The sequence below is a fragment of the Nicotiana tabacum genome, chromosome 9 (genome assembly GCF_000715075.1).
Source record: "Nicotiana tabacum cultivar K326 chromosome 9, ASM71507v2, whole genome shotgun sequence".
Lineage (NCBI taxonomy): Eukaryota > Viridiplantae > Streptophyta > Magnoliopsida > Solanales > Solanaceae > Nicotiana > Nicotiana tabacum.
Window position 1 is genome coordinate 98,983,756 of NC_134088.1, and position 144,179 is coordinate 99,127,934.

The window sequence follows — 144,179 nt, forward strand, 5'->3', positions numbered from 1 at the left end:
GTATTTTTTTTCTTTTTTTCGCTCTTTGGTTTTCTTTGTTACTTTTTTTTCTCACTCCTTTTTTTTCTTTTCCTTTTCTCTTTTTTTTTTCACTCGGTTTATTAATGGTTATGATCGGATCCAATGGGGATTGCCTACTTAACATGATGCCGCATGAATCAGATCATTGCGTAGTTCAGGAAAGATTAGGAATAAAGTGAATAAATTAACTCTTTTTTTAGGTTTTGAATATATTTTTTATTTCCGTAAGATAGACTTATTATAAAGAAGTAAGAAAATATTTTTGGTTTTTAATTTTTTTTTCTTTTCTTTTGAGAATTTTTGAAAAGAGAATTGTTTTTTATATTATTTTTTTTGCATTTTGATTATTTTTTTGAAGAAAGACTTTAAAGAAAAAAATATATATTTTTGGGTTTTAATTTGATTTTCTTTTCGAATGAAAGACTTATAAAAAGAAAGAAAATATTTTTGTTTTGGAAATTTTCTAAGAAAATACTTCTAAATAAGGAATTAAAGGACAATTTTTTGGATTTTTGAAAATTGGGGTCGGAAGCGATGAGGCTTGCTTACGTATCTCACATCCGGTGAGAATCAGACTCGCGTAGTTCGATAAAATCAGAAATAAAATAAAAAAACTAACTCTTTTTCTTTTTACTCATATACAAATAATCCCATAAAAACTCCTAACAAGGAAAATATTTTAAATTTTTTTTTTGAAATGTTTTTTTGTTTTTTTTTGTTGAAAACTTCTAAAGAAAGATTTTGTTTTTTTTTTATTTTTGTTTTTTGGAATCTTCGAAAGAAAGACTTTTAAAAAAGAAAGAAAATATTTGAATTTTGATTTTTTTGTCGTAAATTTAAAATGACAGAAAATATTTGTTTGGATTTTGATTTTTTTTTTTTATTTTTATTTTGGAAAAAAGACTTTTTTTTATAATGGAAGAAATATTTTTTGGATTTGACGTCTCAAAGAAAGACTCTTAAAGAAAGAATAAAAGAAAAATATTTTTCTTTGGATTTTTGAAAATTAGGGGTCGGAACCGATGAGGTTTGCCTACGTATCTCACATCCGGTGAGAATCAGATCCGTGTAGTTCGATTAAAACCGACTATGTTTTCTTTTTCTTTTCTTATGAAAATTAATCTTTAAAAATCATACGCACTAGACAACATCATTTTTTTGTTCATTCAACTAATTTATGTTAAAGTTGGTCAACATTCAAGCCTCTCAAATAATGCACAAGTAGCACATAACATGACATAATGGTCTCAACAAGGTACTTGTCCTAAAACAGAACTCGACGCCTCTGCCGACCCCTGCAAAGTCAAATGCACGTGATGCAAATAAAGCGAACCTACTAGGGATATCCGGCATGAGGTTTGTTCTTCTAGGTTTAAATCCAGATGGAGAATATATCTAGACTGGCTTACACGAGCGGACAACTCGAGCCGAGGAGTGTCAACATACCGGTAGCATTGCTTTTCGGCTTAGCTGGTGGTGCTCTCCGCCTAAAATATGTGTGACTAAATTCCTTCACCGGGTGATAAACACCTCGGCTATCTCAAAGAAAGCGGGCTATGTCAAGCAAATGCCCAATTTAAATTCAAGAAGACTCAGAGGGGTGCGAGAGAAGACAGTTTATATGTACAGTTCAACAATATCAAAGTGGTAAAAATTGGACAAATAGCACATTAGCCCCAAATAAATCACAATATATACAAAAATTAATAAAGCCAAATAAAGTCAATAAACAAGCTCGAATTCTTGAGAGTCCTCAGCAAAGTCGCCAGAGCTGTCACACCCCTTTTTACCCCCAAAAAAGATATGTGTTTGATGGACTATGGGGGGTTAAAGAGTTTTTCCAATTAAAGTGACAAACTTGAATAGGGATTATTTTATTTACAGAGTCGTCACTTGTAATTGAATTTTTGGGTATTCCAAGTTACATTTTATTTGCATCTCTAGTCAAAGGAAGATTTGACTCTATTATTATTGGTCTGCAAAAATAAAGTTCGGGTAAGAAATTCTGTTGACCGGGGAGAAGGTGTAAGGCATTCCCCGAGTCCTGTGGTTCTAGCACAGTCGCTTTATTGACTAGAATTTGGCTTGAAATTAATTTTGGACAAAACCATATTTTATATGATTTTTATGTTTTACCTATCCGCTTTTATTTCTTGATTATTAGAATTATTAAAAAAAAATTGGGATAACATAATGTTGTCATAACCACGCTACGCAAGCAAGTGCGTGATCAAATAACAAAATTTATTAACTTATCATAATTGCGCCTCGCAAGTGAATCCGAAAATCATGACAATCAATTATTTGTAATACTTTTGAGAAATTACTACATTTATGATTAAGAAAATTAGTTTTAGGAAATTATTAAATGCCACTATCGCGCTACGCAAGCGAATCCGCGATTAAAATAAGAGATTAATTAAATTAGGAAATAATTAAGCTATAAAAATTATAGAATTAATTTACTAAATATTAAACACCATGCTACACAAGCGAGTCCGTGAGTAAAAATAAATAAAGTGTGCCTACTAGTTGCCTAGCGATATTGTTAATTATTTTTTCTAAACTAATTTTGAGATTATTGTAAGGTAATAAATTATGAAAATTATTGTGGAGGAAATAAAGTAAATTAGTTATGAAAAAGTGGGTTAGTTTCACGTATTTGAGAAAAATTAGGTCGGCATGAATAAGTAGGGACGCTCTTGTATCTCTTTTTTGGCTTATGGCAAAACATATCTTACTTGGCCCAAACTCACAAACTATATTATTGTACGTACGATCTAGTTTCTGATTTTCACAAGATAAACAAATGGACAAACTGGCATAACTAATGGACAATGGTTCCAAGGGAAAAAAATGCATCACTGCTTCTTATTTTCAGCTATCAAAAGAAACTAAAAGATTATTAGACTTGGATCTCATCCTCATGAAATAAAAGTGGAAATATGAGATTCAAACAAACAGGATACCAAACTAAACAAACCGAAACAAAATCAAAGCAGTAAATCATTATCACGAAAAATGCAAAATAAAGAAACAAACAACAAAGGGAGATGGATATTCAAATAACAGGAACCAGAAATACTTAACATCAACCTCGTCGAAAAGAAACTCGCACCTCGCCGAATTTGACCAGAACTTGGACGAAGCTCAGGGATGGTGTTTGGACTAATTTTTGAAGCTGTTTTTTGAGTTTTTCGGTAGTACTTTTGCTGCAGTTTGGGTGGGATTTAAGCTAGTTTTATGGAGGTTTTGAGGCTGATTTTCTTTTTTATTGGAATGTCACTGGGTTTAAGGAGCTGTTTTCGTGGTGAAATGAAACGTCCCTTTTTTTTGTGAGGAGTTGCTGCCCTTTTAAGAATGAGGGGATATAGGGTTTTTTGGGTGGAGGGATTTGGGCTTGGATTTAGGAAAATTGGGTTGGGTCCATGTCTTGTTGGGTTTAAGTTTGAGCTAAGAAGACTAAAATAATATAAAATATAAAAATCACTCTTAGTTAATAAACTACTAAAATAAAATTAAATATTAAAAGTAAAACTATTTTTTGTATTTTCAAATGTTATAATAAAGTAAAAAGTAGAGAAAATAGGCTAAAGTCATGGTAAAATTACAATACTATAAACATAAATATACTAATTGACCTTAAACTAAAAATGAAAATATTTTTGTGCTTTTAAATGGTAATTTGAAGTAAAAATTGACTAAAACTCCATAAAAACTAAAGTTAAGTTAAATAAATATTTTAAACACTAAAAATAGCTTAAAAAATGTGACAGGTCAAAAATTACGTGCTTATACAATCCGAGAGTTAAGATATCCGGACTAGCTAGCTAATGTGGTAGTAGTTCTAAGAAGAACAATAAATTGCGCATGTGTGTATACTATAAACACCATAATAAGGTATGCCTGAAGGACTCATTCCTATTGCCAAATATCGATCAAATGATCGATGCTATGGCCGGGCAATGTTAATGACTTTCCTTGATGCTTATTCCGGGTACAATCAGATCAAGATGAACCCCAGAGACAGGGAAAAGACTTCATTTATAACAAGCTTTGGTATTGTTACAACGTAATACCCTTCAGACTAAAAAATGTCGGAGCCACTTACCAACGGCACGTAAATAAGATGTTCGAAAAACAAATTGGAAGAACCATGGAAGTATATAGACGATATGCTCGTTAATTCTCTGCATGCAAGTAATCAGCCAAGACATATGAAAGAAACGTTTGACACTCTGAGGGAGCACAATATAAAGCTTAACCCCGATAAGTGTGCGTTCGAGGTCGGATCAAGTAAATTCTTAGGATTCTTAGTATCACAAAGAGGAATTGAGGTGAATCCCGACAAAATCAAGGCTATAGAGGACATCCCAGATTAACTATTCAATGTAAAGGAAGTACAAAAACTCACAGGCAGAATAATGGCTTTGAGCAGGTTCATCTCCCGATCATCGGAGAAGTGTCATCGCTTCTTCGAGTTGCTCAAAAAGAAAAACAACTTCGAGTGGACGCCAGAGTGTCGGCAAGCCTTGAAGGAATTGAAGAAATACTTGTCAAGCCCTCTATTGCTCTCGAAACCTAAAGAAGGAGAATCATTGTTGGTCTACCTGGTAGTCTCGGAAGTTGCGGTAAGCACAGTTTTAGTCCGGGAGGAAAAAGGTACACAATTCCCCACATATTACGTTAGCAAAATTTTAACGGGAGAAGAAACACGCTACCCACATCTGGATAAGCTGGCCTTAGCTCTCGTGGTAGCCGCCCGGAAGCTAAGGCCCTACTTTCAATGCCACCCGATAACGGTAGTAACTGCTTTTCCTTTGAGGAATATACTCCATAAACCCGAACTCTCCGGAAGATTGGCCAAATAGGCCGTTCAAATGAGCGAGTTCGACATAAAGTATAAACCGAGGACAACAATTAAATCACAAGTCCTGGCTGACTTCGTGGCCGATTTCTTCCCCAGACTATTACCTCTGGTTGCCAAAGAGGCAACAATGGTGTCAGATCCGTCACCGGGAGTCTGGACCTTATTCACGGATGGAGCTTCAAACGTGAAAGGGTCCGGACTCGAAATAGTCTTGATCACGCCTTCGGGAGAAATCTTAAGGCAAGCCATCAGAACGATCCCTCTAACTAACAATGAGGCAGAATATAAAGCTTTGATTGCAGGGCTCGAATTTGCCCGGGGACTTGACTCCGAAGCCATCAAAGTGAAATGTGATTCATAGTTGGTGGTAAATCAGGTATACAAAATTTTTGACACCAAAGAAAACGTATGCAACAATACGTAGTAAGGGTTCAGGATTTACTGACAAGATTCTAGGAGTGGTCAATAACCCACATCCTGAGGGAAGAAAACGCGGAAGCAGATGCATTAGCAAATCTGGGCTTATCAACAGAAATCCAAAGACCGGAATCAGGTACGGTTGTATAACTGATGAACTCAGCCTTGGACACAGATGATTATTATGAGGTAAATTCGACTAGTCTGGTTTAGGACTGAAGAAACGAGATAATTAATCACCTCGAGCATGGAAAGTTGCTCGAAGACTCCAAAACATCGAGAGAGTTGCACGCCAAAGCCGCACGCTATAGCTTCAAGAAAGGACAATTGTACAGAAAATCTTTTCAAGGCCCGTTGGCCCGGTGCTTAGGTGCGTCAGAAGCCAATTATGTCATGAGAGAAGTCCATGAAGGGATATGCGGAAACCACTCTGGCGCATATTCTCTGGTACTGAAGTTAGTTCGAGTAGGATATTACTGGCCCCGTATGGAACAAGATGCCAAAAACTTCGTACGAAAATGTGATAAGTGCCAACGCCACGTACCACTAGTACATCGACCGTCGGAACCCCTGCATTCAGTTATGTCCCCATGGCTATTCATGAAATGGGGAATGGACATCGTTGGACCATTACCACCGGCTCTTGGGAAGGTAAGGTTTCTTTTGATTTTGACTGACTTTTTTTTAAAATGGGTGGAAGCGGGTCTTTATCAAAATATCAGAGAACGCGAAGTGATCGACTTCCTATGGGAAAACATAATTTGCAGGTTCGGAATATCGAAAGAGATTGCATGTGACAATGGGCCACGATTTATTGGCACAAAAGTCACAAAATTCCTGGAAGATTTGAAGATATAAAGGATTACCTCTTCACATTACCATCCGAGTGCAAACGTCTAAGCGGAGTCAACAAACAAAATAATTGTGCAAAACCTGAAGAAAAGGTTAGAAACAGCAAAAGGCCGTTGGCCAGAAGAATTACCTGGAGCGCTATGGGCCTACCGGACAACGGCCAAGTCAAGCACATGGGTAACCCCTTTTTCCCCTGGTGTACGGCGCAGAAGCTTTGATACCGGTGGAAGTAGGGGAACCAACCTTAAGCTATTTACTGGCAGACAAAGAGTCAAACAACGAGGCAATGCTAATCAATTTAGAGTTGCTCGAGGAACGCAGAGACCTGGCACATGTAAGAATGGAAACACAAAAGCAGAGGATGAAGTGATGTTACAATCAAAGAACCAACCTTCGTTACTTCTAAGTAGGAGACTTGGCCTTAAAGAAGGTGACTCAAAAAACCCGAGAACTCAACGCCGGCAAGTTAACCTCTACATGGGAAGGCCCTTACCGGTTTTCAGCTATCACTGGTAAAGGGTCATACGAGTTGGAAAACCGCAATGGAGACAAGTTGCCACCAACTGGAACGTGGCTTATCTAAAAAAATATTACTGCTGACAAACAACAGTCAAACGGAAAGTACGTGTTGCACTCTTTTATCCTTCATTATGCTTTTTATTATAATTGGGTTTTTTCAGGCAAGGTTTTTCTTTAACGAGGCAGTGACAACAAGAATACTACAACAACAACAGTAATAAGACCTCTAATGACATGGCAAAGCAAACAAGTCTCCACTCGAGGACGATAAGGTAATCCTTGATTCGGTAGCAAATTTCCACTGAGAAGTTAAGTTTGCTATCGAACAAGCGTTACACGATCATTCATGAGCACAAACCACTAGGGATTGTCAGGTATTCTTTCGCTCAACAGCATGAATTCCTAAGGGGAAAGAAAAATATAGAGCTAAGGGTTACATAGTAATTTATCGGTGGAACCTTCGAAGATACATGACTTCCAGTGTTCCAACTCGCATTCTTCGCATTAGAACACTGGGGGAATAATGATACAATTACAAGGCAACACTGAATGCCACATCAAACAGTAATAAAAATACGATAAGGTAACACTGAATGCCATGTCAATCGGGAATGAAAATCCAGTAAGGCAACACTGAATGCCACGCATTATCCGGACCAGGGACACAACCAGCCCCGAAGAAACAAGATAGCCACAAGTCATGGCAGCTTCTTTTCTACGTAGCAAAGTGTCTATATAAACTATGAAAATGGAAGGAATGAAATGAAATCCTTTTCCTTTTATCTTATTTCTTGCCTACACGATAAGCTAATTTTGTCATTTGAAAGTTAAACAAGTACTTCAAATGTTAGTGCCGTAATGAACAAGAGGCGTCCTCTTCAAGAGCACCGTAAACATAAGAGGGCCCTCTCTTATTAAAACTCTCATGTTAAAAGGTTTGTTCCGGAAGAATATATGCCCGTAATCAAAAATGCTATCTGGAAAAAATACACCCGAAGCCACATATGAAAAAGTTGCAGAAACCAAACTTCCGCAAATACTTATTGAAACCCTCATGTAAAAGGGATAATTCTTGACAACAAAAATGCATCGAAGAAAATGTGCTTGAGACCACATGCAGAAAAACAGGAAAATATGCACATACATTCAAGCAAAAGAAACACTCAAACAAACATTTGAGCAAAAATATGTACTCAATTACAAGAATGTGCCAAAAGAAGTACAAAACAAGGAAAGAAAAATCTAAGGTACAGCATCACTGGAATCAGGAGGAAAAGAAGTATCCATATCCCCGGGAGCAGTAGGTTGTGCCACCGATGGCTCAACATCTTCTCCAACTGGGTTTTCGTTATCATCGCCTTCTGATTTCTCTTCAGTATCAGAAATATTGGAACCAGAATCAGAAGAACCGGGAGCATCAGATCGCGCCGGGAGTCCATTCTTTGCAGCCAACTCAAGCTTGCGTGCCTTAGCAATTTCGGCATCAATATCAATAATGCCAGCTTTGGATGCTTTAAGGTTTTTCTCCTCGTGCTGTACATAACGTAAGTTTTTTCAACAACGAGGGAAGCCTCTCGGCGCCTGAGTTCTTCTTTGAGCTAAGTGATCTCGGTAAAACGTTTGTCCTAGGTGGACCTAGCAGATCGAAGACTGACATCGAGATCATGTACAGTTGAACTATAGAGCATGTTGTGCTCGATAGTTTTCTTATACTTCTCCTCCAACTGGGCATGACTCGCCCCCGCGGCAGCAAGTTCTTCGACTTAGAATTCAAGGTTGCTTCTAAATCAGTTATCCTTTCAGCATCAACAGCCTCACGATCATTGGTAGCAATAATGGCATTTTGGACCTCAGTCCTCATTTAGCCTTGACTCCATCAAAACTGGCCCTCAGCGGCCCGACTTCCTGGTTGAGGGTTACCACTTCTTGCTCACTTTGCTGCAAACGGGCTTCCAAAACATCGGCCTCAGTGGCCCTAGTTTCCAGTTCTGAGAGGCGAAGAACAATCTGGTCTCGTTCAGCCAAAATTTGATCCCGTTCAGAAGAGAGTTCCTCCTTCTCACGGATTAACCGATGTTGGCCCTTGGAAGCAAGAAAATTAGCCTACAAGATAAGAAGAGGTAAAATTTAGAATGCACTCATTTAGAAGCTGAGAAATAGCAAGAGAAAGACAGAAACATACCGCTACAGCATTATGCATGGCATTATTTAACAAACACTCTCCCGAGAGTATCTGAATCTTTTCCCAATCCTTCTCTAAAGCCAAGGGCTTCAGATAATTTGCAAGATCCACCGACCAGGAAAGAAGGTTGCACCCGATAGAGACTGAAAGGGTAACACTCCTCCTCCTCTGAGGATCTTCAGAAGGGGCAGCCTAATTTTGCCCCATATTCCCATGAACAGGGGACTGAGAAAGAGGAAAGCCTTCAACATGGTCAGATGCGGCCGTTGGAGATGATGTGGTCGGTAGAAGCGTGGATGAAGATGGAAATGATGTAGCAACTGCCGGTGGCGAAGAAGGTGGTGATAAAGCTTATGAAGAAGAAAAACGGGAAGCAGGTACACCAAAGGCAGCACTGATGGTTGGGTACTCACTGACCGAGGATGGCAAGGACCCGGTACTCTACCTCGCAGTATCGGATACAACAATTAGGGCCCGAGAACGGGAGTTGGCATTTTCCACTAAATCAAACTCTCCCCAAAGTGCCGAGACATCATTCTTGGCGGATGTGACTGCATCAAAAGGTTGAGCATCCTGTTGAGAGGATAAGGATCATTGTCTTTTATGAAGAGAAGCTCCCTCATCACTAGCTTCTTCATCATTAATCACTACGGTGTCTATGACCAGCCCGGAAGGAGGATCGGACAACGTCGCCACCTGGGATGCTTCGGGGGCATCAACCTTTGCCCTCTTATTCTTCCCCCCCGACTCAGAAAAATGCCTTCTTTTTGGTTGCTTGTTCTCTAGTCGGGGACTCCGTGAAGAAATATTTGTGCCCGGAGTAGACCCGGAGGCACCCGTTCGAGCAAGCGCCTCCTGGAAAAACCTCGCCGCATCAGCAGGGTCGGCCAAAACATCCTCTTTAGGGATATCAACTGAGCCCGGGGGTAGACCTAATTTGACAAACAAGTGAGGAGATTCAACCAAAATCCATATATGCAAAAACTAAAGCAGAGCAAATTATAGTTACTATGATTTTTGGCCTTCCACCCGTATTTAATGGACAGTTCTTTCTACAAACGAATTTCGGGCGTGGTGATGTCCAAGATCTTTTGAACCCACCGGTCCAAGCCTTCTACCACCGTTAGGGCCCATCGGGTCGCTATATCATACAGAAGTTGAAAGATCAATACAGGCGTAAAAATATTTAGGAGGGGAGAACGTATTGAAAGAAACTCACGAGAACAGTTCCAAGCAACCGGAAAGGATGAGGCCGTTGTTGGAATAATGTCACCGTAGGCAACTGCAACAAACCATTCCATCCACTCTCGGTCATTGCCACATGACCACGCTTGCAAAGTTTTATCATCCCCCCGCGGAAGATCTTGGGGGAGTACAGATTCATCATATGAGCCAGAGTCAGCTCTTCTTTGGTTTCAAAGCACAGGCGTCGAAGGCAGGCAACCGTCCTCCACATGGAGGGGCTTACCTGTGCCAAACATATCTGGTAGCGAAGGAAAAACTCCGTTATCACGGAATCAAGCTCCCCACTCAAAGAGAACGTACCCAAGGTAAAAGGGTACGTGTAAAAATATGTGAAACCATCTCTGGGAAGGGTCACTCGCTCCGATAGGTCGGGAGCGATGATGTCCAAATTCGGGCAACAACAGTCTTCCTTCACAGTAGGGATACTGGAAGGATGAATGGAAGATGGATACCTTTTAACCGCCCATGTACGGGGGTTATCAGTGGAAAATTTCTCCTCCAAATCCTTCAAAATACTGAGCCTTTTGAGCATTATGGAACTTACTGTTGAGGGAGCAGAATCTTCGCTTTTGTTCTTATTTTTCGAAGAACCAGAACGTTTAGATGAAGAAGCTATTAGAAGAGGGTAAGAAGAAATTTTGTGTTTGGAAAAAATTAGAGAAGAGATGAAGAGCAGGAATGCAGGTTGGAAGTTCAAGCAACTGGTAAAACCTAAAGAAAAAGGGAGTCGATACGTATAGGTAAAAATTTTGGGCGGCTAAAATACTTGGCCCCAATTACCTCGATAACCGGCAAAAGGCGTGCTAAATCATAGGAGGACGCGTGTTCTAGGCATTAAATGCGGAGAGACATGCATCTAATCAACCATCAGTAACCTACAAATGGGATTATAGTAATTCCCACCAAAGGTGGATTCTCACCAACTTTCCGGTAACACAAAGTTGTGTCACCGGAAAACAGGGAGACTATCTGTACTGGGTAAATACGTTATGCTACGTGGCCACCTAAGAAGGGGATACATGGAATTAAAACTGGGAGGATGGAAAATCGGCACAACTACCTTGTGTGTCACCGAGAAAGGCAAGTTCGTAAGGGCATTAAGCATGTTGTGCCCAATGGCATTTAATGAAGAATATTCCACAGCATTGAAGAATAACTACTCATTTAAGAAATCTGAGAATTTATGTTTACCGTTAGGTTTTCGTTATCGCACTTTAATAATTGTCATTAGTGGTGGGCCCGACCATTACGCCCACTGAGTTATAAATAATAAGCTCAACTATCATTGTAAGACATGATTTTCTCGACATCAAAAGACACATTCTAATACAACATCTTGATACTATTTCTCTCTCTAGCTTATTGTTCTTATCATCATCGTGTCCTGAAACCCTGTTTCAAGGCTCTCCAAATCTATCGTTTTATCTATATTTGAGCTAAGTATCTTGTACGAAAATTGATTAATTCATTATCTTCTGGGATCAAATTGATTCATCTGTCTAGAAATCACGAATAAATTCAACTACATCGTTTTACGGGTAAACAGTCGTATCAGCCCACATGAGTGACCCGCGACCTATAATTCATGATATATCAGTCTAATATGAAAAATACGAAGTGCTAAGTTAATTCAAGATAAAATAAAAATCACTAGATTTGCTGCCTTTTCCTTTTTTTTCTGTTTATTGAACCAAATTGGTCTTCTTCTTTAATAAGTATTGTACATTCTCACGAAACTGTAATTCTCTGTCACAATTTCTTCTTTTTGTAGTATTCATCTGCTTTCTCTTCACTTTTCCCCTTTAGACTATCCATTCTGACAGAAGGATCAAGAACAGTACTACTTTTGGGAATTCTTATCTTTTTAATCATACTAGTGAACTAAACCTCAATTTTGTTTAGCTAGAAAATTTCCATGACAAGGCAAGAGAAAATAGGTTTTGTAATCTTAAAATAGTAGTTCCTCTATTTCAATTTAGTCCGTTTAAAAAAAATAACATATTTATATATTTTAAAAATAATTTAATTTTAAACTTTTCACTCTACCCACTTTACTCTTAATGAGAAGCTTTTATAGCCACACAAGAATCATGGTCCCACAAAGTTTTTACCCCTTAAACTTGTAGGACCACATATTTCAAAAAAAAAAAATTAAATTTTATATCAAATCAAGCTAACTCATCTAAATTGAGATAGATTCAGCATTACACCACATGATTTTTCAATCATATAGTAGGAAACACTCAAAAGTGCTACCTTTTTTGAGCAAATACACCATCCAACTACATGATTTCCTTGTACTACGATGCAAAGGTTGTCTGCATAACATCAACTATATTTTCATTAATAGAAAAAGAAAAAAGTGAAATAAAACTATGAGCTACTGAGAATTATTCCTTTTGTAAAATCAACAAAAACATCTTCATAAAGTATGCAATTTCCTTCCCTTTATTTTTTTCAGCCTGCTTCTTCCGCTACGCCAACAAACACTCTTAGCGCAATCTTATAAATGGGATCCGAAAAATAGTAATATTTTATAAAGATAGAAAGACTATTTTCGAGGAATCTTTGCATTTCAAAAAAACATAGCAACCTACTTCTTCCACTGTTCCTGAAAAAAGTTCAAAAAAGCAAAGGTAAATGGTAAGAGAGTGATTGGATTGGCTTATTTTAAGTGTTTATTGGCTTTTAAGTACTTTTCTAATTTTTAAGGTGCTTGGCAATGATAAAAAGTGCTTAAAAGCACTTATTTTTAGACATAAAAAATATAAAAATAAGTCAAAAACCAAAATTTGATTATTACGACTTTTAGCTTATAAACTACTTTTTAAAAACTAATCCAAATACCTCTTGCTCTTCCACCAATAGGTCTCCACCATAGTCAGACAAATCACATCATTTTCCTCAACTATAGAGAAGTAATTAGCCAATGGCAATGCCATTTCTGCACCACCTTTGAAATGAAACTTCAGCTCTGGCAAAGACACTGTTTTATGCCCTGAAACATTAAAACAAGGCCTTAAACCTGTCAATTTTTCAATTTTCTCAATTCTTGAAAACCCCTTTACTTGGTTCACAAATGCACTCATCACTGGCTCAAAAATTCCATGATTCAAGAATGTGAAAGTTGTCCCCGAATCCACTATAGTCCCACCATCCCCTTTGGAATTTGGTGTCAAATAATGATATGGTATTTTCACTTTCTGCCCACCAACTGTGATTTTTCTTAGGCCAACATAATAGTACTCTAATAATGCATTTCTTCCAACAACCACTGGATTTTTCAGCAAAGGAGTATGGCTCAAATTTGCTGACTTTTCATTAGAACTATCCAAAACAAGCATGCTACTTTTGCTAGTGTCATCAAATCTATGAGACACAAGACAATAAGACAATTTCTTGGCACCTAATTGATTTGGCAATGATGAAAATCCCCTACCAAAACCCGCGATTCCAGCCGGTTGTTGAGATGAAAATAAAGAACAACCAACAAGAAAATTTGGTATTTTCTTGTTAGGTAAGTCTAGTGTTTCAACTAGGCCAAGTCCACCTGTGGAACCTGCACCATATAGAATCATATAAGGTGGACAAATCTGTTTGCAATTTGATGGGTTGAGTGATTGACAATCTTGGCAACGAGATTTTGGATTGGTTTTGGGGTGAATCCAACTACATTTTGGATTCAAACATCCAACAACCTTAGCAGAAGTTGACAACTTGGGAACAAATGTAGGAATATTTTGTGAAGAAATAGGACATTTGGAACATTGGTATTTTTTAGTACATGGGAACCAAACAAAGCTACTGCCAGTGTCCATAATAAAAGACATTTTTTGAGGAGGAGTACCAAATCCAAGAGTAATTGAGTAACCTCCATAGCTATGAGGGTATAAAGGGATTTTGGAAACAGAAGAATCTTGGGAATTCTTGATATGATGTGCTCTAGCTAAGGAAACAGAAGCTAAATGCGTGAGCTTTTGGTAAAAGTCTTGATTTGGATTGGTGTTGAAAAGTGAGAGAGGGATTGTTGTGGGGGAGTTTGATGAAGAAATGAAGGGAAACAGGAGAGAAAGGATAGGGAGAAAAAGGAGGAGAGGAGGGGAAGAAGAAGCCATGGTTTTTGGGAATTGTGCCTTTGAAGATAATTGCCAATCTAAATAGTAGTTGTAGTAGTAGTATGCTCAAGTTTGAATGCATTTAGTTAAAGCAGGATAATACTTTCATGTCTCAATTTATACGTCCATATTTGACTTAACATAAAATTTAAGAGAAAAAATTTATAAAATTTATAATCTTAAATATGTTATGAAATTTTTGGAATCATAAACACATGTCAATAAAAAAGTAAAATATAAAGTTTAAGTTTAAATTATTTTTAAATATAAAAATATAATTATTTTTACAAGACTAATAAGAAATAGTGACACGAGAAATAGAACTACTTTTGTACTAATTTATGTGATGATGTTTGAATTTCGAGAATTAAACAAATTATTTTTTGACCGTATTTTTTCCTATGTCTTTTTTAAATATTTTAAATTATTTCTTATTGTGTTATAGTACTTTTTACGTAGTTATCAAATATTAAATTTTATTTAAAAATATTAAAAAATTCTATGTTTAAATACACAATTAAAATTAAAAATTTGAATTCGAAAAATAAAAAAAATCACATAAATTAAGACGGAGGGTAATATATATGTTGAAGTTGTATTTTTTTAGTAAAAGCAGAATAGTAGGTTTTGGCAACTCTTGGGACATAGGTACAACAATAGGTAGTGTGGCATGTGATTCAACAATCAAAAAAACTCCAAAAGCAATTAATTTTTGCACCGAAGTGTGTAAACGATAAGGGAGCGTTGGGGGTTGACAAAATCCAATGCTCCAAGACATTTTGTTTTAGATGCTAACCATTGCACAAGCATTTGTTTGGTCCTATTCCCTTTTTGGATTATATATATAGCATTGCTACAAATTCATAAAAGAAATAAATAAAAATAAGTAAAAGTGTAAAGATAATATTAGAATTAGGTGGTCCCCGCATTTACAGAGGGGTTAAAAAATTGTGATGACAAGAGTTGGCCATATGAAGTAACTTTGTCCGCCGAGATTTAGGCAGATAAAGATTTTCTTCTCGGTTGAATTTCAAATTTCAGTCTGTTATGATTTCCATTTCACTATTATATTTTGAACTCTGAGCTTTGAAATGAAAAAAAAAATGGGTACTAATTAATTCGCATGTTAGTCCTCACATGGGTTAGCAGTATTTTTATATTCTCTCTTCGGCCCGAGAGCAAGGTGAGGAATTCTTGGAGAGAGGGAGCCGAGGGTCTATTGGAAACAGTTTTTGGATAAGGTCTGCGTACACACTACCCTTCTCAGACCTCACTAATGGAATTATACTGAATTGTTGTTGTTGTTTCTTTTCGGCAGATCGGGGAACAATTTCAGCACTAGCATTTTAAGAATGTCATCTGATGTACCAATGTTATTCCTCTTTGTTTAAGGTACATTAATACAATCACATAAAGTAGTATATTTTCCATTAAGCTGCGATCAATGAAGTTCAAAAGGGAAAGTCTTTCGACCATTCCTAAGCTCTTCGTTTTTTTTTTTGATAATGGTGAAAAGTCTTTCCACCATTCCTAAGCTCTAAAGGGATAATTTAGAATTTAAAAGGAACACAGCACACAATAAAAAGAATAAAAAAAGAAAAGGGGGAATGACAGAGATTCCAAGATATTGTGGTCCTCGGCTACGAGAATAGGTTGTCTGGCTGATGAGGAAACCTATGTGCTGCCCTTAAGTTGCAAAATGTCCATTGATCAAAGATAAGGAAAAGTCAAGATACATATGAGGGATGAAGCATAGGCCATAGCCCACCCTTGCGAGAAAGCATTAAATTGGTGAAATACATAGACAGTCCCTTTAACTTGACAACAACTTTAACTTAGACACCTTACCTATTGGCCACCTGAACTCGGCACATAATGTACCTATTGCACCCTTTAGAAAAAAACCAAGGAGAAAAGGAAGGGTGGTTTCTTTATGGGTGTAGTGGAGAGTGGGGAGGTGGAGGTGGACCTAATGGTGGATACGAAGGTGGAGGTTGTGAAGGCAGTGTCTATGATGGATATGGTGGTCATGGGACGTTGGTGGAGGCGGATATGGTGGTCATTGGCTGCACTAGTGGAGGTGGCCACGGGACATCGGTGGAGGTGGATATGGTGGTGATTAGGAGACGAGAAAAACAACAAAAAATTCAGTGAAATCCCTCAAGTGGAATTTAGGGAGGATAGTGTATACGCAGACCTTACCCGTATCTTGTGCAGGTAGAGAAGTTGTTCCGACAGACCTCCGGATCAGGCCAGCATAGTAGGAGACGAAAAAGAGAGAAGAAGAAACTTTAAAACAGCGTGGGGTAAATATGGTCTTAAGAGAAGTGTGAAACACGCAATGCGCCAAGTCAATAGTGCGTGTCTAATAGGTACATTTTAACTTAACATTAGGTGCTGAATAGGTACAAGTCTGAGTTTGAGGTTTCTAAGTTAAAATTGTTGCCAGGTTATGGGGCAGTCTATGTATCACCTTATATAATCGTGACTTAAGACTGTGTGAACCAAACAAAATTTACAGACTGAAAATGTGATAATAAGATAAACATAGAGCCTCGCTCCTTTTTTCTTTGGCAATAACGGACAAGCTACCATTCGAATGTAAGACAACAATGAGATAGATCAACATGCCCGTGACAGACCAAGAGCACAAGGCCTTTAATTTGTTGGGGAGTGGCACATGGGTGTCTTTTGGAACATACGGATCTCTCGCCATCAAGTACCACCAGAATTGGACACAACTAATTTACTGCTATTTACAAGGGTAAGGTTCCTATTATCTCCACCTTGATTCTACAAAGTGCAACTTGAGATTACTATTTTCAGCTAAAAGTCGTACACTGTAAAAATGTAGTTCTCATTTCTACTGCACATAAGAACACTCCAGCCCTTTGGCTCTTTTAGCAAACTTCCTCCAGAGACGAAATGCGCCTGATGTCGATATACCATCATTTTTGCCACACTGGACACTTCAACCACGTATTGTTACATGATAGAAAGGTTGTTCATTCCCTTTTTTACTAATGTACAGGCTCATAAAAGCTATCAAAAAGGGAAACAAAGTAGCTACGCAGCTTTGGATTTATCCTGCTATTCAAATATTTGACTTTTGCATCAGAATATCATCAGGGCCTTCTCTAGAGCCTAAAATTCAAAATAAGAAATGGACATTCAAAGACCTTACAACAATGTATACATATAACAGGAGTAATTTCTAATCATTGAAAGATAAAGGATCAGTTTCAAAACAAAACGCCAACAGCAGCTTAGGAACACAAACCTATTGTTGCTTCGCCCTCTTCCTTGCCAAATAGCGTTCCTTAGCTGCAGTGACAGCGTCCTGATTTCTTTTATGATGGTCAACTTTTGGTTGATCACTTGCAGCAGATTCAGTGACAGCAGTTAGTCCATTATCTGAAGCGGGTTTTAAAGCCCCCTCTTCAGACAAACTATCTGAATGAGGCTTGATATCCGCCCGATCAGTCCTTTCTTTACGAGGAGGAGAAGCGGAAGCTTCATGATCTTGCCTCTTTATCTCCCTAGACATGTCTGAATGTGCATTTGCTGATGATGAAGGCTTTTCTTCTGTCCGAATTGCTTCCTGTTCATGATGATTCTCAGCCTTCTTGGACTTGCCTTCTCCTCCAAAGGCAACATTTTTTTGAAGATTGAAGTAAAAGTCACTGATGTCAGCTTTCTTTGTAACCTGTCAATATATTTAACAGTATTAGAACATAAATGATCTATGTCCTGATAGGTGAAACCTTCAGATCAAATAGAAGAATTAATGCATGCAACAGACAGCCATAGCTTCTATTTATTTGTTACTTACTGAATAACAATGTTAATTGATGTACCATTTCGGGAAAAAAATGATGTACCCTTTCTGTTTAGTGGTGATTATTTCTAGTGAACTGTTCTGTGTTAAACCATCATGTCTAAGCAAGATCAAAGCTTTTACCGTAAAATAAGCATTAATAGCCGTCGTTATAGTTTCAGATTTTCCTTTTGACATCATTAGTAGCCGGGTGGCTTCCGTACTTTTAGTTGGAGCTAATCACACTCAGTTGAAACTGTGAGGCATTTGAGAAATAAATGCTTTAGTATGCAAAGCAAAATTTTCAGTATTTGTTAAATTTTACTAATGCTTAGTTTGTCAAAATTGGAACTTCTGAAACTGCTTTTTGACATACAATTCAGGTACTAGTTTAACAAGACAAATAGCCCCACTATCAAATGTAAGTGAAATTATATTCTTGAAGATAATTCTGCTAATTTAACTTAAAAAATGCTTCGTTAAACTTTTGTACCCACACTTTTTGAAGTGCTAATATAAAATCTGTTTTTTCAAGAACTAGCCATAAACGTACTCCTCTAAAAAGCTAAGACGCTCTGCAGATCAGGGCCTTAATAAAATTGAGAAGGTAATTTCTACCATTCAGTTCTTTTTCCTTTGTAAGAGTTTTCATATTCTATCCAAAGAAACATTATCAGGTTACATGAGGCAAAAACTTTTAAAATGAGTTTTACAGAAAGAATTACCAGAAGATGACAACCATCAGTCTTTTCTGCAAATGTTAACTTAAGATCATACTTAAACATGCTCTATCATCATGTGGATACCACACGAAAAGGGCATTGTTAGAAGTAAAATTAAATTTTGGAGACATTACGCATCACTGAAAGGCCATCCATAGTTTTCAAATTAATACCTAAAGACTTTGAAATTTCTCAACACGAAGCACTACAAATGGAACTAAGATATGCAATCAAAGAACAAAAAAGATCCTGCACATGTTACCCACTAGCAATCACAAGTAAATGAGAAAATTTCACTTACATCATCTCTCTCTTCTCGCAGTTCACGAAGACGCTCTTCCTCCAACCACTTAGCCTGCTCTTGAAGTTTCCTCTTGTAAGCAGCAGTTACAAACTTGTCCTTGTCTGCAAAGAGATGATCATCTTTACTCCTCTCTTTCGCAATTTTCCTCTCATAAATGATCTCATGCTCCCTTTCTCTTACTTTTGCCTTCTCCATTAGCATCTGGATATATTTTGGCTGGAAACAAGGATAAAATTTCAGCAAAAGGTACAAAATTGCGGGAACAATTTTCATTTCTGTCGAGTTAAAACGGCAGATATTACTCTACCCTCCAGTGCTCAAAAAGTTACACATGTTAAGATATTATTATAAAGGAAAAAGTAAATAAAGAAAGAAAGTAACACCAATAACAATAAAATATAACTCTAGTTTTAGAGGAAAAACTTTGAGAGAAAGAAATTACAGTCTATATTTCAAAGGATCTTCAGCGACAAGACAATGCAACCAGACAAAAGCAGAAAAGATTGAATAGATTAGTATAACCACTTTGAAAAGAAGAACTCCCTCCTATTTTTTTCTCGCACAATTTATCTATCAAGAGATTTTTCTTGCAAAATTTTAGTTCCTCAAATGTGAGAAATGTTTTACCTAGGTATAAAAAAGCAGTTAAAAAAATAGCTTACCAAGTCCTTCGGTAAAGAATAACTAAACAAAGGAGGTACCCTCAAAAAGTAACACTTTACAGAATCTTTTCATATTTTATTTAACTCGCGAAACACTCCTAATCCTAGTATCTTACTGCCTAAGCCACTATAACATGTCATGAGTTTAAGGTTCCAGAGGTAAACCAGGATATATTTTTGGAAGGCTGAAAGTTGTGTTAACGTGAAAAAGTAATATCTTTTGAGATGGAACGTGAAAAAGTAAGATCTCAAATCCAGTTTCAGATATAGTCTACCACAATGAAAATACTGCACAAACTACTTCAACCAAGTGATTCCAGATCTGAACGAAACAAATGATGGCCTCTCAAAACATTACTAACTAGATACAGAATCAATTTCCCATAAGGGTCTTGGATATTCGTGGTAAATTCATCAGATAGGAAAAGTGATGAACATATAATCAGTTAATGATCTCTTTATTTGTTAGATATTCTCAACCAAAATTTAAGTCTGGTATGGCATACAGTTCAAAGATAAGTCATATATATAAATTTGAAACTATATAAACTTGCTTCTTTGAAAAGATTCGGAATGCAAGCTGACACGGAAACCACTCTAATTGGGAATTTCCCATGTAGGTTAAGAGGGAATACCTATTCGATAAAGGAGTATGACATTTTTCTAGAAGACAGTATATAAAACAGGAGAAAGTCTTGTGGAATGACATGAGCAACACCCAGCTAAAATGTCTGTTAGCCTACTTAGTGTTTGATACACGATCTGCTTTGTGAATTGAATCCTATTTAACAACATGGCTTCATTGATCCACTATTACACAAGCATTTCACTTGGCAATATAACAAGGAGGAAAGCTTTCCCGTGGAAAACAAATTCTACAAAAGTAACTACTTTCACATGGTTTCACAATTAATTGCAAAACCAATCATGAGTTTTCCTCTCCAAATGTTTAAGCATAGAGTATCTGCTCCAAACTTCTGAGTCGTTCATTTGTTTTATTTCATCAAATTATATTGGACATCTGGAAAAAAAACAAAGAGCAAAAAGTGGAACTCAAAACAATACCCTCCTCTCCTCGCGATCCTGAGCTCGAGGTTGGACAGCCTTCATTTTCATATCATCATATACGCCATCATAATCAAATACTGAAGGGTCCTCTTCTAATGCCTTCTTATGCTGTTCTTCAATCTGCCAAAAAAAACAGAAAACAAATACAATCAATAGAAATTACAACGCTAGTCACTTCCCCTTCTGGAGTCATACATCTTTTTTTCTGTTACATGTAAAGATATTTTACACTATAAGAAAAGTTTATCTCTGATACAGGTTAATTTACCATTTTTATCGGGGTGTCATGTAATGCTTGCTTGTCAAAAAGATTTACCGGAAATTACCTTATAAGTGACCTGAGTGCACAAAACTTAAGCTCTAAAGTAAATCAGTTAAAAAGGATTTCAAAAAATAAGGTATAAAACAAATGTGAAAATAGTGAGATGAGCAAAAAAACCTTACATCTTTGAGAGCCTTATTCTTGGAGGCATGGCGAGAAATTTCTTTTTCCACGTCATCATCATCATCTCCGAAACCAAGTGCTGCTGTAGGAAGCGGAGGCCTTGTGGGTCCCCCCTGTTTCTTCTTCTGCTGTGATGGTGGAACTCTTAGTTGTAAACCATATCCCGACTTTCTCATCATCCTTACAGCTCTGCAAATAAAATTGAATAAATTTCAATACAGAAATTAGAAATTTCTATGTATTAGGGTTTGTATGATTACTTACTGGTCTTTTGAATTGCAGCTGGTTTTATCAAACCGTGGAACTCTCCGAAAAAGTTCTCTTCTCGATTGGCAATAATCGGCAATTTAGAGCTGTCGGAAGAAGGCGGTGGTGGCGGTGACCGATGCCGGAAAAGGCGGTAGCCGGCGGCGGGAGAAATAGGGGAATGGGGGTACCGGCAAACGATTGGAAACTGGACCGGGATATGGATCCAATGAAAACACCGGGTTTTTTTCCTTTAATAAGGAATTGAATTTTCCGGAGGTATTACTCCCTATTTAACTAAATTTCTTAATGGTGGGCTGAATAATATAGAAATTGGTCAAATACTTTTGAAAAATACTACTCCTGGTATGTACTAATATGTTACTTTCTCTGTCCTAATTTATAATTTTTCAAGAGTCAAATATTTTAAATTTTGACCATAAATTAGAAGATCTTAAGTTTTTTTAAATAAAATTTACATATTTAAAAATTATATAGTACTACTAGAAGTTATAATAATTAATAATTTAAAATATTTTAAAAGTATATAAAAAATTTTGGTCAAATAAAAACTCATTTGGTTCTTGAAATTTTAATTGTACCATATAATTCCTTCCCCGCCCCATCGAGAAATAGAACCGACTAAATCCTAAGTCAAAGGGTCGAGAAACTCAACGCCACTTCTTTTTATCATTTTTCAAAAAGTTGATAAACAGAAAGAGTGTAAAGAAGATATTGTCTGATATATTCTTACAAAAATTATAAAGGAAAGAAAGAATGGATTATCAAAAAAAAAAAAAAAGAGAAGAAAGAATAAAGAGTAACATTGTATATTGTGCATGAATCAACTTTTACCAAATTACGTGTAGTGATTTATTTATAATGGAACACTTTCATGGTATAATACAATGCATTTCAAGTTAGATAAGATATAAAAGAAGAAATGGGAAGGAGTAATGCCATTATGCACTATTATTTTAAATAAGTTCCGTTAGTCACAAACTTAAACTGTTTAATTTGTTCAAGAATTAAAAATTATGGCAACTTTAGTAAAGAATGGGTCTGCAGCCGCAAGGTAAAATGTACGAATACTCTAACACGATCATAGAACCCTGGCGCAAGTGTTCAAACTCAGCGCGTCATGCATGTCTAAGACATCTGGTTCGCAAATGCGAAGGTCGCAAATGCGACAAACTCCTCGGAAATGCGAACCCTGGCTTCCGCTGCCATGGTCGCAATGAAATAAAATTAGCAACTTTAAGCATGAGTAGTGAATGCTGGAAAAAAAAAAGCTATTAATTGTGAATTGGGTGAAGATCTTTTGGATTGAAAAGAAAAGGAAAATGGACGGTAGAGTAGTCTCTATTTTTAGATTGATAGAGTAAAGATCAGAGCGGAACAGGTGTTAAATATTACTACCTACGTGCACTTTTACTTGGCATGTATACTAAAAATAGATTTTTATTTTTATTTGTCACTTTACGCATATCAAGAGAAGACAAAAAAAAATCTGTTATACCCACAGTATTTATTACTCATTTCAAATCATTTTCTCAAATCTAATAAAATATGCATCAATTAATATGAGTATAATGATAAATTATGCACTTCATTTATTATTTCTTAAGGGGTGTGAAAAATCATAACATGCCAAGTAAAAATGAATGGAGAGAGTATTTTAAATATATGGCAATCAAATATCAAATAATAAATAAATATGCACTAATAATAGAATAATTTATTATTACTACATATGCTTCTGCTTTGAAATTAGGGAATAATTTAGCCGCTCCTTAAATACCTTACTTGATGGAACTAATCAGAATCCCCATGTTGTACTTCCTTTGTTGTTTAATTAAAAGCTCATTCGGCCAAGCTGTCAAAAATTATTATTTTTTTAAAAGTATTTTGGTTCAAAAATATTTTCAAAAAAGTACTTTTGTAATTTGATTAATTAATTAAATAGTACTTTTTGTAGCCAAATTATGTTTGGCCTATCATTCCAAAAATTACTTTTGAGTATCAAATTACGAAAAAGGACCATAAAGGTTCAGTTTACAATTAGTCTTATTTTAAAGAGATAAATAAATTTGAATATTTATTATAATAAAATATAATTTAAAGATTTCGAACAATATAAAATAATAACTATTCCAAAGCGATAATATTGGGATATCTGTATTTACTTATTGTTTACATGATGATTTAAATATAACAAAATATATCATTCAATATAAATTAAAAATTTGCTCTTATAAATCACTATATAAAAGAAGAGATGTATTTATAGTAAAGAGAAATAGAAGAAAAAGAATAAAAATATGATAGAATTACCAAAAAAGAAGAAATGTATGGTAAAAAGAGAAAAAGAAAATAGATTATGAATAAACTAATTTTCTGCTTCTGCTTAAAGCAGCAAAATTACTTCCGCTGCTGCTCAAAATTATTTTTTTATTTTTGTCAAACATCTCAAATTTTCCAAAAATATTTTTTTGTCAAAAAAAAAAATACTTTTTGCTTCTTAGAAGCTTGGCCAAAGATGCTCTAAAGCATGACGCCATTTACTTGCTCATGATAAGTTGAGACAATCTTTCCAATAAAATAAGCTGATCAAAAAGTTGTATCGGACTTGCAAGCATTAAGAAAGAAAAGAAGGGAAACATAAAAGAAAACGAGCCAATATAATGAAGCCAACAAAGAAACTGAACTAAAACGTAAAAAACCACTGTACTTTGAAGAAGAGCACCTCTTCGACTTTAGCTAATGGAAAATAACTACTACTATGTAGCAATAACGTGTATATTTAAACCTGTTCGGCCATAAAAATTTCAATTTTAATTAAGTTGAATTTCGAAATTTTTCAAAAATTTAAAAATTTTCAAAAACTATTTTTCAAAATTTTCCTTACAAATCACTCACAAAAATTCAAAAACAGCTCTTCTAAGTTGTATTCATGTCCAAACACACCTCTAATTTTCAAATACCATTTTCATTTGAAAAAAAAAAATTATGTCCAAAATGCCCATTGTTCCATCTTTTGCTTTCATCCCGAAGAACTGCGTCTACGTAATAGTTAATGTCAATTTAGCAAAAACTAGTGCAAGGACTAAAATCCCTACACTTTGGCAAAGGTAAAATATTGTGCTGTAAGAGTTCGAGGACAACAAATGATTGTTCATGTACAACCTGGAAAGCATCAGAAATAACTGTATACGACACATAAGATATTCCCCCGAAATCCAATTCCAATAAACGAAACTAAAAAAAAAGATGTTTATGAGGTAAAAATTAATAAGTTACTTCAAGTATCTGGTATTAAGTTATTCAAATCCTCCGAGTTAGCAAAAAGCAGTTGGGCATTATTCTTACCAGCACACACAAGAACAAACAGCAAACAAAGCTGTTGTTGATTAGTCTTTTGGAGCACATATAGTTCTAACATACTTCCATTACTTGGTGAAAACACTAAACTTGTGCCAGAGTAAAAGGGCATACATAACAAGAAGGTAAAATTAGAGGGGTAGAAAAGGTAAACTGAATGAAAAAAAGAAAAAAAAAAGTTGTAAAAGACACTTTTAGCTCGCAATGAAACAAGCCCCAACAAATGATTCTTACTTGCAGTTGACTAAATACGCATCCCATCCTTGAAGCCGGTATTCACGAGCTGCCTCTATGGGGTTGGCCGCCTTAATAATTCCACGGCCAACTATAATGATATCACTGCCTCTATCAGCAATTACCTGAAACCATAAATACTCAAAGTGAGAGCTGCTAAAATAGTTCTGTCGTGTTAAAACTAGTAGAATTCTTATAAAACCAATTAAAAGGTAGCCGGGAGTATGAGGAAACAACCCCCACATAACAATAAAACAAAAATGGAAGTTTTTGCATCATGCAAATGGTGCGGAACAACAGACCAAAACGCCCTGGGCAATAGCACAACAATATGAAAATGTTTCATCTCAACGACTTTATGGTACTCATATAGTCAACACAAAAGTGTGGTTCCTTGGGGTCTTGTTAAAGCACACATTTTCTGCAACTGACAATTCACATGCAAGGGTGAAGTATAAAACACAGAAGTGTCATAAGCTATGTTTTGTAGGAACTAACAACTTCTTCCTTTCTAGCTTCAAGCATCCGGTGTCCGGAACACACTGGCCCTACTAATTCGAATTCTCACAGTACAAAGCCCACTATGAGGGGTTTTAGTGTTCCCTACAAAAGAGGACCCATTCCCAGGTCCTGAATCGGAAAGGTTACCAGAGTGAAAAGGACCTTTACCATTAACACTGCACCCTTCGGTGGGTAATAATTTCTTTCTTCATCATTACATGGACATTTCAATCACCAAATCATCAAGGTGCAATCTTTGAACAAAGCCATCTTATGGGTAAAAATTGCTCCTCCAGCTCATTATTTTAAAAAATTGTTCTCTAGTTTAATGTTGTGAGTGAAGAGTCTAATACAATTCCAAAAATAGTGTATATTCATGAAAAGGATAAGAGGATAGACAAATTCCAGAGTACAATAAAGGTTCAAATTCTCTTAGAACACTGGATATAATGAGTTAATTTAAGCATTAATTATTGCAAAGTGTTGAATAGAGGTACAACTGCAATAGGCTCTCAAATGTAGTTGAGGCCATGATTGTCACCAAGCAAGGGTCAAAATGTATAGACGCTCACTCTCCTTCAGTGGGAGTCTCTCTCATAGTTTGTTACTCCCTACATCCAATTTATGCAACAGTGTTTGAATGGGCACACCGTTTAAGAAAGAAAGAAAAACTTTTGAAACTTGTGGTCCAAAACAAGCCATAGACATTCGTTTGGCTAGAAATCATCTCATTAAGTGAGAAATGGGAAATTTAGCGTTAAATTATTTTCAAATATAAAAGGCGTCATTCTTTTTGGTACAGACTAAAAAGGAGTGTGCCACATAAAATGAGACAGAGGGAGTATTACTTATTACATGTTTCACAAACACATGAATCATACATGCAATTAATTCCATGTAAAACAATGATAGAGTTATCCATCCATACATATGCTAACATAAATATGCACAATACAACTGAGTATTTTGTTTATTTAGGTGCATTAGAGTTTAGAGAATAGTGCCAGGTAGAGTCAAAATCATAATACTCACAGGAGATCCCTCTAAGAACTTACTAAGAATAGGTCATCAATTTCTTCCCCCTTAGGATTAAGGATGACTGATAACTGCCTCAGATACCAAGAGTACAAGCGAAGGCTTGTCCCACGCATGCACAACCGTTCTGATAGTTATGATTGAAGCTAAGGTATACGAAAGGAAGGGTTTTCAAACACCTAAAGAATGTTGAGAAATTTCAACCATTGACCGAAGCTCATCAGTTCGCCTTGATGGGTTCCTATCAATTACTGGAAGCACAGCGTATATCCTAGCTACCAATAACGGGCACTGTTGCCTCCTCTCAAGTCTCTTATGGATTTGGGGCTCTCAACCATTTACTTAATTGGCCCTTTCCTAGTTTCTTAACATTGTAGGAATTGTTTACTTGCTTTCTCTATTATATGCAGTTACTAACAAAAAAAGTTTGGTTCATGGTGTCAATAAATTATGTGTTGAACTAGAAATGCCACAGGGACATGATACCAAATGATATGTCATTGAACAATGGAGCTCGCAGTCAAGGGGATCAAACTACAAAAAGAAGAAAGAGGTGGTTGACTGGTTCTGTAACTAACAAGAGTTTGAGAAGTTGCAACGAAGATAAAGAAGCGAAAAGTTAGGGAGCTCTTTTGGCTTTCCAGGATGAAGAGGAGTTCAAAAGAAGCAGCCGCTAAAAATTCATCATTTATCAAGAAAGTAGACAGTCAATCGTCTGAAAAGGAAATGGACAAACTCTTCCGGCCAACTTGCAGAATCATTCCTTAATGAACCAGCAACTTCAATGTAGGCAATAAAGGAGTAGAAACAAGCAAGTAGTATAGCTCATCTTTTAAGAAATGAAAACTAAGACAGGACCGGAACATGAACATTTTATGGTAGCAACCGGGACTTACTGCAGATGGAGTGTTATATTGTTGGCCTAGAGCATCTCCACCTTTGACCAACTGAACACCAGGCGTAGCATGGATGAGGGATGGGTTTCCTGGTCCATTAGGCCAGGAAGCAGGATTCACAGAGATGAATCCAATGACAAAATCTGAGTGATCCTCAGCAATTTTTACTGCTGCTGCCGTGTAAGCTCCCGTGGCTAGGTTACCTGAAGAACTCATTTCAGCAAGAAGCAACAGTCCCCTACCACGTGACAAGCCCTAAGTACAAAATAGTTGAATCAGATCTAAATAGAATTTTCTGTAGCTCAGTAGCTTAGGTATCAGTAACACCAAACAAACCTTCAATTTCAGACCATCCACAATTCCAGGACCAGAAATAATGTGTGCATTAGTTATATCAGCCCAATCTAAAATGCGAAAGATACCTCTGCAGACAAACAAGACAACTTAGGGAGATTAACTTTAGCAAAAAAGGAATATGAGAAAGAAATAGTAATCTGACATCCCTCACCCTTCATATTGCATCGTCACTGTATTTCCAATGTCAGCAAACTTACGATCTTCAAATATTAAAAAGTTATGTTTGTCTGCAATCTACAGAAGAAAAGAAACAAGAGTAAGCACTCAACATAAACTTTAATATCTATCTATTGGCAAAAACAAGAATTACTTTTAACCCTGTTCAATATCATTTTTCCATTCAACTTGCAGAGAGTGACCATGTCAACCTAACATTGGCATGCATTATTTAAGCCAACAAGCACTTCTATCACATAGTATCCTGTTATTATGACCAAACATTTAGTACTCTGCTAAAGCTATCAGCCCAGGAAACGAAGTCATTTTCCAGCTAACTACCTAAACATAAGGCAACTCCTTGGATGCAGTGCTTGAACTTTTTTTTTTAATAAGTAGATGCAGTGACTGAACTCTTTAGACTAGAGTTGCAATCCTGCCACCAGCCAGCTCATATATCTTAATCAATAGCACATGCACGTAATGAAGGAAAAAGGGAACCCAGAAATATGTTAAACATGGTCTAAAAGTTTCTACACTAGAGAAAAAACTGGAGCAATAATGACATCATCATCCACCAATCATGTCAAAGAGCAACTTACCGATCTAAGCTTAGAACCGAAGTCTGGAGTGAAATCAGGCAATATATCAACATGTGTTTTTAACATGCAGATTTCAGGTCCAACCTGCACAGGAAGATTTGAAATAAACTTGTCAAAATATTACACATTAAACACACAAACATAAATCATTGGACAAAGATTAAATAAGAAAGTAGGAAATGTCGCCTGATTTCCTTCTGTCACACCAAAACAAAGGAGGTTTAGGACAATTCATATACTAAATGCAGCTGCTAGTCGTTACACTTTGATACCTTTGTAAGCCCCACAAGTCTCATTTTCTCAGTTCATTCGACACCCAAAGACAAGGTAATAAAGTCTCTACAAACCTTGTGACACAAACTCAAATTTAACAAGAAAGAACAGCAGAGGGATGGTGATTTTCATATCTAACTAGCCCCGTTCCTTGTTTGCAGAACTTGTTATACATGCACAATTGATTAAGGTTGCTTACATCATTTACAGGGAAACAATACTTTATTCAAGAATGATTACAAAAAAAGGAAAAAAGATACTTTAGATCACCTTGTCAGCAATATCTAGCAATTCCGCAGCTGTGGCCACATCAGCAGAAAGGCACAAGTTAGTCTCCTTTTGCACCATAATTTCAAACAACTTCTTCCCGGTAGGATTTTTTGCAATCTTTGCCCTCTCCTGATATGGTAATCTGAGACTGACCTTAGTTTCCTTCACTGGCACTGGAACCGCAACCTTGCGGTTCTCCTCTAAGAATTTCTTCACCATTTTTTCTGTTTCCTCTGAAACTCTACCCTTTTCCTTTAGTATCTTCACCATCTCAGTCAGTTTCACCATTGAATGCAATGTGATTCCATTCTCAGCCAAATTTTCCCTTCCTCCTTGCTCTCTGCCCAGAAACAATCACCAAATAACTCACCTCAGGAAAAGATAATAGCTCAATATTCGCCAATAAATCACAAATCCATTCTAATTGAAATTTCCCAAAAGACTCACTAACACCAAATGTAAAAAATAAGGCACTAAACAATCTTCTCACTTTTAACAAAAAAAAAAAAAAAAAAAAAAAGGTACAACCAGTAGATTACTACAATTATATGCCACCATTTTTCTCCACTTGTGCTGATTATGCATATGCTTAGCTCTGAACTCCAACTTCTACAAGCTATCCGCTAATTTTAAATGCACTATACCCTACACAGCTGCACTTACTATCACATTCTTCTTGCAAAAACTTTTTTTTGAAAAACCTGTTGCAACCATTCAATTATTTCCTTTTAGTCTATCCCAAAATAAAAATAAAAATCTTTTTATATCTAAAAATAATTTAACTTTAAACTATCTATTTTACAAGATATTTACAGTCTCACAAAGTTTTTTTCTTAAAATACGTGTCTAGTACTCCTTTCATATGAAACATTTATATATTATAAAATAATTTAACTTTAAGCTTTTCGTTCGCTCATTTTATCTATATTGAGACAAATATTATGGCCCACCAATTAAGATTTTAAGGTTACAAGTTTCAAACCTTCTTTATTTTTTTTCTTTCTTAATCTAGTCAAAATTGAAACTGAGGGAGTACATCTTAACTTTAGAAAACGAGAGTTGTGCTACTTTCAATAATACTTCAGAAAAAAAAAAACATTCTTTAAAAGGTAAAGTGTAGTAGTACTTCAGGAAAAGTCTTTGTACGAGTAAAAGAAAGAAATTGCACCCACCTATCAATCATGACGACAGCATCGGTAACGGTTAACCCAGCGGCACGGAGAGGCGCAGCAGTCTCAAGTACCGAAGCACCACTAGTAACCAAATCCTCAACAATAAGACAAGCTTGACCTGGCTTAAAAGCGCCTTCAATCGCCTTCGCAGTACCGTAATCCTTAACCTCCTTACGGCGCATGAGCATAGGCAAGTCATGCGCAGTGGAGATACACGTGGCAATAGGGAGAGCCGTGTAAGGCACTCCGCACACGACGTCGTATTTGGTGGAAGACGGGAGGGAGCCGACGAGCGTTTGGGAAATCTGACGGAGAATCGAAGGGTAAGAGACGATTAAACGGAGGTCAATGTAGATTGGGGAGGAGATGCCGGATTTCAGCTTGAATTCTCCGAATTTGACGGCGGAGATGTCGTGGAGCTGCAGAATTATTGATTCCATTGTTTCAGATACCATTGTGTTTTTTAACAGAGCAGAGTGTTAAAGAGAAGGTGGCTAGAATCGTTGAAGAAAAAGGCTGTTATATAGTAGTCGCTTTCATATTGGAAACTGGGAGGTTTTATTTAGGGCTTTTGTATAGGCTACGTATGCGGCATGTATTATAGGACCTTATACTATACTAATCTTTAGTTTTTCTATTTTGACATGCTATTTTTTGTTCATATAATAGTCTTTCTAATATTTTTAACACTTTTAAAAAGATTATTTGATCCTCTTTAATAATAAAAGTAATTGTGCAAATTAATTTCTATTGCCCTTAAAATTCTACTTAGGAGTCGTATACATATAAAAATTAAGAATGCAAAAATTGTAATACATGAATTAGTAATACATAAATTATTATGTAATGATTGTTATATTTGCTTTTTAATTTTAAAATACTATTTTAGTTTTCTGATATATTATAAATGTTATTTTAATTATATGATCATTTTAATAGGAGATCAGTAAAAATAATATAAGATTTATAAATAAACACAAGTGACAACTTTGTGAGGTCAATTTTTTATTCAAATTGTAAGTGAGAAAAGGAGATTATTCCCTTTTAGAATTTTGAACACTTCTTATAAATAAAAAATTGATAGTCTTTAATAATAGAAATATCTGTCTAAATAAATTTTTATCTAATTAGAGCAATAATGGTGACTTTGAAAAAGAAAAAGTGATAAAACTGCATCTTGATTTCTAAAATGTCAAATATTTTAGAACAAACTCAATGTGTCAAAACAGCTCGTATTTGGGATCAAATTAGGTTGTATAAAATTGCGTTCTTCATTCTAATTTTGCTTAAATTCACGATGGATCTTAGAGTTTTTGCAATAATTATTAGGATTTTTTTTAAAAAAAAAAAACTTGATAAAAAATCCAAAAAAAATACTGTTAATATCTGGAACGGTAAGCCATCTAATCAACTGAAATATAATGCCAAAAAGATAAAAGAAGATGCTTAATAAAAGAAGGAAAGTCTTAAAACAGCAAAAACACTCATATAATAACGTTCGGCGCTTTCATAAAGCAGGAGCTATCAAGTTAACACCATTGAAAACAAAAATTTGTTTATCATCATTAAAAAGAAAAGGGACTCCATTTACATGTCAATTAAAACATTTTTTTCTCTTTGCACTTATAGATGTTTGTGAAAGTTTTGTTAATAGGCTTTTCACTTGGGATCGTATGGCCTTGGTTTTGCTATTGAATTTCGTTTTTCTTTTACTCGTAAATTATTGGAAAAGATTGAGATAAAAGGGTCCTATGTCTTTGTAAAGTGAACTTTATATGACATGAAAGGCACTAGTATTAATTTCAAATACACAAAATGATATATAATAATTTCATTAGAACAAAATAATTATACAAAAATCTCATATGTTTAGTATTTATTAATCTCCTATGTTATATTTTATGAATCCCCTACTAGAAACTCATATAAATAAATGTCACGACCCAAAATCTCACCACATGCGTCGTGATGACACCTAGTATCTAAGACAAGGTAAGCCGATTTCAATTACATTTTTGAAACTACTTTTTTTTAATTAAATAAGTAATCAAAACTAACAGCGGAACAAATATAAATATGCAACCTCCCAAGACTGGTAGTATTGAGTCACGAACTCTAATTAAATACATGGAATGATCACGAGAACCGAATATACAATACTGTTTGATTAAAAATTAACTGTACAATGAAATGAAAAGACCCCAAGGGACTGCGACGACCAAGCAGCTCTACCTTGAATCCTTACGATCCCGCTTTAACCCTGCTCAAGTCCGGTATCCCCAATACTTGGTTCTGCACAAAAATGTACAAAAGTGTAGTATGAGTATCCCATGGTCGGTACCCAGTAAGTATCAAGACTAACCTCAGTGGAGTAGAGACGAGGTACAGTCAAGACACTCACTAGTCTAATAACCTGTGCAATATAATATACAAAATAATAGGAAACAAATAACAATAAGGGCAACATAAAACAACTAGTGATATGCACAGTAAGACAATAAAATCACCATTAATACCGCTCAAAATTTATAAATATAATTACACTCAGTTAAATCAAGTTCTTCAATTAAATATCTTTCACATATAATTCTTACGAATAAAACTCTTTTTTAAATATAATTTCGTCAAATAAATATCCTTCAAATACAATTATTTCATATAAATTCTTTTTGAATAAAAATCCTTCCAAATAAATATTTTGAATATAATTCTTTCAATTAAAAAGTCACCATGTGATACCTCATTTCATAATCATAAAAATACGGGTCTCGGCCCATTTTCACGGCACTTCGTGCCCATAATTAAATCATCATATTTTTCCGGCACCTCATGCCCACTTTTCATATCACAGCTGCACGGACAGTTCACGTGCCAATATTATTATTATTTAATCACAGCACCTCGTACCCACATTTTATATCACAACTGCACAGACAATTCACGTGCCAATATCCCCATTATTTACTCACGGCACCTCGTGCCCACATTTTATTTTATAATCTGCTTGGCAATAGCCACAGGCTCTCAATCTCAACATAAATCAGATTGTTATCAATTTACCAACAACAAGACAAATTACACAAGGTATAAAAATAAGCACAAGAAAAATTACAACATCACATGAAAATTACCAATACCACAACTCCACATCATCACATATCGTCCCTGATAATAGCCACCCTTATCGCTCATATTGCCGCCATTATCACTCATATAGCCACCCTTATCACTCCGCCCAGACAATATCAATAGCCACACTTATCGCTCCTATTGGCACCCTCATCACTCTTATAGTCACACTTATTACTCCGCCCACACAATATTCCAACAAACACAACCATAGTAAAATGCCACCCTTATACCCACATAATATCAACAATGAAATGCCACCCTTATCAGTTATCTCTCCCGAAATAATAACTCACACAACACAATAATTTACACGAAAAATTATCACGGCAATATAACAAAAATCAATTCAAATCACAATTTACCCAATGGCCACAACCAAAGTTCCAAAGATACAACCAAATCAATTAACTTTACAACAAATAGCCGAAGGCTCCGTACAATGTATATAACACCCCAAAAATAATCAACAGAGATCGAAAAATAATCAACATAGGGCACACCTTTATTAATCCAAATTTAGATCATTATATTAACACTTCTTCTTAATCTTGCTTAATTCGTTATTTGCATAGAAAAAATTCATACTGAGATTTAATTCCCAAGAAATATCAAACCAACAATACTCACGAAGTTACATAAATTTTCAAGTAACAATCACATTAAATTGTCATATAAAATAAATTCAACAACAAGGATTTAGGCATGGCAAATAAATAATTTAATAAATACTAACAATGATCCTAATTACTACACAATTTGCCCAAGACTTTAATTCAATGAATTTTGCACATATAAGTCCGAGTACGTACTCGTCACCTCGCGTACACGGTTTTTCACATTTCACAAATGGCATATAAGACTCGATGCCTAAGGGGTAATTCCCTCATTCGATGTTAAGCAAGACACTTACCTTTTTGAAGCTAGGCCGATATTCCAAAACACCTTCTTGCTTGAATTGACCTCCGGACCGCTCAAATCTATCCAAATTAATTGTATAACTTTGTTAAAATTCATCAAAAATAATTCCGGATAATAATACGTCGACTTAAAAATTTATTTCAAAAAGTCAACAAAAGTTAACGCGGGACCCATCCCTCGGAAACAGACATAATTTTTATGAAATCCGAACACTCATTCCGATACGAGTTCAACCATACCAATTTTATCGAATTCCAATAACAACTCGACCTCCAAATCTTAAATTTTCGTTTTGAAATCCTTAAGTTCAAACTCCCGATCTACTCCTAAAAAATATGTAATCTAATCGGATTATTCGATGATAATTAAATATTATGGAGTAGAAATGATCACAAGGGACTTACCTCAGGTTTTCCCGTAAAAACCTTGCTCAAAAATCGCCCAACCCGAGCTTGAAATGCCCAAAAATGGCAAAAGCTCGGAACCCCTCTGTTTTTGTATTGCCTAGGGGTTTTCGCACCCGCGGTGATTTTTTCGCACCTGCGGTCTTCGCATCGTGGCACAACTCTCGCGCATGCGATGGAATTCTTCGCACACACGGTCTTCGCACCGCGGTAAAATTCTTCGCACCCACGGTGCTTGGCCAGCCCATGCATTTCCGCTTCTGTGACTAATGCCTCGCATTCGTGAGCTCGCACCTGTGGCCCTTTTTCGCGCATGCGATCATACCAGATGTCCAGCTGCTTCAGCTCCTCCTCCAAATCCAAATTTGATCTGTTGAGCATCCGAACTCACCCGAGCCCCCCCTCCCCCCGGGACCTCAATCAAATATACCATCAAGTCCTAAAATATCATACGAACTTAGTCAAATTCTTAAATCACATCAGACAACATCAAAACAACGAATCGCGCCTTAACTTAAAAATCTATGAACTTTGAACTTTCAAATTCTATATCTTGTGCCGAAACACATCAAAAAAATCTGGAATGACTTTAAATTTTGCACACAAGTCATAATTGACATAACAAAGCTATTCAAATTTCTAGAATCGGATTCCGACCCCGATATCAGAAAGTCAATCCCCGGTCAATCTTTCTAAAAATTCTTCTTTCGCCATTTCAAGCCAAATTCCTCTACATACCTCCAAATAATTTTTCGGATACGCTCCTAAGTCCATTAATCACCATACGGAGCTATTGGCATCATCACAATTCTATTCCGGAGTCGTTTATTCAAAAGTCAATTCTCCGGTCAACTCTTTCCATTTAAGTTTATAAATAAGGATTGTTCTTTTAATTTAATTCCGAATCTTCAGTAATTCAAACTCGATCACACCCGCGGGTCATAATACATATTGCGAATCTGATCGAGAGTTTAAGTCACTGAACATGACGTAAAATCTTAAAACGACAAATCAAGTCGTTACAATAAATAAAAAAATACTTGTGATGGACTGAAAAAATCGATTTCTCGATCTTTAGCAATGAGTGTGCTTATGAGGAAATGATCTCATACGTGACTTGCAATTTGAATAGGAAAATTCCTCTATTTTATTGATCTCTCTCAAAAACATATTATATAACTAAAATAACATTTTGTAATGGATTACGAAAACGAATTTCCCCTTTTGTACATTGCCAATCCTGTTTCACGCGACCAATGAATACTACTCTCTGAAAGAATCAATCTCGTGACATTTTATGCTCATATGGCTAATCAAATATAATCCACTAGTTCTTGTCTGAGATTGATACCATTATTGTGTTGCAAGCTATTTCGATTTTGCTTGAGATTTGACCATCATAATTCGGCACAACATTACTTTTCTCACGGTTGCATGTAACATACGATACATTATAAAACACATTTCATAATCATCCAAACAAGTTGTTAAGGAGATATATGCTAATCGAATCAAACTAATTTTAAAATTTGATCGATATTTGATTTGGTTTGTCATTAAACATGAGATCATCAAACCAAATCAATATAAAAATATATTTATTTTGTAAATAATTTGGATTTTGAGATTTATTCTGTTAAAAAGTAGTTTAGACATTGATTGCTTGAAATGTCGTACCCCAATATTTAATATGGCTATCATTCAGGATCTATTTTTGTTTATATTTTTCATGAGTAGAAGATCGTAGAACACAATACTAAATTTTTATATATAATATTATATATCGAGAGTATAAATATTTTACGGGTGGTAAAAAAGGGTGTGGCATATATGGTTCGATTAAAGTAACAAATTTGAATAAAGATTATTTTATTTACACAGTAGCAGCTTGGAATTGATTTTGTTTGTGTTTTAAGTCACATTTTATTTGAATCCCTAGTCAAAGGAAGGTTTGACTCTATTTTTATTGGTCCGCAAAAATAGAAGACCGGGTAAGGGATTCTATTGACCGGGGAAAAGGTGTGAGGCATTCCCTGAATTCCGTGGTTTTAGCACGATCGCTTTTATTGACTAAAACTTGGTTTAAATATTTTTGAATAAATTGTGTTATTTACCTTAAGTGACTATTGTCTACTGCCGCTTTAATTAAATTTTATTAATTTTGGCCTAGGAGATTGTAAGCACACAAGGTTTTACTTGGTTATGTGAGTTTTAACCAAGGAACATGTATGAACACATGGTCAAACACGATTTATTATTAACAAGTCAAGGAGCGGGAATGCACACATGACCACTTTTATTATTTGATATTAACCAAGGATCGTGTAAGAACACATGGTCAACATTTGAAGACGAGCCTAAAATTGCCTAGTGAACTAAATTAATTATTAAAAGTGATTAAGTTATCAAATTATTTAAAGAAAAATTTGACTTTTTATTTAAGGTGGAGAAGTGGACAGCTTTGTTTTATTTATGGATAAGGCCATTTATGCTTATTTTAAAGAGCTCAACTGATGCAACGCACTACTCATTGTAATATCCGTTAAATTCAAACAATTACTCAATGACTTCACTAATAAGAACTGACCCAAAATGTTAAATGACCTCTCCACCTCCGCTTCTGAAACTTTTCTATATGCAAGTCTAAACTTGATAGCCAGATCGCAGTCTACTAGACAACTTTTAACTAAATGTTAGCTCATTTTAAATCATTAAACCAGCCTATTGACTGGCTAACATGGAAAGGACCTCAAGAAAATACTGTAGGGCAACTACAGCTGAAATTTACACTTTAAACCAAAATATAAGAACTTCCAATAACACTTTTAGTACTAAAAGAATATGAAACCCTATTCTTATTTGTACTTGAGACTTAAAAGATCTGAAACTATATATCATTACCAATTACCATCAAGCATACGCGAAACAAAATACTAGTAACGTAGTCCCAAATCAAAGAAGTGCAACAAACCGAATATTCATGTGAAGTAGCTAAAGTCAGTTAGGTAGGGGGCTAAAATTTCAACATTCATTCATGATAAATAAGCTCATATTACAAGTTGAGAGAGAAACCTAAATGGTAGGAAAATCACATAACTCGTAGTGATGATCTCTACTTTCCACAAATGACTAATCACAACAAAAATACATCCAATATCAACAACCAAATAGCAGCGAGATACCAGTGAGATAAATCATAAAGAACGAACTACAACCCCAAGAAAGTAAACTTTTAAACCAAGAAATAACCTAGAAACTTTTACGGAAAATTTTCTTAAATAAAGAGAGACGGCCAGAGGTGTTTTTTGAATCAACGGTTAAGTTGTCTCTGTGTAACTTATAAGTTATGAATTCGAATCCTGGAACTACACGGAAACAACTTAACCATTGCTTCAAAATTCCCATTCAAAATAATGTTGATAGTGTAAAAATACTCTACATTATTAGTGTAAAGATTTAACTTACATGCATAAGTAATAGTGTCAAGTATTTTTATATTATTAGTGTATCGTACGTAACACTATAAATAAATTTAAAAAAACACTATATTACTTTGAATAACATGTACTTATAATTATCGTTAAGTGAAAAACATAAGGTGTAAACATTCATTTTAATTGTCTGTATATAAAGTTTAGTTAAATCCATTTTTATTAAAATAAAGATGAGGTAAGCAGTCAAATAAAACAAAGAATGCTACAAGACTGAAACATGACAACGTCGAAGACTGACTGCATGTTGTTTGTTCTGATTTGGTGCACGACATTCAAGCAGAATAGAACAGTCTTTAAGTCAAGAAGAGTAGAACAGTCATACATAGAGCATATAATTGATGACCTATGCAGTCAGTTACTATGGCTATAAATACTGAGTATAGCGCAGATATTACATACGCTATATCTTAACAGGGTAACTGACCGTTAAGGTATCGCGCATGTTTTAAATGCGTTATACATAATATGTTCGTCAATATTTTTTTTCATCTATTTTTGTCGCTTGAGTCAAAATTTATAATATTTTAGCAGCGGACTCCAGCTAAAGTGGCCTTTACCAGATTGTGGACTTTATAGTCTATCACAAAGATAAAGTAGGTGTGACAAACACTCACAGAAGAGAGATCGTAAATTTAGCAAATGAATGTGAATTGTGAATAATACCATACGCACAATAGATGTTTCAGTGACAAACACTCACAGCAGATTGTGAATCATACCATACGCACAATAGATATTTCTAAAAGGAAATATTAACTTCAGCAAGCAAGAGTAGCTTCTGACTGTGTCATCCTCATTGTCTTTGTCTTACATAAGCGATGTTCTTTCCCCAAAGAAAGTTCAGCACCATAAATCGACCGGCCAAAAATAAATCTAAGTTTACAGAAATTAAAACCTCAAAAGCTCCAGATTGAGGTTTCAATCAACCAGAAAGAAGTGACATAACAAAATAGCATGTATAAGAATACCATCCCCTATTACCATACAAGTTCCAATTAGAGAGTGAATGAAGAACAAATGTACCTCCTTCACCATTATCATCAGCTTTAAGCGCAATGAAGACCTACTTTAACATAGGAGTCAAAGTCAATGTCCAAAAGATAAATGACAGAACAACATAGACTTCTTCATTGGTCTCTGAGTATTCAATGTCTTCAGCAGAAATACTTGTATATACATACAATGTGGATTGTGGAGGTACTCAAATTCCAATAGTCCTAAACTTAGATAAGCCAATGTCAACACTGTCCTTCATGATTCTTTTTGCAATCCCAGAAAATCAACAACACTTTTTTAACTTTAATTGATATTTTGTAGTCGTATGATAGAAAATATTACCAAAGGTGACGAACTTATATGTGAATCACATGGAAGATATAGAGGAAAGCATGAAGATCTTTACATGCTAAAGGCAATATAACATGAATATGAACAGACGGTTAACCGTAAAATCAGTGAAGAAATTCACATTATGCATTAGACATTTACGATAACAGGTTACAATCAAATTCAAAATAGAAATAAGAGAGCATAATTATTTCACACAGGAATTGTGATTTGTACAATAGGAAGTTGTACCAGTACTACATTGAATTATCATATGCTTTATGTAGTGCCGCCCATAGTGGCAGCTGCCTTCTCATGATTAGCATTCCTTAAAAAGGAACTATATCATGACAACCTGTGTATAGTTTTGCCATCGTAATTGCAAACTCATTTGCTTTAGTCCCAGAATTAATGGATAAAACAACCTGAAAAGGCAATAATCTATCACAATGAAATTGTAGATATGGATTTAACCTAAATAGACTGATAGTCAAAGAATTTTTACGCTATAAGTGTATTTATTACGGTAGATAATATTCCAAGTTGCTGACTTTTTATGGATGGTTACTTGTATTGTTTGTAGAGGAAGTTAAACTTTGTAATTTTTCAAGTACTAATCTCATTTTATGGATGGTTACATCTACATGTATTATACATGTATTGTATAGAAATTAAACTTGGTAGACATAACTTGAAATGGTGCTTTAGATAATAAGCCAAAGAATAAGTAACTACCTTTAGATCACCAGGTAACTTGGGAAGAAATGCCTCAGCAAAATCTGTAATTGTGTGATTGAGGTATAAGATAGTGGAGTGCTATAAGTGTGTGGTTTGATTTGTTATGGCTTCCACTACATCAGGATGACAGTGCCCACAAGATAGAGTTGCAATTCCTTCAAATGTATCAAGATATTTACGTCCATTGTCGTCATATAAGTATCAGATTCAGCTGCCTATAATAACTACAGTCATCCCAAAGCACCTTGCTAATCTCAATAACAGTGAATAATACCAAAATGAAATTGAAGAATACTGAATCTGGTAATTCTCAGTGAAGTAGTAACCATAGTAACTCTCCTGTTAAACTATAAGATTGAATCAAGGACATAGTAACTCGCCTGTTAAAATATACGGCAAAGGGCCAAATATACCCCTCTACTCTCGAAAATGGTCTAAGAATACCCCTCGTTATACTATTGGATTATCTATAACCCTGCAGTCATACTTTGGTTTCAAATATACCTCTCATTTAAACGGAGGGACACGTGTCATCGTTCTGTTGGTCAATTCTAAATATCTCTTAATTAATTAAAAATACACATTACCCATACTCGAAAAATAATTATTTTTTTTTGTAAAAACTGGAAAAAATTAAATTTATTTTTTACAAAAAACTGAAAAAAACGAAAATATTTTTTTTTCCAGTTTTTACAAAAAAACAATGCTTTAAAAAAACTGAAAAATATTTTCTAAAACAATATTTTTGTAAAAATTGGAAAAAAAGCGGAAAATAAATTTTCTAAAGCAATTAAAAACTGAAAAAAAACTGAAATATTTTTAACTAAAAACTGAAAAAAGAAAATATTTGTTTTTTTAATTTTTACAAAAACATTGCTTTAGAAAATTGCTTTTTAGTTTTTTTTTCTCTTTTTACAAAAATATTGTTTTAGAAAATATTTTTCAGCTTTTTTTAAAGCAGTTTTTTTGTAAAAACTGAAGAAAAAAAAAATATTTTCGTTTTTTTCAGTTTTTAGTAAAAAACAATTCAGTTTTTTTCCAATTTTTACAAAAAAAATTGCTTTAGAAAATTGATTTTCAGCTTTTTTTTTTCCAGTTTTTACAAAAATATTGTTTTAGAAAAAAAAATCATTTTTTTTTCTTCAGTTTTTAGTAAAGAAAAATTGTTTTTTTTCAGTTTTTCCAAAAAAAAAATATTTTTCGGGTAATTGGTCTTTTTAATTAATTAGGAGATATTTTGAATTGACCAACAGGACGATGACACATGTCCCTCCGTTTAAATGAGGGGTATATTTGAACCCAAAGTATGACTACATGTGTATATATAATTCAATAGTATAACGAGGGGTATTCTTAGACCATTTTTGAAAGTAGAGGGGTATATTTGGTCCTTTGCCATAAAATATAAGATTGAATCAAGGACGAAGCCATATGGTCGACATCGAAAAATTACACGGTGTATATAGGTAAAATATTACGTTTTAGAGTTATATAAGACATATTGAACACCAAAAAAAAAAAATTCGCTTCTTTCTAGTTTGAACACCTTAAGAAAATTTCTAGCTTGGCCACTTGATCGAATCTCTCAATGAAACATGTTAACGAATATGAATTATTGCTGGATTACTCTAAGCCTAACCAGATTTACTAAGACTTTCTTGTGTAATTTGAATGAGTAGGTCCAGACGACCCCTTTCTATACAGTTCTTTTCCATGCCACCATTGAAGGAACCTCCAAAGTTACTAAGTAAAGGAAATCTACAATTACTTCTACAGTAGCAGTTCTTTCCCAGTTAGATATTGTTGCATAGCAGAAGCAACATCACATATAGTAAATAGGTTGCGCGCTCTAAACTACCAACTTCCTCAAATTGTCAGTACCTTATCGACAATCACCACAATAGAGTAAATTGACACACCCATAAAAGACAAATCTCATCCAAAGTTATACTCTCTGTGGATCAAATATTGAAATTTAATATCCAATTTCACTTCAGTCCAATGTGAAATCTCAGTTCTCTTTTCGCAACCACAAAGTAAATAGAAGGAAAAATTAACTGATGTCTAGCATAAACAATTCGAAATACACGGCATTTCTTTCAATTTCTCAAAAACCTACTTCAAATTAATTTTCTCAACAACTATTCATAAGCGATGATATGTTATTTTGTTACATCATCTTACAACCTACTCATTAGAAAAGAAATCTTTTACTAATTCACCAAGTTGTAAGAAAAGATATACTTTGCTAGCATACTTGAGATAGGGGAATACATCACATTATAAGTGGAAGGTGAGCTACATGTTTGTTGGCCATACAATCTAAAATAATTGGTGAAGTTCTTTTCTTGTTTTTGTGGTGCAGTGTGTTGAAATTTCTTATAAGATTTTAAAGAACCAAATAGTTCCAGTAGATTTTCAAATAGAATCAATTATAATAGCAAAAGAAAATTATGCTCCACTTTGCACACGAAATTTTCGAAGAGAACAAAAATTGAACTCAAATATTTTTTTAACTTAGTCAAGCGAAACAACTCAGCGAACCTTAAAACTATTTCATCATCCTTCTTTTTTAACATTGAAAAATAAATCAAGTCAAAGTTAAAGTAGGAAAAATACAAAATTCTAAAAAGAGCCAGGCATACAATTCTTTACAAAGCTAGGCACATATGTTTGAAAATTCAAAAGCTTAATGAAGAGCTTAATTGCATCAGCTTTCCAAAACTGAAATTTTCATCAACTCAAAAGAGAAACTATAGTGTAGAGTGTAGACTCATCCTTTTTGTGGACCCAATGTAAAGCAGCTAATGCCATGTGGTAGAAGCTTTAAATTAATGGATACCAAAATATCGACAAAATTGTCCGGGCAGGCAAAAGTTAATGGAAAAGTTACATTACCAACACAAAGTAAACCAATCAAAATTACACAAGAAAGTCAAATGTCGACTTTGTCCTGAACGGCAAGCACCCATGACAACCCTAAGCTCCTCTAACTCTCCCTGAATAGGAAAAATACAAGTACTCCAAAATTAGGCGGGTGCCTTGACTAAGGATAAAGCTCAAGAGTTGGAGGGACGGTTGTCGACTATGGGAGCCTAGAGGAACAGTGGTGACGCGATTATTATGTGGTCGAGGACAGCAAACTGTATAAGGGAGGCTGCGAGAGAGGTGTTAGGGATCTCGACGGGCGTCTCTAGCAGGCTCAATGGAGACTGGTGGTGAAATGAAGTGGTCCAAGGTAAAGCGGAAGCGAAGAAGGCAGCATACCTAAAATTAGTATGGAGCACATGTGAGGATGAGAGGAGAGCGTGCATGGAGGGGTATAAAGTAGCTAGGAAGAAAGCTAAGGTGGCGGTCACGGAGGCTAAAGTTGCAGCCTACGGCCGTATGTACGAGAAACTGGGGGGAAAAGACAGAGAGAAGAAGTTATTTCGGCTGGCGAAGACGAGAGAGAGGAAGGCCCAGGATTTGAACCAAGTGAAATGAATCAAGGACGACGATGGTAGAGTATTGATGGAAGATGCTCATATCAAGAGGAGATGACAGACTTACTTTCATGAACTTCTGAATAAAAAGGGGGATCGAGATATTGTGTTAGGTGAACTGGAACATTCCGAGAGTCACCGTGACTTTGGGGACTGCATGTGCATCGAGGTTGAGGAGGTCGTTGGAGTTATGCGTAAGATGAGTAGGGGCAGAGCGACCGGGCAAGACGAAATTCCGATTGAATTTTGAAAGTGTGTGGGCAAATCAGGCTTGGAGTGGCTGACTGGGTTGTTTAATGTTATTTTTAGGACGAAGAGGATGCCGAAAGAATGGAGGTGGAGTACAGTGGTTCCGATATATAAGAACAAAGGTGATATCCATAGTTGTAACAATTATAGGGGTATCAAATTATTGAGTCATACCATGAAATTTTGGGAGATGGTGGTTGAAGCGAGAGTGAGAAGGACAGTGTCTATATCCGACAATCAGTTCGGGTTCATGCTGGGTCATTCTACTACGGAAGCTATACACCTTATTAGGAGGTTGGTGGAATGGTACAGGGAGAGGAAGAAGGATCTGCACATGGTGTTTATTGATTTAAAGAAAACGTACGACAAGGTTCCTAGAGAAGTTCTCTGGAGATGTGTAATGATCCAACCGGTCATTTTGACTTTTAGAATCCCGTTCCTCTAAATAAAATTCCCCGTATGTGCTTTTATTAATTTATGACTTGCGGGGATGGTTGGTTCAGATTTTGAAAGTGATCGGGTTGAAATCGAAACAATTGGTTCCTTAGTTTGGCTTTAAAATGCCAAGTTTGACTTCGGTCAGCATTTTGAGAAAACGACCCCGAAATCGGGATTTGACGGTTCCAATAGGTTCGTATGACGATTTCGGACTTGGGCGTATGTTCGAATCGGGTTTTGGATAACCCGGGAGCGTTTTAGCGCTTAATAGTGAAAATTAACTATTTAAAGGTTTAAAATTCTTTAAATTTGGTTTGAGGTATGATTCTTAGTTTTGATATTGTTTTACACGTTCCGAGTGTTCGAGCAAGTCCATTTTATGATATCAAACTTGTTGGTATGTTCGGACGGGGCCCCGAGTATTAACCGGACGAGGCTCGGACCAATTTTGGAATTTGGAGGGAGAACTGAAGCTTTCTGCTTCTGGTACGATCGCGCATGCGCTTGGACAGACGCAGGTGCGACCCTCGCAGATGCGAGTTTTGTTCGCAAAAGCGGAAAAGGGGAAGGGGAGGCCATCGCTGCAGATGCGAAATTTTGGCGCACCTGCGAGTGCGCAGGTGCGAAGTAGTGTGTGTATATGCGACCTTGGCCCAGGCGAGTGAAACTCGCACCTGCGAGGAATTTCCGCAGGTGCGAAGCCGCAGGTGCAGTCAATCCCTTCGCAGGTGCGAAAAACCTGCTTGGGCAGAACCTTAAAAACGAACGAGGCTGAGTTCATTTTAGTCCGTTTTTCTTCCATGTTTGGGCGATTTCAGGGCTTTTTGAGAGCGGATTTCAACTAGCAATTGGAAGGTAAGTTAATTCTACACACGTTGAGTTAAATACATAGATTAAGGGTAGATTATAACTGGTAAATCTTAAAAATCAAGATCTAGATGAAAAACCTAGATTTTTATAAAAATGAGATTTTAACCACGAAAATGGTTATGGAATTGGATAGAAATTATATATTTGAGTTCTTGAGATTATGGGTAACGTTTTCCTCCGAATATTTTTGGAATACAGACACGTGGGCCCGGGGTGAATTTTAGAAATTTTACCATTTTGAATAGGATAATTTATTTAATAGATGAATTTTGAATTATTGAACATGCATTAATTATTTTATATAACTTTTGGATAGTTTCGAATTTTTTGGCATCGAATTGAGGTTTTACGCGATATTTTATCGGAAAAGTGGACTTTGAGATAAGGTAAGTCTTTTGTCTAATCTTGTGATGGAGAATTTACCCCATAGGGGATTTAAATTAATAATTTTTGCTAAATGTGGGGGCTACGTACGCACGAGGTGACGAGAGTCCGTACGTAGCTACTATTTATGCTAAAGTCCGGGTAGTTTAGGACTCAAATCATGAATTACGTGTGTAAATTATATTCTTTATTTAATTAAATTATTTGAAATATATTGTGAATTGTTAGGGAAATATAATAAAAGATGAAAATCTAATATACTTAATTTTTATGTATAAATTATTTAATTATTAAAAGAAATTGTGCATCCTCTCGTATTAATCTATCAATAAATAAATTCTCATTCCGGAGGTACATAAGAAAATGTCCTCATTTCTTGTGGAGGAGGGTTGAATGCCTCGGCAGTATAGATGCATCTATGGATCGTGTCACACGTCCCTCGGCAGTGTACACGACACTCTGGATCGGGTCGTACGACCTCGGCAGAAATCGTGCCTAATAATAATAATAATTACATGATACCTTGATATTTTAATTGCAGCTTGTGAATTTAATTAAGAGATTGAGAATTGTTACATTTGAAGGAATTTAATTAATTTTGTTGGTTAAATAAAATTATTGTTAACTCTGTGAATCATGTTGATTTAAATATTTCTATTTTTATTTTATTTATTTTTATTGACCCTTAGTGAGTGTCAAGGTCGACCATCTCGTCTCTATCTCTTCAAGATTAGGCTTGATACTTACTGGGTACACATTATTTATGTACTCATGCTATACTTGCTGCACTTTTTGTGCAGGACCTGAGACAGGTGCTATAGTTGGACCAATCGGCGCGCACCCATGATATCCAGAGGCTTAGTGGTGAGCTGCCCTATGAGTCATTCTGCAGCAACTGATGCTTCTTTTTAAAAAATTTATTCTATCTATTTCATTCCAGACAATATTTGGAACTTTTGTATAATCTACTAGATGTTCATACACTTGTGACACCAGGTCTTGGCACACACACTAGTAGAATATTTTGATTTGATTATTTTTCTTGGTTATTTTAATCTACCAGATCTTTTCATATTGTTTTAATTCTAGCAAGTAAGGAAGAGTTTAATTAATCGGCTAATCTTAAAGAATAGAATATGTGTTTAAATTACTGGTTGGCTTGCCTAGCTGTAGTGTTGGGCGCCATCATGGCCTATAGGTGAAATTGGGTCGTGACAAGATGCTTAAAGGCAAAAGGCATGTCGGCTGCCTACATTTGGGCAATTAAGGACATGTATGATGGGGCTAAGACTCGGGTTAGGATGGTAGGAGGCGACTCTGAGTAATTTCCAGTTATTATTGCGTTACACCAAGGTTCTGCGCTCAGCCCGTTCTTATTTGCCCTGGTGATGGACGCGTTAACACACCATATTCAAGGGGAGGTGCCATGGTGTATGTTATTCGCCGATGACATAGTTCTGATTGATGAGTCGCGAACCAATGTTAACGAGAGGTTGGAGGTCTGGAGATAGGTGCTTGAATCTAAGGGTTTCAAGCTGAGCAAGACGAAGACGAAATACCTGGAGTGTAAGTTCAGCACTGAACCGAGGGAAGTGGGCGTGGAAGTGAGGCTTGAATCACAGGTCATACCAAGTAGTGGCAATTTCAAGTACCTTGGGTCGGTTATCCAGAGGGTAGGGGATATTGATGAGGATGTCACACACCGTATTGGGGTGGGGTGGATGAAGTGAACGTTAGCATCTGGAGTCTTGTGCGATAAGAGAGTGCCACTGATATTCAAAGGTAAGTTTTACAAAGCGATGGTTAGACCGGCCATGATATATGGGGTTGAGTGTTAGCCTGTTAAGAACTCACATATCCAGAAGATGAAAGTAGCATAAATGAGGATATTGAGGTGGATGTGCGGTCACACTAGGATGGATAAGATTAGGAATGAAGATATTCGGGAGAAGGTGGGCGTGGCTCCCATTGATGATAAGATGCGGGAAGTGAGGCTTAGATGGTTCGGACACGTCCAAATGAGAAGCCCAGATGCTCCGGTAAGGAGGTGTGAGCGGTGGCTGGCTTTGGAGGGCACAAGAAGAGGTAGAGGACGGCCTAAGAAGTATTGGGAAGAGGTGATCAGGCAGGACATGACAAAGCTTTAGATTTCCAAGGACATGGCTCTTGATAGAAAGTTGTGGAGGTCGAGTATTAAGGTTGTAGGTTAGGAGGTAGTTGAGTCTTCCTTATTTCGTACCTTTGTGAGGCTAGTCTTGTAGAGTTTTTGTCGATGTCAGCTAGTGGCAATGTTGTGTCTTACTACATCTTTATTTACTATAGTGTCGGGTCTATGTACAGTCTATCGCATTTGCTTTGCATCTACTTTCTCATTTTCATGATGTTATTTTTCCTATGGTTTCTATTAGTGATACTGATATTGTCTCTTTTCGTCTTCTTGAGCCGAGAGTCTTTAGGAAACAACATCTCTACTTCCTCGGGATAGGGGTAAGGTATGCGTACACACTACCCTCCCCACACCCACTAGTGGGATTTTACTAGATCGTTGTTGTTGTATTCTTTTATGACACAGTTTGGTGTTCTCTATTATTATATAAATTGTGATATTATAATTAGGGTCTTTAATGAATACCAATTCACCGAAACGAAAAATCGAATCATAACCAGAGCTGTCAAAATAGGCTAGCCTAGCCCAGCTCAACCTAAACCTCACAAGCCATAAAATTTGATGGGCTGGTCCGGCCCCATTTATGAAAGGGCCTTAAAATAGCCGGTCCAACCTAGCCTTCCAATTTTTCTAACTTTTTTTTTTAAAGAATATTTTTCAATATAAGTTCAAACCTAAAATTCTATAAATTTATTAATATTTTCAATATATGATGATGTGCAAGTAATTAAAAAAATTGCAAAAGCATATATTTTTATAAGACAATATATCAATATTACATAAAAGTTTATAGTATTCAAGAAAGTCCAATTTGTTAAGATTGTATACCTTTTCCCAGATATAAACTTATTGATAATTTATAAAGAAAACGAAGCATATCATCGTAAAGGTTTCACACTGAATTTAGTATTATATGTTGAAAACCTTTAGAAGTCATTTATTTACCTTTAATAATTAAAATTGGTTTGATCATGTTGTTCGATTAATGAAAGGGGATGATTTATCTACTCTCACATAGAAATATTTAATAGATCATAGGTCTATTTATTTTTGCAATTCCTTCTAAGTATACATGGACTACTGGAAAACTATATTCATAACTTTAATGGATTAAACAAATTGATTGAATTTGAATTTCATGTACAAAGATTAAAAAATAAACCGAAAACGAAAAAACTAAAATAGATGATTTAATATATGTAATATAAAATTCTAACCAAATACAATCATAAATACTTTTATTAGAATTCGTGATATGTAGGCTTGAAGAAAATAATAATTTTTCAATAACTACTTTCTGTTATGAATATATTATATTATGGATGTTCATTTAATACTCTGTTGTAAATAAGCTTCCTGAAGAAGTTTATCCATATGAGACTCCGCCATAAATATATTTATCTATTTAGTACTCTATTGGAAATAAGTCTCCTGAAGAAGCTTATCCTTTCGGTACTCCGTTATGGATAAATATTATCCATGATAGAAGATTATCTATATATGGCACAACAGTTTAGAGCAGCAACTTACAAGCAGCTTGCAGCAGCAGCTTACACATCAGCTTGCAGTAGCAGCTTGCAGTAGCAGCTTACACAGCAACTTCCTTTCTTCTATAAATAGAGGAGAATTCAGTTCATTATGTACATAAGTTTGAAGTTTGAATAATATATCAGTTTCTCTCTATACTTGTCTTTACTTTACATTCTTTATTTTATAACACGTTATCAACACGAGACTCTGCCATATCGAGAAAATACTTTGAAAGTATCAGAGGTACGAACTTTCTTTTTCTAAATAATGTCAAATCTTTCTAAACTTGAGTTTGTAGCCCTGGATATATCGGGCAAAAGCTACATGTCTTGGGTGCTTGATGCCGAAATTCATCTTGATACGATGGGTCTGGAAGACACCATCAAAGATAAAAATCAGGCATCAAACCAAGACCGTGCCAAAGCAATGATGATCCCACGCCATCACCTTGATGAGGGCGTGAAAATGAAATATCTTACTGTTAAAGATCCAGTCATACTGTGGAGTAATTTGAAAGATAGATATGACCACCTGAAGATGGTCGTTCTTCCACAGGCATGTTATGATTGGACTCATCTAAGGCTACAAGATTTTAAATCTATCAGTGAGTATAATTCTGCTATGTTCAGAATTATTTCCCAATTAAAACTATGTGGTGATAATATTACTGATCATGATATGTTGGAGAAAACTTTCACCACTTTTCATGCCTCGAATATGCTCCTGCAGCAGCAATATCGAGAGATGGGATTCAAAAAGTATTCTGAACTTATCTCACATCTTCTTGTAGCCGAGCAACATAATGGGCTATTAATGAAAAACCATGAAAGCCGACCTACTGGTTCTTGTCCATTCCCTGAAGTGAATGAGACGAACTTCTACCAAGCTAAACGTGGAAGAGGACGTGGCTCCAGTCGTGGTCATGGCCGTGGTCGGGGAGAAAACTCTAATCATGGTAATAATAATGCACCAAAGAACCCTCCTCACCACCAGCTGTGAAAAAAAAAGGAACAAAAGCATGAAGCGGTGCAAGCAGCAAAGCCAGAAAATGCATGCTATAGATGTGGAGAAAAAGGGCACTGGTCACGTACATGCCGTATGCCAAAGCACCTAGTTGAGCTATATCAAGCTTCCCTGAAGAAGACAGAGAAAAATGTTGAAGCAAATTTTATTTCTGAAGATAATTTAGACTTCATGCATTTGGATGTAGCTGATTACTTTGCACTCCCAGAAGGAGAAACAAGTCATGTAATCGGTAGTGAATCTGTAAAAATGTAAATATTTTAATTTTTGTTGTTTGTAGTAGATAGTATAGTTATGTAATTGTTGTACATAAATAAAAGTTATGCTTTGATAATAATATTTACTATCATATTTATTTTGTTTATGTCATTTTGAAGAATATGGATAATCCTCAAATTATGTTTGGATCAAAAATCAATCATGAAGATATTTGTGTAGTTGATAGTGGAACAACTCATGCCATATTCAAATATCAGAAATACTTTTCTTATTTGCATAAGGAAAAAGCAAATATTTCTACAATTTCTGGTAATATAAGTTTGATTGAAGGCTCCGGAAGAGCTATTGTATTTCTGTCTAAGGGAACAAAACTTATTATCGACAATGCATTGTACTCCTCCAAGTCCCGAAGAAACTTGTTGAGTTTTATAGATATCCGCCGAAATGGGTATCATGTTGAGACAATAGATGAAATGAATGTGGAATATCTTTGTATTACAAAGAATATTTCTGGCCAGAAATGCATTGTAGAAAAGTTACCAACTTTATCTTCTGGCTTATATTATTGAAAGATTAGTACAGTTGAAGCACACTCTATCGTAAACCAGAAGTTTACTGATTCAAATGCTTTTGTGCTTTGGCATGGCCGTTTGGGTCATCCTGGATCAATAATGATGAGACGAATTACTGAAAAATCAAGTGGGCATCCATTAAAGAACCTAAAGATTCTTACAAATAATGAATTTTCTTGTGATGCTTGTTATCAAGGCAAAATGATCACTAGACCATCACCAATGAAGGTTGGCATTGAGTCCCCTACCTTCTTAGAACGTATACATGGGGATATATGTGGACCTATTCACCCACCAAGTGGGTTGTTTAGATATTTTATGGTTCTAATAGATGCATCTTCAAGATGATCTCATGTGTGCCTATTATCATCTCGCAACCTGGCGTTTGCAAAGTTATTAGCCCAAATAATTCGATTAAGGGCACAATTCCCAGATTATCCTATAAAGGCTATTCGCCTTGATAATGCTGGAGAATTCTCATCTCAAGCTTTTGATGATTACTGTCTATCCGTTGGGATAAAAGTTGAACATCCGGTAGCTTATGTTCATACTCAAAATGGCCTTGCAGAGTCATTTATTAAACGACTGCAGTTGATAGCAAGACCACTACTTATGAAAACAAAATTGTCCGCTACTGTTTGGGGCCATGCTATCTTGCACGCAGCATCACTTATCCGTCTCAGACCAATACATTATAATAAATATTCTCCGTCACAATTAATTTTTGGTCATAAACCAAATATTGCCCATCTGCGAATTTTTGGATGTGCTGTATATGTGCCAGTAGCACCACCACAGCGCAGTAAGATGGGCCCCCAAAGAAGGTTAGGAATATATATTGGGTTTGAATCACCCTCTATTATTCGCTATCTTGAACCATTGACGGGAGATTTATTTACTGCTCGATTTGCAGATTGTCGATTTGATGAAACAAATTTTTCACAATTTGGGGGAGAGAAAAAGGAAATCAAAAGAGAAATTGTGTGGAAAATTTCATCATTATCTCACTTTGATCCACGTACCCCTATATGTAATCAGGAGGTCCAGAAGATCATCCATTTACAGAATATAGCAAATCAAATGCCAGACGCATTTACTGATTTGAAAAGGATAACTAAGTCACATATCCCTGCAGAGAATGTGCCTATCCGAATTGATGTCCCAGCAGGACCATCTATTAGCATGAGAGCTAGTGAACCTAAAGTACGCCTGAGGCGTGGTAGGCCTGTGGGTTCTAAGGATCGAAATACTAGAAAAAGAAATTCGACAAATGATCAAAATGATATTATGAAGGGATCTCCTGAAGAGACCCAAGATCTAATTAGTTATGAGATTCCTGAAGAAATCAATAAACCCGAGACTCAAGTGAGCGAAGAACTTTTAATAAGTTCTACTGGTGATGGGACTAATTTAAATCGATATGAAATAGTGGTGGATAATATTTTTGCATATAATGTTGCACTTAACATTATGCAAGATAGTGAGGATTTTGAACCCCGATCTATCGAAGAATGTCAACAAAGATCTGATTGGCCAAAATGGCAAGGGGCAATTCAATCAGAATTGAACGCACTTGCTAAAAGAGAGGTCTTTGGACCAGTAGTCCAAACACCTGCTAGTATAAAACCAGTTGGTCATAAATGGGTTTTTGTGCGAAAAAGGAATGAGCAAAATGAAGTTGAAAGATACAAGGCTCGCCTTGTCGCACAAGGATTCTCACAACGACCTGAAGTCGATTATGAAGAAACATATTCACCCGTTATGGATGCCATAACATTTCGATATCTCATCAGTTTAGCCTTACGTGAAAGGCTTGAAATACATATGATGGATGTGGTTACAGCTTATCTATACGGGTCACTTGATAATGAAATTTACATGAAAATCCCTGAAGAATTTAAAATGCCTGAAGCATATTCAAAATCTCGGGAAATGTACTCAATCAGATTACAAAGATCTTTGTACGGTTTAAAGCAATTTGGGCGCATGTGGTATAATCGCCTCAGTGAATATTTGCTGAAAGAGGGTTACATAAATGATGTTATTTGTCCATATATTTTTATAAAGAAAATGGCTTCAGAATTTGTTATACTTGCTGTTTATGTTGATGACATAAATCTTGTTGGAACTTCAGAAGAGCTCCAAAAGGCAATTGAATATCTTAAGAAAGAATTTGAGATGAAAGATCTTGGGAAGACAAAACTTTGTCTTGGTCTGCAAATTGAGCATTTAGCAGACGGGATCTTTATCCATCAATCTGCCTATACAGAAAGGGTCTTAAAACGCTTTTACATGGACAAAGCGCACCCATTGAGTACACCAATGGTTGTTCGATCACTTGAAGTGAATAAGGACCCGTTCCGACCTCCAAAAGAGGATGAGGAACTCCTGGGTCCTGAAACACCCTATCTCAGTACAATTGGTGCACTTATGTATCTTGCTAATGCTACAAGGCCTGACATAGCATTTTCTGTTAATTTACTAGCAAGATATAGCTCTTCTCCTACACGGAGACATTGGAACGGGATTAAGCATATATTGCGATATTTAAAGGGAACTCTTGATATGGATTTATTTTATGCTAACAAAGATAGTGCATATCTTGTTGGTTATGCAGATGCATGTTATTTATCCGATCCCCATAAAGCTAGATCTCAAACCGGGTACGTGTTTACATGTGGAGGTACTATCATATCATGGCGCTCCACAAAACAATCTATTGTTGCTACTTCTTCAAATCATGCTGAAATAATAGCTATTCATGAAGCAAGTAGGGAATGCGTATGGTTGAGATCAATAATTCATTTTATTCGAGAAAAATGTGGTTTGGAATGTGAGAAAAGACCCACAATTTTATACGAAGACAATGCTGCATGCATAGCCCAATTGAAGGGAGGATTTATAAAAGGAGATAGAACGAAGCACATTTCACGAAAATTATTCTACGCACATGATCTTCAGAAAAATGGTGACATTGATGTGCAACAAATCCGTTCAAGTGACAATCCGGCAGATTTATTCACCAAATCTTTACCAACTTCAACTTTTGAGAAGATGGTATACAAGATTGGAATGCGGAGACTTAAATATTTGAAACAAGGTTTTCATCAGGGGGAGTAAAATACGCGATGTACTCTTTTTTTCCTTATTAAAGTTTTTTCCCACAGGGTTTTCCTTATAAGGTTTTTAATGAGGCAGCTAGCAATGCGTATTACTAAATATGTGTACTCTTTTTCCTTCACTAGGATTTTTTCCCACGGGGTTTTTCCTAGTAAGGTTTTAACGAGGCACATTATCTTTTAATGAACATCCAAGGGGGAGTGTTATGAATATATTATATTATGGATGTTCATTTAGTACTCTGTTGTAAATAAGCTTCCTGAAGAAGTTTATCCATATGAGACTCCGCCATAAATATATTTATCTATTTAGTACTCTATTGGAAATAAGCCTCCTGAAAAAGCTTATCATTTCGGTACTCCGTTATGGATAAATATTATCCATGATAGAAGATTATCTCTATCTGGCACAACAGTTTAGAGCAGCAGCTTACAAGCAGCTTACACAGCAGCTTGCAGTAGCAGCTTACACAACAGCTTCTTTTCTTCTATAAATAGAGAAGAATTCAGTTCATTATGCACATAAATTTGAAGTTTGAATTATCAGTTTCTCTCTATACTTGTCTTTACTTTACAGTCTTTATTTTATAACACTTTCACCATTAATAATCCAAAAAGAAAAAAAGAATGAAAAGAAGAGGTTGAGATCCGACCCGGAAACTGACTCGGACCTGAAAACGCTTCAAACAAAAATGTGGCAGGCATTGCGCTTGCGCTTTCTAGAGGATTTTGCTATTCTGTTTTTGTTCATCTAGCGGTGAGTTTATTTTTCCTTTTTTCTCTCTGCCTTCCGATATTTTTAATTTTGATTGATCTTGTTCCTTCGCTATACACTGCTCTCTCTTGTAATTTCCAAAAGTTCAGTTCCCCTCAGTATGTTTTTCGACTTATTGTGCTACTATATCTGATTGGGTGTTTGAAACTGGAGTTAATTTTATATGACTGCAATTTTTAATGAACACACAAAGTCCGTTATTATCATTGAGATGGTCTCCTGCAATTTCTCTTTGTTTGTGTTTTGAAATTTAAAGACTGCCCTTATCACCAATATTTTTTGCATATTGAGTTTGTGAAATGCAGTCAATGGAGGGTAGCTGGTGTTTGGCGTAATCTTGAAAAGCAATAAGTGAAATTAATGAGGGATAAAGCTAGTAATTTTTTTCTATTTAGGTGTGTTTGGTATATAGGAAAATGTTTCCATGAAAATACTGGTCTATTCACTTCTTTTCGGTGTTTAGTTGGTGAGTGAAAAATATGTTATTTATTATAGATTGATAATAATGTCTAAGTTTTGGCTGGAGTAAGTGATATAGAGCAAGAGTTGAAATAGTTATAAAAGCAAAATGACTTCTCTCATAAGTGAGAATGGGAAGTGTTTTCCTTGAATAAAAAATTTTGGTAACCAAATAACAAAAAATGACTTCCTCAGTATTTCCCATCATACCACTTTGAGGTAAACAGTTTTGACATTTTGGATAACTAGTTGCGGGAAAATGATCTTATTCATTACCGAATAATGCCTTTTCATACGAAGACTTTTCAAGGACTCACTATCAAGAATCTATTTTTTGTTTTGTGTTAATGATAATCAGGGGTAGTTTTTAATTGGTTATAAGATTATCGGTATGGTGAGAATGTTGTCCGCTCTAGTTCTATGCTCTTCTCTTTCCTATTTTCGTAGTTTGTACTTTTTCGCACATCCTAACACAGTGAAACAGAGATGGACCTTAGTCTTGAATGTGCACCAAAGACCTTCTGAGATGGTAATACACAGTTACAGCTTCAAAGAGAGTTCAGAATAGTATACTCACTTTCTCTAGTTTGGATAGAGGCTAGTTACAGGTCATAGTTCAGTTATTCAAAATGCTTAATTAGTACAAATTTCTCTAAGTTCTTTCATCATACAGCTTGTTACCCTTCTTTTGAACTTCCGAGATAATTCAGCTTGTTATTGATACTGTGACGTCCTTTTTGGATGCTTGGATTATCCCCGAGTTTTGTACCCCTTTTTACTAGTGTAAGTTTTATTGATAAGCCTTTGTGTCATGGATAAATAAAACCTTATAAATATGGAATGTTTGAGTCAAGAGAAAAAGAGAAGGAACTCGTGGATCGGAAATTAAATATCATTGTTAACAATTCTAAAAGAGTAGATACGTCTAAATTAGGGAAAATGATGCAATTAGAGAATTTGTGGGTCTAAAGCTTTTTGTGGCTTACATCTTTTGAATCTATGGGTCCATACTAATAAAGCTCTAATAAGTGTGTTTTGAACAACTCCTGAGTCCTAACATTGATTGTGTTTATATTTGTTAGATTGAGCGGAACAGAATAGTGCAGTCACTTGAAGCCTTATTGGCCATCGCCAATCATCTTACATACCTTATATGATATTTCTTTGCATGCTCTTTCATATTATTTTATGAAGATGGGAAGCTCCATCTTCTGGTTCTTGTCAAATTGTTACTTAATACTTGTTTGTCTCCTCTTTTGAACTTTTTGGCATGTTATTTGTAAATCCATTTGCAATATTCCTCAACTTGAAACAGAGACTAGCTTATAAAGAAACATTTAAATAATTCTGCAACAGATTATAAAGAATCATGTCACTTGAAGAACTCTTATTTTTTAGATAAAATTTGGGTGGGGTGGAAAAGGACTTTATAATGAAAAATTGCAGGTATATTTACTCCACAGCAAGAATTTAAAACTTTAAAAAACTCTCTGAACTATGTAACCGGTGCCCATTAGCTGTGAAGTAACTCAGATTTTAGGGAACGGTACATACAGGAACCAATTGACTGCCAACCAATCCAAGATGGTATTTGGAAGCCTATCTTGCTTTTCGTTTTATGCAATTGGCAGTTGCCACATGGTCACGATTCGTATTGGTCAATTATCCTGCTTAGAGAAATCTATGCCGACTGTCTTGCACTTCTGCTGAATCTCTGAACAGGGTTAGTTTTCCGGGGTTATAAAATTGAGGCATTTTTGTCCTTTAAGCCTTAGATTTGTTACATTAAGAAAAAGAAGGTTGATTGAGAAAAAAAGTGTTGATATTGACCATATACTGCCAAGATATCTGGACTTTTGATACTGGTCTTGAAAGTATTGACACAGCTCCTTTCATATGTTTATTGTTCATTGTTCTGTATCTTCAGCTTCATCGAGATGCCCTATACTTCTTTTTATTATTCTTTTAGTGTGTTTTTTTAAACCTTTCAGCATAATGTTTGTTTATATTGTGTGTAACTTCGATACACAGAGCATCGTTTTTTTTCTCAGCACACTGTCTCTTGTTTGCATCAGTCATCAGGTTCTTGAAGTTGACCGGTCATGGGAAATAAGCCAGCGAAACCGGAGAGACATGAGGTGCTTTTGAAGATTGTCCCTCCTATAGATCAAGCATATGCTCGATGGCTTGCTCGGGATCTCGAGAGAATTTATGGCTTCACTCCAAGAAACGCTCGTGCTATAAAGCCACCTGATCATTACATTGAATACATGCGCTTAAACGGATGGTTGGATGTCAGCTTAGATGACCCTGACCTAGCTCGTTTACTTAAATAATCAATCAACTGCAATTTGTAAAAGTCATGTATAAACTTGAGCAAGTAGGAACCTTGGTTTCAAGTTGATGCGTAGTTTTTTGTACTGTTATAATGGGATTCAGATATTGAGCAGTGGTATCAAATGGGAAATATTGTCATATATCTCCTGTATGCTAGCGCTATGTGACTCCGTTATGACTTTGCAACTATTTAATCATTTGGATGTATATCGTATTTCCCTATTGTTACTATTTGGCACTACTTCTTTTCTTCTTTTTTTTTTTTTTTTCTTTGTTTTACTTCTTCTTCTTCACACCTTTTGTGAGCCGAAGGTCTATTGAAACAAACTCTCTACCTTCACTATGTAGGGATAAGGTTTGCATATACACTACCCTTTTCAAACCTTATCTGTGCGAATATAATGAGTTTGTTGTTGTTATTGTTCGTAAATCAATCAAAAATAATGTAGTCCTTTCCGTAAGTCATTTTTCAATATTTGGGTTGTACCTCCTCAAAGAGTGAAAATAAGTTAAGTTTTACTCAACAACAACAACCCAGTACAATTCCACTAGTGGGGTCTGGGGAGAATAGTGTGCACGCAGACTTTACCCCTACCCTGGAGTAGAGAGACTGTTTCCGATAGACGCTCAGCTCCCTCCCTCCAAGAACTCCCCACCTTGCTCTTGGGGTGACTCGAACTCACAACCTATTGGTTAAGTTTTACTCTATTGGCCAATTTTCCTCCAAAGGCTAAAGCAGAATGGTCTAGCATATCTTATTGTCTCAACTAGAGGAACTCACTCATGCATTTCTATTCGTATTCCTATACTATAAGTGGGGATAATCGGGCACCTCATGGTCAACATGTCTCCCTGACATAGGAATATTTTTGAAATTCCATAGTTTATATGCTTTCAAGATATTGTACTTGTTAGCTTTATTACTTGTACACACTTGATAAGTTTGTTGGAAGTGCGGTGTCCACCTCAACTTTCCATACCGCTTATTGTTACTGCTGCGTTTTAAACTACCACTTATTGTTCAAGTGGGCCCCTCTCTCGTTGTTTCACTGTAACACTTAGGGGTCGTTTGATAGGATGCATTAGATAAAATAATGCATGCATTAGCTTTGTATTAATAATACTTTATTTGGTACACTTTTTGAAACTATGCATTAGTTATACACCATATTTGGTATTATCTTATGCATAACTAATGCATAGAAAGCCATGGTATTAGCAATGCAATGGGTTTTAATGCATGCATTAGCTTAGTTAAAGACACAATTATCCTTCAAAATTTATGCTTGATTAAAATATGCTATTATATTAATGCAAATTTAAAATAATCCAAATAGTGAGAAATAAAATTATATCCCTAGTAAATAAATAAATACTTAGCATATTTCCTTTTTTAAATAAATATTTAGTTATATACTACAATATAGGTACACAAATCAAATAATTATTTTTAAACCTTTTTATGTAAAAACATTCCTAACATATGTTTCTTCTAAAAAAATAGAGTGATGGACTGATTTTGAGGGCTTTTTTGTAAACAAACAATTCTTTTAGAAATTGTGCAATGCTTTAATATATCAAACCAAACAATGGATAAGAAATATGCATAACTAATACCAGCATAACTAATGTAAGTATAACTAATACCAGCATTACTAATACACCTTATTCCGCATTATTCTTATGCACCTTACCAAAGTAGTATAGCTCTTTGTTTGTTTTATGGATTGGCTATTACTCCTTATCCTTTTATTTTTCACATTCTATATTTTTGTACAAAAGTTTTATTTTCTACAAAAATATTCAAAAAATTCATACGAAATAATAATTAAAAAAAGGACCAAATTTAATGCTCGATTGTTCTATGCGCGTACATATTACCTTTTAGATTAAAGAACTAGACTTCTGTTGATGGGTTTATCTTCTCTTTTGAGTACTTATTAGTTGGATAACAAAAAGGAAACGTTCAAAAACCAAAGTTTAAGAAAATATGATAGGTGTAAAATATTTTGAATATCCCAAAAAAAGACTAGAAATATGCAAAAAAAAAAAAAAAAAAAAAATCCATGGCTAATAAGTGGTACTTTATATGCTATTAATCTCATAATTTCACACACAAAGAATATGCTTTAATTGATCTATATTAACTTAAATGTATAGTTAATATTTGTACAGATAATTAGTCGGACACCTATGCTCTCAAAAGTTCTCTTTTTACACGTAAATTTCTTCTCATCATGCAAATTTTAAGAGTTTTATTTCCTATAAAGTAGTAGTAGTAGTAGTATGAAATTTCATAATCTATAATTGAATCTAAAATCATCTAACTTTAGTATATGCATCTCTATAATCTTATAAAAATAACACTAAAATCCTTCTTTGAGTAAACAATTTTCCTGAGTAAAATAGAGTTCAATTTGACGTAAAACCGACAAACAATAACCCTCATCTTCTACAATGTTATTTTCCTTATTTCACATGTAAATAATTTTAATTAGGTTATATCCCCTTCCTTCCCTTAAAAATAAATGTCATTTTAGCTAAATATATTTGGCCAAAATAAACGTTGTTTTGGAAAATTAAAATAACATTAGTCTGTTTTTTCAAATCTATTTTCGATCTAATAAATTACCTACAGAATATAATGAGTAAGTTGACTATGATATAAAGCATAAATTAATCAAATAAATATTATAATAAATATTTTATATGATTTCCTTAATGTGCATAAAAAAAAATTAAAAAATATTTATTTTAGACAAGAGGTAATACTAAATGTGAACCTAATTTTAGTTGCATTTGATAACTTGACATTGCAACAAAAAAAGATTGTTAATGTTTATAAGTTAAATAAATTTTTTATAACTCCTGGTAATTCGCACAACATGATCATCAAACACGCTCCTTTTAAATTTTAATTTTCAAGTAATAGTTGAGACCAATAAAATTATAATTTTGTAATGACTTTAGGTGTTTTAAGAATAACTTTAGTATCCTTTGGAGATCGATATAACTCTACCATACACATCTTTACGGTACTAATATTTAGGTAATAGTATTATGGGGTCCATGCACAACATGGGCAGGGACGGCCCGATGGTAAGGCAACTTAAGCAACCGCTTGAAGCCCCATATTTATGGGGGCCCAAAATTTTCTAATATTAAATAGCTGCATATGATAATTTTTTTTTAAAAAATATCTAATATATAAAAAAAAAAAGCATTTTTCATGAAAAAGGAAATAAGAGATAATTTGGTAATATGAATAGTTACTTTTGGGATTCAGCCCTAAACTTTAGGTGTGAATATGTTTCTTGACTCCTTTATACACTATCATCATTATCAATGAGGCTCATAATACTTTGATTACTTTGTCTTTCTTTACAAGTCCACTATCTCATAAAACATTCCTTCAAGTAAGATAGCAAAAGGCAATTGCAACCCTTTTTTGTCAAGCTTTTCCGGCATTGCACCAAAAATATTAAAGCAACAAAAGTAATATCAAGTTATCTATAACTGTTTGTTAAACCAGATTCAATTGTTCCGTACTTTTCTTATTACTTTGCATCTAGAATTTGCTATTTTTTGATATCTTTTGTTTGTAAGTATATGTATCATCTTTTTATTTATTTATAATGAATTTTAATATGTCAATAAGAAAATATGAATTCGCGTATTAAAAATGCCCAAAAATGGAAGAATTAGAACTTTAATACAATCCCAAAAAGGAGCGCTTGATAAATTTTTAGCGAACAATAAAAAATTTAAATAAAAAATTAGGAAAATTTTTGTGGTAGATGAACACATCGCTAATATAGTTGAGTTAGACAGACAATGGAATCCAAGAAGAAGAAGAAGAAATTGGTGAGTCACGGATTTTTTAGAAAATCAGGAAATCCTAAAAGAATTGAATAATAATCCTAGAAAGTGGAAACATATATAATCCTAGTCAAAAAATCGATTATAAATAAATTATTAATAATTTTACATCTCAAAAACTAGAAAAATAAACTTTAAATAAAATTTTACTAAATGAGTTTTTTAATACCGAAAACTTAGAGCCCCTCATTTAAGTTTGTTTTAGGCCCCAAATATAGTTGGGCCGCCCCTGAACATGGGCTATCCATTACTAGTAAAGTACTAAAAACTGAAGCTACCGAGAAGTATTACCATTTAAAGTTTCTTTCTTTTTTGTTTTATTTTATATGTTAGTCTTTGGTAGAACTATAAATTGCTATTATGATGTCACTTTCTTGATTAACTATTTTAATTGGACAAAAGTTAATCCACTTCAGGAGAATATTTGAGACTTTAAGTGTATGATCCGTTTCCTTTCCAACTCACCACATACAACTACATTGAAAAGGACAAATTTAACCAAAAAAGGGATAAAGAAAGAGAAGTAAAAGCCTATAAGGTCGAGGGTTAACTCACTTGGCCAGCTCCCTACATTCTACAATTGAGATGGACAGTTCAAATCTCACTAGTAGCGTAGTATCTAGGGCAAGTATATATCGGGTATAATCGATAGTTCGAACCGATAAAATACTATTGGATTATGGATATCGGACGATTGGTAAATAGTTCGATAACGGTTTAATGTTATTTGATTATTGAGTTATCGATTCGGGTCTCGGTTTGCCCAACTTTATTAACGGTTTAACCGATAGCCCAATAAACTCTAATAAAATTATAATTTTACCCACTAAATATATAAAGCCACCTTATAGTTTCATTCTCTCAATTCTCTCGGCAGTTATTCTTCATGTTCGGACCTTATTCCTTAGAGTAAGTTTTAAACTTTTTTCTGAATTTCTCATCTTAATTCTTCCGTTAAGATTTGTAGTTCTATACTTTAAAGAATTAATTGTTTAGATTTTTAGTTTTCTATTTGTTTCTTTTGTTGCACTGATTCTTTAGTATTTACAAGATTAGGAATTTATTATTTTTCTATTAGTTATGTCCGCCCGCAGTGAGACGTTTAATAAGATTAATTAGATTATTGAATGTCTTATTCCTTACTCCTACTAAATTATAACTTTGAAACTTGAGATCATTCATTGGGATTTTCAAATGCAAAGAAAGTGTTCTTTTCTAAAGTTGAAATTTAATCCATCTTTTCTTATGAGAAAAAATTGAGTTACTTTCCCTGAACAGTATGATCACGATTTCTATAATAAAAACATGAAACTTTTGGATATTTTTTATTCTTATCGGGTAAACCGATAACCGAACCGATAATGATCGATAACCGACAAATCGATACCCGATAGCTGATATCTTATCGGTTCGGTTATCGGTTTAGCATATTCATAAATCGATAACCGATATGCTGAACCGATAACATTCACGACCGAACCGAACCGACTGATGCCCACCCCTAGTAGCATCTCCTTCCCAGTTTCCTGTCCCTCACGCCTCCCCCTTAATGTAATAAGAAAGGCAAGTTACACATTTGGCCGGTCGGGCAAAATAATTATACCCGCTCGCAAAAAAAATAAAAAATATATATATATATATATTGTCACGACCCAAAATTTCACCACAGGCGTCGTGATGGCACCTAGTCTCTAAGACTATGTAAGCCGATTTCTATTACATTTTGAAGCCTTTTTTTTTAATTAAATAAGTAACTCAAACTAACAGCGGAATAAATATGAATATACAACCTTCCAAAACTGGTAGTACTGAGTCACGTACTCTAAATGAATATATGGAATGATCACAAGGACCGAATATACAATACTGTTTGATTATAAATTAACAGTACAATAAAATAAAAAGACTCAAAGGGACTGCGACGACCAAGCAACTCTACCTTGAATCCTTACAATCCCTCTTTAACTCTACTCAAGTCCGTTATCTTTAACACCTGGCTCTGCACAAAAATGTGCAGAAGTGTAGAGTGAGCACATCACAACGGTGCCCAGTATGTATCAAGACTAACCTCAATAGAGTAGAGATGAGGTACAGTCAAGACACTCACTAGTCTAATAACTTGTGCAATATAATATACAGAATAATAGCAAATAAATAATAATAAAGGCAGGATAAAACAACCAGTGATATGCACAACAGACAACAAGAATACCATTAATATCACTCAACAATTAATAAACACAATTACACCCAATTAAATCAAGCCCTTCAAAGAAATGTCTTTCACATAGTTCTTCCAGATAACTCTCTTTCAAATATAATTTTCTCAAATAATTATTTTTCAAATATAATTCTTTCAATAAATCTTTTCAAATACATTCTCCTCAAATAAATATCTTTCAAAATATAATTCTTTTATATAATACTTTCTAATTAAAAATCCCTTCAAATAAATATTTTGAATATAATTCTTTCAATTAAAAAGTCACCATGTGACACCTCATTTCAAAATTATCAAAATACGGGTCTCAGCCCATTTTCATATTTTTCGTAAATACGGGTCTCAGCCCATTTTTATATTTTTCGTAAATACGGGTCTCAGCCTATTTTCATATTTCCACGGCACCTCGTGCCCATAATTAAATCATCATATTTGCCCGGCACTTCGTGCCCTCATTTCATATCACAACTGTACGAACAATTCACGTGCCAATATCCCTATCTCATCTCACAATTCACGGCACCTCGTGCCCACATTTCATTTTATAAACTGCCTGGCAATAGCCACTGGCTCCCAATTTCATCATAAATCAGATTATTATCAATTTACTAACAACAAGACAAGTTGCACAATGTATACAAATAATAACAAGAAAATCACAACATCACATAAAAATTGTCAACACCACAACCCCACATCATCACATATCGTCCATGACAATAGCCACCCTTATCGCTCTTATTGCCACCCTTATCGCTCCTATAGCCACCCTTATCGCTCCACCTAGACAATATCAATAGCCACCCTTATCGCTCCTATTGCCACCCTTATCGCTCCGCCCAGACAATATCAATAGCCAACAAACACAACAGTGAAATGCCACCCTTATAACCACATAATATCAACGGTGAAATACCACCCTTATAACCACATAATATCAACGGTAAAATGCCACCCTTATCTCCCTCAAATAACAACTCACACAACACAATAATTTTACACGGAAAATTATCACAGCAACATAGCAAAAATCAACTCATATCACAATTTGCTCAATGGTCACAACCAAATTCCAAAGCTACAACCAAGTCAACTAATTTCACAACAAATAGCTAAATGCTCCACACAATGTGTACAACACCCAAAAATAATCAAATAGAGATAGAAATTACTCAACATAAAGCAAAGTCTTCATAAAGATCAAATTTTCAATAATTATATAAACACCTATTCTTAAGCTCATTTAATTAATTATTTGAAGAGGGAAAAAAATCCAAAATGAAATTAAGTTTCAATAATTATCAAACAGCAAATTCACGAAATTTCATAATAATGAAATAACAATCGCATCACATTGTCATATAACAACAGAGTCAACAACAAGGATTTAGGCACGACAAGTAGATGATTAAATACATGCCAACAGTCATCCGGTTTACTACACAATATGCTCTAGACTTTAACTCAATAAAATTTGCACATATAAACCAAGGACGTACTCGTCACCTCGCGTACATAGTTTTCAATTACACAAATTACACATAAGACTCAATGCCTAAGGGGTAATTCCCCCACTCGAGGTTAAGTAAGACACTTACCTTTTTGAAGTTATGCCGATATTCCAAAATAGCCTTCTTGCTTGAATTGACCTCCGGACAACTCAAATCTAACCAAATTAATTGTATAACTTTATTAAAATTCATCGAAAATAATTTCGGATAATAATACATCGACTTAAAATTTTATTCCAAAAAGTCAACAAAAGTCAATGTGGGACCCGCCTCTCGGAACCCGACATAATTTTCATAAAACCCGAACACCCATTCCGATACGAGTTCAACCATACTAATTTTATCGAATTCCAATAACAACTCAACTTCCAAATCTTAAATTTTCGTTTTTGAAAGATTTTACAAAAATCTTGATTTTTCCTCCATTAAATCCGAATTAAATGATGGATTCAAAGACATAATCATGGAAATTAATTAAAACTAGATAAGAATCACTTACCCCAAACACCCACGCAAGAATCTCTCCAAAAATCGCCTTCTACCGAGCTCCCAATTTATTTTTGAGTTATGAACTCAAACCCCCATTTTTGGGACTTTTAATTCTGCCCAGATAGGCCTTCTTCGCGTTCGCAACCATTGCTTTGCGTTCGCGAAGGCCAAACTCAACTGCCTCAAATCCTTCATCGCGTTCGCGACATCCTGGTCGCGTTCGCGAAGGCCAACTGTTTCTGCCCCATCATTTCCTCTTTGCGCTCGCGAAGTCCTCGTCGCGTTCGCGATAACCAGCTGACCAACGCGTTCGCGTTCACGTTCCACTCTTCGCGTTCGCGAAGGCCAAACGACCCCAGGCCCCTATCTTCCTTTCTTCTTCGCGTTCGCGTTGCCTGGGCCGCGTTCGCGAAGGCTTGCCCTGCTCCTTCTTCGCGTTCGCGTTCACAGTTTCACGTTCGCGAAGGACAAATCATCAGCCCCTCAACTCCTCTTCGCGAACGCGGGACTCCCTTCGCGTTCGCAAAGAAGGAAACCAGACTTTAGCAACAACAGTCCAAACAGCTCCAATTTGGTCCGAAACTACTCCGAAACACACCCGAGCCTCTCGGGACCCCACCCAATCATGTCACCCAGTCCCATAACATATCACAGACTCGCTCGAGGTTTCAAATCACATCAAATTACGCCGAAAATACAAATCGCACCACAAATCGAACTTATGAACTTCAAAAACTCGTGCCGAAACCTATCAAACCAACCCGAAATGACGTCAAATTTTGCAGGCAAGTCCCAAATAACATAACGGAGCTGCTCCAACTCTCAGAATCGCATTCCGACCCCAATATCAATAAGTCAACCCCTCGGTCAAACTTCCCAAAAATCCGACTTTCGCCATTTTAAGCTTAAATTGGCTACAGACCTCAGATTCACAGCCCGGACACGCTCCTAAGTCCAAAATCACCCAACGGAGCTAACGGAACCGACGAAACTCCATTCCGGAGTCGTCTTCACACAGTTCCGATTACAGTCAAAATCCTAAGACTTAAACTTCCGTCTTAGGGACTAAGTGTCCCAAATCACTCTGAATCATCCGTAAATCAAACTCGACCACACACACGGGTCATAATACATATTGCGAGGCTGCTCAAAACCTTAAGTCACTGAACGGGGCGTAAATTTTTAAAACGACAAGTCGGGTCGTTACATTCTCCACCTCTTAAATAAATGTTCGTCCTCGAACGTGCTAATAATCTTTCTGAGGACTTTAAATTACTGAGTATATTCTTGTACACATACTTGTGGGTGATTCTATATAAAAAAAAGCCTATTCTCCCTCCAATTAAATTGGGCTGATCTGATAAGACCCACCCATCTACAAAGCCCAGTAAGAGATGAATCTGGGTTTTGGTCGTTGACTCGATTGTTTGTTTGGTTGGCGCCAGTTTTGTATGGAGACAAAAGAAGTGGTTATGGTGGAGACAAATCTGGGTTTTATCTATTTTTTACACTGTAGTCCCTTTATTTAAAATTATTCACATATGACATTACTAATATTTTTTTTGTTTATTCCAAAACTTTACTTGTAATAGAAACAAGTTTAAGAATTAAACTGTCCCACAGATTAAGGGACCAATTTTGTGGAACAAATCCACAAAAACCGAAACCCCCAAAGGAGCAGGACGAAATAAACAAACTAGTCATCGGCCGAGAATCTCGATTCTTGTTGCATACGTAGAATATTGTAATGTTTTTAAAAAAGTGATTTTAAATTGGTAATTTTTGTTATATGTATATTAATAAAATACAAATAAAATATTCCATTAATGTAAATGGTATTTTCATGTATCTATTAAGTATTTCAATTTGTTCACATTATATTACTAGTATTACAAGTATATAATTGGTATATGAAAAGTATTTTGGATATTAGTGATGTAAAAGTATGTGCATCTTAGTATTTTTAATGTATTTTTAACGTATATTTGATATACTTTTTGAGTTATGTTAATTTACTAATACTTCTATGTTTCGGTAAAAAATTTTTTTTGCTAAATTATATATATTTTTTCCTTTATCTAAAGACGTGGGAATTCACTACGCGCCAAAAATCTCCACGTTAACGGTCCTCTTCTGTGTGTTAGGCGCCAATCACCCCATTTAATTTCCTCCTCCTTTTACCTTATCATCATTCCATTCATTTTTTCTTTTTTCAACCATGGTATAAGTTTTTTACTTTCTTTTCCAACTTCAAAATAACTAAAAAATTAGAACTACAAGTTCAAAAGATAAAAATGAAATTGCTTACTATAATAATTGTCAGTTTTATGTTTAAGATGTATAAAAAACAAAATCTAACAAGTTGTCTCAAGTCTTATCTAAGTAAAAAAATATTAATTTGTATACTGAAAAATATAAACTATTCATGCAAGATTGCAACAACATTTGTTATCATATTTAAGAAAATATTGATCTAAACAACTACTTAAACATATTTTTTGAAACAATAGTTAGAAGCTTACAAGTTTTTTGGGAAGCTTGTAAGGGTATGACACTAGCTTCTGCAGAATAACTTATTGTAGAAATAAAAAAAATTAAACATTTCTAAAAATGGAATTATGTTAGAATCATTACATATGTTTTTATTTCCCTTGATCCCTCTCATGAAAACAAAAGCAAACCCACAAATCATTAAACTATCATAATTCCATAAGCAAACCCACAAATCATTAAACAAAATCAATGATAGTTAAGAGTACTAGTATATTTTACAAATAGCTGCGCCTTCCCTCCACAATCCACATATATAGCCGAACCAAATTCCCTCCTCTCTTTTGTTTCTTCCTTTCTTCTTCTTCTTCTTCCTCTCCCCTTCATTTTTTCTTTCCCTCGTTTTCTCCCCTTTCTCTCTCTTCCCGCTTTTTAAATTCCCTCTCCCAATATCAGATCTCATTTTCTTCTCCTATTCCTTTCCTTCCCTCTCCTCCAATTCCATTTTTTCCCACTCCCTACCCCCAACCACAACCCAAAACCTCAACAACCAAAATAGGGTTTTCAATTCCATCAATTTTCCCTCCACTATTTCCACTAAAAAATGAAAAAAGATTGAATTTTTAGGACTTTTAAACTCAAAAACCAAAAAGGGTTTTCAATTCCATCAAATTTTCCTCTACTTTTGTTACTAAATTTTTTGAAAGATTGAATTTTTCGGATTTTTTTCTCAGCTGGGGTTGTTTAAAAATCAAGAATTTAGCAAATCATGCAACCCCAACAACAGCAACAGCAACCATCTTTGAAGCGTCAGCTTCAGTTCTCATCCATTAAACCGGCTTTTGGTGATTACCACCGGTTTTCCACAGACCCGGTTCATTGTTCATCTCAAGAACCTCCTGCAGGAATTGTTGTCAAGACTCCTGTGAGCTTTCTTTCTGATTCTTTTGTGCCTTACTGATGTTATATAGAGGTTTAAATGTGATGAATGAACAGTTTTGTGCAAATTCTGCTATTGAATTTTGTGTATTTAATGGTTAAAGATAGCTTTATTGATTGCTCTAGTTAAGTTTTTTGGCTGGAAATTTGAGGTTCTGTGTTGTTTAAGTGAAGTCTTTAGTGCCTTAGCGATGTAATATAATAGGTGGTTATATGGGATAAAATGATTAGTCTTGGTGTAAAATTTGCTGTTGAATTTTGGGTATTAAATGGTTAAGAATAGCTTTATTGATTGCTCATTAAGATTTTGGCTGGAAATTTGAGGTTCTGTGTTGTTTAAGTGAAGTCTTTAGCGCCTTAATGATGTAATATGATAGGTGTTTATATGGGAGAAATGAACACCTTTGGTGTAAAATTTGCTGTTGAATTTTGGGTATTAAATGTTTAAAGTAGCTTTATTGATCAATCGTTAAGATTTTTGGCTGGAAAGTTGAGGTTTTGTGTTGTTTAAGACTTTAAGTGAAGTATTGAGGTGGGTTTGACTGGAAATCTTGCTTTATAGTCAAGCCTCTTGTGAGCTCTCCATTTTTTTGAGGGGTCGTTTGGTTTGAAGACAAGTTATCATGTGATTAGTTATGCTGGGATTGACTATTTGGTATGTTGTATTAATCCTGGGATTGTTAATTTTACTGCTTTATCCTGGGATTACTATTCCACCTTCTGGCAGCTATAAGTTATCCCGGTACTATTTTTAATCCTGGATTAGTAACCATAGTACTGAATTTTTATCCCAGTATTATTTTTGCTTATCCATCATACCAAACGACCCCTAAAGCTATACTGTGTATATTTTTGTGGTGTAAATAGATCAAAAGGATCTGGTTATGTAAAATCTGCTGTTGAATTTTGGATATCGAGTGTTAGACTGACGTGATAATTTTCGATATCGAGTGGTCAAACTAGCTTTATTGAGCTCAATTTGAGTTTTCCAATTGGAAAAACAAAGTGTGGGTTGTGTTGCTTAAATTGGCTTGAAGGTGCTTGATGAATTTATTTATTTTTGCTTTTTTAAACTTTGAAAGCTGTAATCTTTCTTGGCTCGATTAGAGGTTTTGCTATTTCAGCAGTGATGTTCTCATCTTTGTGTTTCCTCATTTAGTTTGTCTTTTGATTTTATGGATGTTGTAATTCCATAGAGTTTGATGAATAATCCATGGCAAAGGTTATACTTTTCTTGTGCTTGCAGACACTACGCACCAGATATTCATTTGGCCCTCTTATCATCTTAGTTGCGGCACCATTCTGTTTAAAGTATGAAAGTGTAAAAGAAAAAAAGCATATCATAGGATTCATCTAGTTCAAAACAATAATGATGTAGGAACAAATAGATAAGTTAGACGAAGGTGGAGGAAACAAGATTATTTTGTTTTGGTGGTCGAGATCTAAGTCACATTTGAGTAGTTGCTGGTGAAATTTCAAGGTCCAAGATTGCATAATGTGTTTGTATATATTAACTAGGAATTGTCATCCCTTTCCCCTTTTCCTCCGCATTTCGGCTAATAAATTGAGTGTGCCTTTCAAGATGGTTCACAGGCACGGTTTTGTAAGGACTAAAGTTTTAGGAAAGAGAGTTCCTCTGGCTTAAGCGTAGTTTTCTAAGTTAACATGAGAATAATAGCTGAGTCAGTTCTTCTCCTTTTTATTCTCTCTGAAGCTTCTTTTTGTCATTTACGTGTCACTACAATCCGGATAATGCTTCAGAACATCAGTCAGTCTTTAACTATGGTTTATTTTTTTTCTCCTCAAGCCAATATAAAAATTAAAGGATCTAAGTAGGACTCACCTAATAACTAGTGCGGTGTGACAAGTTTTCACATATTATTTGAACTGTTAATAATATGCACTTAGTATCTTCCATTTTTTATGCAAAATCCTTGTTAATTTAAATTGGAAAATCAGAGCTAGCCTATGCTGATTCAATGGAAATGATTGCAATTGACAAGTTTATATTTATATATCAGTTTCATATTCAGACACGATTTGTTTTAAATCCTTTAAATAAATTGCTGATAGAACTTGGGGACTCATTGTCTTATTCAGCCACTGAAGCGGAAGAGTGCGGCAGCAAATTATGGACAAGGGGTTGGTGACCAGAACCCAGTTTCTGAATATGCTAATGTAAACAGTCCTGTGCAGACACCAATGTCTGGAAAAGCTGGAAACACACAGAAAATTCCTAAGACTTCGAAAGCCAGATCTGCTTCTCAAGCTGTTGCATCCAATGCTGGTGAGGGTTTTCGATGTAAAAGTTTTTCTTTGAAATGTTTATGTACTTTATTTACTTTCAAAGGAGCATTCAGTATGGTAATCTTACTCGCTTCCGTAAGCCAGTACCTTATAATAATTGCTGTTTTCCCCCGCTTTTCCCTTCTCTCTCACAATCCTTATCTTTCTTGTTCACTTTGCTGAGACCAACCTTATCTATAAAAGCAGAAAATCACTAGTTCTAACTTTTGGTTATTGAATTTGCAGGATCCCCTTCAGGCAATGTTACCCCAGTTGGTCCTTGTCGATATGATAGCTCCCTGGGTAAATTAAAACCTCAATGGCATAATTATTACTTTGTCTTTCAATCTGTTATTTCTCTAATGTCTGGATTGTTGTTCTAAAGTGCGTAGACTGTTGTGATTTATAGGATAGTTCACCGCGATTGCCTATTATACAGAAGAATTATGTAGTAAAACTGTACTTATGACAATATCTCTTAATTCTTATTCAGGTCTTCTAACAAAGAAGTTCATCAATCTAATCAAACATCCAGAAGACGGTATGCTTGATCTGAATAAAGCTGCTGATACATTAGAGGTATCTTCACGCTGATGCTATTATGCCGGTGACATGAGGTTTTTTTACCAGCTTTGTTTTATTTCTTCTAACAGGTTCAGAAAAGGCGTATATATGATATCACAAATGTCCTGGAAGGCATTGGTCTGATAGAAAAGAAACTCAAAAACAGGATTCAGTGGAAGTATGGGGAGAGATACACATCCAATTCAAATAAATTGCTTAGTTGTTCATCATTGATGTTTTGTGACTCAAGATCTTTCGAGGAAACAATGTTAAAATATCATTTGCATTATTATGTAGGGGTCTAGACGTCTCAAAACCAGGAGAAGCTGATGAGAGTATTGCAAGTTTACAGGTGAGGACGGTTACCCCGATGGCTGATGTGTTTTTTTTATTATCTTTTGAGACACATTTGACGGACTAAAGTGAAGTAGCCCGAGCAAAGGGGATCATACTCACAAGCATATCCCCGAGTCTCTTCAAAATATAGTGGAAATAGTTTTCACAAAGCGACTGTTTTAAGCATTCTAGTGCTCTTAATTTTAACTTGTATCTGCTTCCTAAAGAATGCTCACGTTATTTAACTTACATTCACCGTCTAGTATCAGTTTAAATATTGATTATCTACGAAATTGGAATGATAAAAATATGGGTGCTTCTTGTGTCATAGTCAACACTTATTGGTAGTTTGTACTTGTGAGAAGGAACGGGAGAAAATATGTTATTGATATTAGATGAACAATACAATATAAGAGGTCCTTCTTTATAGCTATACTATACAAGGACATACTACTCTTCTACCAATGTGGAACAATACTACACTATATACATGCTGTAAACTAACACTCCCCCTCAAGCAAGTGCATACAAATCATATGTAACTAGCTTGTTACATATATAACCAATACGAGGACCAATGAGAGACTTGGTGAAAATATCTGCAAGTTGATCATTCGACCTCACAAACTTTGTAGCAATCTCTCCTGAAAGTATCTTTTCTCTGACGAAGTGACAATCAATCTCAATGTGTTTAGTTCTCTCATGGAACACCGGATTTGATGCAATATGAAGGGCAACTTGATTATCGCACACAAGTTCCATCCGACTGATTTCACCAAATTTCAACTCCTTGAGCAATTGTTTGGTCCAGACTAGCTCACATGTTGCCATAGCCATTGCTCGATATTCTGCTTCTGCACTAGACCGAGCAACTATATTCTGTTTCTTGCTCTTCCAGGACACCAAATTTCCTCCTACTAAAACACAATATCCAGATGTAGAACGTCTATCAGAAGGTGATCCTGCCCAATCAGCATCTGAGTATCCAATGATCTGCTCATGACCTCGATCCTCAAAGAGTAACCCTTTGCCTGGAGCCGATTTTATATATCGAATAATGCGGACAACTGCATCCCAATGACTATCACATGGAGAATTCATAAACTGATTTACAACATTCACATGATAAGAAATGTCGGGTCTAGTCACTGTGAGATAATTTAATTTTCCAACCATCCGCCTATAGCTTGCAGGATCGCTAAGCGGCTCCATCGTCCTGGCATAAGTTTAGAATTCGGATCCATCGGAGTGTCAACAGGTTTGCAACCTATCATCCCCGTCTCCTCAAGAAAGTCTAAAGCATATTTTCTTTGAGAAATAACAATACCTGAGCTAGACTGGGCAACCTCAATACCTAGAAAGTACTTCAATCTGCCTAGATCCTTAGTTTGGAAGTGCTGGAAGAGATGCTGCTTCAGATTGGTAATACCATCCTGATCATTGTCAGTAATAACAATATCATCAACATAGACTACCAGATAAATACAGAGACTTGAAGCAGAGTGCCGATAAAACACAGAGTGATCAGCTTCACTACGAATCATGCCAAACTCCTGGATAACCGTGCTGAACTTACTAAACCAGGCTCGAGGAGACTGCTTTAGACCATAAAGTGACCGACGCAAGCGACATACAAGGCCACGAGACTCCCCCTGAGCAACAAAACCAGGTGGTTGCTCCATATAACCTCATCCTCAAGATCACCGTGAAGAAAGACATTTTTAATGTCTAGCTGATAGAGGGGCCAAAGACGAACCGCAGCCATGGATAGAAAAATGCGGACTGAAGCCACTTTAGCCACGGGAGAGAAGGTATCACTGTAATCGAGCCCAAATATCTGAGTATATCCTTTGGCAACAAGACGGGCCTTAAGTCGATCAATCTGTCCATCGGGACCAACTTTGACTGCATAAACCCAACGACAACCAACAGTAGATTTACCTGAGGGAAGAGGAACAAGCTCCCAAGTACCACTTGTATGTAAAGCAGACATCTCGTCACTCATAGCTTGTCGCCATCCTGGATGAGACAACGCTTCACCTGTAGACTTAGGGATGGAAACCGAGGACAATGAAGATATAAAAGCATAATGGGGAGATGACAAGCGATGATAACTCAAACCGACATAATGAGGATTAGGGTTAAGTGTGGTCCGTATACCTTTCCGAAGTGCAATCGGTGTACTAGGAGCAGGGTCCGCAGCAGGGTCAGGGTCACGTGCAGGACGAGAACCAGTTGGGCCTGATGGAAGACGCAAACGACTATGATAAGTCAAGAGTGGTGTTCCTGTGGCTGGGGAACTAGGGGGAACAACACTAGACTCCTCAACGGTTAGTATGGATGAAACCTCTGTGGTCGAAGGTGGAGGAGGAACTATAGTAAACTCCTCAAAGGTTGGTATAGGTAAGACCTCAGATATATCATGGTGGTCAGCGGAGGTAAAGAAAGGTTTAGACTCAAAAAATGTGACGTCAGCTGACATAAGGTACCTACGAAGATATGGAAAATAACAACGATATCCCTTCTGAACACGAGAATAACCAAGGAAGACACACTTGGGAGCACGAGGAGCTAACTTATCTTTCCCAGGGGCTAAGTTATGAACAAAACACGTGCTCTCAAAAACATGAGGTGGAAGAGAGTATAAGGGTGATTGGGGAAACAATACTGAATGCGGAATCTGATTCTTGATGGGAGATGAAGGCATCCGATTAATCAAATAACAAGCTGTGAGAACTGCCTCGCCCCAAAAATACAACGGAACACGAGATTCAATTAGAAGTGTGCGAGCAGTCTCAATAAGGTACCTATTCTCTCTCAGCAACCCCATTTTGCTGAGGGGTATAAGGACAAGATGTCTGATGAATAATTCCTTGAGAAATCATAAACTGTTGAAATTGAGAAGATAAATATTCTAAGACATTATCACTGCGAAAAATGCGAATAGAAACACCAAATTGGTTTTTGATTTCAACACAGAAACTCTGGAATATAGAAAATAACTCAGAACGATCTTTCATTAAGAAAAGCCAAGTACATCTTGAATAATCATCAATGAAACTGACAAAATAACGAAATCCCAAGGATGAACTGACTCTACTAGGACCCCATATATCAGAATGAACTAAGGAGAAGACAGACTCTGCATGAGTCTCAACACTACGCGAAAAGGAGGCTCGGGTATGTTTCCCAAGTTGACACGACTCACAATCTAATGTAGACAAACTAGATAAACTAGGCACCATCTTCTGAAGTTTGGATAAACTCGGATGCCCTAAACGTGTGTGGATTAGATCTGGAGTATCTGTAACTAGACATGTTGTGGAAGGATTGAGTGAGTTAAGGTAGTAAAGGCCTTCTGATTCACGTCCTGTACCAATTGTCTGTCCCGTACTGCGGTCCTGCATAATAAAAGAATCGTCAATAAAATATATACCACAATGGAGGGCACGAGTCAAACGACTAACAGATGCAAGACTAAAAGGACAGCCAGGGACATAAAGAACGGAATCTAGGGTGATAGAAGACAAGGGATTAGCTTGTCCAACTCCTTTTGCCTTAGTTTGACATCCATTGGCTAAAGTAACAGTGGGAAGAGACTGTGAATATACAATATTTGACAAAAGTGATATATTACCAGAGATGTGATCAGAAGCGCCGGAGTCCATGACCCATGGGCCAAGAGTGCTAGACTGGGAAACACAAGCAAAAGAATTACCAGTTACAGAAGTATCAGTCTGAGCAACTGAGGCTACTTGAGGAGATGTCTGCTTACTTGCTCGATATTGAAGAAGTTCATTATATTCTTCTTTAGATAAAGAAAATCCTTGGTTACCTGGAGTCTCGGTCTGAGCAATGTAAGCATTTTTGGGTGGACGACCATGTAAGGAATAGCACATTTCACGAGTGTGTCCAAGTTTGTGACAATAGGAACACTTGGGTCTAGATCTTCCAAAACGACCTCCTCCTCGTCTATGCTCCGTAGTTTGAGATGCCCGAACATCCATTGTCTGGGATGCAAGAACAGAGGAATCAAGTATCTGTGATGAGATCACTGGTGGACTTGGTGCTGCAGCAAGGCGGAGTAATCGAGAGAATAATTCATCAACTGTCGGGACAGACGGACTAGCCAAAATCTGGTCGCGTACTGAATCAAGATCATTAGGAAGTCCAGCGAGGGTAAGAACTAGAAACATCTTTTGTCGCTACTCTTGTTGTTTTTTCACACTAGCAGAAACTGGCATCAACTTCTCAAATTCCTCCATGACTGCCTGTACTTGACCCAAGTAAGTAGACATATCCAATTCCTGCTTCTTTAAGTTTGTCATCCGTGATATCACATCATAGAAGCGAGATATGTCATTAGTGTATAAGGTGCGTGCCTTTGCCCAAACCAAATAACATGTCTGGAATGGACGAAACAAGGGCATCAACTTGGAATCAATAGATCGCCACAAGATGCTACATAACTGAGCATCGATTTTTGCCCAAAGTGCTATTGCCTTTTCATCTCCATCTCTAGACTGTTTGATTAGATGATCTTGAACACCTTGACCTCTACACCATAACTCGACAGATGAAGCCCAAGCTAAGTAGTTTGAACCTCCCATTAAAGGTTCCGAGGTAATAATAGCACTAGAGCTTCCAGAACTCATGTTTCTAGACCCAAAAGCATCAAATCCCAAAGACATTGTTGCAAATTATTACCAAATAGGAGAAAGAATCAACTGTAATCCACTGAAACAGTGTACGGAAACACAGAAACAGAATACTGAAATACTGTAGCTGCCGGAATCTACTGTAGCTGTCGGAATAGTACTGTAGCTACCGGAAAAAACTCAAAGTTGTCGGAATGAAATGAAAACAGTAGGGGTAGGATCGGAATTACCAGGCGACCCAACTGTTCTGAAGGAAGATTTTCAAAAAATGGCCGGAAGTGGTCGTACGCGCCGGCGCGTGAGCTTCTGGTGGCGCGTGGAGGCGCGTGAGGAGGCTGCTGCCGGAGTTTTTCATGTTGTGGTAGTGTTGGATTTTGTACAACACTGACAGAAATGAAGCAGATAGAAAACAACCTTAAAAAGTACTGATTTCTCTTTCCCGGAATCGCTGGAATTTATGCACAGCGATTTCTCTTTCCCGGAATCGCTGGAATTTATGCACAGCGATAAGTTTCTCACAATTGCTCTGATACCATGTGAGAAGGCACGGGAGAAAATATGTTATTGATATTAGATGAACAATACAATAAAGAAGTCCTTATTTATAGCTATACTATACAAGGACATACTACTCTTCTACCAATGTGGGACAATACTACACTATATACATGTTGTAAACTAACAGTACTTCCCTTGCAGGGAGATGTGGAAAATTTGACGATTGAAGAGCGTAGATTAGATGACCAGATACGGTAGCTTCTTTGCCTGTAATACAAAACTCCAACATTGCTGTGCTTCATTTCTGAGCTGATATTGTGGTCTTGTTGCCTTCTTTCAGAGAAACGCAGGAACGGTTGAGGGACCTGAGTGAAGATGAAGATAATCAAAGGTAGCATCTTTGAGTAACATATGCACAAAGTTCTGTCATGCGCTTTTTCATAGATTTTTCTGCTTACCTTTTTCCTCTTCATTCTTAACTTCTGACATCTGTAAATTTTCTATAAAACAAGATGGCTTTTTGTCACTGAAGATGATATCAAGAGCTTACCTTGTTTCCAGGTGTATTTTAACTCTTCTTCCGCTTTTCCATTCCTTTTCTTTCTGAATCCAGCATTCATTAGTAGACTGATGCTCTGCTGTAAATTGATTGCTTTGATCAGAATAAAACATTGATAGCAATCAAAGCTCCACATGGCACCACTTTAGAAGTCCCAGATCCTGATGACGTAATTGCTTTCTCTTTAGATACAGCAAAATTTTCCTATTTCCTAGCAGGTCTACCATTATATAACTGCTTAGCGCTTCCGCATATCTTAGCATGTCTTTCTTGCCTCTAATAGGCTGTTGATTATCCACAAAGAAGATACAGAATAGCATTACGGAGCACCATGGGCCCCATAGATGTTTACCTTGTCAGGTACTTTTGCTGCTTCTTAGCACTATAGACTGCTCAAATATGAATCCGGTCCGGAGAGAAGGGGAGGGATGTTTATAAGCTTTCCACATTGTCTATGGATAACTATTTCTAAGTTTATAAAAACTTGCATTCTGTTGATTTAGTCAATTTGAGGAGAAGTTTGAAGAGATAAATGCAATTGAGGCAACTCCAAGCGTGCCTTCAACGTCTGGTTTGAATGAGAATGCAACTATGACATTGGCTACTGAGGAGAACAGAGAAGTTGATATTGGGATGGATGAAAAAGAAAATCAAGGAGTGGGCTCAGACGTAGGTACTTCAGAAGACTTAATGACTGGAATCATGAAGATTGTTCCAGATGTTGATGTAAGTTATTCTTTACGAGCATCACATTATTGTAAAGTTCAAATTTTGCATCCTCTCGTTTATGAGCATTACATAACTGCAGTGTTATTGAATGTCAAGCAGAAGTAGGAAAACATGACCCGTAAAACATTTGCTATTTGCCTTCCCCGAAGAAGAGATGTTTCAGAGACAATCTTGTTTATTATGATAAAATTCAGGATTTATATCACTATGATTTTCAGTTTCTAACTGTTTCCATCTTACAGAATGAAGCAGATTACTGGCTTTTGTCAGACGCTGATGTTAGCATCACTGACATGTGGAGGACAGAATGTATCCTACTGATTTCTGTTTTCTGCTTATCTTGATATTATTAAATTTATTTCTTTGAATATCCATAACTCAGAAATAGCTGCTATTGATTGGAACGAGTTGGATGTAATACAAGAGGATTTCTCAATCGCTAATGTCAGTACGCCACGATCCGAAACTCCACCAACCAATACAACTGAAGTACCTTCTGCAGCTAATACTACCGGGTTCTGAATGGTATTTGCTGGTGTTTATGTGGATGCCGTGGCTTAGTTTTCTCAAAGATGAATGTTCCATCAGCAAGATGATGCTTGTTCTAGTTCTAATAAGAGCTTCTCAATTCGATTAAATCCTCTGTACAGGCCATTTTAACTCTTATAGGAAAGAACAAGTGCAGCCAGGAGCTTTTTCATTTGAGGATCAAGAAATTGCAAGACTCACGCCGGCTGTTGATTGTATAGTTGATGCACTTAGATTGACTTGTAATGACAATACTCAGTAGGTTAAGCTGTACAAATCTTGCCTTGTGTATTATCATCTTATGGCTTTCTTCTTAGCTCTAACAATATTATTAGGTGGATTGTAATGTATTGACTTAGCTTATTCTTATACTTGGACAAGTTTAATCTTAACTCCCTGGTTATATATTGTGCTAGGTTTTGCATTTATCAACAGGGTTGCCATAGTTAGGAAAGAACAATGAAATACCAGAAAGGTAACCTGTATTATTTACCAACATATATTACATCAGCAGCAAAACTGTGGCCACATTACATTGTGTAAGAGTGTCCAATATCAACCCAGTCTACTTCTCTTTATCAGCTTTTTTACCAATCCAACTAGCAACAATTGGTGTTAGAGCAACAGTAGGAGGAAATCTAATAGGTGATGCAGCTTTGTGAGCAGCATAGGCCAATGCAAAAGTTCCCACTTTCTCCCCAGTCTCATCTGTTGAAATTCCCACCTGCAAAATATATGAGTTCCCATAGTTAAAATGATCCCCAAAAACAGAGACTTGTCTGCAATTATAAGGTCATAAAGTAACATATTATACTTCATATCTTCCATTTTATGTGACACTATTTCTTGAGTAGACCGTAATGACATATTTCTATATCTGGAAACAATAAAAGGCAGTTCGGTGCACTAAGCTCCCGCTATGCGCGGGGTCCGGGGAAGGGCCGGACCACAAAGGTTTATCGTACGCAGCCTTACCCTACATTTCTGTAAGAGGCTGTTTCCACGGCTCGAACCCGTGACCTCCTGGTCACACGGTAACAATTTTACCAGTTACGCCAAGGTTCCCCTTCTGTATCTGGAAACAATGTAACCTTAAATTTTCCCCTTATGTATCTGGAAACAATATAACCTTAAATTTACCATTTTACCTTAACGGCGTACTTCTATAGCTACATAAATTTCACGGAAAGACCACAAATTTCACAAGATTTTCTTAAACTCCGTGCTTAGTCAAACTCTACTACATCGATTAGAAAGGAGGGACTATACATTTTTATAATAACTTTTCGGGCCAACCTATGCTCCACAGGGTCCATGTGTCCCCTCGACAATGCCTACTAACTCTGCTCACCAATACTTAGATGGAAAGGAATCACCTATTTTTTGCCGCTACTGGTATTCAAAATCCTAGTCTGTGATAGTTTTTGTTGCAGTTTCATTGACCGTTATGCCACACCCATGGGTGCATAAATACATTATGTTTATTTCCATTCCTTTCCTTTTTCTACTAATTCCTTCAGACAAAATCTAACCCCAAGAGACTTTTGAGTGTTGGAAAAGTATACCTTCTGTAGCAAGGATTGAACATCAACACCAGCATTAATGAGAGCATAACAAAGAGTAAATGATATCAAGGAGAGTGTAATTGAGGTGGCTAAATAAGCTCCTCCATATTTTCCCAAAAGCTCTTTAGCTTGATCCCCTTTTGATTTCTTTTCCTTGTTTTCCTCTTCTCCTTCCTCTTTTGAGCTAAATATCTGCAACCACATTTAAATCACAAAAAGCTTTATTGATTATATGCTCTTAACTTATCATCTACAGTATTATTTTCAAATGTAATGCTGTAATCTAATTTAACAAACTACTAATAAGATAAATATTTCCTTAAAAAATCTTTTGGAAGGAGTTCTTGGGCATGGGAAGTAAGGAGCAGAATAAAATATAGAACCGTAAATGAATGTTAGGAACTTAACAAAATTTTCTTTGTTTTCCCAACAAACAAGTATAAATTCTTGTAATATACATATATGTTTTTTGTAGTTAATATTCTTTTAAACATGTTTTTTTTTAAAATTTATTCTCACTTCTCAAATCTGGTTAAAAATAATCTAAAACATTGTTACATCCCAACACCCACAAAACTAAAACAAGAAAAGGGAAAATAAAAAGGAAAGAAAATGAAGAAGAAAAACAATTACCTTCCAAAGACCAACCTCAAGACCATATTTCTTAGTGATTTCCTCAGCAGACTTAATTTCCTCTGTTTTCTCTTTTAGAGCCTTCACTTTAAACTTGTTCTTGGAATTTGAGGTAGTTGAATTTAGTACCCTGTTTGGTTTACTTAAAATTGGAAGAGCAGGAGATACTGAGCATAGAGCAATTCTATTGTGGTAGTAGTGAGAAGAAATCTGTGAAGCAGAGGCCATATTTCAGTTTATCCAAACGTTGCCAAAGTTTCTTCTCTTCTTCTTGAGGAGTGGACTCAAATGGAGAGTGGAACAAATATATTTTCAGATGGAGAGAGAGACAAGTCTCATTATTTCTGGCCTTTGTTTAACCATACCAATAATCAGAATATTGTGCATTTACCTGATTGCCCTCTTTAAATTTTCTCAATTCCCCTTTATTGGGCCTAGCCCAATGAAGCATGCATTAAGCAGCAAAATTTAGATGCGTTGGCCACTTTTTAGGTCGGCTATTAGAATTTAGTCATATTTTAAAGGGAAAATTACGCGACACATCAAATATATACATTGTATTTAATATTCGTAGCTATACTTTTTAGAAAATTTATCATTCGTAGCAATATTCGAATTTATAGCAAATCCCTGAAACAAGATTAATTTTGAGCTAAAACAAGAAAGCAACAAGCTCTCATGAGATAATTGGTTAGAGCGTCTGCTTAGTTACCGGAGGTCTTGAGTTTGATTTAACATTTTTATTTTTCTGTATTTCTATATTTTGCCTTGATTGTATTCGTTGTGCGAACAAATACAACCGATAACGGTTGTATCCTTTGTATACACCTTTGTATTTTGCCTTGTTACAATTGATACATGCTGTATTCGTTACGCGAATAAATATATTTGCGCGAAAGAATACAGTTGATACAGGTTGTATTCGTTGCGCGAGCGAATATAAACAAATATAGTTGACACAAGATGTACTCATTGCGCGTTTGAATACTAGTGATACAAGCTGATAGCAATTGAATAGCAGCTATGAATAATAATTAGGCAAACTATAATTATTAGGCTCTAAACTATAGTGATTTATAAAATTCTTCTATTTTAAATTGTATTGACAAAGTAGCCGCTTATTAATGCGAAAATATACGTCATGACAAAATACCCTTATCTAAAATACGGAACAATTCCAAGAACGATTACTGGACTTTAAATATTTATAAGTTCAATATTCATTAATTGTTCCTGGAGTTTGAATGACCTGAAGCAGTAACTCTTAATTGTTGATGTATAATGTGAATTCAAAAATCATGAACTATTTTTGAATTTTTCTGAATTTTGCAATGGTAAAGGTTCAAAAATTAGTATTTTTTCTTAGATTTTGTATTTATAGGTTAAATATTACTGAAGTATAATGTGAATTCAAAAATCATGAGTCGTTCCTAAATTTTGCACCGTTAAAGGTTCAAAGTAGTAATTTTTCCCAGATTTTATATTTTAAAGGTTAAAAATTGCTGAAGTATAATATGAATTCAAAAATCATAAATTATTTCTGGATTTTGCACTAGTAAAATTTTAAAAATTGATGATTTTCTGGATTTGTATTTAAAGGTTAAAAATTGCTGAAGCACAATGTAATTTCATAAATCATAAATAGTTCCTGGATTTTCTTAGATTTTGCACTAGTACAAGTTCAAAACCAGGAATCGTTCACGGAGTTTGGATTTTATACTAGTAAAGGTTCAAATTTGCTGAATTTTAAAATTCCAGCATAGTTTACTGGGGTTCACTTGTCAAAGTTTCGAACTACATTATCGATTACTGGAGTTATGTTCCGTATTTTAGTTAGAAAAAACACGTTAATTAATCAAATTACTGGCTACTTTTCTATTATAATTTAAAACATACTTTAACTCTAATAGCCAACTTAAAAATAACTGTTTATCAAGATTATCCATGTATTAACAAAATATGACAATCAGCCCAAGATTGGGCCCTTTTAAGGATAATAGAAAGCCTATGGAGGGATAGAGGAGAGACGTCAGGATGAAACCCCGTAAAGTAGGGGGATCTGATGTCAAACAGGTACGAGCGTTTATTAGGTTATTTCTCCTATTAAAGTATTTTAATAAGTAACGCGTTATAACTATTGGCTTGTGATGATTATACACAATTTATAAATAGAGGCTATATATCCTAAGCGTATTTTATTTTTGAATACATATCGAATTCTTCCAACTATGAGAGCATGATAGCTAACAGATTGTGGGAGTTGGTAACCAGGCTAAACCGCCAATTGCTACCACCCTGAATCAATGGAGTGAATGATACATTCGCTTAAACCTAACTCTAAACTATGATTCTGTATTTGTATATGGTGTCTTGATCTCTGCTATAGTTGTCAATGTAATCTCTTACCATATCAGCTTGAGATTCAAGTATTTTTGCATAATTATGCAGAGACATGTTAGGTCAATAAAATAATTATAAGCATGGAATTTGGAAACAGTAGACATGAAGTTATCAGGTACAAACTGGGGACAATATTTACTCAAGGAACTTTTCACTTTTTAAATCATACAACCATCCTTCCCCGGACCCCACCCAAAACCTTTAGAAAAAAAAAGACAATAACCAAAACAGTAATTACTTAGTAGGAACACAGTAGTTTCCTCGTATAGCCTCTTAGTCGTATGCATACGCGAATCTAGGATTTCAAGATGTTGAATGCACTATCGTAAAAAGGTTGATCTAGAATTTACATTTGACAGGTTTAATTAACTTTAATCTCGTACCATGAATCCGTTATATTTTTGAATTTATAGGTTCAAAATTATATTCTTTTTAAAATTTTAATGATTTTCACATATATATCTATACTTCGTGCCAAAAATAAGAAGTGGAATTTGAACCGCCAATTTTACTTGTAGATGTGTACCCAATAATTATTACACCATAAGATTCTTTAAGCATGGGTGCACGCACATATATTTAAATAATTTTAAAAAAATATAACATTACTATACATGGTTTAAGAAAAGGAGTATCGACTCACGTGAACCCATACCCCTTAAGCTAGATATGCCCCCCATTGTACATTAACAAAAATTGTCTAAACTAAGTTTATTTTTTAATTTTCAAAAAGGGACTAATCACGCAAGATCTATCAAAAAGGGACTAGATACCGACATGAGACGGGTTATGGTAGACGATGGGAGCGACGCGTGTATTATCCATCCTCGAGTACTTGCATAGATGAAATTCGAGGACAAGGTAGTACCACGCTGCATCACACTAACAAGTTTTAACAATGAAGTTGAACGAACATCCAACGAGATCACACTCCCTGTCCTAGCAGGTGGCGTCACTCTGGAAACCACATTCCATATCATGGACCAGGACATATCATACAACGCCATAATAGGGCGACCGTGGATACACACCATGAGAGCCATCTCCTCCAGCCTGTAGCAAGTCATCAAATTCCCAACTCCATGAGGAATATTCAGTATACGAGGGGAGCAACGCACGCCCTAGGAATGCTACTGCATCGCCTTAGACTGTATCGCCACCCAACAAACAAAGGATAAAGGAAAAGAGGCATAACAATCAACATGGTCGAGGTTGGTATGCGATGACAATATCAGGGACCCCGATATGGTTGAGGCCGCAGGATCGACCGTAGAGGACCTCGATCCCATTCAGTTTGACAACGACGACCACAATAAGAAAGCTTACATCGGCTGCAAACTTTAGGAACCGGGTAAGTTTCGTAAATTTTTAACTGCTAACGCGAATTTATTTGCTTTTAGCCTTGCAGATATGCCAGGTATCCCAAAAGAGATCGCCACGCACAAATTAAATGTCAATCCACTCTACCCCCGGTGAGGAAGGTTAGGCGTAAGTTTAACTCCACAATTAATGATGCAGTACGTGAAGAAGTGGAAAAATAAGAACGAAAAATGGCGGATGTGCGTATATTTCACCGACCTAAACAAAGCCTGTCCCAAGTATTCATTTCCATAACCCCATATCGACCAACTCATCGACGCAACGGTCGCGCACGAGCTACTAAGCTTCCTGCATGCCTACTCGGGCTATAATCAGATCCTCATGGAGGAAGAGGATCAAGAAAAAACTACCTTCATCACCCACCAGGGGACGTACTGCTACAGGGTCATGCCCTTCGGATTGAAAAATGCGGGGGCAACTTATCAAAGGTTGGTGACAAATATGTTCAAAGACCAACTCGGTAAAACGATTGAGGTCTACATAGATGACATGCTGGTCAAATCTAAAAGGAAAGAAGATCACATCGACCACTTGAGGGAAGCCTTCGATATACTCAGGCAATACGGCATGAAACTGAACCCTGAAAAATGTGCATTCGGCGTGGCCTCAGGAAAATTCTTGGGTTTCCTAGTATTGCAGCGAGGTATCGAGGTCAATCCCATTCAAATCAATGCCATCAAGGGGATACCAGAGCACTTGACCACCAAAAAATAGGTCCAGAGGTTGACTCGCCATATCGCCGCCCTTTTAAGGTTCATTTCACGATCCTATGATAGGTGGCATAAGTTTTTCGGCGTACTCAAAAAGGATAACGACCTCCAATGGACCCCTGAATGCGTCCAAGACCTGAAGGAGTTAAAGGTGTACTTGTCATCGCCATCATTGCTTTCAAAACCAGAGCCGGTACAACCCCTCCTCGTTTATCTTCCCGTGTCCGAAGTAGCCGTAAGCGCGGTGCTGGTCCGAGAAAACAAAGGTATGCAGTCCCCCATCTATTACATTAGCAAAACACTAGTCAACGCCGAGACAAGATACCCACATCTCAAAAAACTGGCTCTGGCCTTAGTCGTAGCTTCACGGAAGCTTAGACCATATTTCCAATACCACCCATCTCGGTCGTCACGACTTTCCCATTAAGAAGCATTTTGCATAAATCTGAGCTATCGAGCAGGTTGGCCAAGTGGGCCATCAAACTGAGAGAGCACGATATTACATATTGGCCGCGAACCACGATAAAGTCACAGGTCCTCACAGACTTCGTTGCCGACTTCAGTGCAAGAATAATGCCCGAAGTCGAAAAGGAAGTCGTCCACGCTTCTCCCCAAACACAAGACCATTGGGTCATGTACACTGATGGCGCGACTAACGCGTCAGGATCTGGGCTGGGACTCATACTCGAAGTCCTAAATGGCAAAGTGATTCGCCAGTCCATAAGATGCCTGGACATAACTATGCCGAGTTTGAGTCCGTAATTGCAGGACTAAGACAAGCACTCAAATATGGGGCGAAACGGCTAAAATTGCGCCGCAATTCTTAACTCGTGGTCAACCAAGTCACAGGGACTTTCCAAATCAAGGAGCAAAGGTTACAAAAGTACCAGACCAAAATCTACAAGCTGCTACCCGATTTCAATGAATGTCAGCTCAACCAGATCCCCGAGCACAGAACACCTAGGCGGACGGCCTCGTCAAATTAGCCCCAACCACCAAAAATATTACAACCGAAGAAAGAAATGTGGTCCACCTCCTTAACTCATCGATAGATCAAATCGAGGTAAGAACCATAAACCTAACTTGGGACTGGCGCAACCATATTGTTACATATTTGCAGGATGGCGTACTCCCCAACGATAAAAAAGGCCAAGAAACTACAAATGCAAGCAGCCAGATACAATATTATTCAAAACGACCTGTACAAGAGGACATTAGGCCCAAATCAGACGCGGTGCATCCTCGAAAAAGTACATGAAGGCCACTGTGGAGCTCACTCTCGCAACCGAGCTTTGGTCAGATGCCTCATACGGGCAGGGTATTACTAGCCCACCATGAAAAAGGAGGCCATGGATTTCATGAAAAAATGCGAGCAATGCTAGAAGTATGCCCCAATGATCCACCAAGCAGGCGAACACCTATACTCAGTAACTTCCCCTTGGTCGTTCATCAAATGGGGAATGGACATCATGGGCCCCATCCCGGCAGAACGAGGTAACATACAATTTCTTTTAGTTTTAACCGACTATTTCTCTAAATGGGTAGAAGGAGGAGCATTCGCCCAAATATGCGAACAGGAAGTGATCGTCTTCATATGGAAAAACATCATATGCCGTTTTGGTCTCCCCAAAGAGATCAGCTACGACAACGGACCCCAGTTCTCTGGAATAAAGGTCGCTGAGGTTTTTGAAAAATGGCACATCAAAAGAATACTCTCACCGCCATACCACCCCGCGGGCAACGGGCAAGCGGAATTCTCCAATAAGTCGATACTGAATATCATGAAGAAGAAACTCGAAGACGCCAAAGGATTGTGACCGAAAAATATTACAAGAAGTACTCTAGGCCTACCGAACAACGCCAAAGACAAGCACATGAGAGACGCTATACTCTTTAGTCTATGGGAATGATGCAGTAATACTAGTCGAGGTTGGGGAACCCAGCCTAAGATACTCCCACGAAAGCAGACCATGGAACGACGACAACAGTAGGCAGGAGATCAATGAAGTCGAGGAATGAAGAGATATGTCCTACGTAAGAATGATCGCCCAAAAGCAACAAGCAGAACGCTATTATAACAAAAAGGCAAATATCAGGCCACTCAAAGTCGGGGACTATGTGCTTAAAGCTAAAACACAAGCGAGCAAAGACCCACGGGAAGGCAAACTAGGAACAAATTAGGACGGCCCATACAAAATCACAAAAAAAACAAACAAAGGGTCATTCCAACTAGAAACGATGGAAGGAAAGTGACTACCAAACAACTGGAATATTACACACCTCAAGTACTTCAACTTCTAAAAGACGAAGCGCCCCCAAAGTCGTACTTTTTTTTCCTTACTCGAGTTTTGTCCCAATTGGGTTTTCTCGAGGAGGTTTTGAACAAGGCGATGAAGGGAACACTTCAAGATTGAAGGAAGTGCACAACGGCTAGTTCATTGCTCGACGCCTCAATACTTCTCCAGATCTACCAATGAAGGAACTAAATAGACTGGGACAGGGACATAAATGCCAGCCAACGTCCGAAAAATATATAAATTTCTCCAAGTGTATGAACAAAGCAAGTTTATTTCTCCAAATGCACAAATAAGCATAGGTTATATTCGACCTCATTCGAATTAACGCCTAATCGACCCTCGGCCATAACTAAGCATAGGTTATATTAGACCTCATTCGAATTAACGCCTAACCGACCCTTGGCCATAACTAAGCATATGCTACATTCAACCTCGTTCGAATTAATGCCTAACCGGCCCTTGGCCATAACTAAGCATAGGTTACATTCGAACTCATTCAAATTAACGACTAATCGTCCCTCGGCCATAACTAAGTATAGGTTATATTCGACCTCATTCGAATTAACACCTAATCAGCCCTCGGCCATGAATAAACATATGATATGTTTGACCTCGATCGAATTAATGACCACTGGCCTCGACCATGATCAGACCTAAGTTTGTTTCGACCTCGTTCGAACCCACTCGAGCTAAATCATTACGACCAAGAAAACTAAGGCAACCAAGCAAAATAAATCAAAAAGCATATAAACCCAATAGAAGAAAAAAGGATCAGGTACAAATAATGAAACCAGTGTTTCATACTTAGAATATATTTTCACCATGGAAACATAAAAGAAGGAAAAAAGCTACTAATCGCCGCCTGGCCCAACCGCACCATCGGCCTGATCGCCTGGATCATTGTCGTCCGCCCTTTTGCCATCACCATCGCCATCAGGATACTCATCTTCATACCAGGCATCCTCTTCAATCTGGTCCACGCCCGTATCCTCCTTGTTGTCACCGGCCTCCGGCGTAGTAGGATTGTAGCCGCATACGACCTGAGCTTCACGTGCCTTGACACGAGCATCCTCGAGGACGGATTCCGAAATGATTCCCGCCTTCATCAAATCTCTGAATATATCTAGCTGGGCCTCGGTGTGAATCCATTCTATGTATAAATCTCGAGGAATATCAGGGAAGTTAGAAACATGGGAAGAGGATGGTCGAGCCAACAATTGCGCCTTCTTGGCCTCCAAAGCGGCGACGCATTCACAAAGGCTAGGAGTCTCTTTCTCCAATTCTCCAATCCGTTCATCAAGCTGCTCTTCTTTAAGTCTGGCCGTCTCCAAGTTATTCTCTCGCTTGGATCGGAGAACAAGGATGACAATCTCCAAAGCCTCCATCTTTCTCATAGCCCCCGACCGAGCTAACTCTACCTTATCGAGATCCGCTGCCTTCTCAGCGACCTTGCCCCTTAAAGCATTGGCTTTGAATTCATACCCGTCGATCTTGACGCACAATGAGTGTACCTAGGTTTGGAGATCGGTGCACTGGGCTTCGACCCCTCTACTAACCTCCAGTTCCTCCTCTTTGTCCCTTAGCGCCCCCTGGAGAACACTGCATATTCGATGACCTTCACCAACTTGTCATCTTTTTCCTTTAGCTCGTCTCTGAGAGCTCAGAAGTTGTCGCCTTCGCCAAACTGCCTACAAATCTAGCGATACTTACCGTGAAACTCACGGTATTTTCTCTCCATCTTTAGAAAACTAGCTTTATGCCTCTCCTCTCTTCGGGCGCTTTAAATCTCCAAAATCACAGTCTGAAAGATAGATAAAAAGAAAACGAAGAGTAAGAACGAAACAAACTTTGAACTCGACAAACAAAAACTAGAGGGATCGAAAAGCTTACTGCAAGAGAGAGGCCATCTATGCTCCTGGACAAGGTAACATCTTTCAGCTTTTCGAGGGTTTTACCCTCTACATCAGAGCAGAGGGGACCGAGAGAAGGGACCACGTCCTCCGTGTCGACCAACAAATCTCGATCCATAGGGATCGCAATAGTCCGTGTGGGCCCTTCCAACCTTACTTAGAGTCGGGTAAATCCTTCCCCCATCATCCTCACATCATCGGCATCCACGTCAGAGCCTGTCTCGTAACTATCCTCGGCAACGCACTTTCCTTTTATGTCGTCCATTGAAGAAGGATCCTCGGCTAGTCGCGAGGCTGATGGTTCATCCCGCTGCAAGTTTTAGGGACTCTCGCCGACGGCCCTTCAGCTTCCATCATGGTTTCAGAAAAAGACCTATCCTCTGCGGCTTCAGTCGATAGCGGAACCACGGGCGATAACTCGGTGTCATCTTCAAGCTCTATAGTCGTCGTTTCTCGAGTGACGAAATCGCCCGTCATTGAATCCACCGCCCGAACAACCCCTTCGCCGACGTCTACCGATCTCCTCTTGAGGGGAACCAAATTACCACCACGTGACAAAAATTTCTCTTCACCGTCCCCGTCCTCGTCCACTAGATGAAGCAAAGGAGAAGTCAAAAACTCTGCCGTCGATATATCCGCGGGCACAGAAGAAGACGGTACGCATACAGCAATAGGTATGGTCGACAAACGAGTAGGACTGGCCGCAATAGAAGAACGAACATAGGCTGATGACCGAGCAGGCCTAGCTGCAGTCACATCAGGAACAGACTCCAAAGAATAAGCAACTTTCCTCTTGCAAAACGCAGGGGGAGGAGCCCTCGACATCCTCAAAGACCCTCGAATTGAGAAAGAATAAGTTTCTTCACCACCAATAATGAACTATAGCGTGCAAGCAATCATGTGGTCAAAAGAGAATTGAAAATAATAGACGAACTCACCGGCAAAGGAAGAAGTAGGCCCGAACCTCTTGAAAAAGCTAGTCCACTTACGAATCCCCACTGTGTGAGGAAGAATCAGGCTAACCCAGTCGGAAATGTCCCCGACCAAAGGAGGAGGCACGACTTTGGTTGTATATGGAAGAGAGAATGTTAGAACCTACGACTAAAAACAAATAAATCAAATACCTCTCACAAAATACGGGTACTTACGAACACGATTCCAGGTCTCAGGAAAGCCGTCCACGTTGGCTACCACGTCCCCGGTTCTGACGAATAAGTAGTTAGGCCAGAACTGACGATTCGCTTTAGCGTCCATTTTCATCACCAAACATTTAATTCCTCAGTGGCGAAGATGCAACATCGTCCCCCTATAAAAGCTAGGGGCGAAGAGATGCATCAGATGGCGGAGTGTGACCTCGACTCTGGCCAACTCGACAAATTGTGAGAGCATCCTGATAATTTTGTAAATATACCGAGAGAGTTGGGCCAGGCAGACACCGTAATAGAGGCAAAATTCCTCCGCTAATGGGAGAAGGGGGAGGGTATATCCGACCTGGAAAAGATACACGTAAAACACGCAATATTCGGGATGATGGATTTGCACCATGTTGTGCCCATCCTGTATCAGATCGATATGGGCAGGGATATTGAATTTTGCCTTAAGTTCGACCAAATCGGCCTCTCCCATCGCTGACTCTGAGATTTCAGGTTCACCTTCGGGCACCTTTGAGAAATCATACCTAACTTTCTCACTACGAGGTATTATTTTCTCCATCGTAGGAAAGTTCTCTTCCTCTATTGCTACAGAAACACTATCAACATGTAGGGGTATAAGCACCGCCAAACGGACATGATCAATTGTCATACTAGAAACAGAGGACACATTAGTCATATTGATTAAGGGAGGGTGTTTAAGCAATAAAGTGTTAGAAGCAACTAGAATCGCTAAAACCGGTAAGAAAATACACAACAATGGAGGAAGAAGAAGAAGATATAGCTCTTTGATGCAAGGGTTTCATAAAAGTTGAAACATTACCCACACACCCCTATTTATAAAAGATCAAGCGTCGAAACTAAGAAATTAATCATCATTACCTGGCACTATAACCAAAGCGGAAGAGTCAATCAGGAGAGGCGCACGAAACGAAGTAATATCTCGGAAAATCGCGCCATAATGACGTTAGTCACCATGACGTTACCCTGATTCGTGGGACTTACAACCTCAAAAATTACGACTCACAAAAGGACACGTTACCAACTCACCCCAATCATCATGGCCCGTTCAGGTTGTCCAACTGCTTCAACCACATTATATAATATCCGCTCATCGAGCCCGCTTGAGGCCGACCTCAATAAGCAGAGGGACTAACTGAATGTGATAAAATCTGCCCTAGAATATTTAAGGTATTACAACATAAAGGAAAAAGTCAGCCGAGGTCGACCAAGGAGCAGCAAGATTCGTGGTCGAGACGTCAATAATGACCGAGGTCGAGCACCGCTGATAGAGCAGTAACGGCTAGCTTTTGAAATAGGATATTAAAAAAGAATATTCTCTATAAAGAAAATATTCTAATGAATATTCTCTGCACTTGTACCATTAGGGTTTGTTAGGGGTATGTCTCAAATAAATAAGAAAAGAGAGGGAAAAAAATGTATGTAATATTCACTTGATAAGAACACTTTTCAGAGGAAGATTCTCTCTGTGGTAAAGATACAAAGATTATATTTTTATCAAGATTCTTGCCCGTATCATTTCATACTTTTCCACTAGATCTGAGAATAGTTCGAACAAATCTTGGATTTATCTGTCATTCATTATTGTCAAGAGAAACATTCGTCCAATCCATCATTTATTGGGTGAAACATTCCTCTTATTTACGTAAATGCCATTCACTACCATTCATTGCTAGTTACACCTCCATCATTTCTCATTCTTTATGAATGTTTTGTGCCTATTATTGTCCACATTCCATCGGATTTGTCCCATCTCACGCACATTTAAGGTTCACATCTAGAGTTATTATCTTTAACTAGATTTAACCCATTATTACATAAATTTAATAGTTTAGCTGAAAGTTACGTTTTTTTGGTCAAATAGAAACGTCTTAACTTTTAATGATTCTATATGGACTGATTTCTCCTTGATCATGTCATTTTGTAGAGAGAGATGACTCATAATGATTCATCAATTAACCATTTAATTGCCGGTTAATATAACCCCCAATCCCCATGCTTTCTAATTATATGCATTCAAAGAGGTGATTTTGACATTTTATCTTAGCCAAGAAGAATTGAGCCCACGCACCCCCCAAATTTTCTCAAGGTTATTGTAACTGATAGTTAAGGAGGATGATGCATATGAAAGTGAGACAGAACTGCATAAATCAGCTGTGAGAAAATAAAGTTGAAACATAGACACACAACTACTTATTAATTAACTTAGGACCAGACCCAGCAGAGTCTTGATTGTAAATCTACATCACATATATGACCAGAAAATAAAATATAAACTAAGAATTAACCAAAATAACCGTCCATTCAACCGGTTAAATTAAAAGTAATTCACAGATTTATAATATTTATATAATTCATGTATAATTAAATATATATAATCAATATATAATTTATATATATAAATTATAAAAAGTAAACAGTAAATTTAACCAATTTTTTTGTGTAAACAAAAAATTAAACTAAAGTATTTGAAAAACAAAAGAATATATCAATTAGAAATAGTTGTTTCATGACAAACAATTTACGACGGCATTCATGACGTACAGGCATTGAATTGACGAACATGTTCCCACGTGTGAATTCAACGCATTCACATGGCGGTAACACGTGCGAGCCAATTCACAACAAAAAAAGTTAAAAGAAAGTTAGCTAGGTTTAGATGGTGATGACGACTGTGGTTGTAGAAGAAGAGGAGAAGATTTCCCATTATTACAAATCTCCATAAAAGCTTGAATAATAATATCATGGTGAGAAGGAGAATTCAGCTCCAAAAAACAGTTCAAAAGCTCATGCAAATCATCTTGTTTGTATATTTCCTTCTCCAAAATCATTTGAAGCATAGATTGCCGGAAATCCTTAAAAGGGTCGTCGGAATTCTTGACGACGGCGACACTTCCGACGATTTTAGGACAAGGGCTCACCATTTTGGAATCATGTGGAGATAATGAATCAGTGTTGATAGAAAATGAAGTGGAAGTTATTTGATCTTCCTCTTCAATATTATCATAATCTATGGAATTTGAAGAAGATTGAGAAATGGTGTTGTTTGGTTTTGTTTTAATGGTGGTTTGGGGTTTTGGCTTAGGATCTGGTTGTATAATATCGGATAACTTGGGCTTGCCACAGCCACAGCCAGTTCCATTGGAAGTGATGAGTAGTTTGGTGCAGTTCCATTTCTTCTTGTTTTTTGAAGACATTTGAGGATGTTATTTGGAAGAGGAGGAGAAAAGAACAAAGAGGAAGATATAGAGAAGGGAAATTTTTAGTTAAAGTGATAATTATATTGTTGTTGTGTATTTAATTTTCAAACTTCGTTATCTTTGGTCTAGTTGGAGGAAAAAACGGATTGAGGCTTTTCATTATTTTCTTTTAATTTCTGGTCTCTTTCTTTTACGTTTAGTTTTTATTTTGTTTTTGGGGTTGAGGTTGGGGGGGGGGGTGGGGGGTGGATGACGATGAGATTTGAATATTTGATGAAGCTAAGGAATGGAAGGTTTTGTTTTGTTTATATTGACCCTTTTCCTTTTGCGAAATTTATTTTGCTAAAACTAAAGTGGTCGTTTGGTTTATTCATTTGGAATGATTAATCTCATAATAAAATTCAGCATGAGTTAAGACAGTATTTTGTTGGCCACATAAGAAAAAAGTTTAACTAATTTAGTTGAAAGTATTGGTTAAGTACTACAAATAAATTATGGTATGAGAATCTATGTATTATTATGTTATATACAAGATACATTTTGAAATATGAATACGAGTATTATCAGTGTAGAAATTAAATAAATACCAAAAATAACCTTTTAAAATAAGTAACTCATGTATAATAATCTCTTTATTATTTAATTATCGTATGAAAATTATTTTAGTATTATCACCGCATAAACATTTTCTTACGTTACAATCTCAGCATAACTACATGTTAACCAAACGCCCTTAATAGTATAAAGTAAATATTTTACACAATATATATAGATCTATTTTGTTTTCTAGGTTATTTTTCCAGATAAACTAATAATGCAATAAATAAATTTTTGTCAAAATACTTTGATTAGATCTCTTATTTGCCGTAGAGAGTAAGGAAGAGAGAGCCGTGTATAATCATATCGTAGAGGTAGTTGACTCTTTAAAGGTAAGATGGAAAATACATATATATGAGAAGGCCATGTGAGTTTTTTTTTTTAAAAAAAAAATATTTATAATTATAATGTCTCTAGTATATTTTTATAGTCTAGCTTAAGTTGTGAAATTTCGTGCTCCGTATGAAAAGAAAAGTCAAATTTTGATTAACATTAAGAGACACGCATACGATTAATATCACGTGTGAGAGTTTAATATTAATGCCGAATCTGTATATATCAAGATTTGCAACAAGTGGATCTTGAATCGTACTTAATAGAAAGCATACTTTAAAGAGTAGTTGATTTTAGGATTGAGAAGCAAACACATTTTCTCTTTCCAATCATTAGGAGATATATTATAGTATGTTGTAACATGTCATTTTTCTAATATCTAATACTGTTACAAATCACACATTTTATCATGGAGTTTTGGATTTTTAATTTTGAAATGTAAATTAGGACAAGTGTACTCTCTGGTATTTTTTAGTTTGTCCTTCATTTATCACCAATTAAATTATACTAGATGTAATATAGAAATGCTTTATACTAAGAATACATAACTTAAATCCTCTAGTAATGTAGCGAAGATTCAAGGCTTGGTCAAGCATCTAGAGGCTAGACAAAAACCTATAGTTAAAATGGTTTAACTTTTCAAGATCCAGCTCATTAGGGCGATACGAGTCTTAATCGTTAGTTAGAACTTAGAAGGGCTGAACTTATACATATATCGGAGTTTGATATTGGCTCGCGGGTTCGATCGAATTCACTAACTTTTATTTAAATAATATATTTATATTAAAATATTCATTAAATATGTATAAATAGTAGATGTAGAAGCAGTTAGTAGCTCTTAAAACTGTAGTTCTAAAATTCAAAATTACTCTGCCCTGATTCTGATTCGGGTACAAATACTTATATCTTCTATTACAATTCAAATCGTGTAACTCAAGAAAGACAGTTGAAGCCAACCATGTCATAATTTTCTGAATGATGTTTATTGCTACCTGTCTTTGAAATATAAAATAAAAGCTTTCTGCCCATGATGTTTTTTCCCCATTTGGTCGGGAATATTTCTGACCACATTCTCTCACAATTTGTTATAGATTAGACTTATCTCTCTCCTCTCCTAAGTATTTCATTTCGCCCTAATTTTTTTTCTTCTATGAAGGTTCAATATCTGTATTAGAATTTGATTAAATTTGAATTTGCGTTAAAAATCCTATATTGAAGGATAAATCCTGCCTAGCAACTCCACACATTTTACCATAATAAGTATTTATACTTAAACTTTCAGCTCTTGAATATAAAATGCAAACCGACTCTTTCTTTTTTTTCTCACTGAAGTGGTCAATACACTGGGGTCCGTTTGGTTATTGACATTAGAAAAATAATCCTATATAAAATTCAAATTCTTTTTATCTCGCATTTGATTGGATTTTGTTCCCGGCATAAGCAATATATACCGGAATTATTTATCCCATAATCTTGGTACTTTTTTAATCCCTAATAGTGCGATTAGCAGTCTTTGGATATATTATATAACACCTAAAAGACCAAAATATCCTTCACTATCTCGTCCTCTCTTTTATTATTTACATTAAGAATAAGGGTGGAATTACAAATTTCCTAATGATTTCTAAGTACGTCGGAAATATCTATAAATAAAATTCAGAATGTGAAGAGTAAAGTGAATTACAAGCTAAGCAATGTAATGATTTGAAGAACTATCAAAGTTTGGAGGTTTTTTCTACCAATCTAATGCAGAATTGAAAAGTAAGTAAAGATAAGGATTTAGTAGAGAATTAATTAAGGAATTGAAAAAACACTTGAAATAAGTTACAACAACTACTGACAAGTAAAACTCAATTGACCCAACACTATTAGAACACCTCAAGGGGAAGTAATCCCCTTGAAAATTTACCTTAACAAGTTTAAACATCAACTAATTAGGAATTCATCCTTATAACTCTCAAAAAAGAAGTTCATCATAATCATCAAAATAAGCTAAGTGGGAAAGCGCTCGAGTCCATTTCTCATAAGGTCATTGAACTAATGGAAATTGTTTATGAAAGTCACTTTACTTTATTTTGTAACCGGAAAGTCATCATACTTTGCACATTGTAACTCAAAAGTCACTCAACACATTTAGGCCATATTAAATATTATTTTTCATATTTTTTTAACTCAATCATTTAAATAATATAAGAAAACACCCATTTAAACTGTGACTCAACCCACTCTTTGACCCGACCTACTTTCTCTTATTTTTGTTACAAAAAACATAAATATTACTTTGCTGTTAATTATCTTGGTTTTCAACATACTGGTTTAAGCAAAGTATTAAATCAGTTCGACTAGAAATGGTCGTCTAGTAACATTATCTTTACTATAAGCAATGTGCGTTCTTGTTCTAAAACATCGAAGATATTGTCTTTTAATTTACTCTTATATTGTACTGTTTGTCCATTAGCAAGGTATCCTAGGCTACCTTTTCCTGATAGTTCTATCAAAACTACACATGCTTTCCAATTTATACATGTGGATACCTGGGGTCCTTATAGAAGCCCTGTCCATAATAGGTGTAAATATTTCCTAACCATAGTTGATGATTTCATTAGAATTACTTGGCCTCACCTTATGGGATCCAAGAGCAATGCTTTTCCTCTTATCAAATCTTTCATTGCCATGATCAAAACACAATTCAAGTCTATTGTACAAACTGTTAGAAGTGATAATGCTTTTGAGCTTGGGTCTAGTAATTGTGGCATTAATTTCTTTGCTGAAAATTGAATAGTTCACCAAACTTCTTGTCCCCACACACCACAACAAAATGGTGTGGTTGAAAGAAATCATAGATATCTTTTAGAAACCTCAAGAGCTCTACTCTTTCATTCTCACTTACCTACTAGATTCTGGGAAGATTATGTGCTTACTGCTGCATACCTTATGAACAGATTCCCTTCTAAGCTTCTTAACAACAAAACACCTTTTGAACTAATTTTTGGGCAACCTCCTTCTTATAACCATATTAAAACCTTTGGTTGGCTCTGTTTTGCCACAGTCCCCAAATGCCATAGGTATAAGTTTCAGCTTAGAGCTGACCCTTGTATTTTTCTGGGATATCCATTGGCTAAGAAGGGCTACAAACTATACAATTTGAAAACTAAACTTACCTTAATATCCAGGGATGTAGTCTTCCATGAAACTGTTTTTCTCTTTGCTTCCTCTTTCAATCTCCCCAATGCTTCTCCTTCTCCTCTCAATCCTGCTACTAGTTGGAGTTTACTAATTGACAATTCCTTACATGACCCTTCTCCAGCTCCTATGCCTTCACCTTAGAGGCCAATCATACTTGGTTCATTTTTCAGTTGCCACTCGGTAAGAAACTATTAGTTGCAAATGGGTTTATAAGATCAAGTATATGGTTGATGGGTCTGTGGAAAGATATAAGACTAGGTTGGTTGTTAGGGGTGACACCCAAGTTGAGGGTGTGAACTTCAATGAAACCTTCTCCCCTGTTGTCAAGTTTTCCACTATTAAGTGCCTTGTTATTGTGGTTGTCAAGCAAAACTGGACTCTCTTTCAACTTGATGTCAACAAAGTTTTTTTGCATGGTAACTTGGATGAAGAGGTCTATATGAGGTTGCCACCTGGGTTGTCAGCCACCCCTTCATCTGGTTTTGCTTCATCTTCTTCTCCTTTGGGTTGCCATCTTCAAAAGTCTTCATATGGTTTGAGACAGGTTTCAAGGCAGTGGTATGCCAAGCTGTCTCACGCTTTATGCTCTAGGGGATACTCTTCTTCTCTCAATGACTCCTCTCTCTTCTCCAGAAAATCTGGTTCTTTCATTGTCTTATTGGCTGTGTATATTGATGATATTATTCTCACTGGTAATGACTTGGCTGAAATTACTACATTAAAAAGCTTTCTAGATAATGAGTTTAAGATCAAAGACTTGGGAGTTCTCAACTACTTTCTTGGGATTGAAGTTGCATACATTTCTGGTGGGTTGTTACTCCATCAGATAAAATTTATTCAAGACCTCCTCAAAGAGTACCATTGTGAGACTGTTACCCCTATTACTTGTCCTCTTGACCTGACTGTTAAGCTCAAGGCACACATGGCTTTAGCTGGTGGGTAAGTTCAACTTTCTCACCCACATCAGACCAAACTTGGCTTTAGCTGTACAACATCTAAGACAATACCTTCAGAAGCCTGCCTCCTCTCACATGCATGCAGCCTTGCATATACTCAGGTATATTCAAGGATCCTCTGAAGTTGGGGTATTCATTAGCAACTCCCCTGATATCTTACTTTAAGCTTATTGTGATAGTGACTGGGCTGCCTGCCCAGACACAAAGAGATCAATTACTGGGTTCTGCATTCTTTTAGGGGGCTCACTTATTGGTTGGAAGGCTAAGAAGCAACCTGTTGTGTCTCTTTCTTCTACTGAGGCATGTGAAATATTGGTCTCCATGAATTGATTGAGAGTTTATGCTAGGGCTTGAAGAACAACGAGAGCGAGAAAAGAAAGGAGAAACAGATATTTTTATTAATTATGCCAAAAAGAAAATATTTTCTTGTATCGGGAAGAATCCAAAAATAGTGACTATATACAAAAGAATTCACTGAACTAATGAAAGAACCAGACTAATCTACTAATGCAAAAGAATGGGCCTCACTATTACAAGTGGGCTGATACAAATAAATACATCAAGTGGGCTTATTATGTGGGATGTGCCTCAGCATTAGCAGCATATTGGGCCAGCTTTTGCTCAACTTCAACAGAACATAAGCTGGCCCAATATGCTGCTGTCCCTATTTTCTGTGATAATCAAGCAGCAATTCACATTGCCAAGAACCCTGTCTTTCATGATAAGACCAAACATATTGAGGTGGACTGCCATTTCATTCGGACAAAACTTCATGAGGGGTTGATTGCCTTGAATCATGTTCCTACTACTTCTCAACTTGCTAATGTCTTTACTAAGCCCTTGACATGCCTTGTTCATTATTCCCTATTGCTCAAGCTGGGGGTTCAGTCACCCTCCACCTTGAAGGGGGTATTGGAGTTGAGCACAAGCTGGCCCAATATGCTGTTGATGTTGAGGCATATCCCACATAATAAGCCCACTTGATGTATTTATTTGTATCAGCCCACTTGTAATAGTGAGGCCCATTCTTTTGTATTAGTAGATTAGTCTGGTTCTTTCATTAGTTCAGTGAATTCTTTTGTATATAGTCACTATGGATATGTTGCTGATGTCTTTACTAAGCCCTTGGCAGGCCTTGTTCATCATTCCCTATTGCTCAAGCTGGGGGTTCAGTCACCCTCCACCTTGAAGGAAGGTGTTGGAGTTGAGCACAAGCTAGCCCAATATGCTGCTGATGCTGAGGCACATCCCACATAATAAGCCCACTTGATATATTTATTTGTATCAGCCCACTTGTAATAGTGAGGCCCATTCTTTTGTATTAGTAGATTAGTCCTTTTGTATTAGTAGATTAGTCCGGTTCTTTCATTAGTTCAGTGAATTCTTTTGTATATAGTCACTATTTTTGGATTCTTCCCGATACAAGAAAATATTTTCTTTTTTGGCAGAGTTAATAAAAATATCTGCTTCTCCTTTCTCTTCTCTCTCTCGCTGTTCTTCAAACCCTAGCATAAACTCTCTCAATTCATAGAGACCATTGTTTTCACAATCAGCACTTAACTAAAGTTGACTAATGGGCATACGAGAATTCTAATATTCACGTCTATAATAGTGATCTAGGCATGATCAGCAGGTTGTGGCTGAGAGCTCTAATGGGTCATAGACACAAGTGGATTCAAGTTTTGAAATTTATGAGTTCCTACAATAATTTGATATTTAATGAATTTCTTACTATATATATATATATATATATATATATATATATATATATATATATATATATATCGATTTTTTCTATTTCTACTGAATTTACATGAATCAATATGCATAAGATACCAAAACATATATGTCATAATATACTAGACCATGAAACCATTGGATTAACCTAAATGTGACCATGGTCATAAATTCTATTAGTTTCAATTTCGTATTTTATATGAAAAACATAATGACGTAGCACCAAAAATTGAGTAGTTGTTATTCTATTTTCCTTTTCTCAATTAATCTATTAACTGATAGCAACATGGAAAACAATTTAGATCTTGATCACTTTTGAACCGAAAATGAAAAGTAATCTAATTAAAATTCCCTTGAAAAGAAGTAAAGTATTAATAATAAAGCAAACTAATCTTAAAAACATAGCTAATGTTGCTTATGGTAAGATCTTGGTAACATGTAAAGCTCATTCACCTACTAAGATGAACAGCAAAACTTATATTCTGCCTAGGGCACACAATGCATGGGACTTATTCATGAATAGTAGAGAGCTACAAAGGTCAAGGATCAAGGCCAAGAGAAGTTGTATGATTGTGTGTGTATATATATATATATGTTGCCATCTTTGCAAAGCTTCCAATTAAGGCCTGCGGCCATTTGTGTAATGTAATAGGCAATTAGGGCCATTAGGGCTTATGATATAAAGTTGATGATAGATTGCTTTCGAGTCCATTTCTTATATGGTCACTGAGCTAATAGAAATTGTCTATGAAAATCACTTTACTTTGTTTTGTAACTGGAAAGTCATTATACTTTGCACATTGTAACTCAGAAGTCACTCAACACTTTTAGGGCTTTATTAAACATTATTTTTCATATTTTTTTTTCAGTCCAACTATTTAAAAAAAATCAAAAAACCCATTTAAATCATGACTCGATCGTTTCATGATCCGACCCATTTTCTCTTATTTCTGTCATAAAAAACGTAAATATTACTTTGCTGTAGTGTATTATATTGGTTCTCAATATAGTTATACTGAATGTATACATTGGTTTAAGCAAAGTATTAAATAGAGAATAAGAAATTAATCTTAACAAACTAGAGGAGTTAAATTTGAAAATGAAACAAGAAAATTAGCAACGTTGAAGTGGAAGAAAATAAAAAGGAGGAAGGAAAAATGAAAAAAGTATTTATGCTTGAAATTTTGACCGAGAAATAATTGTTATTTGTTAATAATTGTAGGTGCTACTTACGCACGAAGTGACGGGAGTCCGTACGTAGCTAAAATCATGTTTATGTCCGGGTAGACTTAGGACTTTATCTACTAATACTTGTATTATTTGAACCCAACTTGTTAGTTTAATTACTTGAATTTATAATTGAAATTTGATTAGGGATTATGTTAGACCGAGCTTTATTATTTTGACTTTTGGCGGAATATTCTATTGTTGATAGAAAATTATGCTCCTTTACGTGCCTATGATGGTGTTGTAAATATATGTCCCGTAGTCCGAAGACTTTTCCTATTCCTGTGGATCAGGCCGAATGCCTCTGCACTATATATATAATGAGATGTATCCATGGATCGGGCCGTACGACCTGTGTAGCTATGTACACGATTATTATGTGTCGGGCAATACGACCTCGGCATAACTCGTGCGTAATATTGCTAGTAGTCCGAATATACCTGATTTTTCCTTCATGACTTGAGAATTGATACATGTTTAATGAATCTTATTTTTTGAAATGGCATGTAATATTTGGGGACTTTAATTTGATATTTTGTTAAAGAACCACGCCATTTATTGTTTCTTATTCCATTGTTACTGTTGTATTTCATGCCTATTTATAATTCTTATACTTTATTTATTGACCACTAGTAAGTGTTGATGTCGACCCCTCGTCACTAATTTTTCGAGGTTAGATTAGATACTTACTAGTTACGCGTCGATTTACGTACTCATGCTACACTTCTGCACTAATTGTGTAGGTTCTGAGGCAGGTACATCTGGTGACCATTCGGGCGCGCATGCCCGTTATTCAGAGGCCCAGTGGTGAGCTGCTTCCCATGCTCCGATCTGCAGCACCCGGAGTCTTCTCCTTGTTGTATTTACTATTTCTGTCTATTTTATTTCAGACAGTAGTTATAGGAGTTTTGTATATTCTACTAGATTGCTCGTGCACTTGTGACACCGAGTTTTAAAAATTATTAGTAGATATTTATGGTTTTGCCTAACATTTTTACCATTTTATTTTTATGTCTTATTTATGCGTTATATCACCGCGATCTAACTCTACAAACTAGGGGTAGAAACATTCAAATAGGAACTAAAAGAAGTGAATTTTACACCATATTACGATTTAGGAGTATTAATTACAATTTTTATTGACACTTTAAAATAGTTACCTAACCTAATAGTATAAGAGGTCGTTGGTTATCGAGATAAGAATACTAGCCGTGAGATAGAATTTGAGATTATATTTATCTTATGTTTGGTTATGGGTATTAATTAATACCGGATAATTTTATATCAAAACAATGATATTTGTTATTCTATATAAAAGGTAGGATAACTAATCCCACGGGAATCGGGATAACCAACCCATGAGATATCCTTGGCTATTCCACAATAAAACCAAACGACCCCTAATACTTTTCATTTTGTAACAATTTAAGCCAACCACTATATCCCTTGATAAAGACACCTTGGGCTTTAAATATAACTTAGACCTTGGGCTTTTCATAAGGAGATTCTCAAACTAACCGAAGTTAAAAAGCCCATTTACAAAGGTCTGGCCTAGTGATGACCAGATCAAGCCCAGTTTTTTTTTGTTTCCAGTTTATTCCCAAAAGCTTGTTCGACGGTATTTATTAAGGAGATTATGATTTTAATATCATCTTAGTTATAAGGATACAAAAATATAGAATAATAATCGTAGATTACTGGAAATCCCACGAAAGTAAAAGGCGTAAAGCAGCTGAATCAAGTGCTTATTGCGGTTTAGAAACGTAATTGGTTCAAGTGGGATCGGTAAAACCTCAGGGATGTTACAAACTTACGAATATAGTCATTCAGAAAAAAATTCACATCAATCAACTGAGCATAGACCAACCACATGAGTAAGAGAACAGTCAATTGGAAGCGGGCAAGATGGTGATAAATTGTGATTGGTCTAAACCTTTGATTAGCAATTTAGCTAGAGTTTTAGTTACGGGTTCACCGAATTAACTTTGGTCAGAACTCTTAATTTGTCTTAAAAATTTATTAAATATATTTAAATTATTATTTTAAAGACACCATTATTTGTTTGGTATTGTTGTGGGGGAACCCACCAATTTCATGGGCGATCCCAATCCCTTTTACTAGTTCATTACGAGCCCCAAAAAATAACTCATTATAAACTGAAAAGAAAATTTTTGAAACTTCATTTTGAGATATTATTCACAACTTTTCTACACATAAGGGTGGTATGTGGGCCGGTCAGGACCAGGCCCGGCCCAGGACTGCAAGCCCAAATGGGCGGTGGGCCTAAACGGTCCTAATCGGATAGGACCGGGACCGTGGGGAGGTGGGCTAGGTGTGTGCCGGTCCCATAGGCGAGGCCCGCGAGATCGGGACTGGTTGGGACCGGAACCGGCTTGGAAGTGAGCTGGTTCAAGCGGTCCTAAATGGGCCTATCCGGGCCCAACGACTAATTTTAAAAAAAAAAAACTGCCACATTATAGCCATTATGGCATTTAAAATATGGTCGTTTTACCTGCCAAAATAGCTGTTGGCTATTTATAAAATAGCCATTTAACCCCCCTCCCCCCTCAACTTTGTTTTAACCCCAGTTTTTTTATAATTATACTTTTTCCCTATTTTCAACTATAAATACCCCCTCATTCTTTCATTTTTCTCACAAAATCATCAATCTCTCTCTAATTTTCTTCTATAATTGCTTACTTTATTGTTACAATTTGTCCAAAATTGTGAAGTTGGTGAATTGAAATCTTCAACAATAATTAATTTTCAACAAGTTGTTCGTCAATTCGGTAAACTCGTTCCAACTCTTAAGTTTTAATATTAGAGTTTTGTTTGTTTTATTTAGTTTGTATTGCTTGATTAATTAAGATGGCTTATTCCTTGAAAATATATTTAGTAAAAATAAGAAAAAATTCAAGAGTGGTGAATCTAGTGGCCAATCTGTTCCTCCTCCACTTTTTCGACTCCCCGACCCAAATCTGTTACCCGTCCTACACCTCCTATTCTTGATAGCCATAATAGTTTATTGAAAAGGTTAAAATGGCTCTTAATTGGCTTTTTTATTCAAACCGTAGAAGTAGACTTAGAGAATATTTTAAAAGATGCGATGAATTTGGCCTAAGAGAAAGAAATGTTCCTAAACCTTGTCCAACTAGATGAAATTACATGTATGAAAGTTTAGTTGTTGCATATGAATATAGAAACCCCATAAACTCAACGTTTAATGCTCATGTAAGTGATGATAATGAGCACCTTACAAATGCGGATTGAGCTAATGTTAAAATGCTTGTAGATTTTTTTAGAAAAAATTCATATTGCTACAAATGATTTTTTTGGAAAATATTATCCTACTATTTCTAATTGTTTAGTTTATATTGCAGAACTTACAAATTTGTTTGACCATTTTTCAGAAGGTGGGGAAATTTATCAACTTGCTATTGATTCTATGAGAAAAAAGTTTAAAGAATATTTTTTCCCTTTCCCCCTATTTATGGTGTTGCTGCATTATTAAATCCTACTATGAAATTAGGAGGTACTCAATTTTAGTATGAAATTGTTTATAATAGTTTAGCACTTGAAGATGAGGAGTTGTCTAAACTTCTGGACGCAATAGCCTCAATTAAAATAAATGTTCAAACTATTTATAATGCTTATCAAGTTGCATTAGATCATGCTAGACCAAATATTCCAACTCCTTCTTCTTCTAGTTCTCAATCATCTAAAAGAACTGCAGGAGTAAGAGCACTTAGTGCTTGGGCATGGTTCAGGGGTTCTCAAGGTTCTAGTACTAGTGATTTTTCACAATTAAATGAGCTTGAAGTTTATTTGTCACAGGGAATTGAGGAAGTGAATCCCGACGGCTCCTTTAATATTTTGGAATAGTGGAAGGACAAAGAAAAACACTTTCCGATTCTTTCAAGGATGGCCCGAGATATTTTAACTATTCAAGCTTCAACAGTGGCATCAGAGAGCGCTTTCAGTCAAGCAAGATTTCAACTCGGTGATTATAGAGCGTCTATGAGGGAGAGCTTGAAAAAATCAGTATTTTTCAGAGATTGGATCAGTTCGGAAAGAAGAAATTTTGGACTTGCTGAATCACAACCAGAGGTAGACAAAATTTACGAAGAAATGCTAGCTGAACTTGCGGAGGATGCTGCTTTGCCCGAAAGCGGTGATGCCCAAGCTTCTTTTTCGCCACCACCAACGAAAATTCCTCCGAACCTTGAAGGATTTATGAAATTTGTAAGAGATACCATGAAACTTATATGAACAAAAATTAATATGTAACTTGTATTTTGGCACATCTTGATTAGTTTCTTTTTCTTCTCAATGGTGGTATTAGCACCTTGTTGTGCTTATTCCATAAGGGGGATACAAATAAAACAAGCAAAATACACAACTTTCATAAATGACTCTATTCATAGAAATAATAGGGGTGTCTATATTCTTGATTCCCCATGTGAATTATTATTATATCTCCTGTTCATGGGTCTCAGAAAAATACGTATTTGATAAAGTTTATCCGACATGCATATTATTTTTATGACATTCCGAGAAATCTTATTAACGTATTTCTTATGCATTTCATGCATTTATACATATACATTGACCCATGATAATATGGCATTATATATGCGTTTATTATATGTATATGGAAGATGGGAAAAGGTTACGGTGGCCAGTGGCCGAAATGATATGGAAGCTGGTATACGTTGATGATTTGCCCACAATGGCCGAAATGATATAGTGGGACGACCTCAGAGGCTTGATGATGTTATGAACACATATACCTATGCATGGTATGATATTTATACGCATATGCATGACATTATAAAAATGAAATGATTCACAGAGCTATGCAAACGTACATGTCGAGTCTTTTACTCCATGTTTCTCTCATGTATATTATTTACTGATTTTCATTCCTTACATACTCGGTACATTATTTGTACTGACGTCCCTTTTGCCTAGGGACACTGCGTTTCATACCCACAGATCCCGATAGTCAGGTTGACAGTCGTTCTAGTAGGCTATCAACGCAGCGGATGGTGTTAGGGCACTCCACTTACTCCGGAGTTACCTATTTGGTCAGTATAATTAGGACATGTATTGATTGGTATGGTAGGGCTCAGTCCCAACCTTTATGATACTTATGTACTCTTAGAGGCTTGTAGACAGATGTCATGTATACGGATACTTGTATGGCCTTGTCGGCCTATGTTTTGAGTTTACAAATGATCATGTTGGCCTTATAGGCCCGTATGTCACATGTGTAAGACTAAGAAAGATATTGCCATTTTTTTTAATGCTATAATAAAATTATAACGCATTGCTTTGAATATCTTTTTAAAATATTTTTGTTTTTAAATTTGAATTAAAAAATTTAGGTCACAATTCTATAATTATAATTTACAAGGAATTGCCTTAGATATTGTTATTACTATTTTTTTTCTTTAACTTCTATAAAATTTTTTAAAAAAAATAGAAAGTATCCATTGGGCCAACTTAGGCCCGAGACCGACCCACTTAATCTGGGACCGTTAGTTCGTGGTCCCGGTCCCTGGCCGGTTCCAACAAGAAGCCCGGGATCACTTAGGATCGGCCCACTTAGGACCGAGCCCACAAAAACCACTTAGGATCGGACCCGACCCACATGCCACCCTTACTACACATTTAACTCTCAATCTAGAGCTACAGCTTCAAGAATTTAGGATTAGTGACTAACGTTTTCTAATGACATCCTCAATCATTTGACAGAATATTGTTTAACTATGAAGATATTCATAGCTATATAATTGAGTGCCAAGATCCCTAATAAGTGGCTCACCAATAGCTGCTAGCATGATACTTAGTTACAACTTTTAGCCTACTTTTAACTTTATTCTATCCAAGTAAACATGTTTTCTTCCAATAAACAACCATGGTTGTAGCTATATCTGTTAATCGGGCCGGACTGACCCGTTTATAATCCGGTTCAGTCCGGATCAGCCCGGGTCAGTCATGTACTGTAGCATTGGGGCGGGCTGGGACGGGTTGGGCGGGGAGTGGATTTCAAACGAATAAATTTTTTATATCGGTGCGCCAGAACCCGCTAATCTCGCTAACAGGGTTTTAACGGGCTACAGCCCGGTTCAACCTGGTATCAAGGAGATAATAGAAGTGCTAGATTAAATGCATTTAAAGAAAAATATGTACACTATGGACTAAAACCAAGACTCATGCCTGAAGAAATAGTTACTAGGTGGAATTATATTTATTTATTCTTAAAATATTGTTATAAATATAGAATGCCTATAACTAAAGTTTCTAATTCTCATTGTACCGACCCTACCCGTTTATTAACATCTAGAACTTGGGATATCGTTGAAGATGTTGTAAATTTTTTACAAAAATTTTATGTGGCTACACTTGAGTTTTCTAGAGCTTATTATCCTACTATTGCAAATGGTTTAGTTCATATTGCTGAAATTTCTCTTTTACTACATAATTTAAAGAAGAAAGAAGGATATACTTCTGTTGTTGAATCTATGCTAGATAAGTTTAAAAAATATTTCTACCCAATTCCCCCTATTTACCTAATTGGTGCTATTTTAAACCCTTCTATCAAAATGGCCACTTGTCGCCAATTAATCAGTGATTTATATTCTTATATGGATATTAGACCAACTGAAACTCCTGATATTGACACTTGTATTTCTGATCTACACAAATATTTAGAAATATTATATAATTATTATGCTAACATTGTTGATGCTTCTTCTGCTATAGATGCTAATATTCCTTCAAGTTCAGTTTCTGATGTACTATTTCTTATTTTTTATAATTATTGTAAACTTTTAATTTACAAGTTCAAAAATAAAAAAATCAAAAAAGAACTTGCAACTTAATTTGAAGTATTATATATTATTCAATAAAAATATCAAATGAAAGCCTTCGGAGTTTGATCCTTATATATTGCCTATTGGTCTTATTAAATAATTTTTTATAGCCACTTACTTTCAAATTTCAAATTTAAAACCTTAAACTCCAAAGTTTAATTCTAAGCCTTAAAAGTTTGCAAACACTTAAGTATCAATAACATTGAATAAGAAAAATAAAATTTACTTTAAAAAAAATAAATATAGCCCGGCCCGGTCTAGCCTGCTATGCCCGAACTCGGACGGACAAAAAAAATACGAAAAAGTACAACCCGCTAACAACCTGCTAATTCAGCACGCTAACAGTCCGAAACGTTAAACGGACGGGCTAATTTTTTTTGTGTACAGCCCGTCCCAACCCGCCCATTAAACACCTCTAGTTGTAGCCTACCAATAAATAATTGGTTGAAAACTATACGAAACTACAACTCAAATTTCAACGGAGCTAAAAAATTATTGGTGATTTTTTTCTATCTCCCTAAGCTTCAGTGATACAATTGCCTAATCTCTGTTGGTCGCAGGTAACTAGTACTCGATGAAATAAGAAGTGTATGATAAGTTGATCAAGACACCATTGTTTGTTTGGTATTTTGGGGTATTTTTAATATTTTTTAGAACTTATGGGTATAAGTCACGTTTTATGTTTTTCAATAAAAAAAGAAGTGAAATATGTTTTAAAAAATGATGTCCAAATAAATTTTCATCTTCAAACCAAACTTCACCAAATTAGTTTTTTAAAAATAAATTTGGGAATCTATGGCCAAACGCTACCTTAATTTTTCTTAAAAATCTATTAGATATATTTAAATTATTATTTAGAACCCAGTAGCTTAAAAAGACTAGAATTATAAACCCGTAAGCTTCAAATCCAGATACCACCCCTCAAAAAACATCAATGTTATGATAGGATGTAACTTAATGTATATATAAGATGCAGCTCTATTTTGTTTTTGTCATGGAAATTTGGATAAACAAGAATGTTTGTTAGGTCTGCTTTTTGGTCCAGACCAAAGGGTTTAACAGCCTTTGTAATATTGACGCCTAATTATTCAGTATTTCAAGAAGTGATTTTCAAGTTCTTTTGAAGCCGTGCGATTTGTTGACAATTTCTTCTTCTTTTTGCAACAATAAGATGGATAACACAACAAAAAAGTCCAAAAACGTTTTCTTATGCAAAAAAATAAAGAGTTTTTAATAGCATATATGAATATGCCTTTCTCACCAATTCACCAAATTTTCTAGCTTAGTTGGAGTAATAGTTACGTTAGGCCAAATTTTATCCGTAAAAATTGCATGGGGCGCCCTATTTAGTAGCCCCTTTTTAACTTATACACGTTTTATTTTTTCGTTTGCATCCGTACCTATTTTTTTTGTTAAAAGTATTTTAAAAAGACGATTTTGCCCTTCTTTAATAAAAGACTATTGACAAACTGCAGGACAAAAACTTAAGCATGTTTAGGCTGAAGTTTTAGCAAATAAACTAAAAAACTTCAGCTTGTTTAGACTTTAGACTAAAGTTTCAGATAAAACTCAGGACAAAACTGTAGACTGCGTTACAAAACTTCAGCATGTTTTAATATGAAGTTTTAGCAAATGAACTAAATAACTTCGATATGCATTAGCAAAAACTCTTTAGAAAATTACATACTGCAAGACAAAAACTTAAGCATGTTTAGTCTGAAGTTTTAGCAAATGAACTAAAAAACTTCAGCATGTTTAGTCTGAAATTTTAACAAATGATTAAATAACTTCAGCATGTTTTGTCTGAAATTTTAGCAAATGAACTAAATAATTTCAACATGCATTAGCAAAAACTCATTAGAAAATTACATACTACAAGACAAAAACTTAAGCATGTTATCACGACCCCAAATTCCCTCCGTAGGATGTCGTGATGGCACCTAGTCTCTAAGACTAGGTAAGCCTATCAATGCGGAATAATAATAAATATCTGAAATAATTAAACTACAATTCAAACAATTTCAACTCCCAAAACCCGGTAGAAATAAGTCACAAGCTTCTAAGAATTTATCCTCGATGTCTCTATATAACAGAGTCTAAAGAAAATAAGGAAGCAACATAACAAGAATAGAAGGGGACTCCGGAGTCTGCGGGCGTTGGCAGATATACCTCGAAGTCTCCTCGTACAGCTAGTTTATTGATGCGTGGTCTGATAAGATGTACCTGGATCTGCACAAAAAGATGTGCAGAAGCGTAGTATGAGTACACTACAACGATACCCAGTAAGTGCCAAGCCTAACCTCGGTAGAGTAGTGACGAGGTCAGGCCCTACTGGAGAATAAATAATGGCATGGTAAAATATTTAAACAATATTATAAGATACAATGACAATGGAAATGAATCAAGTAGTATGTCACATTTAATTACATCAAATAATGGCAAATAAATACCTCGTGGAAACAAAACAGAATTCTTTTTAACTTTAAGAAAATCACACAATAATCAAAGGCAACTGCGGCCATAAATCAATATCAACAAGAGAATTCCCGAGATACCGCCTCGTAGTCCCAAATCATAAATAAATTCACAATATCTCATTTCCTTATCTGTCACGACCCCAAATTCCCTCCGTAGGATGTCGTGATGGCACCTAGCCTCTAAGACTAGGTAAGCCTATCAATGCGGAATAATAATAAATATCTGAAATAAATAAACTACATTTCAAACAATTTCAACTCCCAAAACCCGATAGAAATAAGTCACAAGCTTCTAAGAATTTATTCTCTATATCTCTATACATCAGAGTCTAAAGCAAATAAGGAAAACAACATAGTAAGATAGAAGGGGACTCCAGGTCTGCGGACGCTGGCAGATATACCTCGAAGTCTCCTCATACAGCTAGTTTACTGATGTGTGGTCTGAAGCATAGTATGAGTACACCACTGCGGTACCCAGTAAGTGCCAAGCCTAACCTCAGTAAAGTAGTGACGAGGTCAGGTCAGGCCCTACTGGAGAATAAATAATGGCATGGTAAAATATTTAAATAATATTATAAGATAAAATGACAATGAAAATGAATCAAGTAGTATGTCACATTTAATTACATCAAATAATGGCAAATAAATACTTCGTGGAAACAAAACAGAATTCTTTTCAACTTGAAGAAAATCACAACAATAATCAAAGGCAACTGCGACTATAAATCAATATCAACAAGGGCACTCCCGAGGTACCGCCTCGCAGTCCCAAATCATAAACAAATTCACAATATCTCATTTTCTTATCTCACCGCGGGAGCCTTCACAATTTATTTGAAAGAAAATATTTTTTTTCTTTCCGAAATAGCATCCCGCGTTTTAGCCACCCTTATCACACCGCATGACTTCTAGTAGTCTTCCCTACTAGCCACGCGTATCAAGCCACCCTTATCTCACCGCGTGCGTTTCAACACCCAGACTTTATACCACCGCATGCGTATCAATATCACAATATATCACAATTTGTACCTCAGGTGCTCAAATAATTTAACTTGCCAAAATAATTTAACAATAATATTTTTTCACAATAAAGAGCTCATGGCTCATGTCAAAATAATTCAACAATAATATTCTTCCACAATAAAGAGCTCACGGCTCCATCACAATGAGTATAAAAATATTCAGGAGTAAATAATTTAGGAAAATAATATTTCAAAATCTTTAACACGTTGCTTCAATATCAAGTTTAAAAATATCAAATACTTCATATTAATAATATTTAATTTAAAGAAAATCAACCTTCAAATAATGCACAGAATAAAAGAAACCAAGTTTCAACTAAACAGGTAAAACAATTAGTAAGAAAAGATCAAACAAATTTGAAGTATATATCTCACATCAATGATGAAGAATATAACAAGATAAAATAAATTAATAAATGCGCAATAGTGATCTACACAATTTAAAAATATAATCTTTCACAATTTATCCCGTGTACACACTCGTCACCTCGTGCACACTACTTTCAACACATTTCAATAATCACATCAATACCAATCCTAGGGGAAAGTTCCCCCACACAAGGTTAGACAAGTCACTTACCTCGACTTGCTCCAATTTAACTAAGTATTATACTTTTTTCTCGTATATTTTTCGACTCCGATCGACTCGTATCTAGTGATAATTAATTCGATACAGTCAACAAATTTTATAGGAATCAATTTCATAAGAAAATATTACACTTTTCAATAAAATTCGAAATTAGCTCAAAAATTGCCCGTGGGGACCACGTCTCGAAATCCGGTGAAACTTACAAAATCCGACAACCCATTCAATTACGAGTCCACCCATACTAATTTTACCAAAATCCGATAACAACTCGACCTCCAAAGCTTAAATTTTCGTTTTTGGAAGATTTTTCAAAAATCTTGATTTTTCTTCCATAAATTCACGGATTCATGATGTAAATGAGTATGAAATCATGAAATATAATCAATATAGGATAAGGAACACTTACCCCAATATTTTTTCGTGAAAAATCTGTCAAAAGTCGCCTCTGTTCAAGCTCAAGTTTGTCAAAAATGGCAAATAGGTTGAATGCCTCTGTTTTTATAACTTACAGATCTGTCCAGTTCGATCTTGGGAGCTCGATCTGTCCAGTTCAATCTTGGAAGCTCGATCTCGGGAGCTCGATCTGTCAGGGACCTCGATTTAACAGGGACTTCGATTTTGTTAGGGACCTCGATTTTGTCAGGGAGTTCGATTTTGTCAGGGACTTCGATTTTGATTTCGGGCATACGCCCAAGTCCCAATTCACGATACAGACCTACCGGAACTGTCAAAACACTGATCCGAGTCTGTTTGCTCAAAATGTTGACCAAAGTTAACTCAGTTGTGTTTTAAACATCTAATTCACATTTTAATCCATTTTTCACGTGAAAACTTTCCGAAAATTTTTTACGGACTGCACACGCAAGTCGAGTAATGGTAAATAGTGCTTAGATCACATAATTAATCATTAAATTTAAAGATGATATTTTGGGTCATCACAACAAATTCACAATATCTCATTTCCTTATCTCACCGCGGGAGCCTTCACAGTTTATTTGAAAGAAAATATTTTTTCCGAAATAGCATTCCGCGTTTTAGCCATCCTTATCACACCACATGACTTCTAGTAGTTTTTCCTACTAGCCACGCGTATCAAGCCACCCTTATCTCACCGCATGCGTTTCAATACCCAAACCTTATACCACCGCATGCGTATCAATATCACAATATATCACAATTTGCACCTCAAGTGCTCAAATAATTTAACTTGCCAAAATAATTCAACAACAATATTTTTTCACAATAAAGAGCTCACGGCTCATGCCGAAATAAATCATCAATAATATTTTTCCACAATAAATAGCTCACGGCTCATGTCAAAATAGCTCAACAATAATATTTTTCCATAATAAAGAGCTCACTGCTCCATCACAATGAGTACGAAAATCTTACAAAAATATTCAGGGGTAAATAATTAAGGAAAATAATATTTCAAAATATTTAATACGTTGCTTCAATATAAAGTTTAAAAATGTCAAATACTTTATATTAATAATATTTAATTTAAAGAAAATCAACCTTCAAATAATGCACAGAATAAAAGAAACCAAGTTCCAACTAAACAGATAAAATAATTAGCAGGAAAAGGTCAAGCAAATTTAAAAATATAAAATTAAATCAATAATGAAGAATATAACAAAATGAAATAATTTAATTAACGTGCAACAGTGATCTACACAATTTAAAATATAATCTTTCACATTTAGCTCGTGTACACACTCGTCACCTCGTGTACACGACTTTCCACACATTACAATTATCAATCCTAGGGGAATTTCCCCCACACAAGGTTAGACAAGTCACTTACCTCGACTTGCTCCAATTTAACCAAGTATTATGCTTTTTTCTCGATTTTCCGACTCCGATCGACTCGTATCTAGTCATAAGTAATTCGATACAATCAACAAAAATTATAGGAATCAATTTCATAAGAAAATACTATATTTTTCAATAAAATCTGAAATTAGCTCAAAAATCGCCCATAGAGCCCACGCCTCGGAATCCGGCGAAACTCATAAAATCTGATAACCCATTCAATTACGAGTCCAACCATACTAGTTTCACTCAAATCCGACTCCGAATCGATACCGAAATCTCTAAAATTTATTTCTATGAGATTTTCTAAAGTTTTCCAAATTTCAATCTCAAAACACTAATTAAATGGTGAAAGCAATGATATATTTGTGTATATAGACCAAATCCGAGTTGGAATCACTTACCCCAAATGTCTTTCCTTGAAAATCTATCAAAAGTCGTCTCTGTTCAAGCTCAAGTTTGTCAAAAATGACAAATGGGTTGAATGCCTCTGTTTTTATTACTTACAGATCTGTCCAGTTCGATCTTAGGAGCTCGATCTGTCCAGTTCGATCTTGGGAGCCCGATCTCTCCAGTTCGATCTTGGGAGCTCGATCTCTCCAGTTCGATCTTGGGAGCTCGATCTTGGGAGCTCAAGTTTTTTGGGAGCTCGATTTTGGGCCAGAATTTCCAATAGAAAGGAAAAATTGCAGCAGGTGTTTTAAACCTAACTTTTGATCCGTTAACCATCCGAAACTCACCCGAGGCCCTCGGGACCTCAACTAAATATACCAACAAGTCCTAAAATATCATACGAACTTAGTCGAACCTCTAAATCACATCAAACAATGCTAAAACCACGAATCATACCCCAATTCAAGCTTATGTTCGATGCCAGAACCTATCAAATCAAGTCCGATTGACCTCAAATTTTGCACACAAGTCATAAATGACATAACGGGGCTGTGAAAATTTTCAAAACTGGATTCCGACCCCGATATCAAAAAGTCAACTCCCTGGTCAAACTTCCAAACTTTAAATTCCTATTTTAGCCATTCCAAGCCTAATTTCACTACGGACTTCCAAATAAAATTCCGATCATGCTCCTAAGTCCAAAATTACCATACGGAGCTGTTGGAATCATCAAAATTCTATTCCGGGGTCGTTTGCACATAATTTGACATCCGATCGCTATTTGAATTTAAACTTTTAAGTTTTCTTCAAAATTCCATATCTCGGGCTAGGGACCTCGGAATTTGATTCCGGGCATACGCCTAAGTCCCATTTCACGATACGGACCTACCGGAACTGTCAAAACACTGATCCGAGTCCGTTTGCTCAAAATGTTGACCAAGGTCAACTCAGTTGAGTTTTAAAGCTCTAATTCATATTTTAATCCATTTTTCACATAAAAACTTTCCAGAAAATTTTACGGAGTGCGCACGCAAGTCGAGGAATGATAAATAGTGCTTTTCGAGGTCTTAGAACATAAAATTAATTATTAAATTTAAAGATGACATTTTGGGTCATCACACATGTTTAGTCTGAAGTTTTAGCAAATGAACTAAAAACTTAAGCATGTTTAGTCTGAAATTTTAGCAAATGAACTAAATAATTTAAGCATGTTTAGTCTAAAGTTTTAGCAAATGAACTAAATAACTTAAGGATATTTAGTCTGAAATTTTAGCAAATGAACTAAATAACTTAAGCATGTTTAGTCTGATGTTTTAGCAAATGAACTAAATAACTTAAGCATGTTTAGTCTGAAATTTTAGCAAATGAACTTAATAACTTCAGTATATTTAGTCTGAAGTTTTAGCAAATGAACTAAATAACTCCAGCATGTTTAGACTGAAGTTTCGGATAAAATTCATGGCAAAACTGTAGACTGCAGGATAAATAACTTCAGCATGCATTAGCATGAAGTTTTAGCTTCAATGTGAAACAAATCCATGCTATATTAGCATGAAGTTTTAGCTTCAACATGAAACAACTTCATGCAAGTGTGATTCTGAAGATGAATCTGGACAAGTTTCTAATTTTTTTTATAAAGTTGCGGAGATGAGAGGAGGAGATCATTTTATATCTTTTGTTAGGGGTGTAATTATCATATTATTACGGATTTTTTTGTGAGATGGCTACCAAATCAATAATTTTAAAAAATAGGGTACAAATTAAAAGGTGGCACAAATATAAGGTACGACTGCAAATTCCCCATTTTATCCAAACAAATACTTACAATAATTTACCAAATATAGGGACAGAGCCAGAGTACTAAGTATTAGGTATGAGTTTCAACGGATCTAATAGCTCTTTCTTAAACATTATATTTAATTAGAAAATCCATTTAATACGTATAAATATTTAACTGTGAACTAACTAAGACGAGCTATGAATTTAGTGATAAATTCAAAAATTATAAGGTACAAATTCTGGCTCTGCCTTTGACCAAATACAGTTATGATGCCTCATGTATCTGTATAGGGTAAAATCAGTTCACACTAAATACTCGAATGACAGAGTGACACGTGGAACCGGGGACAGACGGAAGACGAAGCGAGTGGAAATCAAGACCGAGGGCAAAAACTTTGGTTAGCATCGCATAGACCCCGAAGAGAACATTGTCAACAAGGGCAAATAAATATTTGCCACCAGATGACACTCAATGAAGAATATTACTCAGTATTAAATACACATCCGTTACAGAGAATTTTGGCATTCATGACCTGCCGTTACATATTCATCAATGGCCCCCATTATTATCATTTAAGAGGGGCTTGATCCTAGGACCTTGTTCCTTAGGTATAACTATCAATAGTGGCCTCAACAACCATTGTAACACACGAAAATTCTGACAAACTTATGCTACATATTATTCCAAGCTAAATAATACTTTATTTTCTGTTTAACATTATTCCGATTGCTGTCTTCGGAAGCCTTGTTTCCGCAACCAAGATTTTAATGCTATGTCATGTATTTAATTTAATTTATTTATTATTTTGGGATTAAATTGATTCGCTTGTCTATAAATCACGCTATACATTCAACTGTACCATTTTACGGGTAAACAATTTGGCGCCCACCGTGGGGTTAGACAATTGCGTAATTGAGTTGATCCTTGCGTCTATTACTAATCTGTTTGATTCTTTGTTTTTTTAGCAAAAATCATAAAAGATGGCAAATAACAATGTCAATATCGCACACAACGTTGAAGCACAAGAAAATCTGCCTCAACACGAGGATTCGATCAGCGACACCCGCAATGAGAAGGACGTAGCCTTGCCGGTTCATGGCGGGCAGTATGCCCGACACGTACGGGAGGCGACTCATGATGATGCTGAAGACGAGCAAGTTGGGAAAACGGCGAGGATCGTGAGAGAACAAAAGGCCATCATGGGCCATCTCTCACGACAAGACCATGCCATGACAGAATTGAGGGAAGAGTTGTCGAGTGCTTCAAACAACGCGAATGGAAGAGGTCCAGTTCCTCCTGATGCTCCTGCAAATCAAACAACGCAAAAGGGTTAATAACAACACCCCGATGGGTGAGGTCGACTTCGACGGGGGCCTGGAAAATTGGCAGCGAATCTGGTAATAATAACAGTAATGATCCCTTCAAAATCGAGCTCATGTGATTTATGAGGGAAATAAACGCTCGAATGGACCAAATTTTGGGCGCACCACAAGTGCTGAAAGCCCCGACAGATAGAAATACACCAGTTGCAGTTCAAACCGAGCACATCACCAGAGTTAATTCCGAAGCGATTCAAAATGCCAGATGTACCAAAATATGATGAGACTTCGGATCCTCAGGAACACTGTCACGATCCAAAATCCAACTAGTCGTGATGGCACATAACCCAACCCGCTAGGTAATCCAACTAGCAACAATCCGATTCAAAAGAGATTTAACTGAGAAAATACATGATGAAAATAACTGAACTTTTATACCAAAAATCCCAAGGACTGGTAGTACAAATCACGAGCTTCAAAGATTTAGAGTTTACAAAGATGATATGAAATAAATACATCATCTGTTTGAAATATACATTAACAAATTCAAAATTCTAAAGATACCAAGAATAATATGCAACTATAATCGAAATGCAGGTACATCTTCAAATCCAGCTTCCGCCATACACATCAACATCTGCACGCAAGGTGCAGAAGTGTAGAATGAGTACAACCGACCCCATTTACTCAATAAGTAACAAACCTAACATTAAGTTGAAAGTAGTGACGAGCTTGGACTAAGGTCAGAGTCCAACACCTATAGCCAAGAACAATTTGTAACAATATAAGAAAAACAGTACAAGCAATGAATCAAAAATATGTTTCTCAGCTCATTCACAGTTACAAAAAAAATAGTCATGCTTCTCAGGTATAATAGTAAAACCCAAATCTGTCACCGAAAATACCAAAGTATAAGTAAGTCAGAAAAACTGTGATTTTTCCCAAAACCTTTCAACAATAAATAAGATATTTCATTATCAAATAATATGAGGAAAGTACTTCTCTATGCCTACACGTCAATGTGCACATGAAATCATGAATGCCACCAAAATCGGGTAGCGTGATGCATCTCTATGCCTGTATGTAAAGTATGCATGTCAAATGCAATGTATCACAGTGATGAACTCATGTACTCACACTCCCAGAGTACTCAATTTTACTGTCTCACACTCCCACTCATCACTCTCAGTCACTCAACATACTGAGTCACTCAACACTGTACATGACATATCCAGCCCAAATGCTAATAAATCATATTGTGACGCGCAACCCGATCCCATCGTGAATCAATAACAACCGCACTCACTGTGGGTGTCCAGACTCCGGAGGGGCAGATCCAGCCCAAGCGCTATAACAAGCCAATCATGGCATGAATCAATAAAGCCTGCTGGGACGTGCAGCCCGATCCCATCATGAATCAATAATACCTATTGCGACGTGTAACCCGATCCCATCAATATCACTCATAATCTGGCTCTCAGGCCTCAACTCAGTCATTAATCTCTCCAGTTTCTTGGGCGCACAATCTCATGAAAATCAGCCCAAAAATGATGATATGATGTATCAATAAATGACAAAAGAGACTGAGATATGATATGCAAATGAATGAGTATGTAATTGCAATACAAGCAAATAACTCAACAGTAGAAATGACCTCAGTAGGTCTCAACGAGATAAGCATATAGCCTAGACATGGATTATAACATGGATCACAGCTCAATTACCCTAGCACGTAGAAATTTCATGAATAGATACAAGATTAGGTCACTACATAATACCACATAATTCATCGAGTCGTAATTCACATGGTGCACGCCCACACGCCCGTCACCTTAACATCAAACACATATCATGTATTTCAGGAGTTCATACTCTCAGCACCAAGTTTAGAAGTGTTACTTACCTCGAACAAGCCAAATCCAATACTAAGCAAGCCAAATGATACTCAAAAAATTCCATTCCACGTGTACCAACTTCCGAACGACTCAAAACTATCCAAAAGCAACTAAAATATATCAAATAATGCCTAAGGGAACAATTCCAAATGATAAAGGTCGAATCTTTAATCAAAAGCCCATAGTCAACCAAAAAGTCAAACCCGCGCCTGCACCTTGGAACCCGACAAAACTCACAAAATCCGACAACCCATTCAATTACGAGTCCAACCATACTAGTTTTTCTCAAATCCGACTCTGAATCAATGTTCAAAACTTAAAAATTTACTCTATGAAACTTTAGACAAAACCCCCTAATTTCCCTCTTGAAATCCTCAATCAAATGCCAAAAACGGAGATAGATTCATGAAATAAAATCAAAACCGAGTAGAGAACACTTACCCCAATCCATGTGGTGAAAATTGCCTCAAAAATCACTTCAATCCGAGCTCCATAGCTCCAAATATGATAAAATGGTCGAAACTTCCAAAATAGAGTACTTTATATTCACCGAACACAAATACCCTACACGATCGCGGGACATTCTTCGCGATGCGAAGAACAAACTCAGCAGCCTACCAAAATACCCTACGCATTCGCGAAATATCACATGCGAACGCGATGAACACATGTACCTACACTACGTGATCGCGACATGATCAATGCGAAGAAGAATCTTCTACCCCTAGCTTCTCAACTCATCTCTACGCGAACGCGAGATGACTCATGCGAACGCGAACAATATCCAGCTCCAAGCTACGTGATCGCGACCCTCCAATCGCGACCGCGATTAAGATACTTCCCAGCTCTAGGTTTTCCTCTACGTGATCACATCACATACTTCGCGACCGCGAAGACCAATCGAGGCACCAGAAACTAGAACACACCAACAATCAAACATGAAGGAAAAATGCTCCGATTCCACTCCGAAACACGCCCGAGCCCCTTGGGGCCACGTCCAAACATTCCAACAAGTCCTAAACATGATACAAACTTTCTCGAGTGATCAAAACACAAAGATAACATCAAAACTACGAATCACAACGAATTCAAGCTTTATAAAATCAAAACTTTTAATTTTTCAAAAACTAATGAAAAATGTGCCTACGCACCTCGGAAGAACTTTGAATTTTGCATACAAGTACCAAATGACATAACGAAGCTATTCCAATTCCCGAAACCACAATCCAAATCCGATATCCTCAAAAGTCAACTCTCGGTCAAACTTATGAACATTCCAAACCTTCAAATTTCCGACTTTCGACAATTAGTGCCGAAACCTTCTAGAAATATCCAAATGCAAATCCGGGTACACGCCCAAGTCCAAAATCACCATCCGAACCTAACAGAACCATCGAAACTCCAATTCGAGGTCAAATACTAAAAAGTCAAATTTGGTCAACTCTTCCAACTCTAACACACTAATCTAAACACAAAGGATCATATCCCAACATAACTCCGCTGCAATGCGTGACCTATCCAACATCGGTCCTATGAAATACCTCAAGCCATAATGCTCAAAATCATCAACCACACGCAATTCGACATCAAGTCCACAAAGTGCATGGCCATAACTATGAAGAAGCAAATAATACAATATACTAAAACCGGAAAAGGCCTTAACCAAGGCCCAATCAACCAGTCCACACCCCAATAACAATTTCGCTCGAATTCCGCTACAAGACCCAAACAGAACCGCACCAGGTGTACATATAACCAACAAATTACAACCCCTTGTAGCATAGACGAGTAACACATAGAACATATCAGAACATGAACCAGCTTAAATCTAACTGAATGATACACCTTTTAGCAATAAAGGTGCTGAGTCAACAAATCCAACCCGATGTAGAATACACATTCCCCTCAGGCCTACCAATGGCCCCCCAAATCAACTCCGATCATCCCCTAAAAGGATAAATGGCCCTCCAAAAGTCCAAATTGATCTAACCATGACACATACTATCATCTGGCTACCTTTGGCCACATCTTTACAGTCCGCAACCACGAAAAAATCTGCTTCTGAGAAATTCCGGTCTCCAAATCCATAGAACACACGAATCACCATATCTGATCTCAACTCCAGCACCTGAATATCTAACACATATCTCATGCACGATCATCCTACGAGGAATACTTCTATAACTCTTCCGTGCCACATAGAAAAATCTGAACATCAATAGTCGATTAATTAAGCGAGTACCGCAATACCAATGAAGCATCCGTAGTCAAAACACAATGTGCCTTCTTAAGTGCGTGGACTTTTCAGGCAATACCAAGTAGTAATAACATTCATCTAGTCATCCGAAACCGTCCATGATGTCTAATAATTCATGACCTTCCCTTCAAAATTGAACCATGACCTTGCACATGCAAATCTCAATCCCGTACAACACACCGCATCTATTATGCCACCACATGAAAAGCACGAGAATCTCATAATCAACTCTGAGTCACCAGCAGAATACATACCCGATCAGTAAGAAACTTTCCATTTGATCCCATCCAGGAGAAAATCATTACACGCAACATACTCCTCATGCCGATGGGAAATATCCATCTTAAACCATGGTAGAAACCATTGAGAACTCTTCGAAACCCATTTGCACATAACCAAGCCGTCATAACTGAATCTTTCTAATTCAACCTAGCCACGCAGGTGGCCAAACGCAAGAGCATTGTTCTAAAACACCTGTAGAGACTCACCACATCATAAGTACCCAAGGAACCGATCATATCCATTACCGTGCTGATCCAACTTACTACCAAGCTGTCCTATTTCTCCGACTTCCTTCCGAATTACCCTCCAGTTGACACTTCTCCTTTTGAGAACACCACGATCCTTACCCCAAGCACACCACAAGAGATCCTAGCATAAAATCCCACCTCCCTAAGGCCTATAAGACGTTGTATTCCCTCTTAAGCACCCCAAAAGTACTACAACCGAGATTCCCACTCTAAAGAGACCTTCTGTGAATCTAAAGTCGTTCCCTTCACCTTCCTAATACCGAAATGTAGAATCCATAATGATATAGAAATACCGTGAGTCTCGACACCATCCAATGAAAATCTCAGATTCTAGCCATATATAAATCCGCAAAATTCTCAATTACTACATATAAATCTTGAATCCATTAGAACCTTCTCAAGAGTCATCCACTCTGCTCAAATATCAATTGTGCCGACCAAATGGGCCGAACGACCTGTGCCCCATTAGCACGACAACACCTAAAGAAGTAACCCCACCTTAAAGCAACTGTGCAAATTCCTACTCCATGCATACCACATCTTCCACAATAACAACTCAATTATTCCATGATTCCCATATACCCATAAAGTGTAACATAACCAGTATCCAGAGATTCCTTTACTCGAGTCATCCTCGATCTCAACCTCTACAAATCATATCTGATTCACAAGCATGCATCAAACCGAAACCAGTACAACACATAACCATGCAATCAAATCGTGGATAGCAAACTTCCCCACTTGGCTTAAAGCCATAGGACAAAATACTCGATAACTCACAATACCAATACTTTATTACTGCCATAATCCCGCACTGAAATTCAACTCAATCCTTCATAAGCTCATGTAACACAAACCATCTAATACTTCAAATCATCTACAAATCTCGCATTCATCCTCGTGATGGTCAGGTCAACTTTCTCAACCAATCCAAACTCAAATCGAAACACCTATAACCCACTGGTAGAAAAGAAACCCCCATCACAGCATCATAAGGATCACATATCCGTAGATTACCTTATAGGTTATAACCCACCTGCTTAGCCTTAAACTGACATCTCTCTATATCCTTTAAGATCCACAACTACTACACAATTACTTAATCTTCATGAGTCTGAACTCATCAATAATACATGAGAATCTAATTCGTTCCACAATTAAACAACATGAAAGATCCTTCAACACACTCATAATTCGAGACTACACATCACATCAAGAAGAAATCAAGCACCCAATAGTCCTTTTTACATCTCAATTTAATTCTTCTCGTCACATTCAAACCATCTGAACACAGCCCATAGTCACATCATACTCATCATTTAGTCATCCAACCACTCATGGGGCCACAAATTCCACTTATAGGGACACCACTGGACATAGAAGTCCAAAAGCACATGCTCATACAATTGAAACTACCAAGCCTAAGCTACAGTCCAAATCGAGCCTCGAGTCTTCCAGACTGGCGCATCACCAAAACACAAAAAGCACATCTCGCACCTCATCCATGGAATCCATAAACTGTCGATGCATAGCTGATGCCAAGCTCTTACATACGCATACAAATGAGTGGAATAGATTCAAAGAGTTACGCTTCAAGCTGAATCAATGCCGCACGATAAGGAAAAAAAGATGGGAAGTTTATCCTAATTTCCATGTAGCCCCTCGAAAATAGGTATGGATGTCATCATACCGAACTACAAGACTCTACTAGACACTTGCTCATGACTCGTAGAATCTATGAACCTAGAGCTATGATACCAACTTGTCACGACCCAAAATCCAACTAGTCGTGGTGGCACCTAACCCAACCCGCTAGGTAAGCCAAATAGCAAAAATTTGATTTAAAAGAGATTTAACTGAGAAAATACATGATGAAAATAACTGAACTTTTACAACAAAAATCCCAAGGACTGGTAGTACAAATCATGAGCTTCTAAGATTTAGAGTTTACAAAGCTGGTATGAAATAAATCATCATCTGTTTGAAATATACATGAACAGATTAAAAATTCTAAAGCTACCAAGAACAAGAGGCAACTATGACCGGAACGCAGGTACGTCTTCAAATCTAGCATCCTCCATACACAATAACATCAGCATCCAACATCTGCACACAAGGTGAAGAAGTATAGTATGAGTACAACCGACCTCATGTACTCAATAAGTAATAAACCTAACCTTAGGTTGAAAGTAGTGGCGATCTTAGACAAAGGTCAGAGTCCAACACCAATAGCCAAGAACAATTTGTAACAATATAAGAAAAATAGTACAAGCAATGACGCAAAAATATGTTGCTCAGCTCGTTCACACTTACAGAAAAATAGTCATGCTTCTCAGGTATAACAGTAAAACCCAAATCTATCACCGAAAATACCAAAGTATGAGTAAGTCAGAAAAACAGTGATTTTTCCCAAAACCTTTCAACAATAAATAAGAAATTTCATTATCAAATAGTATGAGGAAAGTACTTCTCTATGCCTACACGTCAATATGCACATGAAATCATGAATGTCACTAAAATCGGGTAGCATGATGCATCTCTATGCCTGTATGTCAAGTATGCATGTCAAATGCAATGCATCACAGTGATGAACTCATGTACTCACACTCTCAGAGTACTCAATCTTACTGTCTCACACTCCCACTCATCACTCTCAGTCACTCAACATACTCAGTCACTCAATACTGTACATGACATATCCAACCCAAACGCTAATAAATCCTGTTGTGACGCGCAACCCGATCCCATCGTGAATCAATAACAACCGCACTCACTGTGGGTGTGCAGACTACGGAGGGGCAGATCCAACCCAAGCGCTATAACAAGCCAATCATGGCATGAATCAATAAAGCCTACTGCGGCGTGCAGCCCAATCCCATCATGAATCAATAATACCTACTGCGGCGTGCAACCCGATCCCATCAATATCACTCATAATCCGGCTCTCAGGCCTCAACTCAGTCATTAATCTCTCCAGTTTCTCGGGCGCACAATGTCATGAAAATCAGCCCAAAAATGATGATATGATGTATCAATAAATGGCAAAAGAGTCTGAGATATAATATGCAAATGAATGAGTATGTAATTGCAATGTAAGAAAATAACTCAACAACATAAATGACCTCAGTGGGTCTCAACAGGATAAGAATATAGCCTAGACATGGTTTTTAACATGGATCACAACTCAATTACCCTAGCACGTAGAAATTTTATGAATAGACACAAGATTAGGTCACTACACAGTACCCCAGAATTCATCGAGTCGTAATTCACACAGTGCACGGCCACACGCCCGTCACCTTAACACCAAGCACATATCGCGTATATTCAGGGGTTCATACCCTCAGCACCTATTTTAGAAGTGTTACTTACCTCAAACAAGCCAAATCCAATACCGGGTAAGCCAAACGATACTCCAAAAATGCCATCCCGTGCATATCAACCTCCGAACGTCTCGAAACTAGCCAAAAGCAACTCAAATATATCAAATAATGCATAAGGGAACAATTCCAAATGATAAAGGTCGAATCTTTAATCAAAAGCCCAAAGTCAACCAAAATGTCAAATCCCGGCTCGCACCTCGGAATCCGACAAAACTCCCAAAATCCGATAACCCATTCAATTACGAGTCTAACCATACCAGTTTCACTCAAATCCGACTCCGAATCGATGTTGAAAACTAAAAAATTCAATCTATGAAACTTTAGACAACGCCCTTCCCCCCCCCGCCAATTTCCCTTTTGAAATTCTCAATCAAATGCCAAAAACGAAGATAAGTTCATGAAATAAAATCAAATCCGAGTAGAGAACACTTACCCCAATCCATGTGGTGAATATCGCCTAAAACTCGCTTCAATCCGAGCTCCATAGCTCCAAATATGATAAAATGGTCGAAACTTCCAAAATAGAGTACTTTATATTCATTGGACAGAAATACCCAACGCGATCGCGGGACATTCTTCGTGATCGCGAAGGACAAACTCAGCAGCCTCCCAAAATACTCTACGCGTTCGCGAAACATCACATGCCAACGCGATGAACATATGCACCTGCACTACACGATCGCGACATGATCAATGCGAATGCAAAGAAGAATCTTCTGCCCCCAGCTTCTCAACTCATCACTATGCGAACACGAGCTGACTCATGCGAACACGAATAATATACAGCTCCAAGCTACGCGACCGTGGCCCTCCAATCGCGACTGCGATTAAGAAACTTCCCAACTCTAGGTTTTCCTCTGCGCGATTGCATCACATACTTTGCGATCACGAAGACCAATCGAGGCACTAGAAACCAGAACACACCATCAATCCGATTCCACTCTGAAACACGCCTGAGCCCCTCAGGGTCACGTCCAAACATTCTAACAAGTCCTAAAACATGTTACAAACTTGCTTGAGCGATCAAAATACAAAAATTACATCAAAACTACGAATCGCAATGAATTCAAGCTTTATAAAATCAAAACTTTTAATTTTTCAAAAACTAACGGAAAGCGTGCCTACGCACCTCAGAATAACATCGAATTTTGCACACAAGTACCAAATTACATAAAGAAGCTATTGCAATTTCTCGAACCACAATCTGAATCCGATATCCTCAAAGTCAACTCTCGGTCAAACTTATGAACATTCCAAATCTTCAAATTTCTGACTTTCACCAATTAGTGCCGAAACCTTCTAGAAATATCCAAATGCAAATTCGAACACACACCCGAGTACAAAATCACCATCCGGACCTAATAGAACCATTGAAACTCCAATCCGAGGTCAAAAACTAAGAAGTCAAATTTGGTCAACTCTTCCTACTCTAAAGCTTCAATCATGAAATTCATTCTTCCAAATCAATTTTGAATAACCTGAAAATCAAAAATGACGATTCACATAAGTCATAATACATGATACGATGCTGCTCAAGACTCCATATAGCTGAACAGAATGCATATGCTCAAAACGACCGGTCTGGTCGTTACAAACACATCACCACCTATAAAACGACGGTGAAAGGAAATAACTTGGCTCCACCTAAAGAAGTTCGGAGAAACCCTCACGAAGGGGGCTCTAACATGGTATTCACTCTTACCCCAACACTCAAAGATTCCTTAGAGATGCTCACAGACTCTTTCATCAAGGCCCATGCCGGGGCCAGGAAGGTCCAATCCCAGAAGGCGAACATATTTAGGATTTCGCTAGGAGAATCTGAGTTGCTGCGTGAGTTCGTAACCAGGTTCCAGAAAGAAAGAATGTTGCTACCGGCCGTTCTAGATGAATGGACAACTGAGGCGTTTACTAAATGGTTGAACCCGAGGAGCTCCGACGCCTCCCGTAAACTAAAAGAAAGCATGCTCGAGTTCCAGGAAACTACATGGGCAGATGTTCATAACCGTTACGAATCAAAGATAAGAATAGAAGATGATCAGCTCGGGTTCCCAACATCAACTAAGGGTCAGTATCGAGAAAAGAACAGGGATAAGTCGAAGGATGATTTTGATGCAGATCAGCAATCTTCTAAGGGCTGATTTTTGCCCTACAAAAGGGGCGAAGCATGTGACAGTGGGTTTCGCTCATCAGATAGGTTTGCGCCCGATAGAAGAACTGATAGTGGCCGGAATAGCAGGTCATTGCAAGATAAAGAGGTATCGGGTTCCCGGGATTCCACCTATCCTAGACTGTCCGAGTACAATTTCACAGTCAACATAGTGGAGCTGGTATTGGCGATAAGGAACATCAAGGAAGCACGCTTCTCGCGGTCGATGTGATCTGATCTTAGCCAAAGGGATCCTAATCTATGGTGCGAGTATCATAGTACTAACGGCCACCGAACTAGGGACTGTCGACATCCGCACGAGGAGGTAGCGACATTGTTCAAAGATGGCCATCTCAGAGAGTTCTTAATCGACCAGGCTAAAAACATTTACGGCCCTAACCGGGATAACGCAGAGCCCTCGAAGATAGGTGAAGACCCTCCCCGTTAAACCATCAACATGATTTTCGGGGGAAACAAGATCAACTCTGTAATTTTCTCTGCAGCAGAAAAGACACAAGTATCGGTGACTCATAGTAAAAGACTCCGAGAAGTCGCCAAGGACGATATCACCTTCACTAAAGAAAACACCGATAGATTTCCACTGCCGCACAACGATGACCTGGTAATTTCTCTTAACTATCTAGATTTTAAAATTAAATGCGTTTTGGTGGACCCAGGAAGTTCAGCCAACATTAATCAATGGAGGGCACTGGAGCAAGCCAATCTAATTAGAAGTATTATTCTAGAACAAAACTCCTCGCCGGGTTCAACTTAACAAGTGTGACAACCCGATGGTATATCTTGCTTCCCACGAACGCCGAATGGGTCATGAAGACTACCTTATTTGAAGTAGTAGACGACGACATATGCTACAACATAATTCTTGGCAGACCATGGCTACATGAGATGAAAGCCGTGCCATCAACATATCACCAACTTCTGAAATTCCCAACTCTAGAAGGAATCAAACAAATAAGAGAAGATTAACTGGCGGCAAGGTAGATGAATGCGATCTCAGTTTCCAGCAGTAAAGGGAAGGAACACGTGGCATAGCAATTATATGAACCGACGCCTGCTCCCGAAGCAAACAAAGATGAGAAAGGAGAGGAGCCGTCAAAATCCCACCAGGTACCAAGGTATTTCCAGGTACCGAAAGAAACGGACGCGACCAAATCCACGACGGAAGAACTCGAACAGGTGGCATTATTTGAAAAGTTTCTAGAGAGGAAGTTCCACTTGGGGACATGACTAAACCCCGAGCTCAGGTAAGGATTTATAGAATATCTTAAAACTAATGTTGATTGTTTTTCATGATCGCACGTAAATATGACAGGTATCCCTCTATAGGTGGTCATGCACAAGTTAAGCTTGGACCCCAGCATCCCTCCGGTAAGGAAAAAGAAGCGCCTAATTACCGTGGTCAGAAACATGTTTGTCAAAGAACAAGTAACTTGATTACTCGATATTGGTTCAATCCGGGAGGTAAAGTATCCCCACTGGCTAGCTAACGTAATAGTAGTACCAAAAAATATTATTAATTCCGCATGTGCGTAGATTATAGGGATCTAAATAAGGCGTGCCCAAAAGACCCTTTCCCATTGCCAAACATTGATCAATGACTGATGCAATGGCCGGACACTAGTTGATTAGTTTCCTAGATACCTATTTCGGGTACAACCAAATCAAGATGAACTCGTAGGATCAGGAAAAAACTTCGTTCATAAACTTTGGCACATATTGCTACAATGTGATGCCTTTCAGGCTTAAGAATGCCGGAGCCACTTATCAGAGGCTCGTGAAATGTTCAAAAAATAGATAGACAAAACAATTGAAGTTTACATAGTTGATATGCTGTTTAAGTCTTTGAACGCAGGTGACCATTTGAAACACCTCCAGGAAACTTTTGACATCCTAAGGAAGCACAACATGAAGCTTAACCTTGAAAAGTGTATGTTTGGAGTCAGCTACGTAAAGTTTTGGGTTTCCTGGTGTCACAAAGGGGGATCAAAGTCAATCCTGACATGATTAAATCCATCGAGGATATTCCAAACTAGCTGACAAACATGAAAGAAGTCCAAAGACTAATTGGAGGATTAATCGCTCTAAGCAGTTTCATTTCTCGATCTTCAGAGAAATGCCATCACCTTTCTCACTTATGAAGAAGAAGAACAACTTCGAATGGACGTCAGAATGCCAAAGGGCTCTAAAACACATGAAACGATATTTATCAAGCCCTCCGTTACTATCAAAATTAGAGGAAGGCGAATAATTGCTAATATACTTAGCGGTCTCGGAGGTAGCGGTAAGTGCCATTCTAGTCCCGGAAGATAAAGTTACATAATTTCCTATCTATTTCGCTAGAAAATTTTTATTAGGAGCATAAACTAGTTATCGGCATCTCAAAATATTGGCCTTAGGTCTTGTAGTCTCCGCTCAAAAGCTTAGGCCTTACTTTCAATGCCACCCGATAGTCGCGGTGATAACTTCCCCCCGACGGAATGTCCTTCACAAATCTGAGTTGTCAGGTCAACTGGCCAAATGGACAGTCAAAATTAGTGAATTTGATATCGAATATAAACCCAGGACTACGATCAAATCACAAGTTTTGGCCGACTTTGTGACCGATTTAAATCCCGGGTTGCTGTCTGTAGCCACAACGGAAGCGGTGATGGTGTCGGAGATGATATCAGGAGTTTGGACCTTGTTCACGGATAGAGCTTCTAATGTGAAGGGGTCCAGGCTCGGGGTAGTTTTAATCACGCCCTCGGGAGAAGGCCTGAGGTAGGCCATAAGAAATGGTTCCCTTGACTAATAATGAAGCTAAGTATGAGGCTTTGATTACAGGACTTGAACTGGCCTAGGGACTAGACTCTGAGGTCATGAAATCAAATGTGATTTCCAACTGGTGGTAAATCAGGTATATGGAATCTTGACACCAAGAAGGAACACATGCTACAATATGTGGTAAAAGTTCAAACTCTGCTTGTACGGTTCAAGGAATGGTCAATAACCCACATCCTAAAAGAAGAAAACATAGAAGCAGATGTATTGGCCAATCTGGGCTCGTCCATGAAAATGAAGGGATCAGATTCTGGTACGGTCGCACAACTCATGCACTCGGTATTGGAAGTGGACGGTTATTATGAGGTAAATACAACCAACCTGGTCTGGGACTGGAGAAATGAAATCATCGACTACCTTAAGTACGACAAGCTGCCTGAAGATCGGGAGGCACCCCGGGCGCTCCGCACCAAAGCAGCTTGTTATAGCTTCTAGGGAGGACAACTATACAGAAGGTCGTTCCAAGGTCCATTGGCCCGATGCTTAGGAGCCTCCGAGGCTAATTACGTGTAAGAGAGGTTCACGAAGGAATTTGTGAAAATCATTCAGGTGTGGATTCATTGGTGTTGAAATTAGTTAGGGCAAGATACTACTGACCCCGGATGGAGCAAGACGCTAAGGCATTCATTCAAAAATGTGACAAGTGTCAACGCCATGTGCCATTAGTACACCAACCGGCAGAAATGCTGCATTCGGTATTATCCCTATGGCCATTCATGAAATAGGGGATGGATATAGTCAAACCGCTGCCATCGGTTCCCGGTAAGGTAAGGTTTCTTTTAATTTTAACTGATTACTTCACTAAGTGGGTGAGTGCGAAATGGCCGATTTCTTATGGGAAAACATAATCTGACGGTTCAGAATACCGAAGGAGATTGCATGCGACATCAAACCATAATTCATAGGCTCAAAGGTCACAAAATTACTTGAAGACTTGAAGATTAAGAGAATTACATCTTCGGCATACCATCCGAGCGCAAATGGGCGGGTTGAATCAACCAATAAGGTGATTATTCAAAACCTCAAAAAGAAGTTGGAAGCAGCCAAAGGCAAGTGGCCCGAAGAATTAACAGGAGTATTATGGGCATATCGAACGACGGCCAAATCAAGCACGGGAGAGACACCTTTCTCTCTCGTATACGATGCAGAAGCTCCGATCCCGATGGAAGTAGGAGAATAGACCTTGCGATACTTTCGGGAGGACGAAGAAACAAACAACGACGCGTTGCTAGTCAAACTGAAGCTGCTTGATCAACGCAGGGACTTAGCGCATGTAAGGATGGTGTCCCAGAAACAAACAATGGAAATGTACTATAATCGAAGGGACAATCTCCGCTATTTCAAAGTGGGGGACTTGGTTTTAAGAAAAGTGACTCAAAACACCCCGGATCTCAATGCAGGAAAGCTGGGTCCCACGTGGGAAGGCCCCTACAGGGTTTCAGCTGTCATTGAAAAAGGATCATATGAACTAAAAAACCAAGATGGAGTCAAATTACCAAGCAAATGGAATGTGACCCACCTCAAAAGGTATTATTGCTGATGAGCACCGCTTGTACTGAAAGTATGTGTTGCACTCTTTTTCCCTTCGCCTAATTTTTATCCCAACTGAATTTTTCTGGAAATATTTTTAATGAGGCAACAATGGAAAACATACTACGAAGGAAACACCATCAGCAGAAATAAGACCTTTAAACGACAAGGCATCGAAACGACAAGCCACTGTGAGATGATTAAATAGTCTTTGGCTCGGTGACAAATTTCTAATGGGAAGGAAAACTTGCCACCACACCAAAGGCTATTCAACCATTTACAAGTATTTTCCCTACAATCCACTAGGGTGTGGTTAGATAATCTTTGGCTCGATAGCAAAATTACTAATGGGAAACAAAGCTTACTATCGAACCAAATATTATCCAACCATTCACTAGTGGAATCCTCAAAGGAGCAAGACTTCCAGTGTTCCATTTTGTATTTTTTGCATTTGAACACCGAAGGGAGTGATATAAGAATACGACATTCTGATTGCCACAGAAACCGGGACTACAAAATCCAAGAATGAAAATGCCTCATCAGGACCGGGGGCTGTACATCCAGCCACGTAGAAACAAGTTATACAAATTAGTCACATGTAATGGCAATATCTTTTCTTTCTGCAAAACGAATGCTTATGTACTTTTGAAGATAGAAGGAGTAAAATAAAGTCCTCTTATTTTTATCTTGTTTCTTGTCTAAACGATTAATCGATTTTATCATTTGAAAGTTAATAAAGTACTTCAAATACTAGTGCCGGAATGAACATGAGACGTCCTCTTCAAGATCACTGTAAACATAAGAGGACCCCCTCTTATGAAACCCTGGCAGTAAAGGGTGGGTTCCGGAAGAGTTTATGTACGGATCCCAAATGCTATCGGGGAAAAATGCACCCGAAGCTTTGCATAATTCGACGCAAAAAAGTAAACTTTGCGCAATGCTTAAACAAAAAGCACTTTTATTTATCAAACGTGCCAAGCAGCACAAGTACAAAAATACAAAAAGAAAACAACAAAGGAAAAGAAAGCAAAAAGTTAAACTACATTGCCCCTAGAACTCGGGGGAAGAGGAGCATTAGCGCCCCCGGGAGAAGTAGGAGGATCTGCCGTCGGCTCAGGTTCTTGGCCTTTATCGTTATTCTCCTTAAGGTCCACCTCGGTTCCTGAGAACTCGGAATTGAAAACAGAAGAGTCAGTTGCATCATGCTGAGATGGGAGGCTTCTTCGAGTAGTCAACTCCAGCTCTCGGGCCTTGGCGATTTCATCGTTAATATCAATGACGTCCGCTTTGGACTCTTCCAAGGTTTTTCTCCTCATGCTATACATAGAATATTTTTTTTAATGGTGAGGGACTCCGCTTGGCATTGGAGTTACGATTTAAGCTGATCAACCTCGGTTAAAAGGCCATCCCACTCAGATTTCCTAGCGGTAAGGCTAAGATCAAGATCACTGAGAGTGGTTATATGAACCTTATTATGTTCCATGATCCTCTTATACCTATCCTTTACCTGGGCACGCTTCTTCTCGGCAGCAACAACCTCTTCAGATTTGGAGTTCAAGGCTGCCTCCAAGTTATTCACTCTCTCGAATGGAGGCAGATTCGCACTCGGTAGCAGCGAGCACAACATTTTGGACCTCAGACTGTTTTGCCTTGGCTTCTTGAAACTGTACATTTAGCTGTAAGGCTTCTTGGCTGAGGGTAATCACTTTCTGCTCACTCTGTCACAACTGAGCCTCTAACTCACCCGCTTCAGCAGCTTTTGCTTCCAGCACCGGGAGGAGAGCGGCAAATTTGGTCCCTCTCGGGAAACAACTGGCCCCGCTCAAAATAGAGTCCCTCTTTATCGAGGATCAATTTCTGAAGGCCCTCGGAAGCAAGGAAGTTGGCATGCAAAGAAAAAACCCAAGTTAGAAACCCTTTCATAGCAACTCAAGAAGAAACAAGAAGTAAAGGGAACATGTACGTTACCGCTGCCGCATTGTGCATGGCGTTATTTAAGAAATACTCTCCCAAAAGAGAGTGTATTTTCTTCTCATCTTTTTCTGAAGCCAACGACTTAAGATAATTGGTGAGTTCCACCGGACGGGACAACAAATGGAACTCAGTAGATACTGAGAGGGAGACATTCCTCCTCCTCTAGGGATATGCAGAAAGGGGCAAGAAGTTGTGCCCCAAATTCCCATGATCTGGGGACTGGGGAGGAGGTACATCCTCCTCTTGGGTGTCTGCGGCCAGTGGGGTGATGTTGTAAGGCCCCGTAAAATTTCACCAAGAAATTTAAGGTTTCGTTGTGCCGAGGTAGGATTACGTGTTTGAGGATTATTGAAATTCTTCGCGGTGAGCAAGCTCACTGCGGTACGGACGTTTTGGGTTGAAGAATGCAATGAGGAGTTGATGGAAAATTTTGGTTGAAGAAGGCAATTTTGCGATCAGTTTCGCGACCGCAGAACCATTTCGCAAGCCGTATAATCATCGCGGAGTTGAGCAGAGAATTTGTTGAATTTTGAAGGTTGTTCTGCGGTCCATTATACGATCGCATAGTTATTTCACGGTCCGCAGATCTGTCGCAGACTTGGCATGAAGAATTTTGGAGAGTGATTCTGCAGTTCATTCTGCGGACCGTAGATCTGCCGCAAACCTGTCCAAACCAGCCCAGATTTGGAGGACCATTTTGCGGTCCAGTTTGCGGACCACAGATGTGATCTGCAGTGCATTCTGCGACCACAGAGTTAAGATCGAAGGGTCCATTTTCTAATTTTATAACCCGACCCCAATTGGATTAAAAGCCCTTGAAGCTCATTTTGGAGTAAAATTCTAATATTTTTAGAGAGAAGTGAGAGTGTTCTAGAGAGAGAGGAGGAATCCCCAAGTGTGTTGTTCATCAATCCTTGTCCAAGATTTGAAATTCAACAAGGAAATCTCACAAGATCTTCACCCAAGAGGTAAGGTTCTAACCCTAGTAGTTTTCAATTTCGAGTTTGGGCAGAAGATGGGAAATTGGGAGTGTGATTCTTAGGTACGAGTGTTGTTATTTATGCATGCATGTAAATATAAGTATAGTGGGAAGGTGATTGAGATAATATGAGTAAACTCTTGGTATTGAATGAGTTGTGGAGTGAAGGAAATATTGTAGAAGAACCTTGTGGTCAAATTTGCACACCTAGTGTTTGATAAGATGCTCAAATGAGCTGAAACCATAAATATCTTCCTAATTTGTGTACAATTCTATTATGTCTCAAAATAGATTGGGATTGCTAGGATTTATGGAACGTTGTAGTAACTTAAGAAAAGCTCAAACAAGGTATGTTTGCTAAACTCTTCTCTTAGAATTGAACCCCACGATATCCTTGTAAGTCCCGTGTTGCTCATTACAAATTGATTATTTCGAATAAGCCTTGTGTCCAAAAGATATATGCTCAATATGTATTCCAAATAATCCTGTTATGTTATGTGTTATTTAAAAATGTTCTCAAAGCATGGGTTGCATATCTAATTGTTATAACTTCAAGTCGTGATCCAAATGAAAGCTATTATGCCAAATTGTGTAAGAAATCTCAATGTGCTTAACATTCTTATTTGCTCACATGTGGACTTAAAGTCTTGAATAGAAATGCTTTGCTGTTGATGATCCGTGATGATGTTTGAAAGTGAAAGAAGCGAGTATGAGATATAGAAATGTGGCCATCGTGCGAAGAATGAGAATTACATTTGTGGCCAATAGTGCCAATGAAATGAAAGAATGTGTGAAACATTATGAGCTGAGTTTTGACTCCTTTATATAATAATGTCATTAATGTCCTATGATCACCCATGGCTAGTACAAGTAAGTGATAGTATGAACATGAACTGTGGCCGCTTGACAAAATGAGAATCATGAGGTATTGTATGTCCCAATGGTTTCAACTATAGTTGTATGCTTCTAAAATAATGAATGTAAATGACTTTGATGTTAAGTCACCGAGAATCATGAGCTTAGCTAGTGACCTTAAGATGACAATGAGGTATATAATGAGGTGGAAAAGAGACGTCCTATGCTAAATGATGATGAACCTTAAGAAAAGAAATTGGGTCCATGCACCATTGAAATCTACTTAGTGATTTTCCATGCATGTGTTAATATAATAAGCTGTGTTTCTCCATGATGAGCATGAACAGGAAGTATTCCAATGATCTGGGAACTTACGACCTTAACGGTAATGTTAACCATGTAGCTTGAGTGTAAATAAGGTCATGTGCATGATGGTATAATAATAAATCCCTATGGACGGTCTATGAAACGCATTGGTATATAATATGAATGAATCCCTATGGACGGTCTATGAAACGCATAGGTGTATAATATGAATGAATCCCTATGGACGGTATATGGAACACATAGGTATATAATATGAATGAATCCCTATATACGGTCTATGAAACACAGAGGTGTATAATCTGAATGAATCCCTATGGACGGTCTATGAAACACATAGGTGTATAATATGAATGAATCCCTATGGACGGTCTATGAAATACATAGGTGTATAATATGAATGAATCCCTATGGACGGTCTATGAAACGTATAGGTGTGTAATATGAATGAAACCCTATGGACGGTCTATGAAACGCATAAGTGTATAATATAATATGTGAACCCTATGGACGGTCTGGTGAGACGCATAGGCAACACGAACAATAGGTGCCACTTCCATTGCCCTTTTTTGTACATGTTGGTACTTTTACATTATATTTTGTATCCCACACATAGTTCATAGGGCATGCTTGGTCCTAAAAGAACTCCAGAATGATGTAAGTATAATAAGACTTGACATGTGATGCTATGGTTCATTTCGTAGTTTCTTGACGTAATTTATTTGCCTCTTATTTGAGTTACCGTATTTCCATATGTTGTTCTGTATGCCTTACATACGAGTATTATTCCACATGTAATCACGTCCCTTTTGCCGGGGGCGCTGCATCTTTTAATGGATGCAAGTGGTTCTATACCAGGCAACATCAATCAGTGATAGCTGTACATCCTCCTCTCAGCTGACTTGGTGAGCCCCACTTCATATCGGGGTCATGCATCTTTTGTTTCTCATGTATTGTGTTTTGAGGTATAGTTGGGGCCTTGTTGCCGACACTATCTTAGTACTCTTTTGTACCCGTTAGAGGCTCCGTAGACATGGTGTGGGTTGTACGTTGGTATTGGGAAGGTCAAACTAAAGATGTTGTAATTGTATCACATGTTCCACTTCTAAACTATGGATATGTAATGTAATATTTTGGGGATTTATAAATTAAGTATCTAATAGTAATGGATTGGTGTTGTGTACACGATCTCCTTATTGTCTAATTAATGAAAATATATCTTCTCGTTATTCATGGGTGAGTTTGGGTAGAAGAAAAACTAGTAGGCTTGCTAGGCAAGGTTATCCCGATTGAGCACTGGTTGAGCTCCCTGAGGTCGGGGCATAACATATGTAATAGTTGTTGGTGGTGAAGGTATGGCCGGCGTGGAAAGATATAAAGCTAATGGTGTTGTGGGTTGAGAAGCAGCTGCACCGGAGGTAGTGATGTTTGTTGGTTGCTCACCAACCGAAGGGGGGAGAGTCCCGATACTCGGCCTCACAATACCGGGAGCAACAACTTGGACCGAAAAGGGAGAATTGACATTCTCCACCAAGTCAAACTCTCCCCATAGCGCTTGGGCATCCTCCTCGGTTGGGGTTATAAGCTTTTTAGATTGAGCATTCTGTTGAGCTGATGAAGGACGTTGTCTCCTTTGTAGGGAAGCCCCTTTATCACTGGCTTCCTCATCATCGTCAATAACCACAGTGGCTGTGGCTGGCTCAGGTGTGGCTTTCTTCACCTTTTTATTCTTGCCCTTGGCCAAAGAATAACAATACTTTTTTGGTTGTTTGTTCTCCGGCCGGGGACTCCGAGAGGAAACGCTTGCACCAGAAGCAGATCTGATGGTGCCTTTTCGGGTGAAAGCCTCCTTCAACAACCTCGCAGCCTCTACGGAATCAACCAAAATGTCCTCCTCAGGGATAGTCATAGAGCCATGCGGGAGACCCGAATCCAACAAAAAGGTGAGGTTTAGCCAGTTTTCTTATGTACAAAGATGAAACGAAGATGGAATCAGTTTTACTAGTAAGCTTACTATGATTCATGGTCCTCCATCCGTATTTGGGGGACAACTCTTTCCACCGGTGGGACTCAAGCGTGGTGATATCCAGAATTTTTTGAACCCACCGGTCCAAGCCTTCAACCCTTGGTGGCGTCTATTGAGTTGTAGACATAATGAAAGGAGCAGGATCAACAACAACATGAAACAACCTTTTTTTTAGAAAAAAAAGATAGAATTTGAACTTACATGTATGAGTCCAACCTTTTTACTCGCTCCATCCAATCAGGAGCAATAATGTTCAGGTCATGGCAATCACAGTCCTCCTTCACAACAGGAATGTTGGAAGGGTGAACAAAAGAGGGGTATCTGCCAATGACCCAAGTACGAGAGGTTGAAGAAGGGAATTTCTCTTCAAAGTCATTGGCTGTATCGTCAATTTCTCTATCTTTGCTCTCCTTCGGACCCCCATCGAAGAGGAGACCGGAGTTCTTAGAAGAGTTAGTAAAAGAAGCCATGATCAGCAGAAGGTTATAATATTTCTATGAAGAAGATTAAAAAAGAATGAAAGTAGAAAAGAGTTGAATGCAAAGAAGTCAAGAGAGTTTGTAAAACTTTTGAGTGTAAAAGAAGAAGAATGAGGCGTATAAGTAAAGGAATATGCGGCTAAAATCGTGGCCATGATTACCTCGAGAACTGACAAATATATTGCTAAATAGTGGAGTAACACGTGTTGGGGGTATTAAATGCGAAGAGCCGAACGTCTTATTTAGCGTCAGAAACTTTTCAGAAGGGTTCAAAAAGTTTCCCGCCAAGAAAGAAATCTTCACCAACTTCCCGGTGACACAAAGATGTGCCACCGGAAGGCAGGGGACTATTTATATAGGGTAAAATCGGTTCACACTAACTACTTGAATGACAAAGTGACACATAAAACCGGGGACAAACGGAAGATGAAGCAAGTGGAAATCAAGACCGAGGGCAACAACTTCGGTTGGCATCGGGTAGACCCCGAAGGGAACATTGTCAATGAGGGCAAACAAATATTTGCCACCAGGTGACATTCAATGAAGAATATTGCTCAGTATTAAATACACATCCGTTACAGGGAATTTTGCATTCATGACCTGCAGTTACATATTCATTAATGACCCCCATTATTATCATTTAAGAGGGGATTGATCCTAATACCTTGTTCCCTAGGTATCACTATGAATAATGGCTTCAACAACCATTATAACTGTTACGCAGCGCCTTCCTGAAGTTCCTTGGAAGGGCGACGTAAGGCTAAGCAACCGATGTCAGTGCGGTTGCTATGCGCCAACTGAGGTCCTCGCCGTACGCTAGACTAGATTGTCAGTGCCGTACGGGAAAACCAATGTCGTGAGCAATTGAGCAGCGAAAAATGAGCAATTGATGATAAAAGCTGATGATTGTATTGGTGATGATGATGAAAGCTATTACAAGATGCAATGCGGTGTTGGGGGGGAGAGACACCAGTACAGAGAATTGTTTGAATGCTTGAATGTTTGAATGCCTTGGTCCCCCTTAATAATGCTTAAACAAATAAACCAAAGTTACATGAGTTGACCTAAGAAAGCTTTAGAAGCACACTGAAAATGAATGACGTAAAACTACTCTATAATTACAATGAAAAGGACTTTGTCTTCTATGGAAGCAAGTCCGATGGCAGCAACTTTGTCTTGAGTAGCAGGGTCTACGCGCGACACTATTTGGATCTGCCAGCGGTTGGGCGCTGGTGCTTGGCATTAGATCTACGCGCGGGGAACTGTCTGTGCTTGCGGCACTTTTGGCAACATGATGGTTTGTGCGCGCGGCATTGTCGGTGCGCACAACACTGATGGCATTCGCCAGCCGCTGGGCGCTGGCACTAATTATCGGTGGGGCGACAGAGGTGCATGCGCGCTTGTCACTTGGCGCTGCCGAGACCACGGGGCCGAACGTGGCGCTAGGCATTGGGAGGCTTACCGGGACGCCACGGGGCGCGTCCAAGTGGTCATGGGTCAATGGTGGAAAGAAGCCCATGACATTCTCCCCCACCTGAGTTGGCGACGTCCTCAGAGCCTTACCTACAGGATGATGATGGTTGGTCAGGCTCTTGTTGGCTGGGAGGTCTGTTCCCCTCAGTGTTGTGAGATGTCTTTCTGAATGATCTTCTATGTATTTCTGAAATGGCCTGAGGCGGCTGACATGGAAGACTGGATGGATTTTCTACCAGGCTGGTGTGTTTAGCTGGTATGTGGATTTCCCGATGCGCCTTTCAATGGAAAAGGGTCCGATGTATTTTTGCAAGACGCGAGGATCTTGGGTCCTCTTTGCAAACAAGTTCTGCCTCGGGGTTCTTACCATCACTTTGTCCCCTGCTTGATGTTGGGCAAAGCGAAGGTTTTGTTCGGCATACCTCGTTTCCCTCTCTTGGGCTTTGACAAGATAGCTTCGTACTATCTTAAAAGTTTGCTCCCATTCTGTCGAGAAACTAGCAGCTCGATGAGATGATGGCATGTTTGGTGCATTCACATTTTATGGGAGTAGCGGTTGCTGTCCGGTAACAATTTCAAAAGAGCTTTTGTTTGTATGGGCTCACTTTTGTGAATTGAAACACAGCTGAGCAGCATCCAGAAGCTTCACCCAATGTGTTTGTGACCCGGTTGCAAATTGGCGGAGATATTCCTCCAGCATATCATTGAACTGGTCTGTTTGATCATATATTTGCTGATGATGATGGTTTGAGTTGTAACTCAATTTGGATCCGAGGCAACTGAAGAGTTGGGTCTAAAATTTGCTAGAGAAGCGTGGGTCGCAGTCACTAATGATGTTGCTGGGCATACCCCAATGTTTGACAACATGAGAGAAGAAGAGTCGATCTGTATCTTCTGCCGATATGTTCTGTGGGGCTGCGATAAAGGTAGCATACTTGGAAAATTGATCTACTACCACCATGATGGTTGCATGATTTCCGACCTTGGGTAATCCTGTGATGAAATTCAGGAAAATGCTTTCCCAAGGTCTTTGTGGGACAGGTAGCGGCTCCAAGAGTCCCGCTTGTGCTGAGTGATCTGACTTGTCCTTTTGGAATGCTTGACAAGTCTTCACACGATGAGGGGCATCATAAGCTGTTGGACGCCGATGATCTGATGTCTGTTTGATGATGTTGAGGGCAGCTAGAACCGTAGGTTCAAGTTTGTTGGTTCCCTCCTTTAACTGCATGGCCGTGATGTTTCCAGCGGCCATCTTCATGGGTATGCACGGTATGGTGCGGGGTTTGGCCCCGTTATCTCCCATCATTAGGAGCATGTTGGCATATGGTACCGGGATGGTGTTTGTTTGCCTAAGGAATTCCAACCCCACTATCAATTCGAAGTCATCGATGATAGCTATGCGTAGGTCGAATATTCCCTTGAATGGGCCAAGCTTCATTGGCTTCTTGGGCTATTCCATTCACTGGCTGAGATGGAGAGTTGATAGCCTGGACACGACCCTTGCATTTTTGCACTGCTATACCGAGGCGTTGCACCTGAGTTGAGGCCAGGTAGTTGTGGCTATCACCCGTGTCTATCAATGCCCGAATAGGTCTGCCGTTTACTTTTATGTCAACGAACATTAAGGTCCTCTTTTGTGATGTGGGAGGCCTCTCGTCCGCCTTTCCTTTCCATTTCTTGTCGATTCAGAAAGCGTTCTTCTTGGGGTTGCCAACACTGGTTCCCTCCAAGGTATCATGAATGGAGCCAACAAATGCGTTGAAGGCACCTACTTGATCGGGGCCGTCTGAGTCGTCGGTATCTGAGTCGTTTTCAACAATCTGTTGAGCATTGATCTGTGTATTGGGATATTGATTGTTCCAATGTTCCCCGCCACAATGATGACATTCTGATGGGGGCTTTCTCCCCTGATTGTTGTTGACTGATGCAACACTGTTGCTGCTTGAGGAAGGAGTCTTAGATTTGGATGCACCTCGATCTCCTCCGTTTCTGTTGGGGCCACCGTTGCTAGGTTGGCTCCCGTTGTATCCCCCTCGGACAGGCGGCTGTGGCCTATCCTTCTGAGTTTCCAACTGATAATCCTCAAGGCACTCTGTAGCTTGAATGGCCTTGGGAAGGGTATCTACCCGTTGTCTTTGCAGTTCCATACGAGTATGAGGTTTCAAACCTTCTATGAATGCGAACAGTTTGTCTTTGTCCCCCATATCCCGTATGTTTAGCATG

The 144,179-nt window shown here is 37.1% G+C and overlaps 7 protein-coding genes and 1 long non-coding RNA gene across 10 annotated transcripts; 2 read left to right on the forward strand and 6 right to left on the reverse strand.

Annotated features, from left to right (window-relative positions):
* Window positions 1–12,310: 12,310 nt before the first annotated feature.
* Window positions 12,311–14,311, reverse strand: LOC107794647 (putative aspartyl protease At4g16563). Of its 2 annotated transcripts, none has more exons than XM_016617160.2 (2): window positions 12,954–14,311; window positions 12,311–12,424 (listed from the first exon to the last, which is right to left on the reverse strand). In XM_016617160.2, exons 1-2 carry the CDS (start codon window positions 14,219–14,221, stop codon window positions 12,328–12,330), a joined length of 1,365 nt encoding a protein of 454 aa, XP_016472646.1. In that variant the 5' UTR covers window positions 14,222–14,311; the 3' UTR covers window positions 12,311–12,327. The 2 variants fall into 2 exon arrangements, with proteins under 2 accessions (XP_016472646.1, XP_016472645.1); XM_016617159.2 differs by having other exon boundaries at window positions 12,311–12,717; window positions 12,954–14,309.
* A 2,546-nt stretch (window positions 14,312–16,857) lies between these two features.
* Window positions 16,858–21,783, reverse strand: LOC107794648 (uncharacterized). 2 transcript variants are annotated; one of them, XM_016617162.2, is made up of 6 exons: window positions 21,504–21,783; window positions 21,239–21,428; window positions 20,792–20,914; window positions 19,062–19,280; window positions 17,502–17,927; window positions 16,858–17,365 (listed from the first exon to the last, which is right to left on the reverse strand). In XM_016617162.2, exons 2-5 carry the CDS (start codon window positions 21,416–21,418, stop codon window positions 17,502–17,504), a joined length of 948 nt encoding a protein of 315 aa, XP_016472648.1. In that variant the 5' UTR covers window positions 21,419–21,428; window positions 21,504–21,783; the 3' UTR covers window positions 16,858–17,365. The 2 variants fall into 2 exon arrangements, with proteins under 2 accessions (XP_016472648.1, XP_075078027.1); XM_075221926.1 differs by having other exon boundaries at window positions 17,267–17,927.
* Window positions 21,784–24,823: 3,040 nt separating this feature from the next.
* On the reverse strand, window positions 24,824–30,899 carry LOC107794649 (uridine 5'-monophosphate synthase-like). Its single transcript, XM_016617163.2, has 7 exons — window positions 30,363–30,899; window positions 29,191–29,530; window positions 28,648–28,731; window positions 28,041–28,123; window positions 27,869–27,956; window positions 27,533–27,787; window positions 24,824–25,225 (listed from the first exon to the last, which is right to left on the reverse strand). The coding sequence occupies exons 1-7, from the start codon at window positions 30,815–30,817 to the stop codon at window positions 25,097–25,099; spliced, it is 1,434 nt and encodes a 477-aa protein (XP_016472649.1). The 5' UTR covers window positions 30,818–30,899; the 3' UTR covers window positions 24,824–25,096.
* A 24,157-nt stretch (window positions 30,900–55,056) lies between these two features.
* Window positions 55,057–58,208, forward strand: LOC107794650 (uncharacterized). Its single transcript, XR_012694983.1, has 2 exons — window positions 55,057–55,187; window positions 57,740–58,208. It is a non-coding gene; the product is annotated as an uncharacterized LOC107794650 (long non-coding RNA).
* A 10,697-nt stretch (window positions 58,209–68,905) lies between these two features.
* Window positions 68,906–80,095, forward strand: LOC107821245 (transcription factor E2FB-like). Its single transcript, XM_075221927.1, has 14 exons — window positions 68,906–69,516; window positions 71,631–71,817; window positions 72,063–72,119; window positions 72,310–72,395; window positions 72,470–72,558; window positions 72,678–72,732; window positions 78,074–78,126; window positions 78,213–78,263; window positions 78,385–78,433; window positions 78,535–78,600; window positions 78,715–78,791; window positions 78,935–79,157; window positions 79,403–79,469; window positions 79,549–80,095. The coding sequence occupies exons 1-14, from the start codon at window positions 69,361–69,363 to the stop codon at window positions 79,680–79,682; spliced, it is 1,350 nt and encodes a 449-aa protein (XP_075078028.1). The 5' UTR covers window positions 68,906–69,360; the 3' UTR covers window positions 79,683–80,095.
* Window positions 73,092–74,076, reverse strand: LOC142164264 (secreted RxLR effector protein 161-like). The gene has a single exon (XM_075221929.1). It carries the CDS (start codon window positions 73,926–73,928, stop codon window positions 73,230–73,232), a length of 699 nt encoding a protein of 232 aa, XP_075078030.1. The 5' UTR covers window positions 73,929–74,076; the 3' UTR covers window positions 73,092–73,229.
* A 58-nt stretch (window positions 80,096–80,153) lies between the features above and the next one.
* Window positions 80,154–82,221, reverse strand: LOC107819445 (uncharacterized). Its single transcript, XM_016645554.2, has 3 exons — window positions 81,887–82,221; window positions 81,254–81,445; window positions 80,154–80,412 (listed from the first exon to the last, which is right to left on the reverse strand). The coding sequence occupies exons 1-3, from the start codon at window positions 82,112–82,114 to the stop codon at window positions 80,254–80,256; spliced, it is 579 nt and encodes a 192-aa protein (XP_016501040.1). The 5' UTR covers window positions 82,115–82,221; the 3' UTR covers window positions 80,154–80,253.
* Window positions 82,222–94,222: 12,001 nt separating this feature from the next.
* On the reverse strand, window positions 94,223–95,174 carry LOC107819443 (uncharacterized). Its single transcript, XM_016645552.2, has one exon. It carries the CDS (start codon window positions 94,950–94,952, stop codon window positions 94,401–94,403), a length of 552 nt encoding a protein of 183 aa, XP_016501038.2. The 5' UTR covers window positions 94,953–95,174; the 3' UTR covers window positions 94,223–94,400.
* Between the last annotated feature and the right edge of the window lie 49,005 nt (window positions 95,175–144,179).

Excerpts from the sequence above, each read along its gene's own strand:
- LOC107819443 (XM_016645552.2), bottom strand. The coding sequence starts at position 94,952 with ATGTCTTCAAAAAACAAGAAGAAATGGAACTGCACCAAACTACTCATC.
- LOC107821245 (XM_075221927.1), top strand. The coding sequence starts at position 69,361 with ATGCAACCCCAACAACAGCAACAGCAACCATCTTTGAAGCGTCAGCTT. Across the intron at positions 78,601-78,714 it reads AAGTCCCAGATCCTGATGAC|GCTGTTGATTATCCACAAAG; the intron begins GTAATTGCTTTC and ends TGCCTCTAATAG. Across the intron at positions 78,792-78,934 it reads ATAGATGTTTACCTTGTCAG|TCAATTTGAGGAGAAGTTTG; the intron begins GTACTTTTGCTG and ends CTGTTGATTTAG.
- LOC107794648 (XM_016617162.2), bottom strand. The coding sequence starts at position 21,418 with ATGATGAGAAAGTCGGGATATGGTTTACAACTAAGAGTTCCACCATCA. Across the intron at positions 20,915-21,238 it reads AGAATAAGGCTCTCAAAGAT|ATTGAAGAACAGCATAAGAA; the intron begins GTAAGGTTTTTT and ends TTTTTTTGGCAG. Across the intron at positions 19,281-20,791 it reads AGGATCGCGAGGAGAGGAGG|CCAAAATATATCCAGATGCT; the intron begins GTATTGTTTTGA and ends CCTTGTTTCCAG.
- LOC107819445 (XM_016645554.2), bottom strand. The coding sequence starts at position 82,114 with ATGGCCTCTGCTTCACAGATTTCTTCTCACTACTACCACAATAGAATT. Across the intron at positions 81,446-81,886 it reads TTGAGGTTGGTCTTTGGAAG|ATATTTAGCTCAAAAGAGGA; the intron begins GTAATTGTTTTT and ends ATGTGGTTGCAG. Across the intron at positions 80,413-81,253 it reads TTCAATCCTTGCTACAGAAG|GTGGGAATTTCAACAGATGA; the intron begins GTATACTTTTCC and ends TATATTTTGCAG.
- LOC142164264 (XM_075221929.1), bottom strand. The coding sequence starts at position 73,928 with ATGGAGCCGCTTAGCGATCCTGCAAGCTATAGGCGGATGGTTGGAAAA.
- LOC107794649 (XM_016617163.2), bottom strand. The coding sequence starts at position 30,817 with ATGGTATCTGAAACAATGGAATCAATAATTCTGCAGCTCCACGACATC. Across the intron at positions 28,732-29,190 it reads TGCTAGATATTGCTGACAAG|GTTGGACCTGAAATCTGCAT; the intron begins GTGATCTAAAGT and ends CTTCCTGTGCAG. Across the intron at positions 27,788-27,868 it reads TGGATGGTCTGAAATTGAAG|GGCTTGTCACGTGGTAGGGG; the intron begins GTTTGTTTGGTG and ends TTTTGTACTTAG.
- LOC107794647 (XM_016617159.2), bottom strand. The coding sequence starts at position 14,221 with ATGGCTTCTTCTTCCCCTCCTCTCCTCCTTTTTCTCCCTATCCTTTCT. Across the intron at positions 12,718-12,953 it reads TATTGGTGGAAGAGCAAGAG|GAACAGTGGAAGAAGTAGGT; the intron begins GTATTTGGATTA and ends AACTTTTTTCAG.